General features: G+C 34.3%; 5 protein-coding genes and 1 pseudogene across 5 annotated transcripts; all 6 read left to right on the top strand.

Moving 5' to 3' along the window:
- The first annotated feature begins 28408 nt into the window (after positions 1 to 28408).
- On the top strand, positions 28409 to 29230 carry LOC140015585 (ethylene-responsive transcription factor ERF021-like). The gene has a single exon (XM_072068277.1). The coding sequence runs from the start codon at positions 28458 to 28460 to the stop codon at positions 29043 to 29045; it is 588 nt and encodes a 195-aa protein (XP_071924378.1). The 5' UTR covers positions 28409 to 28457; the 3' UTR covers positions 29046 to 29230.
- Positions 29231 to 50349: 21119 nt separating this feature from the next.
- Positions 50350 to 51318, top strand: LOC140015623 (cyclin-D4-2-like). Its single transcript, XM_072068347.1, has 3 exons — positions 50350 to 50591; positions 50692 to 50819; positions 50985 to 51318. Exons 1-3 carry the CDS (start codon positions 50432 to 50434, stop codon positions 51195 to 51197), a joined length of 501 nt encoding a protein of 166 aa, XP_071924448.1. The 5' UTR covers positions 50350 to 50431; the 3' UTR covers positions 51198 to 51318.
- A 29292-nt stretch (positions 51319 to 80610) lies between these two features.
- On the top strand, positions 80611 to 84825 carry LOC113714545 (transcription factor bHLH143). The gene is made up of 4 exons (XM_027238439.2): positions 80611 to 80847; positions 81492 to 82216; positions 82349 to 82504; positions 82609 to 84825. Exon 4 carries the CDS (start codon positions 82625 to 82627, stop codon positions 83714 to 83716), a length of 1092 nt encoding a protein of 363 aa, XP_027094240.1. The 5' UTR covers positions 80611 to 80847; positions 81492 to 82216; positions 82349 to 82504; positions 82609 to 82624; the 3' UTR covers positions 83717 to 84825.
- Positions 84826 to 99913: 15088 nt separating this feature from the next.
- Positions 99914 to 103121, top strand: LOC140016113 (uncharacterized). Its single transcript, XM_072069323.1, has 4 exons — positions 99914 to 100451; positions 100563 to 100691; positions 100813 to 101001; positions 102774 to 103121. Exons 1-4 carry the CDS (start codon positions 100200 to 100202, stop codon positions 102804 to 102806), a joined length of 603 nt encoding a protein of 200 aa, XP_071925424.1. The 5' UTR covers positions 99914 to 100199; the 3' UTR covers positions 102807 to 103121.
- A 1021-nt stretch (positions 103122 to 104142) lies between these two features.
- Positions 104143 to 122711, top strand: LOC113690800 (phragmoplastin DRP1E-like; annotated as a pseudogene).
- A 13474-nt stretch (positions 122712 to 136185) lies between these two features.
- LOC113713253 (uncharacterized) lies at positions 136186 to 139481 on the top strand. Its single transcript, XM_027236931.2, has 4 exons — positions 136186 to 136725; positions 136837 to 136965; positions 137087 to 137275; positions 139046 to 139481. Exons 1-4 carry the CDS (start codon positions 136474 to 136476, stop codon positions 139076 to 139078), a joined length of 603 nt encoding a protein of 200 aa, XP_027092732.1. The 5' UTR covers positions 136186 to 136473; the 3' UTR covers positions 139079 to 139481.
- The last annotated feature ends 4698 nt before the right edge of the window (positions 139482 to 144179 follow it).

The following is a 144179-nucleotide window of genomic DNA, read 5'->3' as shown; positions in this document are numbered from 1 at the left end:
ATTCGATTGCCAAGATCTAATTTTGTTTTTCGTTCAATATTTCTTTTATGAAACTCATGTTTTTTTTTTCTTTGCAAGGAAAATATTCTCAGTAACTTGCGTTTGCGCCTATCATGCAGATCACATATTTGCTTATGAATGCCAGTGAAAATGCCACTATTACCCTGGTACACAACTCTAACTTAATTTTGATTGGGAATTGAAAAATATTTACAATCTTAATAAAGAACTTTACATATGTATTAGTCTAAAAATGTCATTAGTTTCTTTTCTATAGCTTCTTTCACATTTTTAGATGCTATTATTTATATTCACATTCGAAGCATATTTATATGTTATGGCGGCGTATTAATAACATCTAGAACTAGTTTTTTTTTTTTTTTTTGAAGGAATCTAAAACTAGTTTCAGTAGCCTATTAGTTCATCCTCAATTTTTGTAGAGTTAAATCCTATCCTATCCTAACAATAAAAGTGTGTGAATGAGTTGGATGAACAGTGATTTTGGTCCCTCATTAACACCTTTACTGTGTGGATTTTTTCATCATTTCACACGTACTTTATGCTCATGGGTTGCTACCGTTACACGCAATTGTGGCTGCAATTTCTTGGTGAATTTTTTTATGACTATTGATGACGTAATTGGTCGGCTTTAGGGTCTTTTGGTCCCATCCAAGTCATCCAGACACCTACTACTGTATTATCACATGGCTCAGGTTCCGATTTAAACACTTGGCGGTGCGGTGGGCGGTGCAGTGGGCGGTGCGGTGGAGTTCTGCTCTTTCCTTGCTGCTGCGTGTGATCACTGATCAGTGATGAATTGGAGCAGATCATGAAACAGTCAGGTCAATGAGCCATGTTATACTACCTAACGACGTCCCTTTTTTGAGGCCAAATGAGACTTGTAACTTTTGATAGCCCTCCGATACGACTTGATGAACGCTTGGGATTCTCGGTGACATATTTTTTATGCTAATTCAATGTCACTTCTAATATGGTGACATATTTTCTATGCTAATTCAATATCACCTTTAATATTGCGTCAAGTGTCCCGTTACTATTTACACTTTAATTTTTTAATAATTCAAATGGGTTTGATTTAACACAAGTTTTCTCTATTCTCTCTGAAACTTTGAATCAAAATTAATCGACCGGTCTAATTCATATATCAATACTTTCATCATTTATTGCCTTCAAACTCTCCGATCCACTCCGACGAGATCCATACTTCAATGTCGTCGTCAACCTAATTCCTCCACCAGCGCCGTCTACAAAGCTCTCCTTTGCTCCAACTCTGGTCTCTGTAACTTTTCCTATTGCTGATTTCCTTCCCCGGTTCTTGTTCATTCTTAGTAGTGTTTGGGGGCCCCTATTGCCGAATGGCCTCTAATTGGCCGAATCGCCGAATTCTTGTTCGTGGCCTCTATTTGGCGGGACTGCAAGCAACGGAAAACCTACAAAATGAGAGAGTCGAAAAAATCCCATAACTAAATACATTAAGGCCACATGTAAATATCCTTCATGAATCAATGTAAATAAATATATGTAAATATTATCCAAAAACAGACTCAAAAAATTGAATCTGGTCACCCTCGCGTTTCGCGCGAGACCGAAGCAAACTAGTATTCAATAGTTTTAAAACTTTTAATTTCTAAACTACGCCTGTGATTTAAAAAAAAAAAAGTTCTAAATTACATCTTTGTAAAGCATTATACGTAAGCTGATATCACATAGAGATATCAGGTAAGAATTATGGGTACTATTTTTTTTTTATGTCCAATGCCCATAAATGCTTGCTAAATCGTTGTCGACTCTTAATATGCAATTTTAATAATTCTTAAAAACTATTTTAGAATAATAGAATTATTTGAACTTAACATGTTGTACATCATACTATAAAGGATGCTTTTAAACATTTTAAAACTTGAGTACTCTTGAAAAAGAAAAAGAGAAAAAAAAAAAAAGAAAAAAAAAAGCTCTTGCTGCATTTAAGTGCTTGCTACACAATTTTTTGACTAAGCTGATTATCATGTTATGTGCACAAAGACTTTATCGTGTTTCATGCAGATTCATTATTATGTGTACTATTTGAATCAAAAATTACTTTTTACTAAGTTCAATTGCAATTTGTAGCAAAGGACATATATGAAATATTTCATAAGACTGAAAATTTTATACAATCACGTAACAAACAAAGGCCCTTCTAATTATTTTGAACCTGTCATTCGAACACATACTCAACCTACAGTATTAGAAAAGTTTGTAGTGTGAAAGTTCATTTATTGTCAAGCTAGATACAAGGAATCACATATAACACAAACACAATTATATTAGAATAAACTACAAGTAGATCATGTATGGAAATCCTGAAGTTTCAATAATTCTGTGATCTCTTATGCTTTACTAATAGCCAGCTTGTACTCCAAAGATTGAGAAGCTCATCATACAATTGAGAGCTAAAGCATAACAGGTATGACCCTATTTTTCTTGGGGAATTACTCTGATAGTCCCTTACAAGAGAATTATCTTCCAAAATGGTGAGAACAAAAGTACACAAGTTTTGGTGCTACCGATTAAACTAATTTGAAGAATAGATGATGGTTTCAAGCTGGGAGGTGTCTTGGTATGTTGATCTTTTGGAGATGCTCTATGTGCAACTTTGTGAAATGAATACAAATTTCTTTCATCTGATCAATTTCCTTTCCAACAACAACTGTAGTATGTTGTATTTTGTCGTCTTGCCCTCGTAACCCTTCTTGATTCCAATGGATATCTCTACTTCAATTTATCATTCCCTCCTGCAGTCTTCACCATTTTCCAGATTAAGACAAAAGAGTTGAATGATCAGGGATTTATGCCATTGAGCCTAAACGTTGAAAAAAAATCGAATACAATAGCGTTTGTATTCTGGTTGTCTGATAATTCTGAAACGAAAAAAAATTGGATGAGGATTAAGCTATGAAAACGAAAGTGCATGCAGCTCTCTTCAATTCTCAAACGAAAGAGTGGATGATGATTAAACTTATGAAAACGAAAGTGCCTGTAGGCATGTGTATGAAGATACACATTCAACCAGACTGTTACATGTGAATTTTGACTCTCCTAATTATCCAACATATAGAATTTCCCTAGAGCTGTAAACGAACCGAAACGAACCGAGTATCTCATGTTTGAGCTCTGTTCGTTAAGCGACTCAAACTCCGTTCGTGTTCGTTCGTTAACTTTCGAACTCTAAACCTGTGTTCGTGTTCGGCTCGTTAAGTAAAGTTCGTGTTCGTATTCGGCTCGTTTAACATAAACGAGCCGTTCGCGAACACGCTCGAAAAGTTCGAATCCAGACTATTCTAGGCCTTAAATATGCCACACAAATCATTAATCATCCTAAATGACTAAATTCCATTATTCAATAACTGCATAACCAACATTAACATAAAAACAACAAATAAAACAAAGTAATTTGTCCTTCAAATATAAAAATTCAGACATAAGACAAGTACAAATTTGTTCGCGAACGCTCGTTAAAATTCGCGAACATGTTCGTGTTCGCTCGATTATTAAACGAACACAAAAATTCGTTTGTGTTCGTTCGTTTAAGGCTTTCGAACGAGCCTTTAACGAACACGAACGAGCCGAAACGAATCGAGTTAACGAACAGCTCGGTTCGTTTAACAGCTCTAAATTTCCCTATAAGAAGAGACACATTGAAAAAGAAAATTTTAAAGTTAACGGAAATTAATTGAACAATTGAAGTTTAAAATGGACACTAACATGATTGAATTTCATTCAACTTACAAGGGCCAAAACAAAGATAAACCTGTGCCTTATGAAGACCCATTGAGGGCTTGCCCGCTGAGCTATCAACAGGTTTGGGTGGGTATGTTTGTTAAAATTCCTTTTAGTTTGGGCTGTGCATCAAGTCTTATGGATCAAATTAGGAATGTGGATTACTAATACACAATAAATTGATAATTTTACGGGTAATTATCACCTTGCCCCCCTGAATTATAGAGGTAATCCCACTTTGTCCCCTTGAACCAAAATAATATATGCTTCCTCCATCCTAATTGCATGTTAGGCTTTTTTACCAGCCTTAGATCGGGATCCTACCTTGAATCATATTGGAAGTCATAGGATCGAATCATAGGTAGGATCATGGAACTGTAAGATCCTAATAAAAATTACAAAAAAATTGACATTTTATTTATTTATAAGCTTATTGTTTATGAAAACATATGCAAACAAACGTAGAAAATACAATTGTAACTAAAAAGGTAAAGTTCTTCAACTAAAATATATAATTTCTAGCATTATATGCTATTTTAAAAAAGTTCAAGTCATTCCGTGTGAGGACCCGAAAAATTATATTATATTTTATTTTATTTCTTTGAACACATTTTCTTTACTTTACTTTATTACTTTAAATTCTTAGATATTTTTATAAGTGAGTCAAGTTTTTAAATCATTTTCTTGGTATAAGTTAGTTCGTGCTAAGTTTGAATTGTATTATGGACGTGGGATCCGCTAGTGCGATAAGTGCGATAAAATTTTGATGACTAAGTGAAGTTTTGCATAAAGGGATGTTATGTTATAAGGTGCTAAGGGATAATTAGAGGTTGGCAAGACAATTTAGTGATTGGAAGACAAAGAGATGAGAATAAACCCTAAGGCGCTATTTGTCACGAAACCGTTGGATGTTGGACTTTGACTAAGTCTTTCTTAACTTTATTAAAACCAAACATTGACCAAAAATTTCTTCATCTTGCATCTTCCTTTAGCCGATAATGGGAGAGGAGAAAAAGGAGAGAAAAGTTCATCTTCAACCTCAATTTCTAGCTTGAATCTTAAGTTTCAACCGATAATCTTGCAAACTACTATATAAAAGTTGATTACTAGGGAAGATTAAGGGCTTGAATGGAGAGACTTTGGAGGAAAAAACACTAAACTTCCATCTTTCTTGAAGGTACAAGGTAACCTTGGCAAAAAACTTCCCTCTACTTCAAATATTTGTCAACTAGTGGGTTAGGGTTTCAAATTTTGGTAGTTTTATGGGAAATTTCATGGTTTAAAGTAGTGATGTGAAAATTTTCAGTTTTTATGGTGAATTTTCTGCCCACATATGATGCTTAAGGATTAGCCATGGTTTGCTAGCTTTGCCATGTGGAATATCTAGTTTTTATATGCTAGTTTGACTTGCCTATAGAAATTTCTAGCTTGTGATCATGAATTTTAACTTAGGGTTTCCAATTTTCAGCTTTATTGTGGTTGATATTTGAGCTATATATGTGCTATATTTGGATGGTATTGTGGCCTAGAATAAGTGTATAGATAGCTTATGACTTGTGGTTGTGATTAGGGTTAAACTGAGATGAAATTTGGTGTTGAATTTGGATGGAAAAGTAAAGCAAACAAGGGGAGGTACTGCTGAAAATTTTCTGCAAGAACCCTTGAGCAGTCTTGGGACATCTGTTATATCTTGATGTAGAAAAGTTGGAATTGAGTTTTATTTGTTGTGTTCAAAACTAGATTCAGAGTACTATCAACTGTGAAAATTTCAGAAATTTTCTCCATGCCTATGAATATCTGTGATTTTTCAAATATGACTAATTTTCCACACATGTTCTGTCTTTTACTGGATGAAGCAGCAACTTGAGACTTGAATTTGACTGACTTATGGACAAAATCTTATAAATATGTCTTATGAGGAATTGTAACGCTTTGAATCTATTTTCCAACAGTATAAAGTTTGTCAATTTTTGACTTAAGTAGCTTGAGATGTGATTTTTCAAATAGTGTTGCACAAAACTGGAAAATTCCGTCATCTTAGAACCGTTCTTCCTTTCATTGCCCACTTTAGGTTTGGAGTTGGTAAATCATTTTGGGTATGGTTTATGAGTGGAATTGAGGTTTAAGTGAAAGGAAATAAAGCCTTAGAAACCTTAATTTCTTCATGTATTTTGGTTTTGTAGTGCAAGTCTTTTAATATAGTATATGACCGCAGGACTCGAGAGAGTCAAGAGAACGAACCAGGGTTGCAATTGATTGGTGAGTGTTCCAACTACAAGAAAACATTTACATGGAATGTCTCCTTGTTTGAATGACATGCTTGCTTGGTTAAAGTAATTGCTCTTGAATTGATAACCTTTGGGACGAGGTTCTACGTTATCATACTCGATCCTTTGTAGTTAACTTCATGATATTGATATGAAATGAATTGCTTTACTTGCATTTAACTTGTTGGTCACTCGGGTGGTTATCCCCCTGGCTTATGTGTTACATGTTCATTGTTGTTAGAAAATGCTAGGTACTTGATTTATTGTCTCATAGGCAAGTGTGTACTTTATCACACTTGATCTAACTCGACTAAACTTTTGATATCTTGTTCAAACATGTACAGCCGTTTTGTTATAGTTGAAATATGGCCAGAATCTGGCCATTTTTTGGCCGGATTGTCGGCCGGATTTGAGGCAATGAGCATCAAAAAAATTTTGAGCTTTCCTTGTCAATCCGGCCTTGAATCCGGCTGGATTTGCTAAGAAAATTTCTGATTTCTGCATCTTTCTTCTAGTCTTCTTATTTGATTAGGGTTCTTCACCACTCGATTTTCAATTGTTTGGATTTGAAATACTTGAAATGCTTGAAACATGCTATTTGTGACTTGAACCTGTTTAGGCAAGTGTGCTCTTATATACATTCAATTGACCTGACTTGACTAAACACTTGATATCTCCTTCATGCGTGAACAAGTAACTTGATTTGTATATGACCTATACATTGACTTGAAATATATGAAATACTTGAGAATGTGAAGTGTTGGACATTACTTGTGACTTGATTATGGCGAGGCAAGTGTTTTCTTATTCGCCCTTGACCTCCATGAACTTGAATTAATGGATCCTGTATGCGGACTTGCATGTTTATGTGTATGTTTGGCGATCGGCTACATTTCTCTTGTAGCAGTTGAACTGTAGACCAGCTACATTTCTCTTGTAGCGGTTGAATAATAGACCGGCTACTACCCTCTTATAGTAGTTGAATTGTAGACCAGCTACATCTCTCTTGTAGTAGTTGAACTGGGCCTTGGACCCTATCCGAGACATTGGGTAAGTGGAAACTAGGGTTACTCATGCGTATACGTGAATATAGGCTGGCAACGACTGAACTGAGTTCTCGTTGGACCTCTTGCTTTAGACCAGCTTCAGAGCGGTCGGGTTAGTTGGGAAAATCTTGGGTAAAGGACAAGTTCCTAACCTGTTGCTTATAACTGAGAGTCATCTCTGAAACACTGATATTTCTGAATACAGAGCGTTAAGTGACAACTAACGTCTGCAATCGCTTCTGTGATGAGCATTGGATAACAGCCAACGTCTCCAATCTTGACTACTTGAATACTTGGGGCTATAAGCCAAATCTTGAATTACTGTATATCTGGAACTATATGTCCAACCTAAAGTTAGTTGGTCGAATCGAGCCAGCAAGGGTTTGGTCGAGGAGATCGACAAACCTTGGATATTTCGTTGACGTTCGGGCCCGGTAGGGGATTGATCGGTGAACAGAAATTGGTGTAAAGTGGAGATTTACGGACGTTATACTTTCGTGGTTGATGAAGAGTCAACGGACCTTGATCAAGCTACTGTGGAACTTGCTCTTGAGAGCAACCTATATTCTTTGCCATGAATGTGTTCCTTACTGTACCCTTTTGCATGTTTTATCTGGCTACTTGCTTAACTATATACTGAGTCATGATTTATTTGAGTTTGACTTGATTCTTGATGTCTGGTATGCTATCTTGTCTCATATTTTACCTGCTTGGTTACTTTGAACCTTACTAGCTTTTAGCTCATTCCATGCCATTTGTTTTCCTTACAAGGATGAGAACATAAGAGGCTAAATTGAGAAAGGCTTCAATTTCTTCTAAGATTGTTAGTTGCTCGAGCGAGTACGTCATAGATGTCTAGCCAACTTGTTTGGTTTGATTTTTTGTAAGTCTGATTCTTTGGTTGTATTTATAGATCATGTGGACATTGGAGGTCTATGAGTGTATATGTTAAAGGTTGTAGCTAATATCGCTTTTATATTTGAGGAATTTATTTGTAACTTTTCATGATACGTGACTGAGTCTTAGCGAGAGTTAGGCAGACGGTTGGCCAAATCCTTGGATACACCCTAAAGGAAGGTGGGACCGTCACATTCCGGAATTTATTACATTATTTGGCTAAAAATTAAAACTAAATATCATTGGTCTAAATTTGTGAAACATGAGATTCTGAATTACAAATTATTAAGACATCTCTTAGTTCATTTGATATGTATTTAAATCTACAAAAATCTTGTAATTTAACTATAGTTTTATAAACTCTAGGATCATACTAGAATCGGAATCAAATTTGTAAACTTAGATCGTAAAATCATAGGATCGTAATAGCAGGATTTAGAGTTTTAACAATTATACTTAGAGACATGTGAAAGTTTTTCTTCCAAGTTTCCTGTTAGAGTTAATCAAGCTTTGCGCCCAACAGCCAAAAAATATATATACACTTTGCTTTAATAATCTATTTAAGTATATTAAACCAGTTATAAAATTATAATGTACTTATAATACTTAAAACTAGTATAATAAATTCCCAAAACATTATTGATGAATAATATATATATGTAGTTTTTTAAAAGAAACTTCCTATGAATTCATTATATTGTCAACATTTTTTTACATTTGATTTCTTTAGTCTTTCTTTCTAGACAAATTAGCAACTTCCATAGTCAATTTTTGCTCACAATCTATTATACATAACCTCATATATTATAATATATTTTGAAACCCATAAAATTAAACTTAAAATCTTTAATCTAAAGAATAAAAAAGAAATGAATTATGTAAGAAATTGATAAATTTGGTATCAACAAAATATTTTGGCAAAAGTTTATCAACAAAAATTTTGGAAGCGCTTTGTCAAAGTTTAAGCATCAAATGATAATAATCATATTTAAATTTAAACATAAAATGACAAGTATGGGTTTTGATTGAATTAAAAAACATGAATATATTTTTAATACTTAGAATATTTGCTATGGAGTAATAACATGAATTTTGTTAAAACAAAACGCATTAATTATAAAAAGTTTGCCTTCATATTACAACCATATTCAACTTATTGTTTATTGAAAGTAAGTAATTCTTGTAAAAAAAATGTACACATCTAAGATGAATCAAAATTATTTTAAAGCACTTTAGAATTTAGATAATTGATATCTATTATATTTTTACTTTCTTTCTTTCTTTTATAGATCTGTTATGATGTTAAATACTCATGGTATCTAAATTTATAAAGCATGGTCAATCCCCATACTAAGAGAAACAAATTGAGATTAACTCTAAAGGCATAGATTAAATAACTCTGCGGTACTTTGGCCTATTCATTGCCAGAATATATAAACAATGTGTTTTTGTACAATATACTTAGACTCAATGTTTGACTAATCACGAGGAAGGCAAAGTGTGTATTCTTTTGGTTTAGATTAACAAACTGGAATTACGCTTGTAGGGGGCAAAGCGTTACCCTAATTTCATTTGACTCAAAATTATGTTTTAGTGGTGGACAAATACGAAAAAAAAAAGGAGAATATGTGGACCATTATTGCTGTAAGAAATCTGGACTCTTGATAGTTGAAAGCAGATTACCATGTCTGCAAAATGAGCCAGATTTTTAGAGCAAATAATATCAAAATTGATATTTTTACTCTTCATTAAAGGGCAACCCTACTACATAACTGTTGAAGCAAAGGACGAATGTACTAAATTCAGATTAACTTAAAACCTATAGAAACTTTTTTTAGGATTTTTTTCGTTGCGTAACATATGTAACTGTATTCATCAGATATTAACACGTCGAAATAAAGTACCTTGATCCTTGAAAAGAGCGGATGTAGCGGTAGAAAACAAATTTCCCCACTTTAAGATGGGAAAGTAAAGTCTTGTGAATCATTCTTCTCGGATTTGGCTCCTCCAAGTGGATTCTCTTTTCATTTCAAGCAGTACACATTTCAATTACATGTATTTTTATTTATTAATAAGAGTTAGAATTAATCAAATTTAAAATAATTATGCCTCTTTTTAATAAATTAAGACACATATCATGTATTCAAATGTGCATTGTGAGAACATATATTATATATTCAAATGTGCATTGTGTGAAATAGAGAGAGAATCCACCGGAGAGATGCCAAATCCATTCTTCTCTCCTTCTTTGGTTCTACCCATTTGAAAAATAAAAGAAAAGTATCTTATGGTTTAGATTAAAGGTCAACAACTTTATCCATTCTTCAGTTGAATTATTAAAGAAATTCCAAATAAAACAATTAAATAAATCAAATGCCCCACATCAATTTTCTCACTTTCACATCTCATAATCAAGCACGTGACCCCCAGTTAGGAACTTACAAGTCAGGTAATCATGCATAAATATTTTGTAAAGGGAAAGTCATTAACTTTGAACGGGAAGATGAGAGTGAAACCCCCACCGGCATTCGTGACCACATGCCCAATTATCATTTGTTTAATGCAAGTCTAAATTTGGGTCCAGCTGAATGACGTAGCATGCTTTGTTTCTTGTACTTACAAAACAGTAATTAACCTACAAAATAGTATTGGAATGATTCTGGTCAACCTCGTATCTTTTACTACTCTTTTGCCTAGTCTTCTTGTTTGCTTTGCAGCTGGATCCTACTTCCACTTCTCTTTCTTACAATAAAGTATGTTGGTCCACATGAATTTTGTACTTTTTCTTGGATTTAGGGTCACCTTCTCTTGATCTTCACATTTTATCCTAATGGATTTGGTGTCGGAAGCGCAGTTTGCCTTTCTTTTCCACTTTTGGCCACGCATTTGAGAGGTGAATCTAAAATCAATTTCTAGGTCGGTTTTGAGACACGTGAGAAACATACAACTTGGCACGACGAAGAGAAACAATTCGAGAGAGCCTGCTAAAGAGTCAAGAAGTCAACTCTGATACAAATATTTAAGTCATTAGATCTTAAACTCTTACCTGCTAGAGAGTCAGGAATTCAACTCTGATACAAATATTTAAGTCATTAAAGAGTCAGGAACTCAACTCTGATACAAATATTTAAGTCATTAGATCTTAAACTCTTACTTATATATTAATCACTTTTTCTCTATCTCTCGGACTAATGTAGAATATAATCTTTTACTCATGAATCTAATAAATCTCCCCCTTCATCAGTAATCCCTCACATTAAACCCAAATTTACAAACTCTTTTTTCAAACTCACTTTAATACTCAATGCAAGCCCACATTATCATTTAAGATCACCACTTTTCTTAAACATTGATCCAGTTTTCTTCAACATCTAAACTGTATTCTGAACCCCTGCCAATCCTTGGTTTCTTAGTCTAACACCAACCGAACCGCCTGCCAAATCCAAAGCTTACCTAATCCAATATTAACCAAATTTCTTAGCACTTTGACACTTTGGTTCACCATCAAAAAGAGAATTTTCACAAGTCCAATTCTTAAAAGAATCACTTGCTCATGAGTAACTCAGTCTTGCAACCTAAAACTCTGATGCCAATTTGATAGGGAGAAATACCTTGAGAGAGCCCACTAAATAGCCCAATATATAAGTTAGAAACCCAACTCTTATCCAAAAGGTTAAGCCATTAGGTTTCGTGCTTTTACTTACATATTAACCGCTCTTTATCTCTCGAACTAACGTAGGATATAATCCTTTACTTATGAACATAACGATTGCAATTGTTACTGTCAAGCCCCTTTTTATAACTATACTTTGAGTCCATCATTTTGAGGCATTTTGGTCATCAGAATAACCTTAATTAATTACTACAGCAATTTTGTACAAAAGTGATCATCTTCAAAATCATTTTTGGATATCTCATCAAGGACTATATTAATTTGATTGAATTCATTGTTTAGTATTACAATTAATGCATGAGATCATGTCACGATTGGAAGGTTAAGAGGAAGGAGCCAATATCAACTGTAAAATTCAAGTGTCCAACTTTGGCTCTTTTAAAGGTGAAAAATGAGTTAGTGCAGTTGGGCTTTATACAATTTGGTTCGATTGTTATATTTTTTACATTATTTGGTATACAATTGCATCATATTATTGTACTTGTGAAAAAAGTGATGCACATGAATAAAATAATTAACTTATATTTAATACAATACTATATAGATAATACTATATATATATATATATGTATATATATAACAACTGCACTAAATTACATAAATCGCAACTGCACTTGGCCCCGTCCAAGTAAGATAGTCCACTACAGTCTATAACTAGTGATTTAGCACTCAATGCGTCACTTTTGTCGCATACAAAGGCTTCTGTCCCTTAACTTAATTTATACCGTAACAAGAAAATATCATTTTACAAGATAGTATCAAGAATTTGGAGGGCTCTATAGGTCAAGTGCGTGCCGATGGGCAATGGCTTAATTTCTGCTTAGTCACTCCCAAATCGTAAAGGTTATTAATATTAGTTTCTGATTAGATGGCTGCTTTTGGGGATTTTTTAAAAATAAATGTGTGGTTTTTTTTTTTTTTATGGAGAAAGGCGTCATGGATAGAAATTCTATAGCCCAATACAAAATCACCTTGGCTATTTTTTAGGAAAATGCTAGTCTCTTTTGAGTACAATACTTGTGTGCGTGATGGGGATCCGCCGACCTGGGACTTCGGGTACAAATGATCAGCAGTCTTGCAACACGAATCTAGGAAGAGGCGGAACTTAATCTCTCAAAATACCTCCAATGCTTAAATCAATAGGAACTCAAAGTAAAATGAAAGCAAATAGCCAAAAAAGTAATGAACAATGTATGTGTTCTTGAGAGTTGTGAGCATAGTTATTAAACCCGGCCCGGGGAGGAACCCGGTGAAAGAAGTGGGTCAACGGGTTACTGGTTCAACCAGTGGGTGAGTGGTCCAACCGGTGGGTCACTAAATATACTTAAATATTATATTTTATAATTTTTGATATGGTTGAAATTATAATAAACTATACCATAATAAATACTCAGTTAGTCCAATTTATTCTAAAATCATTAATTCTTATAAGAATTAACGAATTCTAAATTTAATTAGTAATCAATCAAATATCTAAGTGTAATTATCTAATTTATTTACGAATTTTAAGTACAAAAAGTTATTAAGAATAATGTTTGTCTTTAAAATGAATTGTCTAATATGCTTCTTTTTAAATCCATTCATAACTTATAGAATTTGGGGAATAATAAAATTTTATTATAAGATTCCAAACAAATTTGTTTTGCTAAAATAAAATAAGAACAAAGGTATAATATATAATATCGAAGGGCTCAATAAGCACCAAAGGAGTTGCTGGTCCAGTGGTGAGGGCGCGGTGTTCTTCTGCATAAGGTCCGAAGTTCGATTCTTCCTAACAGCATTTTCTAAAAATTTTGACACAACATAAAAATTTTGACACAACAACCGGTTCCTTATAAAATCGTCCGGTTCAACCGAGTCCACCGGTTGAACCGCCGGTTCGTTGACAAGTCAACGGGTTCCTTGCACAAACGATCTAATTATCAACCCAGCCCGGTTTCATGGCCGGTTCACCGGGTTGACCGGTTGAACCGCCGGGCCGGACCGGGTTTAATAACTATGGTTGTGAGGGATATTTATGTTAATGGCTAAGAGAGAGAAATGGGAAACAAAACCTAATATCACAGTTCAAGGCAAATTAGGTGGCGTTTGGTTCGCACATCGGAATCGGATTTGGATTCGGAATCGGATATCTTGGGTTTGGAATGAGGTCATTCATTTCAATATATTTGTTTGGTTCAACTACCTGGAATGTGTATCATTACTATAGTTGATGTTTGGTTCGTCGATTCTTTCGAAATGGAATATAATAAATATATTATAAATCACATCGTAAATGATAGTTATTGACTCTTTGTAAATGAGATATAATAAAATTTCACTAATTAAATATATTAGTATAAATGTATTAGTAAATTTAGTCTAACTAATTAATAATTTCTATTAGTAAACATGTATAATTATTAATATAATTGATAATATTAATTATATTACATAAATTAATGTACATTATATAATACATATAACTAATAATATTATTATTATAAGTTTGTAACTAATTAGATTAAATATTATATATATAATTAAATATAAATATACAAATGTTATAATATATACAAATATTAATTATACAAATATTTTATATAAATATAATATATATTACATATTAAATATAGTTATTATTATATATTATTATATTTAAAATAATAATTATAATTATAATTATATAACTTATTAATACTACATACATGTATATATTATAATTATATGCACATATAATATACATTTATAAATATACATATATATTATAAATATAATATTATATAATATAAATAAACTTATAATATATATTATATAAGTATAATTATATTTAACTAACTAATTATAATATAAATTATATAACATAATAATATCATTATTATTAGTTTGTAACTAATTAAATTAAATATTATATATATAATTAATTATAATTATACAAATGTTATAATATAAATATATAATTATAAATATATAATATATAAATATTAATTGTACTAATATTTTATATAAATATAATGCATATTAATATTAGATATAGTAATTATTATATATTATTATATTTAAAATAATAAATATAATTATCATTATATATTTTATTAATATTATATACATGTTTATATTATAATTATATGCACATATAATATGCATTTATAAATATACATAAATATTATAGATATATTATAATATATATTATATAAATATAATTATATTTAACTAAATAATTATAATATATATTTATATAATATACTAATATTATAATTATAATATATTATATATATGTATATGTTATAATATATAATAAATAGAATATATATAAATATTAATTATATCATTGTATAATTATAATATGTAATTGGATTTGTTTCTTGGAATCAAACTTGGGAATCGGACAAAACCCACCAAAATACTTGGGAATGGAGAAACACCAAATTTTTAGAAATCATTCCAAGATTTCAATTCCCATTCCAGTGAACCAAACACCATTTATGGGGTTCATTCCATTCCCCGAATCCGATACCCTCTTACCAAACGCCCCCTTAGTGGTGTTAGAGTTGGTATAAATTGCCAGTGATTGGGAGCCGGTGCCTATCAGAGGGTCACATCATGAAATCTCCCCTGAGGTGATGCCATTAATGACAGTTTGAATGCTTCGTAGCGTCGAAGAAATTAGTAGGTTGAGAAGGAGGGAAACACAAGGCGAATCGGCAAGGGGGGACCTACTCACCCACCGAGCTCGTAAGAGGGAGCTCAGCGAGGGTATGCATGGTAGATGGTACCCGGCATTCTAATTCACTCAAATTTTGCCATATCATTTAGTAATTTAAACTCTTAAAATAATAGATAGATAACTCTTATTCTATATCCAAAGATGAATTTAATTTCATTAATACATTACCTTAGAGAGATGAGATTGTAGAACTCTCCTTTTTTAATGGCAATTCACATTTCAAAGTCAAAAAAATAATTTTGTTTTGTTTACCATTATTGTTTAAAAACCTTTTTAGCAATAGAAAAAGAATGAAAAAATAAAAATAATAACAAGTATGCATGGCAAGTATCTTACAACACGAACAACAATAAAGGTAAGATTTGTAGAATTTATTACTCTCTTCGTTCCACTTTGATAAGTTTGATTTTTTTCACAAAATTTAAGAAAAATTAATTAACTTTACTGGAAAAATAAATTTAGCTTACTATTTTTCAAAAATACCCTTACATTAAATGGAGTATGACTAATTAACTTTATATTAAGCGAGTTAGATTATACTCAATAATAACTTACATTAAATAATAACATTTTAGAGAAGTTACAAGTTAATTACATTTTTCTAAAAAGTGGAGTATAATTTAGAATGAATGAAAGAAAATAGCTGTTCTCAGCTGACGGAAGACTGACTTCATGTTTGGAGTGAGCCTGAGCCATAGGTGTGAAGCACCAGTTGGTTGTTCAAAGGTTGCTAACTTAATTAGCAAGATCCAGCTGTAGTTTCTCATTACTCATAATTAGCCCTTCAGATGCTTCTATTAATGTCCCCTCCTAAATTAATTTGGAGGGTCTTGGCTTTGTGACACAAATATAGTTTCCTCTCATCATTATTAATTTCCTTTCCAACATGAATTGTAGTTTGTTGTAATTTGTCGTCTTATCATTCTTAATTTCAATTATCAATAAGTATTTTAACCCGAGATATCAGCATGGTTTCTTTTTATATTTGTATTTCTTAGTAATGAATTCATACAACATGAAAATTCTAAAAAATAAAATAATATTCTTATTCATGATTATTTATTTTAGCAAATTAATGTACCTGAGTATTCAGGTATTATATTGATCTTAAGATCAATTATTAAATTTTTATTTGATGAAAATATTAAAATTATGTATTGGTATTCAACTAAATACCAAAGACACAAAAGCATATCTTCTACATGAATGAATATTAAGTTTCTGGGAAATTTAATGAAGTAACAAATTAAAATAAAACCAAACAAAGCTAATACATATGAATAAATGCAATTAAGTGAATCTATAATTAAAAATCAAGTTTGTTAGAAGTGAGAGAAAACCATAACAAAAAATAATTTAAATTTATTAAAAAGGATTACGTTGTTTGAAGAGAAAGAAATTATAAGAATTGATTAGACAAGAATCGATACGAATATAGGTAAAACTCAAGTATCCAAATAACCCATCAATTCTCTACAATTAGACATGTTACTTAGGAGTGAGAAAATGAGTAATTAAATTAAGAGTATACACACACACACACACACATCCTTCACCAATTTCTTGATATAAATAAATGAATTTAATTAGGGAGTTTAGCCATTGATCAAGTCTAAACAGTGAGAATGATCAAATTAAGACAAACTTCTTTTTTATTTTGTAACTTTATTAAATCTAATGATTTTTCATATTAGATATATCTGTGACATTTTCTATATATTTTCTGCCATTAGTGCAACTTTTTTTATCGAGCAAATTGTTCAGCACAATTTTCAACTAGTTGGTTAATAACATTGATTTTTGTTTTATCAAAAAAAATTTAGGCCAACAACTTTTCTCTTCTAGTTTTCACTTTAACTTTCAAACGAAAAAGTGAATGAAGATTAGGCTATAAAAGCAAAAGCACACGCAGGCATGTGTACGAAAATATATATTGAAACCATATTGGTATTGGATATGAAATTTGTCTCCCCCATTTATCTAAGAGCTTTATATACATATACTTGGGGAAAAAGCCCGCATAACGCGCGGGAGTTTAATGCTTGTAATTAGAGATGGTTAATAATAATTATTTGGTATTTTGTAGTATAAGAATTGAAGTATGACAATTTTATTATGTAATATTAAACAGAAAAATCATTAGTCAAAATATATAATATGCAATGAAACATAATTATAAGATACGATCAACCACTTTGCATCTAACCTAGTAGAATAAAAAACCTACTTATATCCGCTCATGCACTTTAGGAATATTAAAATCTGTTGTTTAGTTTGAATTTAATCTTGATATGAGGGCAATCCACCGTATTATCTTGTCATACAAGTGAGATTTGGACAATTACATACTTAAAGAAATCATTGCTGGGGGAATTTCGGTTCTTGCAAGCCAAATTCTTGATTTTATATTGATTTCAAGGATATATCATCACGAAACCTCTACATTGACCAATCAATCAATTATGATTTATTGTATGATTTAGGGCATATAGCAAAGAATCTCCTTCTCAATAAGGGTTACAATCACGAAACATCAGTTTTTGAGCTAATTGCAAAGATATACAACACCTAACACGCTAATTTAGAGGAATAATTACCACAAAAAAGTACTAAAGCATCTTAATCCACTCAATTCAAGAAAACAATTAAAAGTAATGAAATACATACTTTAGATTTGCAGCCAAATAGTTTTAAGTAGATAGTTAAACATATTGCCAAATCAAATGAAGTGAAAATTTGCCTAGATGGAATCATCAATAAAATAGTAAACGATTTGAAAATTACCATAACTAATAGTTAAAATAACAAAAGAAGTAGCTACAATCTATAAATGGAAAATTTTATGATGATAAACTTACTTTAAACCACAAATAACAATTAACAAATGTGATCTACTCCCTATTAAGCTTGTCTAAAATGGATAATTGAATTAAAACACTAAAAACTTATTACACATACAACTTGCAAGATTACAGATTTTTTCAACCAAAAAGTAGATTGGCTAAAGAAAACATATCTATTGAGAAACAAATAGGTTGCATGATTGTGATGGAACAAAACTATAAGTAAATGAAATGAATTTGAATAGATGGGGGTTGCCATGGTAATCGTCAAGAAACCAAACTTCTCTACTAATTGGCATTAATTATGTCTTAACATCTATATATAATAAGTTTGCAAATAACTGATGAGAAAGGCTTTAGAAAATTAAAAGACTTGGATATTAATACAATTAAATGATTAGAAGGGATTTTATGTAATTTCACTAAAATACAAGCTAAATTCAATTGTACCCAATATTGGACCGGATATCGAACACTGTCACATGTCAAACTTACCCTAGCTTTGAATGTCTGAAAGGACATCTAAATAATTACAACAAAACCAAATTAACTACAATGACTCATATTCAATGCTCTAATTGCACTTCAAACACTCTCGCATTCCCAAAATAGCCCCACCCTTGCAGTTGAAATCCAAAGATCATCTTTACCCTAAACTCATTCTTATATAGTATAAGGATTTTACTATTAGGTATTTAGTGAATTGTAAGAAGAGACACACCGGAAAAACTTCTTTCTCCTTCTCTCTAATCATTTTCTCCTATTTCTCTGTAGAAGTCCTCTAGTCAAAATCTCCCCCAACTCTTCATATGGGAGACACCAGACAAATATGATATTTCTTCATAGGAGATCCTTTATCTAGTTTTTGATTTTGTTTAAATAAATTCTCGTATAACTTTCTAATGAGATATTTTTCTGTCCTTAAGAGTTTTTTCTATTCTAAATTGTTCTAGTCAAAGTTTTATTCTCTCTTTAATTTTTTCTTGTGAAAGTTTTTTCATAATTGTCATTTTTCTATGAAATTTGAGATTTTGTAGATATATAGTTTCTCAAATCTGCAATTTCTTAGAGCTTTTTCTACTACTAGATCCAAGGTTTGAATATTGTGCATGGTAGTTGGGAATGACAAAGATGTGGAGAGCGGTAGGAGGGTAAAAAATGAAAATGAAAAAATTTGCAAGTTCTTTATTTATCATTGTTAGATCTAAATTTTCTTTGAACTTTAACCAGTACTTTATTTGGCATGCACAGATCTAGGGCTGCAAACGAGCCGAGCCGAGTCGAGCTTTGAGCTAATCGAGCCGAGTCTCGACTAAATTTTACCAAGCTCGAGCTCGAGCTCGAGCTCGACGAGCTGGCAATTTTCGAGCTCGAGCTCGACTCGAATCAAGTCGAGCCGAGCTCGAGTTCGAGCTCGAGCTCGAAAAAAATAAAAAAAAATTATTTTATTTTTAAAAAAATAAAAATAATAATAATTTTTTCTGAATAAATAATAAAATATTAAGGATATATACGTAATTTCACTATGAAAATAAAAAATTAAAATATATTTATATATAATATACGTAATTTTATTATTAAATAAAAATAAAAAATATATATAAATATATATACTCAAGCTAACGAGCTTAATATTCTGAGCTCGAGTTCGAGCTCGAGTTTGACTCGAGCTGGCTCGAGCTCGACTCGAGCTCGATTAATCTCGAGCTCGACTCGAGCTTGACTCGAGCCGCTCGCGAGCGGCTCGATTCGTTTGCAGCCCTACACAGATCCACTGGCTTACAAGGATTTATCTAGATCGAAGATATGTTAAAACATTAATATCATCTATTTATTTATATTGATTTTTCAAAATACTGTCTCTGTTAAATTTCAGATCTGTATGTATTTCTGTATGTTCAATTTGACATTTTTTTTTTTGTCATTAGTGCTATTTATAGAACGAAATTATCCTCTCTATGAAAAACAAAAAAGAAAAAGAAAAAAGAAGAGAGACATTGAAAGTTATGGAAACTAATTGAACAATTGAAATTTAAAATGGTCATGAACATGATTGGATTTCCGACCAGTTATAAGGGCCGAGATAAAGCTAATCCTATGCCTTAAGAAGATCCATCCGGGGAGCGGTGAGGTACGGCACCGTCGGGTTGGTATGTTGCTAAAATTCCTCGTAGTTTGGGCTGTGCATCAAGTCTTCTCAAATCGGAAATGTCCTAGGTAAATGATTGGCTGATGATGGAGGTAATTACTCATCCATCCTATTTTGATAATCCTGTTTTCTTTTTTCATTTGTCCTAAATTGTAGTCAACTTTTCAATTGAAAAATATATGTGTCTTTTAATTTCTCTAAAATACCCTTATTCAATGTAAGTTATAATTACTATAAATTACCTTATTTAATATAGATTGTTAATATTGAATACTCCCTCCCTTTTTTTATAACTGACGTTTAAGAAATTTGCTCTTAAGTACTTTTATCTGTCGTTTTATTATCCCCATGCAGCATTAATTATTTTTTCACAATTTTACCCTTTTTATCTCTCTTTTCATAATTGGTGGGAGTTAGTTTGCATTACTTTTGGCCTAGTAAAACAGCACCATTTAATACTATAGTGAGAGAAAATATGGGTGAATTGAACAATTAATGAGGGTATAAAAGGAAAGTAGTGTATAAATTTAAACAATGAAAAACTTTTCTTAATTAGGGTGCAAAACCTTAAACGTCAGTTATAAAAAAAGGGAGGGAGTATAACCTATCTCATTTAATGCATTTAGATTTTTCAAAATATATTGATATATGAAAAGTCAACTTTATTTAATGTAAGGGTATTTTAGAAAAATAGCAATCTAAATTTATTTTTCCAACAAAATTAACTACTTTTGCTTAAACTATGTGAAAAAAAAAACTAGGACTACAAAAATGAGATAGAGAGAGTATTACTTTTTGCATCAAAATTGTGTCCTATAGTCTTGGACAAATACAGGAAAGGAATAATATGTGAGAAAATTTTATCATGGTCTAGACCAACTTTTTGCAAACTAATTATTCGAAAGTTTAAATAAAATTGTGGAATCCACTAAATTCATATTAAATAGGATTGAGGGGCTCCTACAGTCACTAGGATGCAGTTAATGATGGGGGATGGATTTGATTTGAAATTGAATAGATGAGATTGATTGTTGGACGTACATGATTTTCAAGGAGAATTAGTATAATTTGTTCTGTTTTTACATGTTGTATTAATATCTTCATTTATTCTATTACTCTTTACATTTACTATTTGAGTGTCTATATTACACAACACAGTTAGAATTGATGGTTGCAAAAGCCTCTGGTCCTATTAAATACAATTTAACTAAGATTACGAGCTCGACGATATTTGATTGATCAAAAATCAACTACTATAGTTGATCTGGACTGTAATAAAATTTCTCAAGATGTGTTTACCACTGTAAGCTATTTGCTATAGGAAACATGAAATCATCATATCAAATTTGTTTATTTAACTCTTCATATTCTCTGACACAAAGGATGAAAGCGGTAAGATGAGACTAATTTAAAAATTCAAAAAACTATTTTAGGAATTTTCCTTAACATTTGTAGTTGTTCTCATCAAATATCAACATCTCAAAGGTAAGTAACTTGTTCATTAAAGGGTCTCCTTAACAAGTGCACAAATGGGCACTCGTTAACGTATACTCCACGTATCAGATTTTTGAAAAAATAAGATTAATTAGAAGAAGTATATAAATGTAAGTGAGATTAATAATTATTAATGTGTGTATATAGATAATAGATTAAGTGAAATTAAAATGTGTTAATAAGTATTCGTTGGACACTCATCCGTAAAAAAAAAAAAAAAAAAAATCCTTCATTAAATTAAAAAGAGCGGATGTAGCCAATAAAATGATTTGTATCGCCACTTTAAAATGGAAGTCTCTTGTGTCATTCTTCTGTCCTTCATTGGTTCTACAACATTAAAGAATAAAGGAAAAGTGGCTTATCGTTGAATTGTACTTGAACAACTTCAATCCATTTTCCCAGGTGAATTAGAGTTATAAAAAAAAAAAAAAGTGTGATAGAGAGAGAAATTTCTTTAAAAAAATACCAAATGAAAAAAATTAATTAATTAAATGTTCAAAACTCATCAATTTTCTAACACGAGCTTGTTAAGTGCTTAACAACTCATAATCAAACAAGCGACTCCATCAAGGAACTTGCAAGTCTTGTAATCAATTTTTTTTGGGTTTAGGGAATGTCATTAACTGTGAACGTGTCATAAAAGAAGACGATGAAAGCGAAACGCCCACCGGCATTTGTGACCACACGGCCCATTATCATTTGCTTGTTGAAAGTCTAGATTTGAGTCAAACTTATAATAAACACATGCTTTGTTTCTATTTTGGTCAATCTCGTCTCTTTGACTTTTTATTAGGCCTGTTTGCCACCTTGCCAGGCAGCGCTGTTCTATTCAGGGTTATTTGCAGTTGCCGCCCCTGAGAATTGGGGATAAGTCACATTTCACCACCCTGAACATTAAGTATTCATTTTACCTGCCACAAAGACTGGTCAATCTTAGAATTCTTAACTTTGTCAAGGAAAAAAGTGAGTGCAATGGCATTATTACTTTTTTATTGTTGAAATTATTTATAATTTATCATTAGTATTTTTTTACCGAAATTTTCTATAGTTTCATGCTATTGCCCTTTAATTGCTCAAAGTATCTGTAGTTTACTATTATTGACCTTATATTGCTAAAATTATACACCTTTTGTATATCATTTAATATACAAAAATATTAAATTGATAAAAATAAAAAATTCTTATTTAATTAGTGTTCCATAAAATCTTTTCTTATTCTTGTTGGATTGATTTTCATATATATATATATATATATATATTCAATATGTTAGACTTCATATCAAACAATAATATAAATACCATAGCAATAACAATAAAAAAAATTATAATATCTTTGAATGCATAAGCCAATGTTAAGCTTGTTATTTGTTAAAAGAGTAATTTTTTATGTTTTTAATTCATGTAAATTGTTAGAAGTATATTGTTGTCATTTTTATTTTCAAATTAGTCAAATATTAAACCAAAATTGTTAAAAAAAAAGGGTTAATATGCCTTATTTTTAATTTAGAGGAGGAAAATGGACATTGAAACAAACTTGACATTTTTCAACAATAAAAGGCCAATAATATAAATCATAGATAATTTCGACAATAAAAAGGCAACGGTGGCATTACGCTCGCTCCCTTTTTTTTTTCAATTTGGTCAGAGTTAATATTTCTAACGTTGACTAGTTTTCATGAGGGACAAAATATAATTTCTAAGTTTTAAGTGGTAAAGTGAAAATACCACTAAAGTTCAAGGGAAAAAGTGTGATTAACTCTTCTAGGTTCCTCTTCTCTTTCTTCGTCCAAGTATATATATTTTTTTCCTGTCAAACGGTGATACTATCATTCTTCGTCCAAGTATGTTGGTCGACATAATTTTTGTACTTCTTTCTTGGGTTTAGGGTCACATTCTCTTCACCTTAGTATTTTATTCCAATATGAAATTTTGTGTCCACTTTTCCCTGCATTTGACAGGCAAATCTGAAATCACTTTTGAAGGTCGGTTTTCAGATACTACTTGAGAAACTTTGATCCGGCATAAAATTTCAATTTTTATTTTCAAACCCTTTTAATAACTATTTCCATCACTGTGAAGCATTTTTGACATCGATCAAGAAATATTTCTTCATTACTACTGCTATTCTAGACAAAAAATGAACATCTTCAAGATCATATCATGATTTTGTAAGGTTAAAGACGAAGGATCCAATATCAACCGTAAAATAAATTGAAGTGTCCAAACTTGGGCTCTTTTAAGATAATGCACTTAAAGTCTCTAGTGATTTAGCATGTCGCTCTTGTCGGCATACAAAAGGCTTTTGTCCCTTAATTTATACCTTAGCAAGAAAATACTTATGTGTTTACATGGTCCTGGAATAAGGGGAAGAAACATAGGAGACATCATCAGGAATTCTGAGAATTTCGTAGGTCAAATGCTACTTCTGGCCGTGTTAAGTGCGTACCAATGGGGCAATGGCTTTGTTCAACAAATATTGACATAGTGCCTCTTCTTTTTTGAATAAAAAAAAAGTAGCTAATTACATATTTTCCAATTTTATGAAAAAAAAAAAACACACGCACAATAGTTATTTTATGGTTTATTTCTCTCATAAAGTGTAAAAGATGTAATATTTGTTAAGTAAGTTAGACTCTGATTGAATGGTTTTTTATTGGGATATTTTAGAGTAGTGTATAACTTTTTTTTTTTTGGATAAAAACATATATAAGATAAAAAGGTGGCTAAAAACAAGTATTTATAATTTTCTAAAAATAAGCTTATGAAAAATTGGGGCATCTATAAACAAAGCTTAGCTATTGTAAATATTCGGTGAAATCTAAACCAAGCTGCCTTTAAAAATTAACGAACTCCATTTTCTATTTGTTTTTCTACGGCAATCCACATTTTCAAAATCAAGAAAATAATTTCGTCTTTTTACAATTATTGATTAAAAAACTTCGGCAGCTGAAAGAGAAAGGACAAGTACGTGTGGCACACGAACAACAAAAGGTCGGATGCATAGAATTAAAAAAAAATTTTTCAACAAGAACAGTCTAGAATTAATTAATTAATTTTCAGGTGAAGGAAGCCTGACATCATGTTTGGAGTGAGTCCTGGGAGTGTGAAACTTCAGTTGGGTGTTTAGTTAGTGGATAACGTTGTTAATGTAAAATTAGCAGGATCCAGCTGTTATCACTCGTTACTCATAAGTCATAATTAGCCATTCATATACGTGTATTAATATTAATATCTCCTTCTACAATATAATATTTTACTTTCTTAATGGTGAGGCTTTTATTCTTTTTTTTTTTCCCCTCTTTTCCTAAGGGTTTTTTTGTGACCATACTTTCATTCTCTAGAGCCTACAAATGTCCGAAATGAATTACATACCACTTACTAACTTGAAGGAAATAAATTTTTACTCCTTCCATCTCACTTTGATAGTCCTGTATTCCTTTTTCATCTGTCATAATTTGTTATCCACTTTCCAATTGAAGAATGTAGTTGTATTTTAATTTTTCTAAAATACCCTTATTCAATGTAAGTAGTTGTTACTATAAACCTACATCATTTAATGAGAGTTGATTCTTTTTTTACCATCAATTCAAGTTCCCATAAAGTTGTACCATATTTAATATGAGGGTATTTTAGAAAAATAGCAATCTAAATTTACTTTTCCAACAAAATTAACTACTTTTTCTTAAACTGTGTAAAAAAAAGAAACAGGACTATCAAAGTGGGACGGAGGGAGTATATGGAACTGTATTTACCAATGAATCTAAATAACTCTATAATGACTAAATATTATGTCTAGGACAAATGAGTAATAACGTTGACTAATTAATGAGAACAAAAAATTCTAAAACAAATAAATAACTCCTAAGAAGTTCATAAAAACTACCGTAGCCCCAATCGATTTTTGTGTTCAACTCAGCTACTCCTCGATCTTGCCTGATAGGATTAGGTAGAATAGATCATTTGAATATTTTTGTACTTCTATAAATTTAGAAATTGTGGATGCTCCTTGGAGCCAAATCTTTTGCAGTTTATATACTCGTTAGTTAGTGGCAATAAACTCAAGTATCTTTCATAAATTTAAACTTAGTATTGGATCAAGAAACGAACGTGGAAATGAAGAAAGTGAATGGTCAATTAGGTGACTAAAATGAAGAATGAAATAGGACCGGCCCTTTAACAATTAGAATGAAGGTATAGCATTTCAAATTACGTTATTGACTTTAATATCTGCTAAAATACAAACATTTTAAATTTAATTAAAAGAAAAAAAAACCAATCGTGCACTTGATCTTAGACTCTAAGGAGAGGTCAATTCGGATGAATAGAGTACCTATTCAAAGTTCGATTCCCTTGAATCTGATTCATGACTCGCGATAGATTTGGATAGATTCTGTGTTTGATCAATTCTTTAGGCTGTGACTGAGCTGAAGGATTTGACGAAGGATTTGAAATCCTTTTGAATTCTTCTAGTTCTTTATAGATTATTTAGAAGACATTTGAATTTGTAAATTACTACTAGTTCTAGTACATAAAATGCATTTAAATAATTGATCGATTATAATTTCAAATATTTCTTATACAATTCAACAACTAAAGTGATGATTTTGATGGATTTCAAATTCTTTGTAAAATTTTTGAATCCAAATGGTCGGACAAATACATGTACATATGCCTGTCATATAAATAGGTTACAAGAATTTACTCTTCTTTTTTTCTTTAACATGCATGGAATCATTCCTTCACCTTGATATTCTACATAATTAATTAAAACTGTAAATTTAATAGACAAATAGTGGATTTTAACCGATCCAGCAGATTTAATGTAATACAGTGGGAATAGTTATTAAATTCTTAAAGCTTACTTCACAAGGTAAATCCAATATGATTGTGCACATGGAATAAATCATGACATTGCAAATCTACTTCACTATGATGAGTTAAGACTAAAAACATTAACCAGAACAATTTAAATGAACAAGAACTGTTGACAATGAAAGAGTAATTAATTACAAGATTGAATCTAGAGGTGGGCCTGATATCCCTTTCACCTTAGTCAGACAACCGCGTCTTGAAACAGGATACACGCCACCATGCTCCTCCTCCGCAACGTCTCATTCTCAGTACTCCCCACAATTTTCTGTTGGATAAATTAATTATAACTCCCTTGTGATTTTACACAATGTTGGATGACTCTCTTAAGATTTCAAAATAGTCACATAATGTTCTTATGATTTTATGTAAAGTGAAAAGTAAAAGGAATGCGCAATCAGTTATGTCGTTTATATCAAATGCACTTTAAAAATGCATGTCATAAAGTTTTAATCTCCGTATAATCCCTTTATAGTTTGTATAAATATTCACGTTATCCCCTGTGATTTTTGCATTGATCTACGTAATCTCACTATGCTTTTATGTAAGGTAGTTAAGCAGTCGATTGATTTAGCATTTTAAGTAAAGATATTATTGGTATTATAATTAACAACGTTACATATACTATTTTTCATCAAGTTTTCACTTTACATAAAATCATAGGGGATGAAATGGATATTTTAAAATATTAGAGAGATTATGTGGCAATAGACGAAACCGCATGGAGATTACATGTAATTTACCCTTTTCTATTTTGTAAATGCACAAGCGGATTGCGAATCAATAGTAGTATAAGAATAAGATTTTCAAATACACATCCCATGTTTATACAGGACCAATTCCATCTTCTTGTTTAGAAAAACAAGAAATCGTGCGCAAAGAGAACGTGTGTCAGACATTAGCATTTTAGTTTAACAAGAATAACCTCTGTCCGAAAGTTTTTTGTTCCTAGTAAAATTTCGAATCCATTGGACGAAATGACATGCTCAAATTTAATGTAATAATAGAGGAAAACACACTTTTCACAATTAAAATATTGTAGGAGGGGATAAGAAACACAAATGTCATCTTATAATGATTCTTTTTTGTTTTTTCAGATGACTGAAAGAGGAAAAGAGGAGGTACAAAAAACTGACTAATGTTCAAGGTTGATTTAAAGATTTGAATTCTATCCATTTTGGGTTCCAACTAAGTAGTGAGTCGGTGAAGATCATCTTCTCTTTGGCCCTTTTACTTTTCTAGTCCAGAAGTTGGTATATGTCGGCCTATTATGGGCTCCCACCCTTTCTTCTATAACTATGCATCTAATCCATGCAGAGTAGAAATGAAATAGAAAGCAAGAAAAAACGAAAACCAACGAAGCTTCGACGGATTTCGATTTCATTGCAGAAATATCTTAACGCGTATGAAGGCAACAAACAACAAAAGGAGCAATTAAAAAGGGAAAAAAATAGAAAAATGATCCCTGCTCATCACAAATGTTAAAAATCTGTTGTCACACTCACAATGAAAAAGAAAAAAGAAATTCATTGAACGAAATTGCTAGGAAGCTCGGTCGCCAGTTTCCCACTTCGATTAATGTTTATGTTATTGACTTAACACATAATCCAGTGATTTCATTATCTCGACAACTATAAATGCATGACTAATTTGCCTGGATTCTTCAGAATCTTTGTGACTATATTCTATCACTACTTTGTCAATATACATTCTTCTCCAGTCTTGACTGTAGAATGGAAAACAACAACAACAACATCAACAACAATGGTGGCACGGGAAGCCCTTCAGTTTACAGAGGAGTGAGGAAGCGAAGATGGGGAAAATGGGTATCTGAAATACGTGAGCCAGGTAAGAAAACTCGGATATGGTTAGGTAGCTTCGATACTGAAGAAATGGCAGCCGTAGCCCATGATGCTGCTGCTTATTTCTTTCGAGGGTCTGCTGCTCGACTGAACTTTCCTGTATTGGTTGGCAATCTTCCTCCTCCGGCTAGCTCGAGCGCTGAAGATATAAGAATGGCAGCCCAAGAAGCATCTTTGCTGGTGAAGAATTGGAGTGGAGATCAGCATAATGGTGGTCATCAGGCTGCATCAGGAAGCTCTAGCAACATGGCTAACCACATTGATACTCAGCCGCTTACGGTAGGGCTCTCCCCCGTCCAAATTCAGGCCATCAATGACTTGCCATTGGAGTCACCAGATTACAAAAGGTGGATGGAGATGGCATCTGGTACAGAAGTTTTAGACGAACCAATGATTTTTCCTGATGACTATGACATGGCTGACTATGAAGAGATACCTGATGATTCGCTATGGGGTTAGACACGTACACTTTTAGATCAGATATTAAAGATTGTAGTGCTGATTTTACTTGTGTGGCCGACTTCCTTTTGAATAGAAAAATAGAAGCTAAAGGAGATCTCCTAAATAAACTAATCAATGTAACTGATATTGTATTATTGATTTTTGCTAGAATTCACTCGTATATTTGATTGAGTGAGGATATGCTGGACAGAAGAATTTTATGTCTAGTTCGAATTTTTAGTCCACTTTGTTAGCAATAGCCACTTTTGGCTGATGGCTCCTAAAAGAGTACTGTTATGTACTTGAGTTTGACTTTTGATCTAATGTTGTCTATTGCTTGTGTATCTGTTGTTGTGGGGAGATAAAGTAATTTTTTTATGCCAAAGTGAGGCTTGTAAAAGCTGTATCTTCAGTCTTCACTTCCTCAGTAGTAAAATGTTATGCTGGGAATTTTAATTTAGTAGACATGTGGTACAATTATTTTTGCATAATTACCAGTGTCATAAATCTTCTTGTTCTTCTTAATTTTTTTTTAAGAAAACTTTGTCGACCTTTTGGCTAAGATCTAGTGTAGTGTAAAGAGTCTTTCTATTAGAAAGTAAATGCGAGTTTTGTGTGTATCTGCGAGTTATTTTTTGATATATTGTATGAAAGAAATGTTTTTTGAGTTTCTTTTATATATATTATTATAACATTGTATTTGAAAAACATATTTTTAAAAAATATGTCAATCCATACGGAGCCCTGGTTTCAACAACTTCTAGGCCCTTGACCAGAAAAGATTTTATTTAAAATTTCACTAGCAGTAAAATATAAAAAACGAACTATAGCCGTGAAGACAGGCTAGTGATCAAATGGAGAAAATATATCCTAAGGGAAAAAAGTTCTTGCCTCCACACGATTTCACGCGATACCAAGATACATTATGTGCAGCTAATGATGTGGCTATGGAACTGTCATTTTATATATGCATCGATCAAATGAAAGTGGTGAAAGCATTCGAGTCTTGGAGTTAAGATCAACCTAAATTGAGATTATAACATGCACTTCAAATTACTATTATTATTGTTGTTTAAAGGGATTCAACAGGGTTTCTGTACCTGCCCTTAATGACATGACATGAACTCGTAATCTACTAGTCACACATGAAATGCTTTATCACTTGATCTGCACGTAATTTGTTGTTAAGATTATTTGTTTGCACATCATGAATACAAAAAATTTCCTTATAGTTCTAATAATTTGTCTAAATACCTTAGAGTTTTTCCAAGTTGCTAGCTAATGACTCTATCTCTCTCCCTTTTAACCAAATAGAAATATGAGTAGTACCAAAAATATTAAAAACGAAAAAACAAATTTCAATAAAGGAAGGCTTTATTATTCAGGAATTGCATCCTCCCACATATCCCAATCCTATAAACCAGGTGCCTGCTTTCCCAGGCATCTTCACAATTCTTAACATCAACAGCGGCTACCTTCCATCTGAATTTGAGATTGTGAAAAGCGTACAATAATTTTCACTGCCTGCAAGGACGTAGATGCTCCAAGCATTTAGATTTCTTTGGCTGTTCTTGGGCATTCTACTTCTTTTAAAGCACATAAAACCAGCTCCTTTATTTTCTTCTAATAGGAGCGTATTATTATTCCAACAAGAACAAGGAGATACATTGGCTAGCTAATTCCCTAAGAGTCCTATGGAAAATTTTCAGTGCTGAAGATATAAGATTGGCAGCCCATGAAGCAGTTTTGCTGCTACACAAACCAGTGTAGATCAGGCTGCATCAGGAAGGTGAGCATTGGATTCACCGGACTACAGAAGGTGGATGAAGATTGCATCTGGTTCAAGAGTTTTAGAAGAACCAATCATTTTTCTGGGTGGCTTTGACCGACTATGAAAGATACCTGATTATTCCCTCGGGTTCGCAGTAATGATTTATAAAATATCATGCACTAAAGACTTGGTACTAGTGTTAATTTTATTATGATGCAGGACAATGCCAGCGGATAGCCGGCACCAAGAATTTTAAAAATTTCATTTGACCCTCATAAATTTTGAAACTTTTTTTGTGTTATAAATTTAACCTTTAGAAATTATTGTATACTAGTTACTTGCCCTCCTTCCCCCCCCCCCTCTCCCGAAACCCTTCCCAAGCTTGAGAATTTGTATTTTGTGAAAATAATTTTTACACCTTCCTTTCGTCCCACAAAGTTTTCAAAACCCTAACTTGCAAATAGAAGTCTAAATGAGTCTATTTAAGTCAAATACTCTAGCATTCAATTTTGTTTATCTACATAAAGAGTTTAAAATTGTATTTAAATTTGGTTCGTTTATTCCTCGAGCCATGAGCAATTGAGATTTTAGATATTGTATTTTACTGGATACAAAATACTATTCATGTTTGATTTGATTAGTTGGAGGACTAAAATTTAAATTAATGAACTTTTACTATCCGAACTCAATTCGAATATTGAGCTCCTTGATTCATCTTTCAATTGATTTGTGAATATAAAATTGTACTACAAAAACTGTTTTAATATTGAGTGGCAACCAAATTGGAAATCCTAACAATGACGATTGACCATGTTCAAAATTAAATTTAAAAAAAAAAAGCAAGAAGAACAAGAAGAAGCTATAGGAGATGTGATATTGAATTAATTAGTACAACTGACACTGAATTCTTCATTGGAAGGATCTCACTCATATGTTTGATTGAGTGAGGAAATGCTAAACTGAAGCACTTTTTCTATGAACGAATTCTTAGTCCATCATTTTTCTAGAAATAGTCAGTGTTGCATGCCTGAATGGCTGCTAAAGATTATTATGCAAGTGAGTTTGACCATGGTACTTTTGATTCGAGTTTGACCATGGTACTTTTGATACAAGTTTGTCCATTGTTTCTGTTTCTGTTGTTTGGGGGAAGGCAAAGTGGTGCTTGTAAAAACTTTGTATTTGCAATTTCCAGTTGAAATTGTAATGCTGGACTGCTGCTTTGTTTGAAGTTTAAACCCTGATTCAAAATTATGAAAATTGTAGAGCAATTTTCACTACCTGCTGGGAATGGGACGTACATGCATGCTCTTGACAGGTTACTCCCTCGGCAACCTTCGATCGAGGACTTATCTTTGGATCATCATGTTAGCAGAATCGGACTCCTTAAATTCGTCTAGAATAATTGTTGCAAAAGCCACAAGGCTAAATAGATTTCTTAGGCTCTTCTTGGGCATACATCTTCTCCAAAGCACGTAAAAGCAACTCTCAATTTTTTTTTTTTTTTATAAGACTCTCAATTTCTTTTTAATTAAAGCTTATTACAATTGCAACAATAACAAGGAGATATTGACCATATTGTAATCCCCTAAAAGGTCCAATGGTAGATATTTTCGATTAATCTTTTCAACCTTGTCCATGTATAAAGTTTTTGGCAGTAACATATCCGGATACATACCTGACATGTATCTTGAAGCACTACTTTACTTCTTTTACAAAACTGACATCATTTTTAATAAGCTATTAAACAATTTTCAACTTGCATTAGTTTGAAACCCAAATTTTGGTAAAATTGATATTTACGAGAACAATGTCCAATGTCAAAAACAAATTGGAATTAGTTAAAAGTTTCACATTTGCATTTCAAGTTCCTAATGTTTAAAATTTTGATCAATATGGTCTCTTATGTCTCAAATAGTTATATTTAAGATTTTTTGAATGACGCAAAATGTGAATTGAATTAAATGCATGGCAAATATATTCTTAAATTCATATAGAAATTTCTAAAAGCACTTCACATCCGCACGGCACCGTCCTTTAACCTAAAGAGCATCTTTTTATTAAATTAATTACAAATCGAGTAACAATATACTAAGAATAATAAAAAGAAAAATTAGCGGGAATAGTGGAATCTTAATGTTAGTATATCATTTCATTCAAAACACTGGGTTTGTTTGGATAGAATATTATTTGAAATATTATTTGAAATAATTATTGTAGCACTTTTTGTGATATGATATATGTAAGATAAAAAGGTGATTGGAAATATAAAAAAGTGGGTTGAGAAATGCGTTTACGATACAAGCTGTGAGAACCCTGAAAATATATATAAACCAGTGCATATTTCATTTGCATTTCTTTTATTCCTTAATAATTTCTAGCATTACTTTTACTTGTTTACAAATAAGTACGTAAAAACAATTTTATGTGAGAAATAATATAATTTTTCTAATTTATGAAATTTCTTGGTTTTGCTTGACTAAATTAATACCTTTGGAGTTAGAATAATTTTATCGCCCTAGCATAAAATGTTAAAGTTTTTAGTTTCCATTACGATAGTTGAAGTCCTGCAAGATTGGTATATAATTAGGCGTTCAAATCACACTTGGGGATAATTTTTGGAATTAAATTAGAATTGAGAATTTAAGTAGAGGTTAGGAAGAAAGTGAAAAGACTAAAATGCCCCATACAACCACAACATTTCCATGCAAAACCAAACAATCCCTCGGACAGCATCATAAGCACCGCACCATCCGGCCAATATAATTTTCTACCATCTAAACACTCAACCTCCTTCTCAAAACCGAGGCACCCATCTTTCTTCCTCTTCATTTCTGTATCACAGACCACCACCGCACTCCACCTTCATCGTGAGTATTGACAGAGAGAGTGAGGAAACAGCTTCATCCGAGAGCAAAGAAAAAAAAAACCTTGAGAACTGCAATCCGCGAGCTGCAACATCTTCCATTTCTGCCCGCGAGCTAGGAGGAAGAGAGGGAGAGATACCGTGGGAACTCCATCCATTTCTGCATCATCAACCAGCTGCAATCCAGCTTCAATCTCCACTAGTCGCGGCCACTGAAATCCAAACCAATCTCCAGTCACGAGCGAGCCGAGAGCTGAGATGGAGAACAGAAATTTTTTCAGGTTTCTTGTGCGTGAGCTGAGTTGTTCTGAGGTAATTTTCTGGACTATTTGGGTTGATCAGAGGTAGATTGAGCCATCTAGGGGCATGCATGTGTTGTTTGTGCAGTCAGATGATGAAATCAAAGTTTAGAAAAATCTGTTTTGGAAGTAAATGTTTCTGCCGAGAAGCTGAGTTGAAGATGCAGCTTTATTTTTCCTTCCCTGTGACAATCTTAGCTTAATTATGTGTTTAACCAACCAAAAACAAGAGGTTTAAGCTAGATATAACCTTGCATGTTGAGTTTAGACAGCCGGATGAGTAGTTTAGGAAAGAAAAATCTGTTATGCGTAAGAATTTGAGACTGCCGAGAGCTTGACTTGAATAATGCAGCTTCATTTGGTATAATTTTGCTGTTTTGAGCCTCTAACTGTGATTAACTAGTTAATTACAATATAACTAAGCTCTGCATGTAGTTAATTAATGGGTTTAAATTAGAAAAATAAAATGAAATAGAAATATGCTACATATATGATCATCCGAGGCTTGTTGGAAGATTTCTGGAAATTTTGGATGACTTTTGTCGTTAATCGAATTTAATTACTGAGCTAGATATATTAATTAACTAGTTAAGTGATGGCATGTTGAATTGGAGCCTTAACACTTTGATTTAGCCGAGGAAAAAACTGGATTAAGAACATCTAATTGCTGGAAAACTTTGTGAACTGCCGCAAGGTTTGAACTGGCAAATTTTGAGGTTTATGACTGTTGTTTGAACTCAATTCTGAACTGGAAATGTTAATTGGTTAGATAAGTTGATGCATGGCAAATTTGAGAACCTAAAACCATGTTTTAGCCAAGGAAAAGTTGGATTTATAAACCTCGAAGTGCTGAAAAAGTCTTGATAGCCGAGAGGTTTGAGCAGGAATTTTCAGTTGTTTTTGGAAATTTTAATGGGTTCTGGAATTTTATTTTATTTCTTCCTTGGAATGTAATGGTTTAGAAATGCGTGGGAGATGTGTATTTTAAGCTGTGTAAGTTGCTTAGCGATGAAATATTCAATATATTGGAAGACTGAACCAAGAATGTTGGAATATAAATGCTGGAATTTTTCTTTACGATAGCCGAAGGTTGAGTTGGAATTTTAGCTTGGTTTTGAAAATTTCTTTGAAACATAATGGTTGGAAATACCTGGAATATGTTGTTTTAAAGTTTTATAAGATACACGGATGTGAAACACTTGGATTGCTGGATGCTCAGGGCTAATGATTGATGAAGCCCTTGGCCATTTGAATGATTTTATACAAGTGTCAAAGTGTGATGAAATTAATTGCTAGAATTACTTGAAGACTTTATATTTATTTTGCTTCAACTGTGAGGTGATATGAACTTGCCAAAACCAAAAGCTAATGATTGACGAAGCCTTGGTCATTTATTCCATTTTGATCAGAAGTGAATCTATTGAAAACCCAGGGCTAATGATTGACGAAACCCTAGGGATTTTCTATTAAAATGTGATTTTGATTTGCTGGCAAATTTAAACCATAATGGGATTTCGAAATGGGATCGAAATTGTGAAAATCGTTTCGACCCTGTGAACTAGAGCAATTTTGATCAAGTTAATTAAAAAAAAATTTTTTCCGCTAGTATCAAACGATAAAATTCAGTAATTAGTATTTTACCTTAAATTTTGCCAACCGACAATTTTTCTTTAGCTTAAACTAGCCTTGATAGTTATAGAAAATAATTTTTCTAGCTTTTAAAACCCTAAGTCTTGTTTCATTTCCTTTTCTTTCTTTAAGACCTGTTCCTTGCTAGTTTTCTAGAGGAAATTTTCAAAATACGAGATTTTAGCGATTTTAACTAAACGTTCAGAAAACTTGTTCAGCAAGAAACATTATTTCACGTAAAAAAAAATTAGTTTTAGTAACACTTTTGCAAGAAAAGTAATATTAAAGAAATTTTACTAAGTATTTTACTAGTTTTAATACTACATCGTTTGTTGAATTATTCCAAGAAAATAAACTAGTTATACTACGAATAATTTTTCCTATGTAATCCTAAAACTAGTATAGCCCACTTATAGTTAAAATTTGGTATTTTAGGGTTTAGCGAGGACGCAGATTTTAATTCCCAACTTGATCAGTAACTTCACTCTTGGTGAGTGTCCCTGCTTGTTCTATTCCTACCTGATTTAAGTGCTTTCTTGACTTGATATGTGATATTAGCAAAAAAATGGTTTTTGATCCATCAAAGTGAGCAGTGTGTACTTTATCGCACTAGCCGTTCGAGTGGTGACTTGCGTGAAATAATTTTTCTCGTGAATCATCGAATCTAAATGTAGTTGCGTCGTTGGGTGAATCTCTCGACTCCTGAATCCAACTGCAATAACGTCGTTGGGTGAATCTCTCGACTAATTTCCTGAGGGTATACTCAAGTATACTGCTCCAAATTTTCTAAGGGTATATCTCGAGTATACTGCTTCCTTAGTTGGTGTTTGGGCCCTGGACAGGGGTACGTACGGTGACGGGTTAGGAGTAAAAATGAGAGGATCTACATGGACTATAAGTAGTGAGAGTTGACGGAGGGTCAACTACGATGAATGGTGATCAAGCGAGGAAAATGGCTCCTGAGAGCCCCTGTATCCTACCTTGTGTTGTTATCCGCTTTCCTACTTGTTTACCTTAGTCAATATTGATTCTTGCTATTTGTTTATTTAGATGCATGTTTTGGGGCACCACTGAGTTTTACCTCTCCCCACGTTTATTTGTTTTCCTTAACAGGTTCTGGAAGTTGAAAGTTTTGAAACTTGCTCATGTTTTTCTTTTGGAATGTATATGAATACTATGACTACATTTGTGGGCTGTAATGCGTTAATTTGGATAATGTACTTTTTATTTTGGATTGTCACTTGAAGCTGGAAAATGTGTAAACCTTAATTTGGATGCTTGGCTTGATTGTTGTATTTTGTTGTATGAATTTTTACTTAGTCAGGACGGTACGATTCTATTGCGCAGTTCGTAACGCGTGAGAATTTTAGAAGCCGTCGATTGGCTACGTTAAATTATTTCTATCTCTGAAGTTAATGTGGTTGTAGTGACGGCCTTCTTCGGGAGAATTATTTTGTAATAGATTAGGTTATTCTTCGAAAGGATTTGGGTTAAATGCTTGCGTGAGTCCTGGTGAGAATTGGGCAGACGGTCCGCCAACCCTTTGGTTCGCCTTAGGGGGAAGTGGGGTCGCCACAGGTGGTATCAGAGTCTAGGTTAGAAAAGTTACTCGAGAGACATATTAGATGTGTTAGAAACCCTAACCCTTTTTAGAAGTAAGAATTGAGACCATTAGAAATACCTTAAGTAATATCCGATCCAGTTAGCTATTTAAGTTCTAACCTTTAAGTTTTGATTATTCTGCAGGTATGGAGAATAGTAATGGTCATACTAACGGTAGTGGAGCGTCCAATGGACACGTAGAGCCGCTGAGATCTATTTCATATAGGCCTCGAGGTGGAGGAGATCGAGTTCGATACTCACCTGCTGATAGGCACCCTAGATGCCAGTGTAGAGTCACGTATGCGTATCCCAACGACTTGGTGTTATCCCTAGATGATGAGCGCCGCCACTTGTGGGACACTAACCACACCTTGACCCAGGATGTGGAGGAGTTGAGTATCATGATGGATACCCAGTTCGACCGCATAGCCGATTTGGAGATTAGGCTAGCTGCTGAGCATAATATGCTGGGGGCTACTCGTTTGGAGATAGAGCGACAGAGGTCTAGGGTGACCCGACTAGCTGAGGGGATCCGTGATAGGAGTGCCGGCATCAGGGCTGATGCCGATATGCTAATGGACGAAGCCACTAGTTACCTTCAGGGTAACGAGCAGGCAGGCGCAGAGAAAGATCCGGAGGAGGAACCGGAGGAGGATCCGGCTGAGGACGTTGCACCTGATAGCCCTGCTGAGGGTTAGGCTAGGATCGACTTAATTATATTAGATATGCAGGGTTAGGATAGTGGGACATTTGTTGAGTCATCAAATTTTGTTTAGGTGGATGACTTGCTTTCGAGGCACCATATCCCTAATTTTTGTTTAAGGGATTATCTGTATGTATTTTTGCTAGCTTATGTGTCTTACTTTTGGGAATGTCCCAACCCGTTATTTGTATGACTTTTCCGTAGAAATATATTTTAAATGTTTTATTTTCCTTTTCCTCCATTTCATAATGATTTTAATCACAAAAAGAATAATACTAATCATAAATAAATAACATCTTCGCCCAATTGTCTTATCCTTCCGTAATGGGCGTAATTAGGCAATGGATCGCCAAGTGATAGGAAGGAGCCGTGGGAGACCCACTAGACAACACCCGGAAGCGGGTGGTGATAGAGAACCCGAGGTCAACCAAGACCAAGGGTAAGAGGGTGTGGCCGGAGATCGAGTGGCCACCGCAATTAACCGTATCACTGACGTCTTAGAGCGTTTGACTGAACACCAAGCCTTTGGACCAGTGCACCGCCAAGGAGGCCCAGCCGATTCCGAGGATCGGGCACTGGAGAGGTTTCTGAAGTTTGGACCTCCTAAATTCTACGGAGGACCCGAACCGGAGGTAGCTAAGGAATGGTGGGAGAGAATCTCCGACATCTTCGCAGTTTTAAACTATACAGAAGAGCGACAAGTGACTTTTGCCGCATTCCAGTTTGAGGGAGCCGCTCGCTCCTGGTGGAACCTGGTGAGGGGTAACTGGGACAGGAATCATACTCCAAGAACTTAGGCGAACTTCACAAGGGAGTTCAATGCCAAATTTCTTCCACCTTTCATTCAAGAGAAAAAAGAGGATGACTTCATAAAATATAAGCAAGGGGCGCTGAGTGTCGCCGAATATGAAGTCCAGTTCACAAAATTATCCCGTTTTGCTCAGAAATTGATAGCTACAGAGCTTAGGCATGTCAGAAGGTTTGTGCAAGGACTGAATGTGGAAATACAGGAAGGTTTAGCTGCCGTGAAGATAGACACTTTTGCAGATGCCGTAGAGAGAGTCCAGAGAGTTGAAATAGCTAGAGCCCAAGTGAAATCTTTTCAGGTCAAGAAAAGATTTGCTCCTAGTAGTAGTCGAGAGCCGACGTATGGAAATGCTCCACCGGCCAAAGTGGGCCGAGGAACCAGCGGAATGACTAGTCCTGGAGCACCACGAGGCGCACCAGCAAGAGGAACCGGGACAAGGAATGCAGGGAAAAAAATAATGGAGCTAGAGGAGGATCGAATGGAAGGGGACAACTTAGGAATATCTCGCAAGGAGGTCGAGCAATAATTTCTCAGGTGACTTGTGCCTATTGTAAGAAACCTGGCCATACTATAGACGGTCGCTGGAAGAAGCAAGGAAAGTGCTTGAGGTGCGGAAGTAATGAGCACCAGATTTCTGGATGTCCAAAAGTGCAGGAAGGGACTAATCCGAACGTTAGACCAAACACTTCTGGAGGGAGCCGGCCAACTGTTCCTGTCAGAGTGTATGCTATAGATGACCAACCTGTACTTGATTCCTCGGAAGTCGTGGAAGGTACTCTCCCCATTTTTCATCGATTAGCTAAAGTGTTAATTGACCCCGGTGCAACTCATTCATTTGTGAATCCAACATTTATGTCCGGAATTGACGTGAAACCCGTTAGATTACCCTTTGACCTTGAAGTTAGGACACCAATGGGTAATAAGAAGATAATCACTAACTTAGCCTATAAGAATTGTGAATTCTGGATTGGAGAGCGTAAAATGCTGGTGGATCTAATAAGTCTGGACATAAAAGGGTACGATGTTATCATAGGAATGGATTTCCTAGGCCAGTATCATGCTAAGCTTGATTGCCGAGCGAAAGTGGTAGAATTCTGTATACCTGGAGAAACAACCCTGAGGTTAGATGTTAAAGGTAGGTTAGCATCCTCTGCTATGATTTCAGGAATACGGGCGAGGAAAATTTTGTCTAAAGGAGCGCAAGGTTTCTTAGCCTTCTTGATTAATGCTCCCAGCGATCAAGTGAAGTTAGAAGAGGTACCAGTGGTGCGAGAATTTCCGGATGTTTTCCCGAAGAACTAAAGATTTTACCGCTAGAGAGAGAAGTGGAGTTCAAAATTGATTTGGTGCCAGGAACGGCTCCGATTTCTAAGACTCCGTAACGAATAGCTCCTGTCGAGCTAAAGAAGTTGAAAATTCTACTGCAGGATTTGTTGGAAAAAGGTTTTGTGAAAGAGAGTGTCTCACCCTGGGGAGCACCCGTTCTATTTGTCAAGAAGAAGGACGGGAATTTGAAACTTTGTATTGATTACCGAGGGTTAAATGAGGTTACAATTAAGAATAAATACCCTCTACCGTTGATAGATAGTTTGTTCGACCAACTACAAGGGTCAGTAGTTTTCTCTAAACTGGATTTGAGGCAAGGGTATTATCAGTTGAAGATTAAGAAGGAGGATATACCCAAAACTGCTTTTAGCACAAGATATGGATACTTTGAGTTCGCAGTCATGCCTTTTGGATTAACTAATGCACTAGCGGCATTCATGGATCTTATGCAGAGAGTCTTTAAGAAGTACCTGGATCAGTTTGTAGTAGTGTTCATCGATGATATCTTGATATACTCTAAGACACGAGAGGAACATGTTAAGCACTTGGAGATAGTTTTGCAGATTCTAAGAGAGCATAAGTTATATGCCAAGTTCAGTAAGTGCGAATTTTGATTGGAGGAAATATCTTTTCTAGGGCATAAAGTTTCTAAGGAGGGAATTGCCGTGGATCCGGCAAAAGTTGAGGCCGTTATGAATTGGAAACAGCCAGAAACCCCAACTGAAGTTAGAAGTTTCTTGGGATTAGCAGGTTATTATAGGCGATTTATTAAGGATTTTTCGAAAATTGCTGGACCCATGACCGAGCTAACCAAGAAAGGGAATAGGTTCATTTGGACTCCGAAGTGCGAGTTAAGTTTTCAGGAATGAAAGAAGCGTTTAACATCCGCTCCTGTTTTGGTGTTACCTGACGGAGGAGAAGGTTATGCCGTGTACTCCGATGCTTCTGGAGAAGGTCTAGGATGTGTTTTAATGCAAAATGGTAAAGTGGTTGCCTACGCTTCCAGGAGACTGAAGCCTCACGAACAAAACTACCCAACTCATGACCTAGAGTTAGCAGCAGTGATTTTCACCTTAAAGAAATGGAGACATTACTTGTATGGCGTGACTTTTGAGGTTTATACGGACCATAAGAGCCTCAAGTACTTGTTCTCCCAAAAGAAACTGAATTTGAGACAAAGGCGATGGGTAGAATTTTTGGAAGATTATGACTGTTCGATTAACTACCACCCAGGAAAAGCTAACGTGGTAGCTGACGCTCTAAGTAGGAAGGCCCAAGTAGTAGGGTTAATGGTTAAAGAATGGGACATGTTAGAAGAAGTAAGTGGGTGAAACCCTCGCTTGGAGAAACTAAAGATATTATTTGGAAATTTGTCTTTGAAATCACCAGTACTAGAGCATATTAAGGAGGCCCAGAAAACGGACCCTATGATTCAGAAGAATTTGGAGAAAGTGCAAAAAGGGGAAAACCTAGATTTTAAGTTAGGGTCTGAAGGCGTGTTGAGGTTTCGAGATCGAATTGTAGTTCCGGCAGACGAAAAACTTAGGAAGGAAATTTTAGAAAAATCACATCGATCGAGGTATACTATCTACCCAAGAGTAAACAAGATGTATCATGATGTAAAAGGGTTATACTGGTGGGACGGATTGAAAAAGGACGTGGCAGAGTTTGTACAGAAATGTCTAATCTGCTAACAAGTAAAAGCTGAGCATCAGAAACCCTCTAGTTTATTGCAACCGTTAGAAATCCCTGAATGGAAATGGGAACATATAACAATGGATTTTGTAACGGGATTGTCTAGAAGTCAAAAAGGGTTTGATGCAATTTGGGTAATAGTTGACCGACTCACTAAATCTGCACATTTCCTACCCGTAAGCATGAGTTTTTCTTTGAAAAACTGGTCAAGTTGTACACAAAAGAGATCCTAAGATTACATGGTATCCCTGTAAGTATCGTATCTGATCGAGATCCAAGGTTTGTTTCTCGTTTCTGGCAGAAATTTCAAAAATCGTTGGGGACCAAGTTGAAATTTAGTACTGCGTACCATTCCCAAACCGACGGGCAGTCGGAAAGGACAATTCAAACTTTGGAGGATCTGCTGAGATCGTGTATATTGGATTTTGGAGGTAAATGGATTCAATATATGGCCTTAGTAGAATTCGCATATAATAACAGTTATCAGGCTTCGATTCAAATGGCACCTTATGAAACTTTGTATGGGAGAAGGTGTAGTTCTCCGATTCATTGGGATGAAATAGGAGAGAAAAAGATTGTAGATCCAACAGCGATACCTTGGATAGAAGAAACCCAGGAGAAAGTGAAACTAATTAGAGAAAAGCTTCAAACCGCTCAGAGTAGACAAAAGAGCTACGCCGACACAAGGAGGAAAGATTTGGAATTCGAAGTAGGAGACAAGATCTTCTTAAGAATTAAACCCTTGGCGGAGTAGTGTCTAAGAAAGGTAAGAAGCTAAAGCCAAGGTATATCGGACCTTTTGAAATTTTGAAGCGAGTTGGAAATATAGCATATCAGCTAAAGTTACCTGCAAGCATGGCTAAGGTTCACGATGTATTTTACGTTTCCATGCTTAAGAAATATTATTCCGACCCAAGTCATGTGTTGCCACTGGAGGGAATTGAGGTGGATGAGACATTAACGTATGAAGAAGGACCAGTCAAGATTTTGGAAAGAAAAGTAAAGGAGTTGAGAAATAAGAAAATTCCTCTGGTGAAGATTCTATGGAGAAATCATGGACTTGAGGAAGCAACTTGGGAATTAGAAGAAGAAATGCAGAAAAAGTACCCTAATATATTTCCTTAGAAAGTGTGAATTTTGAGAACAAAATTCTTTGTAAGGAGGGGAGGATGTGAGAACCCTGAAAATATATATAAGCCAGTGCATATTTCATTTGCATTTCTTTTATTCCTTAATAATTTCTAACATTACTTTTACTTGTTTACAAATAAGTACGTAAAAACAATTTTATGTGAGAAATAATATAATTTTTCTAAGTTATGAAATTTCTTGGTTTTGCTTGACTAAATTAATACCTTTGGAGTTAGAATAATTTTATCGCCTTAGCATAAAATGTTAAAGTTTTTAGTTTTCATTACGATAGTTGAAGTCCTGCAAGATTGGTATATAATTAGGCGTTCAAATCACACTTGGGGATGATTTTTGGAATTAAGTTAGAATTGAGAATTTAAGTAGAGGTTAGGAAGAAAGTGAAAATACTAAAATGCCCCATACAACCACAACATTTCCATGCAAAACCAAACAATCCCTCGGACAGCATCATAAGCACCGCACCATCCGGCCAATATAATTTTCTACCATCTAAACACTCAACCTCCTTCTCAAAACCGAGGCACCCATCTTTCTTCCTCTTCATTTCTGTATCACAGACCACCACCGCACTCCACCTTCATCGTGAGTATTGACAGAGAGAGTGAGGAAACAGCTTCATCCGAGAGCAAAGAAAAAAAAAACCTTGAGAACTGCAATCCGCGAGCTGCAACATCTTCCATTTCTGCCCGCGAGCTAGGAGGAAGAGAGGGAGAGATACCGTGGGAACTCCATCCATTTCTGCATCATCAACCAGCTGCAATCCAGCTTCAATCTCCACTAGTCGCGGCCACTGAAATCCAAACCAATCTCCAGTCACGAGCGAGCCGAGAGCTGAGATGGAGAACAGAAATTTTTTCAGGTTTCTTGTGCGTGAGCTGAGTTGTTCTGAGGTAATTTTCTGGACTATTTGGGTTGATCAGAGGTAGATTGAGCCATCTAGGGGCATGCATGTGTTGTTTGTGCAGTCAGATGATGAAATCAAAGTTTAGAAAAATCTGTTTTGGAAGTAAATGTTTCTGCCGAGAAGCTGAGTTGAAGATGCAGCTTTATTTTTCCTTCCCTGTGACAATCTTAGCTTAATTATGTGTTTAACCAACCAAAAACAAGAGGTTTAAGCTAGATATAACCTTGCATGTTGAGTTTAGACAGCCGGATGAGTAGTTTAGGAAAGAAAAATCTGTTATGCGTAAGAATTTGAGACTGCCGAGAGCTTGACTTGAATAATGCAGCTTCATTTGGTATAATTTTGCTGTTTTGAGCCTCTAACTGTGATTAACTAGTTAATTACAATATAACTAAGCTCTGCATGTAGTTAATTAATGGGTTTAAATTAGAAAAATAAAATGAAATAGAAATATGCTACATATATGATCATCCGAGGCTTGTTGGAAGATTTCTGGAAATTTTGGATGACTTTTGTCGTTAATCGAATTTAATTACTGAGCTAGATATATTAATTAACTAGTTAAGTGATGGCATGTTGAATTGGAGCCTTAACACTTTGATTTAGCCGAGGAAAAAACTGGATTAAGAACATCTAATTGCTGGAAAACTTTGTGAACTGCCGCAAGGTTTGAACTGGCAAATTTTGAGGTTTATGACTGTTGTTTGAACTCAATTCTGAACTGGAAATGTTAATTGGTTAGATAAGTTGATGCATGGCAAATTTGAGAACCTAAAACCATGTTTTAGCCAAGGAAAAGTTGGATTTATAAACCTCGAAGTGCTGGAAAAGTCTTGATAGCCGAGAGGTTTGAGCAGGAATTTTCAGTTGTTTTTGGAAATTTTAATGGGTTCTGGAATTTTATTTTATTTCTTCCTTGGAATGTAATGGTTTAGAAATGCGTGGGAGATGTGTATTTTAAGCTGTGTAAGTTGCTTAGCGATGAAATATTCAATATATTGGAAGACTGAACCAAGAATGTTGGAATATAAATGCTGGAATTTTTCTTTACGATAGCCGAAGGTTGAGTTGGAATTTTAGCTTGGTTTTGAAAATTTCTTTGAAACATAATGGTTGGAAATACCTGGAATATGTTGTTTTAAAGTTTTATAAGATACACGGATGTGAAACACTTGGATTGCTGGATGCTCAGGGCTAATGATTGATGAAGCCCTTGGCCATTTGAATGATTTTATACAAGTGTCAAAGTGTGATGAAATTAATTGCTAGAATTACTTGAAGACTTTATATTTATTTTGCTTCAACTGTGAGGTGATATGAACTTGCCAAAACCAAAAGCTAATGATTGACGAAGCCTTGGTCATTTATTCCATTTTGATCAGAAGTGAATCTATTGAAAACCCAGGGCTAATGATTGACGAAACCCTAGGGATTTTCTATTAAAATGTGATTTTGATTTGCTGGCAAATTTAAACCATAATGGGATTTCGAAATGGGATCGAAATTGTGAAAATCGTTTCGACCCTGTGAACTAGAGCAATTTTGATCAAGTTAATTAAAAAAAAATTTTTTCCGCTAGTATCAAACGATAAAATTCAGTAATTAGTATTTTACCTTAAATTTTGCCAACCGACAATTTTTCTTTAGCTTAAACTAGCCTTGATAGTTATAGAAAATAATTTTTCTAGCTTTTAAAACCCTAAGTCTTGTTTCATTTCCTTTTCTTTCTTTAAGACCTGTTCCTTGCTAGTTTTCTAGAGGAAATTTTCAAAATACGAGATTTTAGCGATTTTAACTAAACGTTCAGAAAACTTGTTCAGCAAGAAACATTATTTCACGTAAAAAAAAATTAGTTTTAGTAACACTTTTGCAAGAAAAGTAATATTAAAGAAATTTTACTAAGTATTTTACTAGTTTTAATACTACATCGTTTGTTGAATTATTCCAAGAAAATAAACTAGTTATACTACGAATAATTTTTCCTATGTAATCCTAAAACTAGTATAGCCCACTTATAGTTAAAATTTGGTATTTTAGGGTTTAGCGAGGACGCAGATTTTAATTCCCAACTTGATCAGTAACTTCACTCTTGGTGAGTGTCCCTGCTTGTTCTATTCCTACCTGATTTAAGTGCTTTCTTGACTTGATATGTGATATTAGCAAAAAAATGGTTTTTGATCCATCAAAGTGAGCAGTGTGTACTTTATCGCACTAGCCGTTCGAGTGGTGACTTGCGTGAAATAATTTTTCTCGTGAATCATCGAATCTAAATGTAGTTGCGTCGTTGGGTGAATCTCTCGACTCCTGAATCCAACTGCAATAACGTCGTTGGGTGAATCTCTCGACTAATTTCCTGAGGGTATACTCAAGTATACTGCTCCAAATTTTCTAAGGGTATATCTCGAGTATACTGCTTCCTTAGTTGGTGTTTGGGCCCTGGACAGGGGTACGTACGGTGACGGGTTAGGAGTAAAAATGAGAGGATCTACATGGACTATAAGTAGTGAGAGTTGACGGAGGGTCAACTACGATGAATGGTGATCAAGCGAGGAAAATGGCTCCTGAGAGCCCCTGTATCCTACCTTGTGTTGTTATCCGCTTTCCTACTTGTTTACCTTAGTCAATATTGATTCTTGCTATTTGTTTATTTAGATGCATGTTTTGGGGCACCACTGAGTTTTACCTCTCCCCACGTTTATTTGTTTTCCTTAACAGGTTCTGGAAGTTGAAAGTTTTGAAACTTGCTCATGTTTTTCTTTTGGAATGTATATGAATACTATGACTACATTTGTGGGCTGTAATGCGTTAATTTGGATAATGTACTTTTTATTTTGGATTGTCACTTGAAGCTGGAAAATGTGTAAACCTTAATTTGGATGCTTGGCTTGATTGTTGTATTTTGTTGTATGAATTTTTACTTAGTCAGGACGGTACGATTCTATTGCGCAGTTCGTAACGCGTGAGAATTTTAGAAGCCGTCGATTGGCTACGTTAAATTATTTCTATCTCTGAAGTTAATGTGGTTGTAGTGACGGCCTTCTTCGGGAGAATTATTTTGTAATAGATTAGGTTATTCTTCGAAAGGATTTGGGTTAAATGCTTGCGTGAGTCCTGGTGAGAATTGGGCAGACGGTCCGCCAACCCTTTGGTTCGCCTTAGGGGGAAGTGGGGTCGCCACAGGTGGTATCAGAGTCTAGGTTAGAAAAGTTACTCGAGAGACATATTAGATGTGTTAGAAACCCTAACCCTTTTTAGAAGTAAGAATTGAGACCATTAGAAATACCTTAAGTAATATCCGATCCAGTTAGCTATTTAAGTTCTAACCTTTAAGTTTTGATTATTCTGCAGGTATGGAGAATAGTAATGGTCATACTAACGGTAGTGGAGCGTCCAATGGACACGTAGAGCCGCTGAGATCTATTTCATATAGGCCTCGAGGTGGAGGAGATCGAGTTCGATACTCACCTGCTGATAGGCACCCTAGATGCCAGTGTAGAGTCACGTATGCGTATCCCAACGACTTGGTGTTATCCCTAGATGATGAGCGCCGCCACTTGTGGGACGTCAACAAATTCTTTCTTCTTTTCATAATTACAATCTCATAAAAATTATTGAATCAAACAAATTAATCCCCTAATACTTCCATTCGAAAGCACTCGTAAATAAAGTATAGTTACTCAGCTTTTTTTGGAACTTTTTAATGTAGTAGTTATGTTTACTTAATAACTACTAAACCATTCCTACAATGCATTGCTTCTCCTAAAAGTATTAATATTTTGTAAATAAATTGATTCTACTTTTGTAAAAACATTTTATGCATTTTCACTAATATAATCAGGAGAATTTTGCAGCTTTATAACATATATGAAAAGAAAGGCAAATGGTATGAGCATTACAGTGACCAAATGTAATGTATATCACATCATGTGTTTAGATACGATTTGTTAAGTAATCAGTCATTTACTCCTGGTCAATATATGATGCATATTGATTGGTTATGAATACGAATATAATTTAGCAATTATGCATTAACATAAATCGTAGTTTGAATGCAATCAATTCGGCACCTATTTCCTTTTTTTTAAAATACCTATTATTTAGGTTATATTTTCACATGTAAAATAACAACAATAGCATGCCAACCCCCCAACCAACACAACTTCAATTTTTTGTTAACTAAGCTAATTCTACATTCATAAAAATTTGTTTATATTCTGAAATGTTAAACCTAAAAATTGGTAAAAAGAAAAATACCAATATTTTATTTTTGGAAAGATACAATATAACTTCCAAAATAATTCACAGATATTTTTCCCAAAAAAATCTCAACCTGTTAATTACATTCCAACTGATTTTATTATAAAAATATCTATCCTTATATTAACATCAATGATTACACATGAGATACAATATGGGAAAACAAGAGATTAAAATATGGTAAAATACCTCTCATACATATATCATGTATATTGCAGACTTTTGCCAAAAAGTATTTTTTGTTATTAAAATAATAGGGTATTGTAGTGTGCTACTTATTTTAGGATCATTTTGTACATGAACTAAATTTAATTTCTATGTAGTTATAGATTACATATGCATGACATTTTTGTTTAGTGGTTGACTCTTATATTCGTGAACACTAGAAAGATCAGAAAAAAATCCCCGACTATACTAATTTTGTTATACTAGCTCTGCTCCACTTTTCCTTCTTCTAAATTATTATCCCCCACACATGTGAGTTTTACATTTATTATTTGTTAAAATTTCGGTACCTTCTTTACGCACATTTTTTTGTCGAAGGCATTTGCAGCATTTTTCTATTGCGGGTTAATCACATTTATCCTCTTAAAGAATACCCCATTTCTCAGTTTATCCTCTAACCTTTAATTTTGCTCACTTAACCCCCTTTAGGACAAAATTGCCCTTGCATTATTTTGACTTTTCATTTACCTTGTTTTCTTTTCTTTTATTTCTTTTTCTCTTTCTTCTTTATTTAATTCTTCCTCTTTCCCACAAAAATTTTCACCTTAATGATTGAAATTAAAAAACAGGAATTGCAGAGATCTATCTTCTCCTTAAATAATTAAAAAAATATTCAAATCACTTTCCTAAAATACAATTTTTTTAGCCTTTCAATTCTTTTAATTTTGGGTTTTCCTCTTTCCTTTCTAGTTTCTCATTTTATTCCCAAGAAAATATCTTAAGATGAAATTGTGACCTGATTAATAATCATCAATTGAAATTTGTGACACGTGGCATCATACAAAAAATCAAAATTAGTTTTTGATGTCTTTTAAACCTTCACCCAGAAATATGCATTTACAAACTCAAAACAAAAATTTTCGTTGAAATGGAATTTCTATTGGGAAGGATGAAAGAGAGAAGAAAGAGAAAAAGAAATAAAAGAAAGGAAAACAACTTCATCTTATGATATTTTCTTGAGAATAAAATGAGAAACTGGAAAGGAAAGAGGAAAACCCAAAATTAAAAGAATTAAAAGGTTAAAAAAATTGTATTTTAGAAAAGTGATTTGAATAATTTTTTTAATCATTTAAGGAGAAGATAGATCTCTGCAATTCCTCTTTTTAAATTTCAATCATTAAGGTGAAGATTTTTGTGGGAAAAAGGAAGAATTAAATAAAGAAGAAAAAGAAATAAAAGAAAGGAAAACAAGGTAAATGAAAAGTCAAAATCATGCAAGGGCAATTTTGTCCTAAAGAGGGTTAAGTGAGCAAAATTAAAGGTTAGGGGATAAACTGAGAAATTAGGTATTCTTTAAGGGAATAAAATGTGATTAACCCTTCCATTGCTAATGGGTACATTTGCAAATGCATAAATGCCGATGGTTCTGACCTGCAATTACCCTCCCCTGGCCCAACCTATAACATTGTACGGAAGTCCGTATGCTTTTTTACTTGCATCGGTAGACGGTGCATGCATGTTTCCTCTCCACGCGCTCTGCCATAGCTTAACGTCTCCGTTTGAACTCCATTCAACTCCAACACGTGTCGATCTCTGCAGGCCTTCCTATCATAGGCACGGTCAAAGCGTTCCTACCATAAAGGTTTCCTCGGTTGACAGGCTCTCTCACAGTCACAGTCATAGGCCAGTTTGCAGTCCAATCCGCTTCTTCCGCTTTCCTTCCCCACTCCCAATACATATGATATCTCCCCGCTTTCGGTGGTAAAATTAAAACAAAAAAGCTACTAGTGGTGGTAGGGTAGGAGTATAATCATTTGAGCTCCAGTCGGCTTCAACAGAATTTGATTTCTTTCTGGATTCATAATCTTCCATATCTTCTTCACCACTCGAGTTGTATTTCTTGAATTTAATTTTTTTATTTTTTTTAAAATTTAAGTTGGGTAATGGGTGTCCAACACAAATATCCAAACCGTCCACAATATATCTAGATTTTTATTACTCAATCCAAAATTGATCTAACACCCAAATTACCCAACTCAACCTCTCAAATTAGTGGGTGAGTTGAATGGATTTTGAGTATAATTGCCAGGTCTAGCAATAACACCATGTGAGGCGGTCTTGCTTGCTCATCTTAGCCAGGATCAATTCCCGAAAATTTGTTCAAGGTGATGATCGCATTTGCTGGCAGGTTGGTGATTCCAAATCATTTAAGGCGAAACATGTTCAAAGAATGGAGTTGCTTGTGCTGGGGGAGCTGAAATGGAGAATGCAAGCAGTCACTCCGTTCTCATTCCTGGACTATTTCCTTGAGAAGATAGGTGGTGGTGATCAAAGTAGCTCAAGTTCTTCAATTACTAGAGCGACGCAGCTCATATTAGGCACATTTAAAGGTCCTATAACTAAGTGCGCTTAAACAAAATTGATCATCGTTGATTAATTTGGTTGAAAAGAAAGATGGCTAATAGTTGGGTGGGTGGAAATTGAATGCAGGGATTGATTTCTTGGAATACAGGCCATCTGAAATTGCTGCAGCAGTGGCAATTTCTGTTGCAGGAGCAGCTCAAGCAGTGGATGTTGAGACAGCAATATCTGCTCTTCTAATTCAGCATGTACAAAAGGTAAATACTGTGGTCCAAGGAGGAGGAGTAGGGGAGACATATAAATGATGCATCATCTACTTTTAGTGTTTCATCTTATCATTTTAGCCTAATAACCATTCATATTTCCTCCTAATCTAAACATTATTATCTTTTTTGGCTTTTTTATGTATGGCAATATTGCAGGACAGAGTGATCAAGTGTGTGGAATTGTTAAAAGAGGTGTCATCATTAGGAGATTTCCCAAGTGCCTCGGCTCCATCTGTGCCCCAAAGTCCCATTGGTGTGCTGGATGCTGCATGCTTCAGTTGTAAAACTGATGATGCAGCAGTTGGGTCATGTGCAAACTCTTCTCATACTAGTCCAGTAGCCAAGAAGAGGAGGCTTGAGGACCTATAACTATAAGCAAAAAAAATATTGAGGTCTTTGAAAAAATGGGATTATTGGTGTGGTGGTTTTTCTTTGTTTTTGGGGAAGGTACTTGTCCTCAAAACAGAACAGCCACTAATAAAGAAGAAAACAGATGGGAAAGAACAATTGGGAGGAAGGAAGGGGGGGGGGGGGGGAGGGAGGGAACGGTCAGAAATATTAAAGTAGTGTTGTAGAAGAGATTTAAATTATAAGTTTGCTTCTTTGGTGGTGGGAGATGTAAGTTGATTTGCAAGAGGTTCCTGCAGGATTGGAGAAGTGCAGAGTTGCTCATGAATTGCGAGACTTCTTCACAGCTAGAGAAGGCAAAAAGGTTTTGCAAGATAGGAGAAAAGTGTTTATAGAATATATATGTTTTTTTTTTTGTTTTAAAAAAGGTCATCCAGTTAAGATTGGATTTTTCTATTTGTTTCTCTGGTTTGTTTTCTATAGGACCAAACAAAAAGGGGAAGAAAAAAAAACGAATATGAGAGAGATTTGGGGAAAAGAAAATTGGGCTTGCCAAATATTTATTGCTATCTTCGAATCATTGTTCATTAAATGCCTTGTAAATTAATACTAGTGTTTATTTGGTGCCTTGAAGTATGGAAGTGGTAGACAGTTTACTTCTTTTTTTTTTTTAAAAAACGATAACGGTTGTATAACCTAATCTATCCTATATTGAGGGAGGGGACGGACTTAAAGAGATACATGAATAACTCGAAGGGGATTGAACCACCGTCGAACCATCCCGCCAAACTTTAATGCTTTGGGCTGCTGGTTGTAGACAGTTTACCTTCTGAGTGAAAGAAATTGTAACATTATTTATGGATGGCCCTTTTTAAGATGGATGGATATGTTAAGTGCATATTACATAGTACTTACTAGTTTGCTATGCAGAAAAATCCTAAATTTTAGTTTTGATCTTTTTAATAATAATCTTGGCTTAGGTGGCACATGTAAACACCGGTTGTTTTGACTGTGTGTCTGGTTGGACTGGTGGGCCATGCTGCTGCTGCTCTCTCTCACTAGTTACTAGTTACTAGTTACTTATAGCATGCGGGACCTTTGGTTTTGGAAACTCGATGCCCAAATTTCTTGACTGATATTGACAGCCCATCATAAAGATAATGATAATGAGCCAATAAACTTGTTTAGCACTTAATCACATCCCTTTGTCTTTTCAACCATAAAACTTCTGAACCCCCTGATTTTCCCTTTCGGTTTTGTCATGCTTTTGTTTGTCTTGGTGCGCTTCTAGGTGGGGAAAGAAGTATAAAAATTCTAGTGTACACATTATTACGATTGATTGGATGTACGATGACACGTATGCAAATTTTGGATTTTAAATTTAAATTTGAATTATGTGTCATGTATCAAATGGTAAAAGTGTATAGAAGATTAATTCAAAAAGAAATCCAAATATTAGGCTAGGCAAAGTGTTTATAGAATCCATAGGCTTAGCTTCTAGTATTTCCAAGAAATTAATAAATACCAGTGTACAATTTTATTTTATTTTTACACAGAGTAGGTTTAAATCATGTTGTATAATAGTATAAATTTAAATTTAAGATTCAAATCATACAAGTGTGACGTAAATTCATAATTGTTAGTATAAAAAAAAAAATCACTACGTTGTTGTTAGTGTATAAAAAGTTAATTCGAAAAGCTATGGAGAAATGAAATGTATGGATAACTTATCTCCCTTCATGACGCAGCCTTTGTGCAGATTCGAATCCTCAGTTAAACGTGATACTCCATTGGGATGGGAATTTCCGAAAGAGACCACCAGAGTCGTGGCATCCACATGTATCATTTGTCTTGATTCATTTTCTAAGTCTAGATTCTGTCTTTTATTTCTTCCCTAGCTAAAATTTGTGATTAGTTCGTTTGTATATCTATTGAGATAGAAGGCCATACAAAAGGTTCAATTTCAGAAAGAGAAAAAAAAACTTTATTTGGATTGCCATTTTTCTTTAAATAATTTTTACGTTTGTCGTGAATACATTTTTCAATCATTTTTTTTACCTCACATATATCAAAATCGCTATAGTATATTTTTCTACAGAAAAATTACTCCAGAACACAACAATCCAAACGGGTTTTATTTCTCGAGCATCCAAGTTTGGAAAAATCTTTAGCCTCCTTAGCAATGATGCAAAACGCTTACATGCTAACATACTAACTAAAACCAAAAATGCAAATGATGTGAAATAAATTTTCACATTTAACAAACACAGTAAACTGTAAATTCAGAAAGCACATTTATGCGTTGGATTGGAATGAATGAGAACAAATTTCACAAGCAGATTTTTTTAAAAAAAAAAATTTTTAATGTCAACTACTCATTTGGATCAAAATGTGATCTAGTTCTCTTGTTTAACATGATATTTATAAGTTTTAAATTAATCAGCATCTAAGTATGGTGTGTCTCAAGATTATTTATGCATCACAAATATGAAACTAATATTCAAGTGGCCAAGCGCTACTGATCCATGTACAAATCAATATGTATACTCCTACTGCTCCTGCTCCTACTACTGGAAGAAGAGATGCAAGACAAGGACTTTGGGACCTTGGGACCTTGGAGATATAAAACAATAATGATGCTCATAAATTCAATAATCAGATTGTGTCAGTTTGTGCAAGTACAACCTACAGTACCTGTTTAGTTTTCAGTTTATTATATCTGCCTTTTCTTGGATCTTTCAATTCATTTGAGCGCAAAATGAGCTTTGAGTTCATCAGAAAGAAAAGGCCTTGCCAACTAATTACTGGTTCTGAGTTGAATAAGATGAAATGACAGCAATAAAATTATCATCGTAGTTGATGTGTTCAATCAGTAGTGATCGATTAGACCTCAACCTAAAGTGTGTTGGGTTACATGGAGGACAAGAAATTGATTTATCGACCTTTGCTTTTCCATCAGATGATATGTGCAACTCTTCTGTGTTTATTTTGCACACCAGAAAACGTACTAGGAGTTAAATGCTCCCCAAAATGTTGCAGAAAGGCAAATACCCATGCATTGATATTGAAATGCTTTCATAAATGCAAGAGTATTTTAAAACTTGTACGATGTGGAACATACTAAGCAAACATAAAAGGTCTCTTGCATCAAAGCTCTGAATGATGGCGAATGTTCAAAGGTTACATTTATTTGGTCACGAAATTTGAGTGCTCTGAGAATTGAGAGACCAGCTGTTGTGTTTTTCAGTGTCCTTTATAGTATTTTCGTTTGAATACACGGGACCCTAGGTCTTAAGTAAAATAAGGAGGAGCAAGGTAGATGATAAATAAACAAAGCTAGTGGCTGGTCATAAGTCATAGCTGAGATGGCTTCGCCGGTTTCCATATTTTTTTTTTGGTTGAAGGCTTGAAGTTTGGGGTTAGAATTGACAGTAGAAACATCGATACATCACAAAGCATTTAATGTTGAATATCGTGCACCATGTCCCATTAAGGACAGAGGCAGAAAGTTATACTAGTAGTATTGCCAAGCTTACAATTTCCAATAGACTTACCAAAGAATCTTCTTTTTTTTTTTTTTTTGGTTTCATTGTGTGAGTGTATGTGTATGAATGAACTTTATGATCTTTGGAAAGCAAAATTCAACATTATCAAATAAAATTAAATCGTACCCTTTGTTTCATAAAGAATATAGAAAAACATCGAACTATTGGTTAATCACGGATAGCACATATTAGCATCTTTAAAAAAATATGATTGTAAACGAGTCAAATTGCTCGTGAGTCGGTTCAATCAAATCTTGACTTGAATTCGGTCAACATCGAACTCAAATCGAGATTGAGACAATCAAGTCGAGGCCGAGTATAGAAAAACTTAACTCGTTAACTCGCAAGCGGCTTAATTATATACACACACACACATACACACAAACACACACTCACACTTTTTGTTATTTTAACAGTGTAATTACAGATATATCACCGATATTTTGTTATTTGTTAAGCAAAAATTACTAATTTATTTATTTTTAAAAAAACCAAATAATTATTTTTTATTTTTTTAAGTTCAAAGAGACTCGAACTCGACTCGACTCAAATTTGAGATCAATATTGAACTCAAACTTTACATTGAGAACTCGTCGAACTCAAACTCAAATTTGATAAAATTGAGTCAAGACTCAACTTGATAAGCCAAATCTCAATTCAACTCAGATTCATTTGCAGTCCCATAAGAAAATTTTACTATAATCAATCAAACCATTTTATTGAGTAGGCATATTAGCTCACATTATACGTTTTCCTTTTTTTAAGAAAAATGTTTTATATATTGAATTTGGGAAATTTTATATTACTATTTAGTATTTTAGAAGCACACTTAAGCAAAAAGGAACAAAGCTCCTTGGGGTTTTGCTTAGTTTCTTTATATCTAGTCATGATTTTTTATTCAAGAATGTTATGAAACAATTAAAAGTATGGATGTCCCTTTGTATTCCCAAGAGGATTAGTTCATGATTTATGATTATATTATGTATAGAAGTTACAATTCATAAATCTATTCATGTAGTGGAGAAACCGTTTCATAGGTTTTTTCATATTATTGTAATAGTGGATGTTTAATAGGATTTATGTACCTTTAATCTTGTAGTGCCTATATATGGAGGTACATTGAAACCCTTTGAGAGGACTTTTGTATCTTGTTAAAATATAAGCATATCATTCTCCTTTTCTCTACTCCTTCTTCAATTCCTATTGTAGTATTTCATTTTATTAGTTTTATAACACGTTATCAGCACGAGTCTCTACTTTTGAGAAAAAGGTGAAAACGGAGCCTCTACCTTGAGTAAAAGTGAAACACGAGATTCTGCCCGTATTTTTTCGGCAACTTCTGTCTACTTATTGAGGTAAATTTTTGACACATAAATTTATTTCAATTTCTTATGATTAACATTTGAATGATCAAAAAAATACAAGTGCCTATTGCTGAACAATCATTAAACACAAATATATACTGTTTGACATCTTTGAGGTAATATTTCTCCCTTTAATTCTACTTATTTATCTTTAGAATTATTTGTTATAAATACTTATATTCTGATGCAATGAATTTTGGAGATGCTATTATAGAAAATCAATTATATTTGAGGATCTACTTGTCCTTTGAAATATTTAAAGAAAAAGATTCGATCACTTGAAGATGGTCATTCTTTAACGAAAATATTTGGCCACCAGAAAATAGTCATTATTTCAAAATCTGATATGATAAATTTACTTATGGCTGCAAGTACACAATTTTACTATGTTTAGAATTATTTCTTAATTGAAAATGATATTCTCCACAATTGATTTCTCGAATATGCTCCTGTAGTAGCAATATTAAGAGAAATTTGAGAAGTATTCTGTATTTATTGCATGCTAGTTCTAGTCCATTCTCAGAAGTGAATGCGATTAAATTTCAATTTATTAGTTATGGTTGTTACCATGATTATGATTTTGGTAAATATATATTTTACCATGACAAGAGAAAAAGTTACCACTTGAAGTGGGATAATAATGATAAGGACACGAAAATAAAGGTCCTAAAGATAAATGTCCCGAAGTACATTTTACGAATCAAAATTATAATAGCATTTTCACATGGCCAATTTCTTTAAACACCCTGAAGGTGTATGATGATTGATTTAATTAGTTTTTCTTCCCGAAGAAGAAATAGATGTTAAACATTTGGGATCAAAGGATTATAGTGATGATATTTGTCCTATAAGAATTATGGTGATAATGATATGTGTCTCATTAATAAGTGTTACTATATACACTATTTTTCAACAAAAGAGACAAACACAATTAGTGTTAGTGTTTAAGTGATTGAAAGCTTCAGAAGAGCCACTACTATATTTCTCCCTGTAGGTAAAAAGTTTATCATGAATAAAGTACTACTTTTTACCATGTCTCGAAAAATTTATTGAATTTGAATATCCGTTGAAATAGATATCAAATTGAGACATTAAATGAGACAATAATAAAGATCATATTTAGAAATCAAGTGAGATAAAGGTTAATTATATTATAATAACCATTCGAGAGAGAAATGGTTATCGATATAGTTGTCTTTATTCTCATTTTGATTTATAATCATCAATTGCAACAAACCAGAAGTTTACTGATCCCAATGGATATATGATTTGACAAAAGTGAGAATATTTGAGAGCCGACAAGTATTTATACATACCCCCTTTATATTATATATGGCTCCAAAAGAAATTTAGAATTTATGTCGGGTATGAATCACTTTTTACGATTAAATATCGTACAATATTTGATGAGTGATCTATTAAATGATTTATTTATTCTGATGAGTTACGATTTCCGACATTAGGGGGAGGAAGAAATCAACCGAAAGGAAATCACCTGAAAAATTGGATTTCCTCGATCCTCATACAAAATAACGTGAACTGGAAGTTCAAGAAATTATTCATTTGCAGAAAATTGCAAACCAGTTGTCAGATATATTATCGACTCTAGAAGAGTTATTAAATTAACTGTTCCTGCAGGAAATACCTTGATTAAAATTGATGTCCCTGAAGGACATGCACAAGTGTTACAAATAAATTTAAGGCCAGCCTACCTAAATAAGGTATAAATTGATTTCATATATCTCCGGAGATTAAATGTCATGATAAAATTCAATCTCTTGAAAATGTTGCTCCTGAAGAGCCAACTTATGAAGATAATGAAATCATAAAAAAAAATTAATTGGAGGCTAAAAAAATATAGCACTTGATATTATAGAAATTGATGAGAATCATGAATCTATATCGGTTGATGAATGTCGGTATAGAAATGATTGTTCAAAGTGGAAAGATGCGATCCAATCTGAATTGGACTCACTGGCTACAAGAAAAGTTTTTTTGAACCTGTAGTCCAAACACCTGAAGGTGTAAAGCCAGTAGAATATAAATGGGTATTTGTGAGAAAAAGAAATGAGAAAAATAAAATTATGAGATATAAAGCAAGACTTGTAGCCCAAGAATTTTCACAAAGGCCTGGATTTGATTATAATGAAACGTATTCACCTGTAGTGGATGCTATTATATTTAGATATCTTGTGAAATTTTGCAGTACATGAGAAATTAGATATGCGTCTAATGGACGTCGTTACTGCATATTTATATGGGAATCTTGAAAATAATATTTATATGAGAATCCCCGAAAGATTCAACATGCCTGAAGCATGCAAATCAAATTCTAAAAATATTTATTCTATTAAATTACAAAGGTCTCTGTATGGGCTCAAACAATTTGGACGTATGTGGTATAACCGTCTCAATGAATGTCTGACAAAAGAAAGTTATACCAATGATCCAATATGTCCATGTGTTTTTATTAAGAAAAATTGATCAAATTTTGTGATAATTGCTGTATATGCTGATGATCTAAATTTGATTGGAACTCCTGAAGAGATTCAAAATAATGTTGAATATTTGAGAAAAGAATTTGAGATCAAAGATTTTGAAAAGACAAAATTCTACCTTGGTTTACAAATTGAGCATTTGAAATGTAAAATTTTTGTCTACCAAACTGCATATACCCGGAAGGTATTAAAGCGGTTTTATATGGATAAGACACATATATTAAGTATTCCAATGGTCGTCAGATCATTAGATTCTAATAAAGATTCTTTTAGATCGTGAGAGGAAGATGAAGAGATACTTGGTCCTGAAGTACCATATCTCAGTGCAATTGGCAAAGAATATTGGAATGCGACGATTAAAAGATCTCAAATGATGTTTGCATCAGGGGGAGAAATTAATACACAAGAATAGTGTACTCTTTTTCCTTCACTAGGGTTTTTGATCCCACTGGATTTTTCCCTGTAAGGTTTTAACGAGACATATTCTTTGTGTAATGGACATCCAAGGGGGAGTGTTATGAAACAATTAAAAGTATGGATGTCCCTTTGTATTCCCAAGAGGATTAATTCATGATTTATGATTACATTATGTATAGAAGTTACAATTCATAAATCTATTCATGTAGTGGAGAAACCGTTTCATAAGTTTTTTCATATTATTGTAGTAGTGGATGTTTAATAGGATTTATGTACCTTTAATCTTGTAGTGCCTATATATAGAGGTATATTGAAACCCTTTGAGAGGACTTTTGTATCTTGTTGAAATATAAGGATATCATTCTCCTTTTCTCTACTCCTTCTTCAATTCCTATTGTAGTATTTCATTTTATTAGTTTTATAACAAAGAAAACATTATCTTATTATTTCTGTTCCCGCACAAAAATAACTCTAAGCCAATTTAAGATAGCATGTAGTTAGACATGTTAATAGGCTGAATCTTACCAAACTTAACCCAGACCCATTATATTTTTATGGATTAATGGGCTGAATCTTACTAGACTTAACTCAGCCCCATTATATTTTTGTGGATTTGGATTAAAATTTTTAAATTTTGATCCTACCTAGATCCAAACCCTCCAAAAGAATCATGGATTTAGTGGAATCTAGATTCATACAATGATATTTCATGAAGCCTACCCAAACTCATGATTAAGCGATAATATTTCAAGCAATGTAATTAAATGTTAATATTTCATACCTTTTAGTTCATAATTCGTGCATACAACATTCTTGAATGTTAACTTAAGTGTGTTTGGATAGAAAATTATTTAAATAATTTTTTGTGATGTATATTAAATAAAAAGATGATTGAAATAATAAAAAAAATGTTATTGAAAAATATGTCTATAATACAATCAAATAATTTTTTTGTAAATAAGAAACTATCCAAACATGCTCCTGTTATTTGAAATGGGTAATTAGATTATGTTTATGTTATTTTTAAAATTCATAATTTTATTATATTTAAAATTTTCAATTTAATTATACATTATAACAATATCCATAAATACCAATTAGATACCCAAACCTATGAAGCTCTGGGTTTGGATCAGAATTTTCTTTTTAAAACTTATGAGGACTTGAGTCTAAATTTGGATTTGAGTAAATTTAGTGGCTTTCAATTTAAGATGAATCTAGTGGATTTAATATGGACCTTTTTTTTTTTTTTTTTTTTTTGTAAGTGAGAGGTCTCGAATCAAAAACCCCTCACTTACACTTCTTACCCCCTATACCATCCAATTCATGCCCTTCCCTCTTCCTACTCCCTCTCACTACCCTCTCCCCCTGAATCTAACATAGATCTTACCTATTAACATGCCTACATGTCACTGCCAAATTAGGAGTCTATGTGTTTAACAAAACAAATAAATGTAAGTTTGCTTCCTTTGTTCTCTATTGACTAAAACCTTTGAGCCAATGGCAAAAAAGATCATTCAATTATTTGAGATTATAATATTTTTTTCTCTAGTGACCTTTTTAGCTTAAAAAAAATTTAATCGTCGAGTGACTTTTTTTTTTTTTTTTTGCCATTTATTCTAAACCTTTTCATAATTGGACGAATGGGTTATGGTCTAGTCGAGAGAAAATTTGGATAGTCCATTGGGAGAGTCTCGGCCTAGGTGTCTAGTGTCCAATACCAAATCCTAATGACAAATATGGGCAGGATTTCACAGTGGGCTGCTGCAGCCCAACCTAAGGAATGATATCGAATTGATTGAACCTGGCTTAGTATATGTGGGCTCATGCTAGGCGGATGATTTCAAAGAGAGCCACATTATTTTTGCATTTTTAGAAAAATTCCAGAAAATATTACTCCAGCAATCGTTAGATTAGTACGTTTGCCAAATTAAAGGAATTATTGGAAAATTTGAGTAGAAAATTTTTTTAAAAATAGTTTTTGAAAAATTTTACTCCAAACCAAGCTAATACTTTTGAACCACAAACAAACATAATAGACAAAATAACCACAAAAAAGAAAAAAAAACAATAACGTAATGTCTTCCTCTGTCCTCCTCATCAAGAGAGGTTGAATGGAACTTCCTTTGCATGATTAACAAACTAGTACACAAAAAATATAGATTATAGAGATAAATAATTTATTTAGAAAAGAATAATGCAACTTCCTTTCGCTCAGTATTCACCGTGTCAAGTTACTCCCTATTGTGTAACTCATGCAGAGACAAATGCAAATAATTACCGTTAATTGTTTACCTTTTTCCCCTCCTAAGAAAGAAGGGAGCAATTAAGAACATGCTTCTGTACTGTTTTTGGGTTGAATTTCCTTTAACCCTACTCTGTACTGTCCTTGATCATGGAACTATGGAAGCAATCAAGGAGTTGTCCTTTAATCCTTTTTAGGCGAGTTGGCCATGAGATATAAAATTTGACTGGAGATCAAAGGTTTAAACCTCTATACTAATTTCTAGAGGTGTCAAAATGGGTGACTTGGGCGGGTTTGGGTTGGGTAAAATGGGTAATGGGTGTAAGTGAGTCAACTCATTTATACCCATTTAATTAGATGGATATAAATGGATAAGTCAAAAAATGAATTGGGTAACCCAATTACCCATTTATAACTCATTTATTTTAACTTTTTGCAAACTCATTTAAATTCATTTTTGCAAACTAAGTTTTCAATTTATACCACTCTTTGTACCCATCATTAGTTTTAAATATTTAATTATAATGTTCAATAAACTTAATTACCAATTTTTTTCATTTATACTCTATGTCACAAAATTATCTATTATTTAATAATTGAATAATACGAATATAAAAATTTGAATTAAGTACTACAAAAATTAATATAAAAACTTAATCCAAAAATTTTGAACCCCTAACATTTTTTTCATATATAAATTTAAAATTTCATTTTATAAAGATAAGAAAATAGGCTAAAATTTATCATAAATTAGTAATGCTAAAAAATGAGCAAGTTAACAAATTAAGAAAAAATAAAATAATAAGATAAAACCAACAAATAATAATAATAATAATAATAATAATAATAATAATAATAATAATAATGTTAACATCATGACAAAATGAAAAATTTGAAAAAAAAAGGTAGGGGAAAAGAAGAGACTTGGGGGGAAGAGAATTTTAAATGGGTTAATTGGGTTTGATGGGTTACCCAATAATACCTATTTATTAAATGGGTATTATTGGGTAACCCATTTATACTCATATGCAAAAATTTAAGATACCCATACCCATCTATTCATGGAAGGGTATGGATAAATCTAGTTAAGTGGGTTGATTTACCACTTCTACTAATTTCATAATTCAAAGGGTGCACAGTAGTAACAGTGAGTCCTTTTGATCTAGAGGCGAGATTCTCTTTCTCCAACCCTACTAAAGAAAAAAATTCAAGGAATTGTCCTTGATCTTGGAAATATAATGATAATTTATCGGGCCATCTTGAGACACATAATGATAATTTGGAAGTTTCATACTATATCTTTTGAAAAAATGCGAACTATCTGACAATTCTTTTATTGCGATTTTTTGAGGGATTAAGGTCCCATTTGAATTGTATTTTCTAGTAAATTTTGGAGGTCTCTGGGGAAAGAAAAGTTGATGAAAAGGAAATATATGAGTTATACATGAACAACCATGAATGAATTTTTACCCTTACTCTTTTTTTTTCGGAGATGATAACTGTTATATAACCTAATCTATTCTACACTAAGGAGGAGGGGCGGATCTAAGGAGGCTTAGAGATAACTCGGAGGGAATTGAACAACCACCGGATCAAACGAGTACACAACACACCCGCCTGAATTTTTTTGAAACAAACCACTTAAACGTGATATTTTGGTCCTCCCACCCCACCAAGCTTGGTGGTGGCCACCAGTCCACCACAGGCTGGTGCTTGAATTTTTACCCTTACTCAGAAAGCAAAAATCCACCATTGTATTTGTACCCATGACCTTAACATGCAAAAGAGGGAAGGAAGGGGATGGCAGACATGATGAGACGTCGTGGCTTCGGGGGAGCCCCGTGGTAATATCAATCTTGTGATCGTTGCACTCAAAAGGCTTGACGTCCTTTGCAAGAATCGATGCCCGTGGTTACTCTTAAAGCTGATGGATGTACTGCACAGCACAAGCCCAACTGCCAAAGCCTATCAGCGTATCACTACGCTATATTCATACTGTCATGGCTGCCTGCAGGTTGATGGAGTACTAGAAGCAGTACACTGCTTTGCTTCTGCTGACAGGTTGTTAACACAAGTTGATTATATTTTTTCGGACAAAAAACCTCAGCGGCCATTAAACTATTGGCGAGATCATGTTTTGGCCATCGAATTATTTTTTATCAATAATTGGTCACTAAACAATTTAATCCGTAAATTCGTGATCATTTCGTCATTAATTGCTCTTAAGTTCTGAAATTAGCATTACACGTGGCAATGTTCAGGGGCAATTTTGTCTAGCAATTTACTAATCCTATTAGGTAGTGGCTGCTGGCCTGGTAAGTAAAGCAAGAGAGGATTGTGGTTTTTTGAAGAAGATGCAGAGTGAGAGGAAGAGCAGGAGGTGCGGTCCAAAAGACAAAACCAGCGCGGAGGCCCACCGTCAGCCTCGGATGGGAGGACCAAATCCTCCGATACTCGAAAGTAGTTTATTAAACCAGGACTCATCACAACCCCTCCTGCTTCTTGTTTGGTAGTAGTAGAGAGATGGGGCTGCCGCCTGTAGCCGTTGCTGACGTGAGGGAGGAGTACCGAACTTTGTCCTGGTGGTGGTGGTGGTGGTTCAGCTGAGACAGCCGGTTGCCTGCAGCTCAGCGATGAAGCACCCGCTTTAGACCCGTTGGAGTATCGCGGTAATGATCTCGTTGTGCTTCTTCTTCTGTTACATATTCTTCTCCTCAGGTAATTGGAGGACATTTTCTGGTGACCGTAGATATCTGTATAAGGCCAAAAGCAGGAAGCCGGTGCAACCGCAACCCCACTTCCGATGGGCGCCGTGGATCCTAGACACCGTGGACAGTAGTAGAGACTAGAGACTTGAGATCGCGTATCCACCCGGGCTAGGCCTCCTAATTAATCAAGTACTACTACTAATTGGTACTGGAGTACAATTTTAAATGTGGATTTAGGACAAACAAGATAGGCTCCAAACTAGTAGCAGGGACCAATTATTTTGTTTTGATTGTAAGTCCGGACAAAATTGCAGTAAATTGCTCGACAAAATTGCTGGACTTTTAGGGTCAGTAAATTGCTGGACAAAATTGTCCCGAACATTGCCACGTGTAATGCTAATTTCAGAACTTAAGAACAATTAATGACGAAATGGTCACGGATTTACGGATTAAATTGTTTAGTGGTCAATTATTGACAAAAAATAGTTTGATGGCCAAAACATGATCTCACCGTCAATAGTTTAATGGCCGCTGAGGTTTTTTGCCCTATTTTTTTTAAAAGATCGTGTATTCAAATTTTATGATTAATGTGAGAAATGTATTGATGAATATACCCTGATCTGTAATGGCAATATAAGTCGAATACACTCAAATTTTTTCCTTTAAAAAAAAAGTACGGTTCTTTTCTAATTTCAAGTCTTTCTACACCTATGAGTCAGGGTTGACTGCCCATGCGTAGTTGCTTCTCATGAATTACAGTGACTTGTAGCTGTCATCCCAATCCTCTTTTAGCACTCCACCCTTCCATAATCCATTAATATAGAAAAACGGTACAAAGTTACTAATTAGGATCTACAATAAATTTCTTCTTAGCGATCAGTTGAGGAGGACTAATATTCATCCATGCATTTGCATTAATTACATTGCTGGCTGAGGTTTAACTTATAACGAATAAAAGACCAAAGTTGTGCATATAGGAACTATTTTATCACACACACTCTCATGTATCGGACTCTTAGATTGGATAAGATCATCTAACTTCTCATTTAAGAGTTCATTGAGAGTTGGTGTGATTGGACATTGATACCGGTGTTAGTTGTCACTGGGCTCCCCCTCTCGGAGAGTTAATTTTTTTTTTTCGGAGACGATAATAATTGTGTAATCTATTCTATTTTAAATTACAGGAAAGGGAGAATCTAAAGATGCTTTTGTGTTAGGGGATAGTAAGTACACAGAACTTACTAGACAGAACGCAAATTCAGTAACCCAAGTGATTAAAAATGTAGAAGATGACTCTGTATTAGAAATACATTCATGTTGTGTTCAAAAAGAAGGGGGAAGAATGAACTATTTTCTGCAGAAATGCATGCAGTGGGAGCAAATATGAACAACGTGAAGTATCAAGTCAATGAATTCAATTAGATTAGGTTACCAAGTAGTAGTAAATAGTAGAGTGTGTGCGTGATCCCGAAAGGAAGAAAAGAAAAGAAAAAGGGTGAAAACTACAGTTAAAAACACGCCAGAAGAAGGAAGAAAGCACGCCACTGGCGCCGGCGGCTCACTCGTCTGCAGTAGCCGGGATCCCACTTATGACTTATGACTTCTTCTTCATCAGTTATATTATTAAAATCCTCTGATCACATCCGCACAAAATCTTTACCCTCTGGTTTCATTCCTTTTCTTCCTTCGCTCTCCGCGTGCATTGCCTACGGACACTCGCTCACACCCCAATTAAACTATCATTTGACCATTACATTTCACACACTCACAAAGTCACCCACACTCACACTCACACCCCTATGTGCAGTTTTCTGTATTCACGCACACACGTAGTCTCATCTCATGTATACAGTGTACAACAAAATGCATGCTTAGCGGTTCCATGCAATATTTTCGAATGATTTTTTTTTTTTTGGAGAAATGAATTTAAGGGTTTGCGTGCTCTAAATATTATTGGCGTTGCTAGAGCAATCGTTATAGATTGGCAAAAAAGAGTTTTTACGGGAGCAATGCTTTTTGCTGTGAAGATGAATATTCTCATGGTTACGTTACATGAACAAATAAATTTATACTTGTTGCATCCACATTGCTACTATATATATATATGTATAAATGTATATGTACAGTGTAAGAAAGGTTCACTTATGATAAACTTGTGAATAAATCTCGATACTAGATTTTTTTTACTGACATCATCAATACATTTTTCAACTTATCTTTTTATATTTTTAGTTATATTTTTTATTTATTTAAATATATCACATTATAAAAAAAAAGTGTTATAATACATATTATTACAAGAAATTTAAAAATAATTGTCAGAACAGACTCTCGCAATCCATCTATCTTTTTTAGTTTGAAGGCAGGTTCCAAACCTTATAAGGGACAGTAGAAAAGGGAGAAGGGTCGAGAGTAGGGCTGCAAACGAGACTAGTCGAGTCGAGTTTTGAGCTAATCGAGCCGAGCCGCGACTAAATTTTAACAAACTCGAACTCGAGCTCGACGAGCCGGCAATTTTCAAGCTCGAGCTCGACTCGAATCAAGTCGAGCCAAGCTCGAGCTCGAAAAAAATAAAAAATAATTATTTTATTTGTAAAAAAAAAATAAAATAATTTTTTTTCTTAATAAATAATAAAATATTAAGAATATATACGTAATTTTACTATGAAAATAAAAAAATAAAAAAAATATATAATATACATAATTTTATTATTAAATAAAAATAATATATATATTTATATATATATACTTAAGCTCGCGAGCTTAATATTTTGAGCTCAAGTTCGAACTCGATTAATATCGAGCTCGACTCGAGCCGCTCGCAAGCGGTTCGATTCGTTTGCAGCCCTAGTCGAAAGTAAAACTAGAGATCTCACCGTCACTTGGCTAATTAATATTCTTATAAGCTAAATTGAATCTTGAGAACACTGGCAATTCATGTGAGACCTTCTCCAGCATTTTTTTTGCCAATGCTTCCTCTCCTTTTTTATTGTTTCAAATAAATTGTCTATGAGGCTAATATAAATATTCTTCATAGGCTAAAAGATGAATCCACATGGGTACTACATGTAATTTTGGGTATGGTATGGTAGCCTTTTCTAGAAGAGCATTGAATTTTTACAGTCATGGGTAAAAGCGCCAAAGCGTGCGCTAATGCATGCGAGGGGGCTATGGAAAAATGGGAAAATATTATAGGGACTGACTGCATCTGCATCTGCATCTGCATGGAGAGACAGATGCATTGGGTTCGAATTCGTAATGTATTTGTAGAATTATATATATATATATAGAGATCCCGACGGTGATTCGCATTGCACGAACTGTGAAAACAAGATCCTCTTTTCGCGCTTATGATTGTTTGCATCTTCTTTTTTACTGTTTCCTTACTGTGCTACTCATCTGTCACCGAGGCGTGCCTCTCTTTTTGCCACCTGGATCACCCTTTTTCTTTTTTATTTTATTTTATTATTTTTTTTGCGCCGTTATTTTTGTCTATTAGCACAATGTAGAGAAAAAAAAAATTGAAAAATTTTTACTTGCTAAAATAAAAGTGATTTTGTTTGGACAACAAGAATTTGAAATAAAAATTTCAGATTTTGTTTTGCTTGCATCATACACACAATTCCCAATCACCTTTTTATCTCACATACATCACATCACAAAAAGTGCTACAGTAACTGAATCAAATAAATCATCCAAATAAATTCTTATCCAAACAAACTCAGTGTTTACTTATAATCCATTAGAAGTTGTTGGTCAAAGGTCCAATGAACTTTACAGTCGCAAAAATTCGCAAAGGTATGCCCTTGTGCACAAGTGTACCACTTTTCTCTTTAAATTTCTTTTTGAAAATTTTAATTTATTATTATTATTATTATTATTAGAGTACAACTACCGTAGGTAAAACATTTTTCTTTTTTAATTTTTAATTTGAGATGCAGTTCGCACTGTTTGTTATATACTGGTTCCATTTTTCGGAGAACAATTTGGTTCCTCAGATTTTTTGTAGAGACGTAAATAAGTTTAATAGAATCGAACACCCTAATATTTAAATTTATTTAATTAATTTATAAGTTTAAAATTTTATTCAAATTTAACCTATTTTTTTACTGAATCGAGATTGAACAAATTTTATCGAACACAAAATACTATTCAAATTTGGCTTAACTAGTAGGTGAATCAAGCTCGAATGAGTTCTTACCAAGCAGAATATTCGATTCGAGTATCAGATAACTCAATTCATCTTTCAGCCCTAATTTTTATGCACATTGATTTGATTGAATAATTTTAGGATAGTTCTTGTGGGCCTCATAATTGCTATAAAAACTTCAACGCAAAATTTATTATCTACGAAACCCTAACGAAATCATGCAGTATCAATTCAACAAAAAAAAATAATAATAATAATAGAACGTGCAAGATATCTTTCGTCCTTTCTCTTCTTCCTGCCTCGTGAATTTCACTTTGGTTTGTTTCCTTTCTCCACCTCTTCAAAGGGAAATAATTGACTTAATTACTTTGCCAAATACTTAATAATTAACTTAATTGATTGAAAATGGATAGTGATGATTGAGGGTAGAATATACACGTGAGAGAGAGTGATATAATTGCGAATTGCTGCTCCTCAGCCCTCGTGTCGTAGAAAGAGAAACGGCAAACGGCGTGGTATTAAAAAGGTGCATGACACGCGTGAGACCTTTTTTTTTTTTTTCCTAACTAAAGTCTGAAGTTGCTTACTGTACTTGAGATTTGCTGGTCGGAATTCCAAGATTTTCTTGGCAATTGTTTAGTGCTTTTTTTTTTGGGTCAAAAGTCTTGATTAGTTCAGTGGCATATTATTATTATTTTTATAGGAAGGGACGCTTATAAAAATTGATGGGTTTGACAATTTCCACGCTGTCCTTTTCGTGTTACGAAGGTCATGCGGCCCTCTCAGTCCCAGACGACGTGGACTCTTCCTGTAGTTTAGTCCTTGGAACCCTTTGGACTTGACCGATTTACTTTTTCTTTTATTTTCACATGCCGACAGGCGAGGCAACAAAGCCCATATCATATGGACTCTGGTCCGAAGAGTACTTAATTGCTCCGTAAGTTCTGGCCTAAATACCAAGCAGAACAATTAAGTTGGTTGGAACAATTAATTTAGGTAACTATTTTTCTAAAATACCCTCACATTAATTAGAGTACGACTTTATGGAAACTTGAATCGATGGTAAAAAAAGAATCAACTCTCGTCAAATAGGGTAGGTTTATAGTAACAACAACTTACATTGAATAAGAGTATTTTAAGAAAATTAAAACACAACTCCATTCTTCAATTGGAAAGTGGACTATAATTTGGGGCAGACGAAAAAGGGAAACAGAACTATTAAAGTGGGACGGAGGGAGTATATTTTTACAGTAGCAGCTCTGAATGTGCATTTCATATGTATGATTTAAATTTTAAATTTGAATTCATATTATACGATACGATTTAAACTTTTAGTAGTGAAAAAAAATTAAACACTAACAATATATTAAAACAATTATCCTTTTTTTTGAAGAAAATGTTGAGGGTGATTAGGGTTACATTTTTCCTCGATGACGACGGTAACAATCTACACTATTTCTGCATTACATGGGAGAGTAAGCCCAACTCGACTTATATAGCGTGGGAGGTGCGTGAATCTCCAAATCAGACAAACGCACTACTTTACTCTTGGGATTAAAGTTGCTCAAGTCAATATGATCAATTTGCTGAATGGCAAAAAAAAAAAAAAAAGGGCTGTATAGAAGTACATCATTCATGGCTATGAGATTAACTCGTATGAACATTTACACTTTGAAGCACGAATAGGGATTATATAATGTGCAGTGGGCGTACGGACAAAAATACGCGCTCGGTGGTGGACGCCTCGAGAATAACAGCAGCACAGCACAGTTTTGTTCAGTCTTTCTCATTGTTTGACTTTGTTGCTGCGAAGGACTACTCACAAGCATGCGCATCGGGTACACAAATCAAAAACGTTTCAAATAAAGTCAAATATTGTGGGTTAAATTAAATGGAATAACTCGAGGCCTAGCTACATTTGTTTCTAGAATACCGAACAATGTAAATCCAAAAAAGAAAAGAAAGCAAAGAAATCCCAACCAAAGATGAATGTAAAAGGAGGTGGGAAAATTATAGAGTACAACCGTACAAGTAATGGGCTATGATTTTTTTTTTTTTTTTTTTATAGCTCGGCGGCAGCAATTGTAGCAGGAATTCTTTTAGTAGGTGTAATAGTCTTGTCATACTCTACCATTGTCAAATGCATTTTAATCAATCAAACTTTTCCAGCAAAGACAGAAAAAGAATATTTTATTCTAAAGCTTGTTGGTCTTCCAAAATAAGGGAGATAAGTGGCTGCTCCGCAATTCAGCCCAAATCCAGAGAGAAAAAGCATTGGGAGTTTGACTAGTTTATTGTAATCCTCCCAAGTCAAACCAACCATCTCAAGGCAGTAGTACTACTGTGTGTTTGAAGACTTCTTTTTTTAGAATAATTAGATAGAAAAAAGCCAATTTTTAATACGTAGTTATGCTTGAAAAAAATTAGACACGATTACAATAGAAATTATTGCTTTTAAGGAGGGCTTGTTACGTTGAAAAACAAATAAATAAATAATAGTAACATATGGATAACACCGGTTCCAAAAATTTCCTCCCCTCCCAGAATTTTTATAAGATTGTCCCTAAAGTCTTATGCATTGAGATGGCATATGGTAAGAAAATTCGAAATGAATCCCATGTAATATTGTTTGGATTAATATTGTTGAAATAGAGATTTTGGAATCATTTCCTAAATTCTAGAATTCCTCAAAACCTAAGTAGGGTGGAGGATTTTGGACAAAATTCAAATTTAATTTTTATTAAAACTTACAAAAACACACACTCTATCCTTCTTATCCACCATCTTCTCCGTCATTGTTGTCGCCGTCACTCCTTCCTTCCTCCCCAATACCACCCTCCTCCTCTCTTCATTCTCTTTTCTCTCTCTGTCTCCTTTCTCCCTCTTCCTCATTTTCTCGCTTCCCTTCATCCTTTTCCGTTCCGAAAGAATCAACATGTCAAACATCAGTAATGATATATTTTTCAGGTATCAAATCAAATAGATGTATTGAAATGATTGATTTCATTTCAAATTTAGGATGAATGATTTTGAATTCAAATCCGATTCCAAGACGCGTACCAACAAACGCCATCCAAAATTTTTGGCTCCTAACCCTCAGTTTCTGGTTCCGTCATCATTTGTCCCCAAGTCTCTTGCATATTAACTCAGCCGCTGATTTTGATGACTATTCCTCATTTGAACAAATTCACAGAATTTGATCAGTAACAATGATTTCAAAACCACTTTTCATGCCAAATTGAATCTCTCGGGGCATCATTGGTCTTGACAGTTCTTTTACCAAATCTTTAATGGGGTGACGCTTGCTATAATTGTTAACAGTAATATTTAATTACTTAAAACCATAATGGTGAATTGCTCCAAAGTACTTGATTGGATTAATGCATCTTTAACATGACTTACCAGCTGAAGTACGGATCGCACTAGAACTACCACTCATGATTCTTGCGTGGGAAAGGGGCTTAATGTTTTCTTTGTGCAAAATTAAAGTAACCCTAATGCAATAGCTATTGGATCATTATTTGACCTTTAAGGTAGTTCATGGAAACTCAAGAATGAAGCACATTCAACAAGTAATGAAATATTTTGCACTGCTTTCATGAAGAACAATTGAAAAATGGCCAAACCCAATGATGTCCCATCCAGAACTTTTGAAAACTTAGGAAGAAAAGAGAACAGCAGCAGCAAAAAAAAAAGGTGTCATTGTATGAGAGCTATTCTCTATAGAAACTGATCGAGACGAAATGCCGTAAAATCCGCCTAACTCATAATGCAAGATTAATTAGCTGGCGCACCTCATTCGATGGCATGCATGTTCACCCTCCCGTCAAAGACCAATGACATTTTAGGCACTAACATGTGAAATATTCTATAGTCCCTTTAGGGAATCATTTACTCCGATCGATATCTTTCCTTTTTTATTTTTTATTTTTTTACTGATTATAGTGATTTAAATTTTAAATGATTAAAACTAATTCAATTTAAGGATTCAAAACCTTTATTTCGCCACCCAATATTGAACCCAACTGCTTGAAGTTATGATGATACTCAAAACAGACCAAAAAATCTCCCACAAATGTGCATCTAAAAATGGTGAAGCACACCGCTGGATGACAACAAAAGAGAAAGAGATCTTCTCTTCTACGGGTTGAAATGTCGCAGTGTAAATTTGTATTCGTTGCTGGTATACGCATATGATTGTGATTTTTTTTTTTTTTTTGGGAGGGCCGGAGGGGTTATGTTTCCAAGCGCATGCATACAGCTCTCATGGCATCCTACCCAATGCCAAGCTTCAGTATTCTTTGGAGTCGCGAATGTCATATGCTTCAACTCCCCGATCGAACATGCAGAGAAGAGGAATAACCCATGAGAAATCGCACTCTTTTCTACATTGATAAGCAGTATGTTGCTTCCGATGAAGAGAATATTTGCTGATCCAGCTAAAAGCTCATGTCGTTAACAAGACTCGAAGATAAAACATTAAAACTAAGACCTCGATCATTTCGCCTCCACAAGACGCGCACACTCATTCAACACATAAAGGAGGGAAGAAGAGAGACACTTTTAGATGGTTGTAGACTAGTTTGTATATGTCTACCATTTATTAATTCAAGTGAAAAATGGTTACAAAATCACACAAATGAAGCGATTAAGATAAAAAAAAATGGAAAAAAAAAAGGATAGAGGGAGAGAGAGAACACAAGCGATGAGCTTGCTTGGTCTTGTAACTATATCTTGACATTGTAGAATGAAATTTCGAAGCTTCTGTTTTATTTTCACAGCAAGAAAAAGATTACAAATTATCGTGCTAGCACAAAAGTCATAACCCTCATCTTAATCTATGCGAGTTATATTCCATTAATGAGGTAGAAAACCAATACATTGACTAGGAGTGGGAGTGTAGTGGCATCACGCATTCCAGTTCCCACCAAGTTTGTTGAATCCAACTATCTTGGGTTGACAACTGAGAAAGAAAATAACTACGTACTGCTACTCTTTTTCCTTGATGATTTCTAGAAGCTTTGCTCGCAAAACTTCAAATGGAGCTTGCTTCTTTTTCTTCTAACTCTATTGCATGCGACACTTTTGTCCGTCGTTGTGGAAAGAGAAGGATGCAAGGTTATATCTTCACGTATCACATCTAGTCTAAGAAACCATGATAAGCAGATGGATCCTGAATTTGATTGCTTGATGTTCAAGGGACGGAAACGTGCAACAACCTGTTCCAAAATGATGATATTTTCTTAGGAATTGGGGGAAAAAAAAGAGAGGGAAAAAGAAAGAAAGACAAGAAGAAGATGCATAGCCAAGGATGATCGGCTACCTCTAATTAATTACCCTCTGAAACATAACAAAAAAAAGAAAAATTATAACGTGCATGACGCTAGTCTACTACTGATGGATTTCAACATCTAATTATGTTTATTAATATTGTATAATAATTAATAAGCAGAAACTTAGGCCTCAAATATTCATACGAAAATGCAAAGAAAAGGGATTTATATCCCTTTCATGCACATCAGCACAGGGGGCCTCAAAACTCTCAACCGGGATACTTAAATCCCGCCGTGGCGTCATAACCATGTCCACCACACGTGTTTGATGATGGAATTTCAAACCTAACACAACCCTGTTCTCCATATCTTAAAGGGCATCAGCTGCCAGCCCTAGCTTAGCTTAGCTTAGCTTAGCAAGAGGAGGATGATCAGAAAAAGAAAATCAATTAATTTAGCTGCGCAGCGCATTAATTTTCCCAATGCGTCGTCCTTCCTCAAGCAAAGGAAGAAGTGGGCTCATGAGGGTTGACACTTTCTGGTGGAACTTTTTTCTTTAATTGTGTGAATAGGGATAACAATTAAACAATTGGGAAAAAAGTGTAAGGGGTGGGAAAAAAGTCTAAGAAAGTGGGTGGTATGCAACAAATATAATACTGGGGAGGTGAGAGCATGGATTCCTGCTTTTGCGCTGCTTTTGTGTTGGTTGAGGGTATAATTTTTTTAAAGGAGGGCACAAGGAGGAGGAGTAGTAGTAATCCTTTTTAGTGCGGCCTGATGGAGTGGAGAGGGTATTGTTTAGCTTTCGAAGCGTGGAGTTTTTTGTTGGAGAATCCACAACCAAATGGCTCCATGGTCTCATGTCCCACCCTCCCCACCAAACTTACACACTTTTCTTTGATTGCCCCTTCCATATGCCAATATGGCACTAACAAGCAACACAAAACCCCCATTCCTTTATATATATATATATATATATATAATCACTAATACATAATGAAATCTACACTAATGACAGAAATTATATCAGATAAATTTGAAAAACAACTAATACTACATATATGAAAAATTAACAAAAATTGCAACCCCTTTCCTTTTCTTCAAACGAAAAAGAAAAATAAAAACCTCTCAAAAGCTCCCTTTAGGATACGCATGCAAGAAGAATAGACACAGCCCCTGATCGATTCCTTTCCTCTGAGCAATTTTTTGTTTTTTTTTTTTGGTTCTTTATGAATGTTTCCTTTGTCTAACATTAATCAAAAGGATTACATTGAAGATTTTACATTTTATGCATTGTTAGTGTGTAAAATATCACGAAGATAAACATTGGGTCATGCCTGAAAAATACATTTTTCTTTTTCTTTTTTGTTGGTTAATCTGTTTCTGGTAGTTGAACCAAAACTTCGGACGAATTATATCTACAACTCATGTTTTGTGTCGATTGGAAAGAATAGAATGTGGGCTATATAGATTCTGGTTTTTGTCGACAAAGGGATTTTCTCTTTTCCCAGTGCTCCCCAAAAATGAGAATCTGATACTTTCATCTTACATTCACCGCAAAATTTGAGAAAGCAACTCAAGGTCAGCAAAATATCGGCCACACACATATGGCAATATTAATAATATTACTAAAGCTCTCAAGTCTCAATCCAGAGCACATAACTTGCAGGAGTTGATTAATCATGAAGACACCCTAGGTCCCAAACTATGATTTGCCACAACTTGGATCGTATTCTGAGCATGAAATGCCAATTTGATTTTGATCATGACATAAAGATTGAACGTTGATGCCCGCATGTGTGCTACATTTGTTTTATCATATCTTCCAACACATAATATTGTGTCATGTTTATGCTTTTAAAAGTGCAGATGAATATCAACCTCAATTGTGAATGTAGATATATACATACATATTTGCAGGACATCGTGTTTCGTAAATATGGACCAATTCCAGCTTGCTATCCACATTTCCCTTTTTCGAAAAATGGTAAGTTCTTTGTCTAGACGTTATCATTTATAGTATTTGTTCTTCCTCCCTCTCCAATCATGTGTTTTTTTCTGTGCCTTTCAGATAAATATGTCCGAAGACTGCCATTTGAAGGTGGTCCAATTTATGACCATTTCCATTTTTCACTTCTTTTCCTGACGCGTATTCGGTATTAAAAACAAAACGCACATTCACAAAAAAGGAACATATATATATATATATATATATATATGATTAAGCAGACCAGCTAAGTTGGTAATTAAAGAAGAAGATGGTTGCTAAGACGTGCCTGGAGGAGGAATCCTTCGCTTTACATCTCATCTAAATATGCAGATGGTCTGTGTGTTAAGTGCCACCAAAAGGGTAGACCCAATGGGATGCGGAAGAAATTAGAAAGGGTGTGAACTTGATTGGGGCGTGTTTATTGTTCCCTCCACTCCAAACAATAGGGCATGAATCTATGCATTTTTATTAACCTCAGTTTGTATGAGACTTGATAAACAATTGGTTTGCCTGCCTGCCTGCCGCAGGATCCCTCTTTTCTGTGCACAAGATTTGTTTCAGGTGATTAAATCATGGTCATCTTCTTATTTTATTAGTGGCCACTGGCCAACCCCCTTGGCCTCATCAAACATCAATATGGACAGCTGAGCTTCTTTTTTCTTTCTTTCTCAAACAGAACGTAACATCACTAGTTCTCCACGTTTGTAAGAAGAAAACTTGCACCGATTCAGATCTCTATGGATATGAAAAGCTTTTGTTGTATTTAATTAATGTCCTATCTTAAAAAAAATAATTAGAGACGCTAGCTAGAAGGTTCTTGATTTAATCCCTCAAACCCTTTTAATTTTCTCCTGTTTTACTTGTGTAATTAACTTGAAGTTTCCTTAAAAAAAAAATTTTTCAAAAAAAAAAATGGTTACCACCATTCACGGTGATATATATATATATATATATATATATCTATATAGAAGAATTAGTAGTACTACTAGTTAGTCTCAATAACCCTCGACCTCTTAACGTGGTAATTAAGAGCACTCACTATGAGTTCCTTGCAACAACCACAGAGTTTGCTTTCTTGAGCAAAATTCGTTCGTTAGTGGATGTCTTGTCCCATCTGCTTAGCTTTTGCTTAATTAGTCTGAATTATTTCTCAACTAATATGTCTTCGTTTTCAATTGTATCACTCGACAGGGTCCCTTAATTCTTTATTAATTATACAAACAATAGAGTATTATCCCACAGCCTCTAAATCCAAACTAATTGTGCTTAAATAAAGCTGCAAGACACTGCTCCACATGCATGGGTGTACGTCTATGTGACATATAGTGGCGTTTGCGTTCAACCTAATATGATTAGAGCACTAGTCAAATTTCGATATTTGACTATCATTGTCACAAAACACCTACCACAATATGATAATTTTGTCCCCGGGAAAAAACAAGATTTTGATCGCCGGAATCTATTCCCTTCATACACGATCGTCAATCGATTCCGAGCATCCAAAGCAAATAAATACGTCAAACTAATTTGATTCCAGAATTCAGCTGAGCAAATTTGATTTCTTTAGTCTCAATTTTTGATGTCTTGTTACGTTTAGGCCACCACCATTTGTATTATGTATGAGCTGGATGATGTTGATGCAACCCCGTCCTGACTACAAATGGCGTATTAATTAATTGTAATCTTAATCAGCCTATAATTAACGTATGTACGCCAAAGACAGGTGGCTCGTGGAAAATTAACCCAAAGCAAAGGAAAAAGGATGAAGAGTCGAATTCGGTCCGCGCATGACATATAATAGCCTAAATGCTACCATATAATTGCGCATTCCCTATCATAATCTCTTTCAAAAGTTGAAAAAGTGAGAAGAAGAAAAAAATGTATATATGTAAAAGGGAAAAAGGTAAGAAGCAGTAGTGATGAAATACTACTCGAAGTAATATTATTATCATAAGTAATACGAATAAAGTCGAGTAAATGGTGTCTGTCTCTCTCTCCCTGGTTTCAGGGCAACCATTGATGGCTTTTCTTGATGGATCAAACACGGTCGTAAATCACATCAATGAAAAGTATTATTGTATTCCCTTTAACTTTTTTATGTGTAGAGTAGAGTCATCTTAGGTCCGTCTGGTGTGGCTCTCCAAATCTAGAAGGGTGTGTAATGCACTCGTCTGATCCGATAGTGATTCAGTTTCCGTCGGTTTCTCTATAAGTTCAATTGGATCCTCCTCTAGAACAGAATTGAATATTAATAAAAGTCAAAGTAGATGTAAGATAGACAAATATAGAGTGTCGAAAAAAAAAGAAAAAGAAAAAGAGTAGAGCCTTCAAAGGCAGTGGGCTGTACTATCCTTGCTGAGTTGTGTGGGATAAGGGATGGACTATCCTTGGCTTCCTCTCTAAACTTGCATAATGTTGAATTAGAAGTTGATGCTAAAACTGCTCTACAGTTGCTTGAATCTGCAGATACCTCGATTCATGAGTATGCTTCAATTATCTCTGATTGCAGGTTCCTGATCTCTGCTCTACCGAAAGTGACACTCAGACATGCTTACCGAGAAGCAAATCAGTGTGCTAACAAATTGGCGAAATTGAGTGCTCAGCAAGACGTGAATTTTGTATGCTATGATAGTATCCCTCATGCTTTGAAAAATCTAGTAGATGCAGATCTTAAGGGAATTTGCTTCTCTCGTTTTGTACCTATAACTTAAGTTTTTTTTTTAAATATAGAGTCCCTTTTATTACCAAAAAAAAAAAAGGCAGTGGCCTTTTTTTTTTTTTCTTTTTCTAAAAAAACCCTAGTGTAAAGTAGGGCTACCGAGTGAATATGGTTGGATAACTTGAGAGCTCGAAGTGCCGGGTGGGTGTGGTGGTGGATGTAAGTTTTAGATATCATCTACCATAGCTGGTATCTGGGGCCACAGTTGTGTTTATATGATTCTGAGTTTGAACGGTCAAGCTTCAAATCATTGGTCTTCATGTTAAACATCGGATGCCATCCCTTTATAACTTTGATTTCATTCGTCTTCTCTTCTTCTATTCTATGCCTACAAATCCATATGCTGATGTTCATAGAGATTAATCGATTGCTATAAAAAAGATTAGTGCCTAAAAAGAAGATCAGCAGCATTCATTATACAACTTCTAATCTAATGGTGTAGAATGTAGTTACTAAATTTGCATGTGGTTTAGCTGGTTTTATTTCATGATACACATTTAAGATGTATTAAAGCTTGCACACCTAGTACTAGATATATATGCCTACACATATGTTCATGTCTAGTTTTTCAAGAAGGTATAAACTCGTTATAATTACAATCATAATTCTTGAACTTATTCAGTTAATATGTGATGCAAATCAAAAGGGAAATCTAAAACAATCAAGAAGGAATCTGATCAAGTTGCATCCAAAGAATTAGCCATAAATGTTTAGTTGGTAGAGAATGGGCATACCATACCATACATAATCATGAAGTCACCAAATAACGCAATTAAAATTCGTTGTATTCGAGATGCCTAATCACCTCAATCAGCTAGATGGTCAAGTGGAAGGTGGTTTCTTGGAATTTGGTCATAAATATTTGGTGAAATCTAATACATATTTATTGGGGGAAAAAATAAAATTAATGATAGCTATGGCAGGAAGTTAGTAGAAAAGAGAATTGAGAAGACGCAAGGGAACCAGCTGAGCATTAGATGACCAGCTCCTCATTGAGCTTATATTTTGGTAGTACTACCATACGTGGTAGCTGAAGAGTTAGTAGCAGTATCCACTACTGTCACTAGCAGTGGATCCATTTTGTAGAAGAAGAAGAATACGATGACCTCCTATTGATTCATGTCCTTTTCCTTTTTCTTTTGTTTTTTTGGGTGGCCAAATATTTATTCTGTTCTGAGAGCCTATTATTAGTCCAAGAAGCAAATCTAACTCAATCACGGTTGCAGTGCCACATCAATTTTCCTTTTTCGTTTGGTCAGCAAGTAGTGTAGTACAGTGACAAAAACCTAATACTAGCAGCTAGTACTTAACTGCTCAAATACACTAGTATTCTTTTAAAGCTTATCAAATCATGAAATTTCTAAAACACTGTAATCAATTAAAAGCATCTAATCAAAAAGTAGCCAAAATGCTAATCTTTTATTTATATATATATATATATATATATATATAAATAAAACAGAAGCCAGTTTTATCAATAAATCAGTTGAAAGTCGTTCAGCATGATTTGTTTGACAAAAAAAGCTGCTGCTGCTGCGCTCGTGACAGAAAATACACAAAACACGTCACGGATATATTTGACACGAAAAATCAATAGATTTAATGGAGTTATAAAATAAAAAATATTACACTATAACAATTGAAACCACGTATAATAGTCGTTGATTAGTTTTCTCTGACAGTCAAAAAGAGGAGAAGCAATCACCCTCTGTTTTTTGCCATACAAAGAAAGCGTGAGATCAAGAAGATTACATGCATTGTGGGGAGTATTACTTTAAAGTATTTTTTCATCTCTCTGTTTTGTCTCTTTTGTAGCCAAATCTTAAGGGTGATTTGGACATTTCAAGTAAAAGAATTAAGAAGTGAGGAAGATTCCATAAAATCCTCGTCTATGAGAAAGATACAAATAATAACAAATAAGTATAGTCATCACTCAACCCAAACTGAAAACCAAAAAAAAAAAAAAAAAAAAGTACAAAGAACACCTAAACCAAACCAAACCTAAACCTGAGGGCCTAGTCAACAAACCCAACCCAGACTCGATTGGTCATCTGCAATTGTGGAGAATCATCATAATGCAACCACCCATGGGCCATGGGTCCACCCACAGAGGCCCCCCACCCTTCCTCTCCACGGACCATCATGAGTAGCAGGCAATTGCAATTTTTTTACACCAATTTTCCACACCCAACCCAAAACCCATAATAAGATATGGCCATGAATGATTTCTTCTGCCAAGTATATATTTATTTTTATTTCCAAAATTGTCATAATAACGTTAATAATATCCAATATTATTATGGCTGTTGTAAACAATAATAATATACACCACCCAAGCGTGCGGTTCACACGTATGAAAGAAGCCAAATTCACACGCACCAAAAGAAGAAAGAAAGACATCACAAACACAAACACCTGCCCCCCCCCCCCCCCACCACGCTCTCCCACTCCTCTCTCCCCCACCCCACCGCGAGCGCCGATGTCAATTATTTTGTCTATATAGTCTCACCCTTCGTGCACTCCTCACATTTGACTGTGTAATATCTCTCTCTCTCTCATTTACTCACTTTCTCTCTCACACACAGCACGCACTGCTCTTCTCTGTGCTCTGCTCTGCTCCGCTCTGCTGTTGCCTTTTGGCCTTTGGGGGAACTTACAGCTTGCTAGTTGCGTCTGGTGGATTTCAATCTTTTTCTCTGCTTCTCCTTTCTGGTGGCTTCAAGGATAAGCGATTTGGATCTTGGGCTTCTGGTTTTCTCACAGTAAGTTCAAAGGCTGCGCCTTTTCTTCTGTTTCGATGTGATTCTTGGGTTTTTTTTTTAGCGTTTTAGTGATTTTCCTGGTACTAATGTTTTATGGGCTGTTTCTAATTTAGCTGCTTGCTGTAGGTTTTTGTAATTCTGGACTAAATTTATGACCTTTACTTGCTATGGATATTTTAAAACAAAAGGTGAAAATGCTATACAGTAGAAAATTTCAACGGCAAGATCCCTCTTTTTAGTTTGTTTGAGCTGAGGGCAGCACTTGGATGGGCATTTTTAAGACAAATTCTTTAATTAACAGAAATCCAAATGGCGGAAATCTGTTATGATTTGGCCTTGTAACATTTTTCTGGTCTGAGATCGTTTACCCTTTTCTTTTTTTCTGGAGCTTGGACACAACTAGATTACATATTGATGGAAAAAAATGGGTTTTCAGACTTTCCAGCATCAGTTGTCATAGGTTCTTCCCCGGTAGCCTTTCTTTGGCCGGAACAACGTAAAGGTCGCGTTTTTATGATTACATTCATCTTGAAATTTTTCTAAGATTTTCTTAGCTGGGAAAGATTGCTTTTTTAAGGTTTATAATAGCAGTGATTTTATCCATCTTTGTTGATCTGTATCTGATTAATCTTAATATTCAACAGGATTATTGAGTTGTAGAATATAAGGAACAGCCGTGGCGATCGAATTTAGTGAAGAACAGTATGCGGTGGTATAGTCTTTCCATTGATGTGTTTCGCAAAGTTATCTCCTTGAACTTGTACTGTCGTGTGATTCTGTAATACATCCCACAGTTTTTCAACCAGTCCCTTTTTTGCTGCCTCAGTATATTCAAGAACCTGCTTCTTAGATAACTTCCATGGGATCTACTCGTTTTATTGTCATTCCCTGCTACGTCCGCAGGATTAGCTGAATCTGCCTCTAGACACTCGAATTTCTCTCCCTTTTTTCAGCATTCAATCAGTGTTGTATTTTCATCATTTCCATCGTTCAGTCAAACTGTCTTAATTTGTTTGCTAGCTTTTCTCCATCATCTTCGGAAATCTTTGTCGCCAGTAATACAGTAGTACTAGTTCACTTCGAGTTGAAGTGTTGCCATCAGTTGGATACTCCTATCTTTTTCTGTTGGAAGATTTGGTGTAGTGCATTGAAGGCCAAAGGGAAGTGCCAATAGTTTAGTTTTTTGATCATTCTCTGCTGGAAGATTGTGGTGTTGATTGGGTGAAAGGGTAGGGAAGAAGTAGTTATGGTGTGCCAAGCAGCGAGTCAAACAAGATTCCGGGCATTGAAACACGAAAATGGAGTTGCTGGGTGTGCCACCATAATTGTTAGAGTTATAGCATGCTTTCAACCTCTTCAAGATTGCCAGGTCAGGATACGTGTCCTTGCTTTGCATATTGAGATTCCTATTAATTTTTGTCTATTTGTAGCGTTAGCTTTTCAAGATGCCTCCTCCATGCGTATGAGTGTAAAACTAATCTGTCTGTGGAATTTGCTGCAGGCTGAATATTTCCGTCACTTGCTCAAGCCTGTCACGTAGATATATTTACTGTATTAGAGCGTTCAAATTAAGCAGGATCTCTTTTTTAGTTTTTCCAACATTCCTCAAAGCTACAGAAGTAATCAGCTATTCCTATTACTGAAGTTCTTGAAAGTGGTATGTCGTGGGGAAATTTTTTTTTTTTTTAGATATATGTATTGAAATCTATTATTTTCTAGAATTTGGATATCCTGAGCGTTTATTGTTCTGTTGTTCTTTAGGTGATTGTGTGGTTGAATGGAAAAGGACTTTGGATCCTGGTTCCATCACCCAGATTCTGGACGGGAAGCACCCTGCCTTAATTACTTGGGTGCTCCAGGTGACGTGGGGAAACAGAATTCTGCTGCCTGTATGAACCCCTACTTGAATGAGCTCTATATCGACGGGACTTTTCCCTCGTTCACGTTTTCTGGGCTGCCGCAGTCCAGGGCAAGCCAACCAAATGGACCATGTAATTGGTTTGATTGTCTGCCACGTTTCTGGCAGTCTGCTCCTGGACTGAACTCTCTGCAAAAGGAGAAGCTTCCTTCTGAGCTGACTGAAAAATGTGGTAGAACTGGAATTCCAACTGCTAGCACTGGCTGTGCGCAGAAGAAATTTCTTGTTTTTGATCAGTGTGATGGTCAAACCACCTTAATTTACAATTCCGGAGTTGGGGCTCCCATGCAGCACCCGACATCTTGGAATCCAAAGGTTCCCGCTGCCTACGACCCTCTGATGGAAGATTTGGGTATGAAAAAGGACATGTTTTCCAACTTTGCCCCTTTTACAAGTTATGAACATCATGAAGACAACCATGGAGATGATGTAGAAACCGAAATGCATGAAGATACTGAAGAATTGAATGCTTTGCTGTACTCTGATGACGAGAATGAGTATTCGGATAATGATGACGATGAGGTAACGAGCACTGGTCATTCTCCCAGCACTATGACGGAACATGGTATACAGGAGTGGTTTGAGGAAAGAGGTGAAGAAGTAGCCAGTTCTGCCAGTCCAACAAAGAGGCGTAAACTGTTATCTGGAGATTATGAAGTACCATCTCCGGTGAATGCTTTAAGCTCTGGGAAACCTCGTAAGGTCTCTGAGATCGAGGATGATGCAGAATCTAGTTGTGGCAATTTTGATAATCAAGTATGGGAAGAATCAGATTCTTTATCTGGCAAGAAAAGATGGAGGAAAGAGAAGATACGTGAGACGGTTAGCATTCTGCAGAGCATAATCCCTGGTGGGAAGGGAAAGGACGCAGTTGTTGTCATTGACGAGGCAATCCATTACTTGAAATCCTTGAAAGTCAAAGCCAAGTCCCTGGGACTTGATGCACTATAAAATTTGTTCTTGGCGACCAGATCAGTAGCATGGATTGTCAAGTGGGCATTAGTTACACTGGCATATCCTCATTTAGCTCGTTTTGTGAAGTAGTATATTATTATTAGTTTTTATTAAAAGGTTTGTCGACGAATTTCAAGAATAAGAGCATGATATGATGCTGGAGTCCAGGGTTTTATGAAGTGGGGTTGCTTCAGGGGCAAAGATAAAGTTGTTTGATATCGTTGCGAGTGAAGATTGAAGTCACAAAGCAGCTGGAGCCTGCTTGAACCACTCTTTCAAGCCTTGTACTTCAATGATTGAGTAGGAACCAGTAAGTTTGGTTTTTGAAATCTGTGTGTTTGTGTCTCTGTCGTGCCAATGGAGATAGTAACAGCGGGGAGCTGAATTTGTGTATCATGCTTCAATGAAAAGGTGGAAAATCATGAATTGGTATCTTGACGCATACGAGAAAAAGGTTAAACATGCCTCAATTGCCAAAAATCCTCATCCATCTTGCCGCCTTGGATGGGAGGAGTAGACTTAATAACCCCTTGGTAGGCCCCAAAGAAAGTGAGATTGCACGCCTGGTGGGTGAATTGGGTCCCAACCCTCACTTTCTTGGCCCTTTTTTTTTTTTCCTTCTTGTGACCTTGTCACCATTATATTCTGTGGGTTTTTCCCTATCTGCAAAATCTTGATGGGATAGAGATTTGCTGTGCGGATGCTTGCCTGGCCCTCCCTCCCAAGCCAATGCCACAGCTTCTTTGGCTGGCTGCTTCATCAAGTGCCGTATGAAAGCCTCTGTTGAACCATCATCATTGGAGGACCACCACCGCCACCTCCTCCTGCTGCTGCTTCCTCAACACATTCACCATCTTTCAATTAACGCCTCTTCTGTTCTTCACGTGTCAGCACCAAAAGTGCTAGCCTTTCTTGCTACTTCAGTGGGTTTTCTGTATGGTGTAATTTTTCTTTTTTCTTTTTTTTTTTTACTTTAATGGTTCCTGTAATATAGTAGTGTGTTTTGACTTGTGGAGATGGATAGATAACGCAACTTTTGTTCTGTTTCTGTAGTTGGATGATGGCTGCTGTTCTTTCTGCTTAATTTTAACTCTTGTTTGGTGTTACTGTTGTCTCGACGCCTATGTTCTTACGTCGCATGCACGCATTTGTTTTTTCACCCTTAAAAAAGAAAGTGATATGGACGTATAAATCCGACGCATTTGTGGATTGCTTTTGTTTTATTTAATAACTACTACTCCTTTTTGAATTTTTTGTTGTTGGAATTGTGCAAATGTGACGGCATATGTAACCAAGGGAAGGGACCACATGTTCGCATTATTTAGGAGGAGAAGAATTGTTCATCTGCATGCGGATTTCTGCATCTGCCTTTTTTTCTCCTGGTTTGTTGTTGTAATAGTTTGGCGATTGTTTTCTTGAGAAAAGCCAAATCTGGTTGTACAACTTAGTATATAATAATATAAAATAATAAGTTAGTGCCCCTTTTCTTCCTTCGTTGCTTGGGTTTACATGATATGGGTTTTTTTAATATCTTCTCATATTCAGACACTTCGACAAATCGAGGACTTGTTAAAAGTGATTGATTGGGCTTAGGCTTCAAGAAAATTGACCACGTCTTCTCTGAGGATTGAGAATGAAAACAACTGTCCCGATTTCACCGGCGTTGCTGCTTTTTTGTTTTTTTTTTCGGTTAATGACACTTTGCCCCGTCTCTGAACTTTTTCCTCGAGTCAAGGAACAACACACACACATAGTTAGATTAATCACTCAACGGGAACTCTCGGATTCTTGAAACACTTTACCCCTAAACTCTAAATGTATACACTTTATCCTTGTGGTCAACTTTTTGACGGGGTTATGATGAAATTATATTTTTTATGACCAAAATGTGCCTCACTAATTATTAAACACACATAATAATTGTAACATAATAAATGCCGAATTTTTTAATAGTTGCTAAATGCATTTAAACACAATTACACTATACATTTCGATTTTTTAGCACTAAAATGAATTCGATAATTCACAAAAAAAAAAAAGTCTAAGCAAATCAATGTGTTCATCTCAATGCCGATAGCAATACTTATTTTAAATAATATAAAATTAATTAGTGCATTTGGAATGAAAATTATTTGCTTATATTTTTTTATTGTAGCACTTTAATGTGTTTTATATGAGATAAAAACATGATTAGAAAAAAATATATTTAGAGAATTTTTAGTTTTTTTTTAAACATAGAATGCAGACAAAATACAAAGCAAGGTAGGAATGTAGTATAAAATTACCAAATAGCATTTTATTGACCTATAAAAATCTTGTGAAAGTTGCAAAGTAAATGAAAATTATTAAAACTAATCCGTTTATACAATTTAAAGGAAGAAAGATAAGTAATGGACAACTTGTGCAAATGCTTTAGGAATTTTTAAATTCTTTTGTCTCCACAATACAAATTTTCAATTCTTTGATATTATACCATCTTTTATTTTTTTAAATTTTTTAAACATCATACGGCTCTGTGTTTTTCTAATAAAATGTTTCATATTCTGATTTAGAGTATAGCATTATTCTAGAACTATTATGTAAGGGCATTAATGACATTTTGTTAAAATTTTGGACAGAAAATTCATCATTAATGTTTGACCTATTCAATGAAGGGGGCAAAGTGTATATATTTAAAGTTCAAGGGGCAAAGTGTTATAAATGGTCAAGTTTAAGGGGGCAAAGTATTATAAAGGGTCAAGTTTAAGGGGGCAAATTGTAGTTAATCCCTTTTTTTTTTGTTAACCTCCATCTAATACCTTTGACAGAATGTGCTGAAAATTTTCTGTCCAAAGAAATTGATTTTGATGCAAAAGGGTGTGTTCCGGAAGTCATTCTGCGCCTAATCTTCAGCATTACTTTTGCTCTTGACAATTTTGTAGTAGTTGGCTACGTTGTCTCAACCCATAGTGGGAAGAAAAGACCTGTGTCCCCCTTCGAGCAAAGTTGACAAAGATGGCAGCGCAAATAAGTCTTTCTCAAGCCAATTAATAGGGAAAATTTTGGAATTCTAATGAGCTTAAATATGCAAATGGAGCACCATGACAGGTACGTAGGTTGTCCTAGGGCTAGATGCAGCAATAAGATGAATGATGTGAAAATAATAGGGCTATCAAAATGGCAAAGGAGTAACACTCTCTAGCACTTCAGCAGTCAGTATTATTGGCTAAGACAATTATTAAGGGTTTGTCTTGTGAGTGGAAATAAAAAATGACCTCGTGATTTATAAATTCTTTTGCAAAAACTAAAATTAAATTGACTAATTACAAGAAAATAGGGGCAATAAAGGTAAATGTGTGTGTATATATTTAAATATTGAATTAACTATAAATTATTTATTAATCACTCTCTCTTGAGCGCTCATAAGAAAAAATATTAATATTGTACGCACTTTTACCCTTGCATGTATGTCACTTAATCCCAATTTGAGTTTAAATATCATTTTTTGCATATGTAACATGTATCTAAAAATAACAAATATATATACTATCAATGCATACAAGATGAACACTTAAAAAAAAACCCCACTATTAATGTATATGTCTATTGGTTTCAAAATTTTCGTTCACTACCATAACACCTGGGTTGGGGGCCTTGGGCACATTTTCTCAGAAGAATAAAATCAGATTAAGAAAAAAAGACCCTTCATTCACGTCACATTTTCTCAAATTGATGGTCCATTTTATTCCTTTTGGTCTCATGCCATGTCTCTGGTGGTCCACAGACTATTTATGGGCCTCCTCTGAACTTTGATGGCAGGCTGGACTGGAGAAAGCGGTAAACCAACTGTGGGCAGCAGACGTCGCCCTGACCAAAAGCAATGAACATAAAAATGATTCCTAAAGTTACTAAAATATTTTATCAAAAAAAAAAGTTACTAAAATTTCTATCATTTTTTAGTCACCATTTGGAGTAATAGGCAAGCACTTGGTCTAAATGCAAGCAGAAAAATTCTACAAAAACTTAAGAGTGCCTTGTTTGGCGGAGACCAAATCCGTAACTAGTGTGTCCTACAAGTAAAGAAAATTTTTCATTGCACAAATAATAGTACATTTTGGAAAGAAATAGTCATCAAATATGACAAAACTAATAATAGTACATTCTAATTGTAGCACACACTTGTATACTTTATTTTATCAATACTTTTATGATTTTACCATTCCCAAAAAAACCTTACAGATATGAGTTAAAAATCGCTCAAGAGAAGACATAAGTTATTTCAGGCAAAGGAATATCCTCCAACGGCTAGTTATAGCAACGTGTTAATGTATTTTTGTATTAATTGCACAATAAAAGCCACACTTCAATTAAATATGTCTATAACACCATTTCAATAATTATACCAACACATAAGTTTATATGAGTTGTGCTCGATGCAAAAACGCTTGCAAAATAATTCCATAATTCAGAAATACCCAGATGTCTACATAAATCAAAACTTTAAATGTACCAAAATGAGGGCATTTCAGTAAATATACCTAAACACATGCTGCTCTCAGTTGTACCAAAAACTTAAAAAAAAAACCTATACAATATTCCGCATTCCCAAAAAACCCCTATCCATGCGGTTGAAATTCAAACCTTTTTTGACCACAACTCATTCTTATATAGTATAAGGATACATATTGTTGATTGGATTTCTTCTGATTTGATGATGCATTCCTTTCCAATTCCGCATCATTAACACCGTCAACCAAGTTATCGACCCCTCTCACCCATATTATCAAGAATTTCAAGGTCTTCCTTTTTGAGAAGAGGGGATTATGGAAATCATCAAAACTACCATCCCCCGTTACCTTAACACCTTCAGGAATGTAAAAGTCCATCAATAGGCTCCCAAGCATCCTGCAATAACCTTGAAAGCCATATTATAGAACAAAAAAATTTTTAGCAACAAAAAACCTCTGTCCTTGGTAGGATCCATTGGCACCATCCCTAGAGCAACCAAGAGAGAACCTTGTGATGTGTAATATTATATTTTTTTGCTTTCTGGTACAACCATTATTTTTTTATCTCCTTGCCAAGCAATCTATTCCCTTACTCTACACAATACCCCCAAGTCTGAAACACTGTTGCGTATTTCAAAATAGCCACAACAGGCCTGTCATTCACCATCCAATATACCTCATTCGTTGAAATCTTCCTATAGCCAGACACTGTATTTTGAGAATTTAGATCCAGCGGCTCCCTATTTCGGTCTTTATAGTAACCATAATTCAAATATGCACTTTGGGGATATATTCCATGCCTTTCAACATATTCAAACATATTTTCTAAATTGTTGGCGTAGCTTTCTTCATGTTTTCCCTTCATCTTTGTGGTCAATTCCTTCCTCTTATTCGGCATCTCTAGCACCTTGTCTACAAGATATTGCCTCGACAATAGAACTAATATATTGCTCTCATGTTTCTTTTCGTATCTACCTTGTATATAAAAAGAAAGGCAAGTTACTGTAGCTAACCATCTTTTTGACACAAGTATTGTATATATTTTTGACAAGTGGACCTTTGATTATTTTACCTAAATTTTTCCTTCCCTTTTTTTATTCAATTGGACTAAAGGACTAAAATATTTTTTTTCTTGAGAAAATCAACTCCATCTCTTCTTTTTCTTCTTGCAGTAACTACTGTCATCCCTCACCTTTTTTATTTTTTATTTTTTTATTTTTTAAAACTAATCTAACTAAGATTGTTGCCATGTTCTTTTTTTTTTGTCAAGATGACAACTATTTAGCAAAAAATTTCTTTATTATTTTTTATTCCATTTTACATTTTCTTTTCTTCATTTTTTCTTCATCTCTAATCCCTTATGTTTGCTCTATTTTTTTATCATAATGTTATAGCCAACTGGCATTTGTTTGTTAAATTTATAAGATGATGTTTTATTTGGTAGTTCTTCATTGATAAAAGGTGAAATATTAAAATATGTAAAAAAAATTATAATTCATTTTATACCAATGATTATTTTCTATGAATAATAGAACAAAAATTCATTTTTTTATTTTCTTCTCCTATGATTTGATTTCTTACTTCACATTTTGTTTCCTTTTCTTTGTTTTTTGGTTACATTTTGTAATTATCTACAATTTTGTGTATTTGTTTAGGAGAAAGATATATCATGTGATGTTTCCGCCAAGATAAATCTAGTTAGGCATTCTTGTACCTTTGTTTTTCTCCATTTATTTCTTTTTGCAATTACTTTATGGCCTATTAAATTTAATTGAAGGATCCAATACGATTTTGTATATATTTAAACTAAAGTTAATTTTTGTATGTTTTTTAATTACTCAAGTGTTGTAGTATGAATTGGGTTGGTATACAAGGATTGCAGTCGGTGGTGGAAGTCACAATTGAGGCTTTCGGCCTAGAGTGTGACTTGATAAAAAATTGTTAGAAATTTTAATTTTGATTAGGAAGATGTTTTTGCAATAAAAAAATATTTCAATTCTAATTTGTATATGTAGACCAGGAAACATGACAATTCATATTTTTATCTAACATTGCTATTTATATTCAGGAGCTGCAGGATAATGTTGTCACCTTTAGGCAGAATTTAAATAGATGAACTGGATTCTTCTATCAAAAGAAAGAAAAATATGAAAGTTTATAGTAAGCTATATTGATGTTGAAGATTGTGCCATGTTTTAGTAACTTCCTAAACTTTTTTTCATTATTAAAATACTAAAAGTATTACGACTGCTTTTGATTTAGTTTTAACTAAAACTATACTACTATTAATACACCAATGTACTTATAGTGTATTAAGTTTCTCTCCTTTTTGGGTATCATCATAATAGTGGTTCAAAAATCTTTATTCAAATCACAATAAATAGAGAGGTTGACTTCATGGATGGAATTTCTCTTCACAACAAATTTTGAGAGATATTTTATTTATACTCCATATTGTGTTAATTGTGTTCCTACAATTAGGGGTGGGCACGGGTCGGGTACCCGCCCCTAACATGATTTGGCTGACCCGACCCTAATATATCGGATCAGCTATTTTGCGACCCTAACCCGCTCCTAATATTTTCGGGTACCCGAATAGCGGGTACCCGAAAAAAAGGGGAGGGTCATAGGGTACCCGCCCCTAAAAAAAACTATTTTTCAATAAAAAAAATTTATTTTCTACTTAATATCAACATGTTTTTCAATAAAAAAACATGTTTTTCCAATTAATATTGGTAGAGATATTATAATTAAAGTCCATACATCAACATTTTCACACATTTCATCCAATAATCAAATCGATCTCATAAATTTAGTACATATTAGAATATCTAATGGACAAAACGAAGTTTCATAATAATTTTAAGTACATCACCATTTTCACACATTTCATACTTCTACAACACAACAAACACAAGGATAATAAGTATTTGGTAACTTCCCCAAGGATATTATGGTACAAGACCGCATCTCAAATAAGTCAATTGTGAAATCAAGTTCGGAAAAGAATTGAATAGAACTAATTATTTTTGAAAAAAAAATATAACCAAAATAATGTTAAAAATCTTCCCCAACTTCTTTACATCTTTGGAATAGACCTTATGGTATTAAGGTGATGAAAAAGAAAAATAAATTTCTTACACTAAATAAAAGAGACAAATTTAAGAGATATAATTGCAAATGAATGACACAAATATTTTAATTATCTAGCTAACAGAAAATTGAGACTCCAAACAAAAATCTTTGATTGAATTGATGCAAGATTTGCATGAAAGATCGATGGAGGTAGAATAAAAATAAAAAAGATGAAATGGATGAACAATTTTTATAACAGAGTTTCACAAATTTTTTTTTTCATTTTTTTCATGTTTCACCGAGAATATTCACTTTCTAAAAAAAAATGAGAAGAGTAGATCATATAGGATTAGAATATGAGGCTACGAGCCACTTCACTTGCACTTAGGATTAAAAATTACAAAATTATAAAATGATCCCTACTTTTTTAATATTTATAAAATATACCCTGCGGGTCGGGTACCCGCGGGTTTTTATTTTTCTGATCCGTATCCGTATCCGATTTTTCGGGTACCCGACCCTCATCTGCCCCGCTAAGAAAAATCGGATCGGGTATCCTATTTTTCGGATCGGATCGGATCGGATTCATCGGATTTTCGGATCGGCGGGTTTTTTTGCCCACCCCTACCTACAATAAACAAAAACTATACGATAAAAATAATAACGAAAGTATAATTAACAAAAATGAGAGTTCAAATAATATTTGTCAAAATTAATTGCTTTGATGCTCAATTTTTCTCCTATATTTCTATTTATTCATCATGTGTCAAAATAATTTGATGCTATGCATTCGACGGACAGCGGGTATTTTGGTAATTTTACACAGCGCGTAATTTTGATTGCACACGGCGTAGCTTTGTTTACACAACGTGTAACTTTAGTACAAAAATTTATAGGCCCCACACACGTTATAAAAATCGATGTACAACTTGTAATTTGGACCGCACATTTTTTTTTGCCAAAATCTGACCGTTGACTGTTCAGGGACGGTCATCAAAATAACCGTCCCTGCACCTTGTCTGCACTCGACTAAATTTCTAGGGGGCCCAAACTGTGCTTTGCACAGTTCAAGTACCTCTAGTAGTAATATGCTGTAATTGTGTCGGAGATCGAGAATGCCGAACAAATGACAATTGTCAATATGACTTTGATTAGTGACAAAGTTTCCTCATTCCCTCGTTCAGATTTAGATATCAGATTACTATCAGTCAATAACTTAGTATCAGAGTTTCCTCGTTCTCTTATTCTGGGTTAAATTTAACAAAATCGTGATTTGATTTAACAAAAACATTGTTTTGAAAGTACTAATCAAACTCGATATAAGCCCTTCCTTTTTTTAACATAAGTTTTTAGTGTTTTGAATTTTATCTTTTCGTTTCGCTTGGAAAGTATTGAACAAAAACATTGTCTTTTTTTGGAAATATGAAATAATCCTTTATGTAAACTAATTATAGCTTTCTTGTTCGTAGACAAAGTGGATTTGAAATTGTCTTTCATTCCAAGGCATACCTTGTATCCACGTGCTTCATATTCACCCAGAGTTCGCTCCCAAAATTATAGCCATCCCTATCACCTCACGTCTTTTTTCAGTTTGGAAGAGAGAGGAGCGAAACAATCTAACCTATTGATATTGGAAAACCGAACGGATTCTTCCAATGTATTATTTTTGGATCTAATGAAATTCATAGGTAGAGGAAGATTTTTTGTATTTGTGGTTAATTATCTATTTTTTCCTATCTATGGTTTTGAATATGCAAATGAAGCCCCATGACAGGTGTGTATGTCGTCCTAGGGCCAGATGCAACAACAAGATGAATGATTTGATTAAATTAGGGCTATCAAAATGTGTGTTGTGATTGTAAATTATTTGAAATAATTTTGTGACAAAAGTACTGTAGCACTTTTTTGATATGATGTATGTGAAATAAAAAGATGATTGAAAAATATGTGGATGATGCAAGTAAGCCAGTGTGTGTAAATAAAGTATAATTTTTTACAATCCAAATAGCACTTCAACAGTCATTGGGTCTGTTTGGATTGTAAGTTATTTGGGATTATTTGAGATATTTTTACTGTAGCACTTTTTGTGATGTGATGTATGTGAGATAAAAAAATATTGGAAAGATAAAAAGGTATATTGGAAATTGTAAAGATGATGTAAGCAAATAAAATTGAAAAAATATGAAGCAATCCAAACAAACCCATTATTATTGGCTAAGACAAGTAAGGGTTTGTCTTGTGAGCGAAAACATAAACCGACCTCATGATTTTTAAATTCTTTTGCAATAACTAAAATTGAATTGACTAATTACAAGAAAATAGGGACAACAAAGGTAAAAATATATATATATTGAATTAACTATAATTTATTTATTAATCACTATTTCTTGAATGCCTATAAGAAAAAAGATTAATTTTGTATACATTAACAATATGTACACTTTTACCTTGCATGTATGCTACTTAATTCCAATTTGAATTTGAATATCATTTTTTGCATATGTGACATGTATCTAAAAGTAACAAGTGTATATATTGTCAATATATATAAGATAAACTCTTAAAACATTATTTTATGTCTATTGGTTTAAAAATTTTCATTCATTATCGTAACACCAAGGTTGGGGGGCCATAGGGATAGGGGTGACAATCAGGTCGAGTTGCGTGTTTGTGGGTCGGATTGAGACTCATGTATTCTAGAGAACATGTCAACCCGAACACGACTTGAAAATTTAAATGGGTCAACTATCGTGACAGAACACGACTCGTTAATTTCGCGGGTTATCCGAACCTGACTTGAATAACTTGTTTGCTCAATTTTATTTTTATTTTTTTTAACCTTCTCACTTTGGTAGTATGGTGAATTTTTTTATAATGGAGTTTCCATAAGATTATAGAAAATTGCAGCCCAATATCGTAGTAATTTTTTGGTTTTTCATTTTGTTCGAAAAGTCCTAAACAGAAAACAAAATAATGACACTTTCACAAATAAGATACCTTATTTAAGCATAATATTCGCGATTCTATCTCGTAATAATAATTTATAACTTCTTTTTATTTACTTTGTGCCTCTAATTTATTAATTAAATTATAAAATTAATATTAAATGGGTTAGATGGATCAAACAGGTCAACCCATGTTGGCCTAAATTGGATATGTTTACTTAGCAAGTCATTCGAGTCTGATTTGAATTTGATCCAAACCCATGAAGAGTAAAGCCATTGCTAATTTCGTGTTAAATTTGAGTCATATTTTTTAGTCGCGTCGAGAATTGCCACATTTACCTGGGGTGGAGATGGCCACCTTTACCACAGGTGCAAAAGAGCCAAATCGAGTCAAATTTTGGTCTAATCAAGTGAAGTGTCAAGTTAATTTTGCGAAGTTCGAATTCAAGCTCGAGCTTAAAAAATAAAAAAAAATAATTATTTTATTTTAAAAAATAAAAAAATAATTATTTTATTTTCAAAATGAATAAAATATTTCTAGTTTAGTATGATTTTTTTTTTTGTAAGTGGAAAGACTCGAACTCGAGATCTCTTGCCTACACTTCCTCTCCCGTACCACTCAACCTAACCCTTCCCCTAGTTTAGTATGATTTAACCATTGTTATTTCAGTTAAAGGTAAACAAGCGGTAGTTGTTTATCTTCATTTTTGTGGGAATTTTTCAATGTTTTCCTTTGTTTTATTTATTTTAATTTTTTGGTGTAGGAACTATGCGAGGGTGATGGCAAATGCCTTTGAAGGAGGTTGAATTTCATGATTGATTTTGGGAATTGAGTGGATGCCACTGCGTGTGGAGATTTGAATCTTTTGCTGAAATCACAGGGGAATATTATCTACTTCCATTTAAATGAGAGGGATATTCTACAATATGGTATAGTAGTTTAGACCATTTGTGTGGTAAAGTTGTGATAGACCAATAAATCAAGGACAACTAAGAAAACACAGAAATCAATGCAGGTTAATGGACTCACATGAGCCGGTTAGGCAACTCAAACCTTACAGGTTATTGGGGAACATGGGCCAAAAAAAATATAAAGTAAGAAGTGGAAGTTGTACCATGACTAAAAAGATTTTCATCACTGTGAAATGTTAATAAAACGTCTAATATGTTATTAGACTTATGTATAACTCGTAGACTCTAATCAAAGGCACATAATGGAGCATCCCAATTTAAGCGAACAAAGTCAATTTCATTGAAAAATTAATATGGAGTTATCCCAAAAATAAGTTTTGGGTAGGTAATCATACTCAATAGTTAAAAACGATCACCTACTGATTAACGACTTTATATAAAATAGGATAATCACGATTGTCACAACAACAATAGCGTATTCAACAATTTTGTTTTACCCTTTAAAGTTTCACAATGCCCCTTACGTGACAGGAATTGCAATAAATTGGAATAATTGAATCTAATTCAAAAATTAACAATTACCAACGAAAGTATCGTTATTAATCAGAGAGAGAACTTTGTGGAGTTTAGCATTAAATTGAACCAATTTAATGTAATTTAAAACATATCAATGGTTATTAGTGGCGAACAATCACCCCTATCGCCTAAATTACTCGCTTAACTAAATCTACCTATTAATTAATGACTTTATATAAAATAGGATAATCACGATTGTCATAGCAATAGGAGCATATTCGACAATTTTGTTTTACCCTTTAAAGTTTCACGATGCCCCCTACGTGACAGGAATTGCAATAAATTGGAATAATTGAATCTAATTCAAAAATTAACGATTACCAACAAAATATCATTATTAATCAGAGAGAGAATTTTGTGGAGTTTAGCATTAAATTGGACCAATTTATTAATTTAAAACATATCAATGGTTATTAGTGGCGAACAATCACCCCTATCACTTAAATTACTCGCTTAACTAAATCTACCTACTAATTAACGACTTTATATAAAACAGGATAATCATGATTGTCATAGCAATAGGAGCGTATTCGACAGTTTTGTTTTGCCCTTTAAAATTTCACGATGCCCCATATGTGACAGGAATTGCAATAAATTGGAATAATTGAATCTAATTCAAAAAGTAACTATTACTAATGAAATATCGTTAGTAATCAACGAGAAAACTTGAATTAGTTTTGCATTAAATTGGACCAATTGAATGCAATTTTTTACACATATAAACGATTTTCAGTGGCAAATGATCACCCTTAGCAACAATTACTTGCTTAACTCAATCTATCTACCTCTAAAATACTTTATATGAAACAAAATAATCACGATTGTCATAGCTTTATTTAATTGAGGTAAATTATCAAACAACCATTTGGAAGCACCAATTTTTTCACAAGTAATGATTATCAAACTTAAAGTCACTTCTTTGTTTATTTGGCATGAAAATATTCTAATTCCTAATTAAATGATTATGGGGGTGGGCAAAAGACAAATCCAGATTCAGTGGGATTGTGAATGACCATACATGAGAGAAAAGCCCTTTCTCCTTGCTCAAAGCGTAAAAATTTCAATACTCCAAGACAAAAGCAACAGTTCTTATTTTCAGTCACCATGCTTAGAGAACAAGCACAGTGTACAGGTATGGGACAGAAAATCTGTTGCGCCTCTCATTTGGAAAACAAAAATCTACCTCATCGGGAAACTAGAGTCTCATTTTGCATTATTGCCCAAAACCTCACCCAACCTTTTCGACAAATTAACATATGGATCAAAGGAGTGAAATGGGGCACAATAAAAACAGGAGAAGAGACATGAAAAAGCACAACAAATGCACCGGGGAAAGAGTAACGTCAAATGAAGAGGTAAGAAAGCAAGAGAAGCCAAAGGTTACCCTTCCAAATTCCTGGACTTCATATGCGCCCTAGGTTTTGGCTACGGTGGAAAGTGAACATTTCTGCCCACCGTGGGCAGAGCCAATATGAGAAGGCCAATAGTGCTTGGTGGGGCTAGGTAGAGGGAGTCAGCCTAAAGATATGCTGTGAATGAGTATGGCCATTTGCTTGTAGGACCAAACAATAAGAATGCAATTCACTTGGGTGGAAAAAAAAACTTTTGATATTATAGGGAAGCCCTTTTGCAAATTTGGACATCATAAAATGGCTCTGTAATTGGACATATTTTTAGAAACTCTCTAGCTATACTGGCCCCAACAAAAATGAAAATAAAAAGTGAGTGATACCAAAGAAACATGAAAGAAAAAGAGGACTAGGTATAAAGAAAACATTGGACTTTTCAAATATAGCGTTGCTATTTCGTACTTGAAATTTAAAAAAAATAATGACTCATAAGTATTGTAGAAGGATAAGTTAATTAAGTGGAGTGTAAAGATAAATGGAAGAATTAGGAATGTTGATGTGATTACATTATATGACAATTTACAAAAGTAGTAAATGTTAGTATTGTGAAAAAAATGTAGCTAAAAATTGGATGAAAATTAGATTTTTGCATATGCACATGCTGGAGTTGGACGCACATTGTTACATAAGTAATAATATTTTATTGTAATAAAAATTAAAACATGTTATGTTAGTAAATAAAATTTTTATCCAAATAAAGAAAAAAGAAAATAGTCAAAGAAAATTTGTGCCATAATACAAATGATGATTGTGACAAGTGTCAACTAATGAAATATTATAGGAGTTAAAATAAAAGATTTAAACATTAACATAAGAATTAGTTAGGCAACAATTGAAAAGTTTGCTTGAATTTTCAAAATAAGGAGAAAGAACAAGAAGGACAAAAAAGTAAAAGAAACTTAGTGGATTTACTTAAAGATTAATATTCTATATTCTATATACTGACAATGTACATACTGTCAGTTTTGAATAAATGACAACTATACAAAATTTATATTTGAAATCAAACTTCTACACGTATATCATAAATCCAACAGTGACAATGTATACATTGTCAGTGCGTGTAAGTTTATTCTTTACTTGACTATCTTAAACAATTTAGTTTCAATATGGATTTAGATTTAAATGAGTTATTCGAATCCGTCAAATCAAGACTCGCTAAATAAATAATTCTAAGTAACAACGTATAAGTATAACAAATAATCCAAAATTGAATTAAACTTTAAAAAAACACACGTGACATGCATTCAGACTAGTACAACTACTTTCAATAAAAAAATATTAAACCTTTTTATACTATCTATACAATCTATAAAGTTAAAGATTATGAGCATTATCATTTAGTGTTTACACGAGTTTAGTATTTTTTAAACTTTTATTTATACCCTTATTATTAAGAGTGTCTAATTTTTCCCCAGATTAAAAGCTATGTTTTCAAGGATAGTTGTGTCAATTAATTAATTGCACACCCTCCCGTTTTAAAACATGAACTAAAATTATGTCAGTAATTGGCCAATTCAAATTAATTACCAAATAACTAATTGCCACATCATAAACATTCTTTACAAAAATTAATTTTCATGAATAATATTTTTACAAAAGACCATAATTTTGATTAATTTCACACACCTAGAATATATCTTATGCACTAATATAATATTAAGTACCAATCGTTCATTGATTTTTCTTTTTCTTTACTTACAATTGGTCATTGATTCATTTTGCATACTCTCAAAACATTAAGTTAAAAACAAAACTCAGTTTGAGAATGGCATCGCATATTTCATGAATCTTCACAAAAAATTTATATACCATCAATCAAGTTTAGCATAAGTCAATTTATTTTCGTGTACTTAGAAGGCATTAGGTAATCTGGTTCCTTAAGGAATGAGTTTCAAAACTATTCATAGTGATACTTATCATTTGATTAAGGCTAATTGGAATGAGTTAATGAATATCGTATGCTCATTGTTTGATTGACTATTATTTTAATGGGGAATCAATATTTATTCACCAATGTAATTGATGTTTTTAATCAAAAATAAAAATTTAACAAATACTAGAAGAAATTAAGAGAGTAAAGAAAATTTAGAAAAAAAGAATAGGAAAAAGAAAAAAAATGTAAACCTATATCTATATTTTTAGTTATAAAACACTCTATGGGATTCAACAAAAAAAATCCATTGCTATTAACTAATAAATAATTCTTAGTGAATGCAGGTGTATTGTTAATATAATAGAATATTCGAAAAAGTTTACGTGACAATAAATTATTGAATATTTAAAAAGCATTAAATCAGAATGCATTGGATATATTTTAAACTCTTTAGATAAATAGATAGAAGACACACACACACTTCATGATAACGTAGAACAAATGAGATCTAACATTAAATTAAACTTTGCTAATGAATTTTGTACATACTAAACAAAATGTTTTCGAGTTTCCAAAGGATAAAGACGCCACTTTAAAATAATTAGGAATGCAGCTCACGGATGCTAGAACCGAAGACAGGAAATTGGCATCTTTTTTTTTTTTTTTTTTTCAAAGAAGGAAAGTGGCATCTTTATTCCTCCGTGAAGACGGGCTTTATTTTAGGGAAGTTCTAAAATTAAACTGTGGGCCTCTTGTTCATTATCCGTTCTAGCCTGCCTTCAGTTACAATTTTCATTTTTGTCTATTATCCGGCCCACCTAGCTGTGCTGTCCTATTCCTATTACTTCTAGCCACTGTGCAGAGATGACTCAGCTTTGCGCCATAAAAGCAACCCAAGATGGGTGTAGCGCCAAATTGTAGTATTTCAGATTATACGTCAGGGGCTAAAAGAATACAAAATATTAGGAACCAAGGAAGTTCGTTTATATATACATCGCGGATTCGCAGCCCCTCGAAATCGCTCTTAAAGCAAATCGAAAGAATTAGGGTTTGTTTGCTCTTCAGTTGGCTTCGGGAAAGTTTCTTTCCAGCGACGAAGAACTTGGAGTTTATCAACCAGCGGTGGAGGATCGAGGAATCGACGGAGAAGAAGTAGCGGACAAAGACGCCGACCAAGGAAAGTCATCCTCTTCCAGCGAAATGTCATCCCTAAACCGGGATGGACTTCAGTTTGATGACCTCGACGCCAATTACGAGTCCGGAGAGGATTACGAGTACGTGCGCAGCGCCGAGTCCGACGAGGCCGATTCTGACGGGTCCGAATCCGAGCCCGAGGGGTCGGGGTCAGGGTCCGAGTCCGACTGGTCCGAACACCACGCTTTCCTGTTCGATCCTTTTTTGGATGAATGGTCTATAAAAAATGAGGAAGAATTGGAGAAATATTATGATGTGGTATACAATTTCGTACCTTTTTTCTTTATGACATATCCATACAATCTGTTGAATCCAGAGCTTATAAATGCCTATATACATACACACAATTGCACATTTACAATTGCACAGGTATTTAATTTGGAGAAGACAAGAGGCCGTTTTTTTAACTGTCTTGAAGACTTGAAGACTGGTGGCGTTTTCTACAGATCTGTTAAGAACAGGGTGAATACTGCTATTATTCACTATAACAAGAAAAATGTATGTACGCTTTTTGCCTTTTTTTGTCTGTTTATTCGTTTTGGTTTTGTTAATCTTCTTCTTCTTCCTCCGCTATTTTTTTAACTATGATTTCTTGAAAAAAAAATTATTAAATTGGCAGCAAACTGGCTTTAGAGCAGGCAAGATTTTGAATTGCGTTCTCAATGCAGCTGGGGGTGCCAAGCTCTATTTGACCTTTGTGGCCAAGGATTTCAATACTGGTGATGTGCGGGAATTCCAAGCGTGTGTGTATGAATCTGCTGCTGGGGGTGATAGGAGAGTCAACCTTTGCAGGCTTAAAATTCCTAAGGTACCATCGTAGCTTTATATTGATCTTTTTCGGCTTCTGTGGTGTGGATGTGTTGTTTGTCCATTTTGTTACTTTCTTGCCTTGGTTGCCACTAATGGCTGTGCATTGCCTGCTGGATGGAAAACAGTAAGTAGTTGGCCTAGGTGTTAATTATGTTTCTTATAGTAAAAAGAAAACTTTTTGGTTTTCACCAGATATATTGGCAAAAAATGAGTTGTACCGTCGTAGAGATTGTGACATAAATCTGCAACTTGCCCTGGATTTTGGAGTTGTCAATATTGACAATGCTTCTGGCATTTGGTTGCAGCAAGTAAGTTTGGAGTCCTAAGCATGTACTGGGTGGAGTGTGGAGTCCTAAGCAGAATCTTTTAGTTGTTGAATTCAGATTTGGTTTCATTACTGAAGATGCATGGTTGGCCTATAAACACAGGATTTGTCTCATATGGACTGATGAAAATATTATGTATAGTTTTGATTAAACAGTAGTGTCATAATCTGTTAAAAAAGAAAGAAAAAAAAAAGAAAAAAGCTTTAGATTAAACAGTAGCGTCATAATTGGATATAATAACAAAAGCTCGAAAGATTCACTGACTTTTAGGGCTGCAAAGATCCCGTAGCAAAGGCTGGGTCCAATTTTTGGATAAGCTCATGCTCAGCTTACCAAATAGGGTTTGAATTTTAAAAGAGCTGAGCTGAGATTTTCTCATGATTGGAAACCGTGGTACACAAGTCTTTTTACCGTAATAGGGTTCGTAGTTACACCACTCCACTAATTTCACTCTTTCCACCTTTCACCTTAACTTAATCCGCTGTTTTCTTGTTCTCTCTCGTCTCCATTCTCGATACTCTTATACCTACCGGTCCATCACTCACTAACCCTTCATTGCCACCTACCAATACCACTGAGACTTCTACCTGCTAGTTGCAACCAATTCCTATTATTAACGCTATGCTCCTAATTTCTTCCTTCAACCAGCCTGGAGCCGCTGCCGGCGCCACCACCACCCATTGCAGACTGACACGATTTTGGTAGTTTTTTCTTCTCTGCATGGTGCTAATTTCACTTTTTACTTTTTTGGCCCTTTTTGGGTTTCTGCTGTGTCTGTTAACTGCACTTGGGTTTCCCTCGTAAAAAGTGGGGGAAAAATAAAGAAGATGTGCAACAGATACGAGCCGTTGTTGTTTATCAAGTTTAATACCTGGCCTCTGTAAGGGAGTTGTGACTGCTAAATTAAATTGTCAGGGCAATAACTAATCGAATACTCGGGTATAACGTGGGCACGTTGCCTAAGGATTGGAGTTAGGACCATCTCAATTGGTCATTAGTTTTTAAGTTGTAAACAAATTAGATTGACATGTTTTAAGCAGCCTGATCACATGGTAAATGAATCATATTCTGATTCTGGTTCTCATTCTGATATGATGTAATTTAACAGATGGTTGGCTCATGATAGTTGATTTACTGATTGTTTGGATGTGAAAACCATTTTGTTATGGTGTGGTTATTCAACTAGAAAGCCATTGAGAATAGTTGTTCCATGTGATTATTACAGATATCAAGTATCGGCGGCCATTTAGGCTCATTCCATGTCTGCTGCAAAAATGAGATGATCATTCTTTTTTTCCCCCCTAGATGAGATGTTTCTAGTTTAGTATGATTTAACCATTGTTATTTCAGTTAAAAGTAAACTAGTGGTGGTTGTTTATCTTCATTTTTGTGGGGATTTTTCAATGTTTTCCAGTGCTTTAATTGTTCCAATTTTTGGGTGTAGGAGCCATGCGAGGGTGATGGCAAATGCGTTTGAAGGAGGTTGAATTTCATGATCGACTTGGGAATTGAGTGGATGCTATTGTGTGTGGAGATTTGAATCTTTGCTGAAATCACTTGGGAATATTGTCCACTTAGATGCTGAAATTATTTTGTTGCTGGTTGCTGATTTTGTTTTTGTTGGTGTGGTCGTTGACTCGTAATACTTTGTTGATGATTTGGTCCTTTTGTTTCATGCCTGCGTCTGAGTTTATTGTTATGGTCGTTTACCATGTGGTTGCTGAGTTTTATTTGTATTACCATGTGATGGAACTTTAGACGTGTTAGTAAAGTCGTATTTGTTTTTGTGATATCTTTTATATATGTTTTGGAATATTAGTCGAGAATATTTTAGTTCAAAACAGTATGATGATTGATAGCTTTGCAATGCAAAGGCACATTAAAAGGCATAAATCAATATATCATGATACATCATGCTCCATAGATTCAAAGAAACTTAAACAGCAAAGCACATTAAAAGGCATAAATCAATGATACATGCTCCATAGAGTCAAAGAAACTTAAACAGCAAAGGATAGCAATATGTGCTTAAAACGAAACCTAAACAGCAAAGGATAGCAATAATGAACAATTGGGCTCTGTCTTCTTTAAAAAATGTAAATCAACATAACTAAGGATTTTGCTAATTTTTTACTACATGTTGACATCGGCTCTCTCTTGATATACCATAGTGGAGATTATCCAAATGTGAATGCTGAAGATCCTACAATTCTTTGGAACTGATATTTGTTGCGCTGAGTAAAATGCTATCAAAATCCTACAACGTAGCTCTCGGGAGAGGGGGAAGAGGAGAAACATAGCACACGTGGTACTTGAAGTTAATCATAAGTTGTAGTGTCAAAGCTCAAAGTGCCCTTAGAGATGTTCATGCGATATCCATTAAAGCAAAGCATTATAGCAGCAGGGTAATTAAGGTAAAGTCCAAGTGCATGTGCAAAATCAGAGAAACTAATTAATATAATTTGCAAAATGAATGAAGAGTGAAATGTGTTAAAGTCTTCGTCTCCCCAGTAAGGATTTGTCCAGTGAATAATTCAAGAACAAATTATGGAACTTAGACGTGCTTATCAATGCCAGAAATTAATCAGTGCATGACCAGTTTCAATTTCCTAAAACCAAAATTGAAACAGAAATTAAATTATATCAAGCAAATGCTGATTCACTGCAGACTGTACTTATTGACAATGCAGTAACATGACAATGCAGTTCCAGTCTTGTGACACGTTGATTTATTGGTGGATGAATTCCGGGTTCATAAGTAATTGCTGCATAAAATTTCCGGGTTCCTTCTGATGTTTCTAGGCCTATCAATGTATTGTTTCCAATGGAATTCATCCACCAATAAATCAACGTGTCACACGACTGGAACAAAAATAATCGAGTAATTAAAAGATATAAAGAAGAGATACGCAATGATCAATCAGGCTCAGATCTGTACAAAGAGGAGGCGAAATGGAGAGTGGCACCACCATAGCTGCAAATTCTCAGTTACATATGCGGATGAGTTGCATCTTATCCCACAATCCCTTCGCTCCAACAACTGCCGCACAAAAAGGCCCACTCTCTACTTTCTCGCTCTAAAACTAAACAAAAATTTCCTGAGAGGTCAAAATATAATAATTTTAAAATAGCTTCCGTTACTTGTCTCATTTTCCTTCTCTACCTCTCCTCTACTTCACCCCTACCTCTTCTCCAGCTCCTCCTACTGCTTCTCTTCTTCACCGGCGTCGGAAAATTTTTGAACGCCGGAACTCCTCAGGCGCCCGCTAGCTTGGGTACTTGTAGCGAGATGGAAAGTGTGATCGGACTTGTGAATACACTCCAGAAAGCTTGTACTCTTCTCGGTGATTATGGCGATGATGGCTCTTTGCCAACTCTTTGGGACTCTCTCCCCACCATCGTCGTCCTCGGCGGCCAGGTTTTCTTCTTTCTCTCTGTATATATACTTTTTACAGCATCACATACTGCTGTGTCTTGCTGTGTGTGCACCCGAGGAGGAGTCGAGGCTTCAGAAGTTGCCGGTGGAAGATTTTGAAGTGTTTTCTGTTTTTAATGTTTTTTAAGGTTTTTTTAGAGTGAGTAGCAGTAAAATTGTGATTATATAAATTCGTACAGCGAACATGCATAACATTTGTGCGTTTCTATGCACTTCAATTTTAATGTATATTGATTTCTTTGGCAGAGTTTGTTAGAAATGCAAGTAGATGACTAGTTAATATTTTTTGGAAAAGAATATGAATTTTCTTTTTGCCGTTTGGTTTGTTCATGACGTGTAGAGTTCGGGGAAGTCATCGGTGTTGGAGAGCTTCGTTGGGCGTGATTTTGTGCCTAGAGGATCAGGTTTTTTTTCTCTATTTTTTCTTGTTTGTTCTCTTTATCTTTACTTTCTCGTTGCCTTTTGTCATTGTGTGTATAATTTTGTGATTTAATTGATGCTAATTAAGAGAAGTTAGTTGCATTGTGATGATCGAATGTTACAAGTTTGATGTTGGAGTAGAAATGCTTTCGTGGTGAATACTAAATGCGAGAGGCCATCGCGTGTTGTTAATGGATTTCACATCATTAACTACCAGCGTCATTCTTGCTGAGGGAGTTTGAGGAAATTAAGAATGAAGTTTTAATGCATCACAGCTCTTAAACAGAGCAAATGTCCATCATTTATTCCCCTTGCTTCAATTTTCCTGATTTTAGTGTTCTTCGGAGCGACTAATTATGCTTATGGGTTTTAAATTTATAATGCTTGTAGGGATTGTAACGAGAAGGCCTCTGATACTGCAACTCTACAAGATAGATCCTGGAAAAGAGGATTATGCACAGTTTCTTCATACTGGAGATAAAAAATTCATAGACTTTTGTAAGTTATTTTCTTCTGCTGTTTTAAATGGTAATGCTGTGAATATTGTAAATGCATTGGATAGTTTTGAGAGTGAAATGAAAATCACTAGTTGAATGCAACGAAGCTGCTTAACTTGCAGGTGTAAGGCTGCATGAATTGCCTCTTTTTATTCATTAAACTGCAGAATAGGATGATCTGTTTATTTTCTGATTAGCTGTCAGCTTTTGCCTTGGTGACGTGGCAACATAGCCATATCTGCATCATTTGAAAGTAACAGTGCCTTACCACTGGTAGACATTTTATCATCTTAGATTTTTTTCCTAGTGGTTTTTCCATTTCTTTAAGTGGAGTGAAAAACCTTCATAAAAGACATTTTTGCACACCCGTACACTATTACCATGTTCATTTTGATTCATTATGCTTTTCTTGTGAAGCCATCGTTGGGAAAGAGATTCAGGAAGAAACTGACAGGGTGACTGGGAAAGCTAAGCATATCTCTGCGCTGCCCATTAATCTCAGTATCTACTCCCCTAATGGTGCGTTTTAATTTGAGAAATCTTTCATGATTTCTTAACTTTTGGCGATTATGGTTTAAGATATTGATTTCTTACTTTGGTGATCCTTAATTTTGCAGTTCTGGTTTTCTTCATATTATTATTCTCATTCCTTCACTAACAATATCTTTTCCTTTCGCTTAATTTCTTTACTTGCAGTTGTAAATTTAACTTTGGTAGATTTACCTGGTTTAACCAAAGCTGCTGTGGGTATGCCATTCTTTTTTTGCTAATTTTCTGTTATTCTTTGTTGCACAATCATTATGTCTTACTTACAAGTTTGCGTTTGCAGAGGGACAACCTGAAAGCATAGTCCAAGAAATTGAAAATTTGGTTCGCTCATATGTAGAGAAGGTAGAACGATGCTGTCATATTTTGTGGAAAATACTCTCATTGAATAGCTAAATCTCAGAGAACTCTTCTGATCCTATTGATTGATGCTTATACTAAAACTGAAGCACTTTGATTTGGGTGTGCCACTCATTATCATTTTTTATCTAGTTTGATTCGGTAAATGACTCTCCTTATAAGATTTGGAAGCATATGAAGGTAACTTCTGAGTTTGGAGACATGATAAGCAGCTTCTTGTAAGCATGAAGTGTCATTTTATATAACGACGGAAGATTCTTCCTCACTGGAATTTTCTTAACCTTTAGCACACCCTTGAACTGGAATTGAAGTACAGAATTTGTCGATTTTGGACAAAATTGCAGTTTGTATTTGCATTTGATTGCTGATCATATTGTTTCTGGTTGTAGCCAAATACAATCATCTTGGCCATAACTCCTGCCAATCAAGATCTTGCAACATCTGATGCTATCAAGATTGCACGAGAAGTTGATCCAGCAGGTAATTTCTGTGGTAGAGTTTTAACAAACTTGCTTCGTCACTCTCTCGTCTTAACCTATTGGCTGTATTCTTGGAAATAATTTTTGGTTCTTTTCACTATTGATGCATCCTATACACCGGAGAACGGACCTTTGGCGTGTTGACAAAGCTTGATTTGATGGATAAAGGAACAAATGCTCTGGATGTAAGTGTCTTTACTTTCTCCAAGAAGTTTGTCTTAGACTGGTTGAAAGTGACTGCTTATATCAATCTATTGTTTGGCAAGATAGCTTCTACCAATATATTAGGTATTGTGCCTAACATTGTTCCATAAACTTGGTTTTAGCCAGTTTTCTGGTTGGTTCTTACTCAACTTTCTTTTTGTTGTCATCTTTCTCAATATCTGGAGTTTAACATCAGCATTTTTAGAGTCAAGCTCTATGTTTTTTTTGAGGTCATTTCTAATTAGATATGCTCAAGATTGACAAGGGATTTTAGAAGCAACCGTTTAAATTCTTTGGATCTTCATGATTGTTATGTTAACATGATGAATCTCCAAACTAGATGGAGTTGTTGCAGGTTATTTAGTTTTTCAGGGAATTGCTCTTGAATTAGCTGAAGTTAGAGCAGGCATGAGTTGGATGATTATATGTAGTTTCCTTTCGAAGACAAAAACTGACACTTGAGTCCTTTATACTTTTGGAAGTTATAATTATCAAGGGCATTATAGATATATTTCATTAGGATGCAGTTCCATTCAAGCCTGTGAAGAATGTCGATTGGTTACTTGTTTTCATTACCCACACCTAAGTGTCACCACTGCAGATGCCAGTTGGTTATTAAAGCTATACCATATTGTTTATCTCTGCAAATTTCGCCTGTAGTTGTCATGAAGTCATGAAGGCGTGAGGGGCAAAGAAGGGAAGGCGTGAACTTGACCAGGAGGAGCATTAAGAGGCGCGGTCAGGAACTAACATTCTAAAGGGAGAAGGAAGGCGTGATGAAGCTGTGAAGAAGGCGTGAGTTCAACATGAAGAACGAGGAAAGGCGCGGCCAAGGAACCACGCTTTTGCTGGGTTCATGCGATCTCTGCTGAAGCTTGGAAACAGACTAACGGGAAGATTCCTTCCACCACGTGTGACTCGGTCATTCGCTGTTGGGATAGTTAGTTAGATCGTTAGTAGTATAAAAACTAATAGGATCATGCATTATTGGATACTTTTGAATTAGTTCATTGCTATTGTAATCAGAGGGAATTTCCTCTTTCTTTTTTCTCTTTAAGCTTCCTTCATTCTGTTTCACCTTCTTTTCTTTTTCCCACCATTACCATTTCTGTATCTTTTGAATTGAGAGGTTACTTAATACAATCAAGGAATTCGATTAAACCACATTGAGTCTGCAATTACATTGAGTTCATTTCTGGCAGTTATACTATTCCATTTCCTACGACTATTTCTGGTTCTGTACCACAACAGTGGTATCAGAGCTTGATTGCGAGCCATAGGGATGACAAAGAATCAGGACGAAACTCTGAGAAGAGATGTAGTTGAATTGGGGAGTGTGGTCAGGACCTTTACCAATAAGAGTGAGGGAATGGAACAAGCTATCAGAACAATGGAGTTCAGGCAGGATTCCACTGAAAAATTACTAAAAGGATTGGATCAGAAGTATGAAGGAATGATGAACATGATGGCTCAATTGATGGCTATGATCAGTGACCGAGGAAAGGAACTTGAGGGTAGTAACAGCTCCAGGGGAGGAGACCATCCTGAAGAGACCAAACTGGAATCACAAAAGGATAGTTATGGCAGGAGGGAGACCAGATTCAATAACAGGTTGCCTAAAATGGACCTGCCAATTTTTGATGGTGTTAACCCAAGGGAGTGGATCAGGAAGGCTAACAAATATTTCAAGATACATGGAATTGAAGAAGATATGAAGGCTGAGGTGGCTGAACTCTACTTCAGGGACATAGCAGATATCTGGTTCCATGGTGTTTTCCATGGAAGGGAGACCATTCCCTGGCCTGAACTATCGACCACACTATGTGTCAGATTTGGTGAGGGGGATCCAGAAGAAGCTATTGAAGAATTCAATAAACTGGTGCAAACTGGATCCGTGGCTGACTACCTTGAAAAATTTGAAATGCTGAAGGCCCTGGTAATGCCATCTTTACCCCACTTATCTGATTCTTACTATAAAGCATGTTTTATGAGTGGATTGAAAGAAGAAGTAGTTAACATGGTGAAGATGTCCAAACCTGACACCTTGGCAGTTGCTATAGAAATGGCAAAACTCCAGGAAAAAAACCTTAAGGCTATCCAGAAAATGCAGAAACCATTCACTACCAATTTCAACAATAAAAACCACAATAATACAATACCCCACCCCACATGGGGCCAAAACAACCCCAAACACTTGCACAAATTCCATAACCAGGCTACCACATAATTCAAGAAAATAACCCCTACAACTAACCAGAACCAGTTCAAAAAAATAATCCCTACAGCATTCAATCTAAGGAGGGAAAAAGGACTGTGCTATAGATGTGCTGAGCCTTACACCTTGGGACATGTGTACAAACAGTCTCATGTGCATTTTCTATTGGCTGAGGAAGCTGGGGGTGCAGGGGGAGCACGGAGCAAGAGGAGGAAACCTATTGTGACTGCATTAATGAGGAACTGACTGATGAACACATAGAGGTGTCTGTACATGCCTTAGCTGGGGGAGGGGGTCACAGGACTCTTAAACTAGGGGGAGTGGTTAAGGGAAGACAGATCACTGCCTGGCAGTACTCACTGTTTCATAGATGAACAACTGGTGAAGGAACTGAATCTTGGAGTTCAAGGGCCTACACTGGTAGTGAATATAGCTAATGGAGAAAGAGTAAGCTCAAGGGGTCTAAGTGAACCATTACAGTAGGAAATGCAGGGCCATGAGTTCCACCATTCTTTAAACACCCTGAAGTTAGGTGGCTGTGATATGATCCTAGGGGTAGATTGGTTGGCCAAACATAGCCCATAGAATTTAACTTCAAGGAACTCAGCATGAAAATTTGCAAGGGGAAGCAGGAAGTAGTGCTGATAGGGAAAGACCCCAGTCCTGGGCTGAAAATGCTAAAGGGTAGCAGGTTAGAGAAGTGGTTAAGGAAACAGTCATATGGGATAGTAGCTCAGCTGGTGGCAGTAAACGAAGGGAAAAATGTAGAACAGGTGCCTGCTGAGATTAGGCAGGTGTTGGATCAGTATGGAGAGGTATTTGCAGAACCTAAAGGGATGCCCCCAACCAGGGGCCAGGATCACCAAATTGTGTTGAAAGAGGGTGCCAAGCCTTTCCGGGTGAGGCCATACAGGTGTCCATATGTACAGAAGACAGAAATTGAGAAGCTGGTAAAGGAGATGCTGGAAATGGGGATCATTCAGCCTAGCAATAGCTCTTTTGCCTTACCAGTGCTGTTAGTTAAAAAGAAGGATAGGACTTGGAGATTCTGTGTGGACTATAGGCAATTGAATGAGCTGACAGTAAAGAACAAATTTCTCATGCCAATGATTGAAGAACTGATAGATGAGCTACATGGGGCTAGATACTTCACCAAACTGGATCTGAGAGCAGGATACTTCCAGATCAGGGTCAAGGTGGAGGATATCCCAAAGACAGCCTTCAGAACCCACCAAGGACTTTACGAGTTCAAAGTCATGCCATTTGGTTTGACCAATGCTCCTGCCACTTTTCAAAGCTTGATAAACCAGGTTTTTCAGGAACAAATGAGGAGACACGTCCTGGTATTCTTTGATGACATCTTGGTCTACAGTCCAACCATGGAAATGCATGTCAGACATGTCTCTGAGGTACTAGATATCCTAAGGCAAAACCAGTTATATGCTAAAATGAGCAAGTGTTCTTTTGCACAGTTACAGGTGGAGTATTTGGGGCATATCATCTCAGCAGAGGGAGTTCAGGCTGACCCTATGAAGGTGGAAAGTATGGAGAAATGGCCTAGACCAAAGAATATCAAGCAGCTGAGGGGGTTCCTGGGGTTGACAGGTTACTACAGAAGGTTTGTCAAAGGGTATGGAGCTATAGCCAAACCTTTGACAAACCTACTAAAGAAAGATAGCTTCAGATGGGGAGAAGATGCAGAGGAGGCCTTCCATAAGCTGAAGAGGGCCATGTGCAGCACCCCTGTACTGGCTACGCCTGACTTCACCCAACCTTTCACCATTGAAACAGATGCCTGTCACAATGGCATGGGAGCTGTCCTGATGCAGAACAGGAGACCCATTGCCTACCTCAGTCAAGCCTTGGGACAGAAAAACATGGGGTTATCTATATACGAGAAGGAGTTGCTGGCACTGGTGACTGCTGTTACCAAGTGGAGACATTACCTAGAAGGCCACCATTTCATCATACACACAGATCATCAAAGCCTGAAATACCTACTAGAATAGAGGATTACCACTCCTCTGCAACAGAAATAGCTCACCAAACTATTGGGACTGAGTTATGAAATCCACTATAAGAAAGGAAAGGATAATGTGGCTGCTGATGCTCTTTCCAGACAGGGCAATGAGGAAACAGGAGAGTGTACTGCTATATCTAGTGCAGTTCCCATTTGGATCACAGAGGTCATGGAAAGCTATGTGGAGGATAAGTGGCCTCAAGAGACCATTTCACAAGTGCTGCTGACTCCAACACTGGTACCAGACTACTCCTATCAGGATGGTATTCTCAGATTCAGACAAAGGGTGGTAATAGGAGGACAAGGGGATATAAGAGGGAAATTGATCACTGCTCTTCATGATTCTCAAATGGGAGGCCATTCTGGGATCCGGGCCAGCTATCTACGGGCCAAACAACTGTTCCATTGGCCAGGGATGTACAAGGAGATCAAGAAGTTTGTATTGGAATGTGACACATGCAGGAAGTGTAAAGATGAGCATGTGGCATACCCAGGCTTGCTACAACCCCTCCCTATTCCTCAACATTCATGGAGCCATGTCTCCATGGACTTCATTGAGGGACTTCCAAAATCAGAAGGAAGAGACACCATAATGGTGGTGGTGGACAGATTCACCAAGTATGCCCACTTCATCAGTATAGCTCACCCTTTTGATGCCCCAAAGATAGCAAGGATCTTCATTGATCAAGTCAGCAGGCTGCATGGGATTCCCCAGAGTATGCTATCTGATAGGGACAGGATATTTGTCAGCCACTTCTGGGGGGAGCTCTTCACTAAATTGGGTGCTAAACTGGATTACAGCACAGCTTATCACCCTCAGACAGACGGGCAGACTGAGAGAGTGAATCAAGTGTTAGAAATATACCTCAGATGTCTCACTCACCTAGAGCCAAAAAAATGGAACCAGTGGTTGTCTTTGGTAGAATGGTGGTATAACACTACCCATCACACAGCAATTCAGATGACACCATTCGAGGCATTCTATGGTATTCCACCCCCCCAACTGGCTTTGGGACCTTACTTGCAAACTAAAGTAACTGCAGTTGGTGACTATATCAAGGAAAGACAGCAGCTCGACAATATGTTAAAACAGAACTTGCAACTGGCTCAGGGAAGAATGAAGAAATATGCTGATGAAAAGAGAAGTGAAAGGGTGTTCAATGAAGAAGATTGGGTGTATTTGAGGTTACAACCATATAGGCAAAGCTCAGTAGTTCTAAGGGGAAACACCAAGCTCTCAGCTAGGTACTTTGGACCTTACAGAATTGAGAAGAAAATTGGAAGTGTTGCTTACAGGTTACAACTACCTGCCACATCAAAGGTTCATCCTGTTTTCCATGTTTCCCTGCTCAAGAGGAAGGTGGGCGACAAGGTCACTCCTACCCTCCAGCTACCTGAAATCGATGAGAAGGGGCATTGGAAGGTCGAACCAGTGGCAGTACTTGATAGAAGAATGGTGAAAAGGGGGAATGCTGCTGCAGTACAGTGGCTAATCCACTGGTGGGGTACGGACCCTGCAGAGGCTACTTGGGAGGAGGTTGAGGAGATTCAGAAGCAATTTCCCAGGTTTCAATCTTGAGGACAAGATTGATATCCAGGGGGGGAGTATTGTCATGAAGTCATGAAGGCGTGAGGAGCAAAGAAGGGAAGGCGTGAACTTGACCAGGAGGAGCATTAAGAGGCGCGGTCAGGAACTAACATTCTAAAGGGAGAAGGAAGGCGTGATGAAGCTGTGAAGAAGGCGTGAGTTCAACATGAAGAACGAGGAAAGGCGCGGCCAAGGAACCACGCTTTTGCTGGGTTCATGCGATCTCTGCTGAAGCTTGGAAACAGACTAACGGGAAGATTCCTTCCACCACGTGTGACTCGGTCATTCGCTGTTGGGATAGTTAGTTAGATCGTTAGTAGTATAAAAACTGATAGGATCATGCATTATTGGATACTTTTGAATTAGTTCATTGCTATTGTAATCAGAGGGAATTTCCTCTTTCTTTTTTCTCTTTAAGCTTCCTTCATTCTGTTTCACCTTCTCTTCTTTTTCCCGCCATTACCATTTTTGTATCTTTTGAATTGAGAGGTTACTTAATACAATCAAGGAATTCGATTAAACCACATTGAGTCTGCAATTACATTGAGTTCATTTCTGCCAGTTATACCATTCCATTTCCTACGACTATTTCTGGTTCTGTACCACAACAGTAGTTCTCAGGGAATGTAGTAGTATGGCCACTCTATTTTTTTGTTTTTCTTTTTTCCTATATCCTACAGTAAGATTTCTGAGTATGCAAACATTATTAACTTACAGTTTTTTTAAAAAAAAATTCCAGTTTTTATTCTGTTCTATTTGAGCGACTAGCAATGTCTTTATTTAGATGCCATTTCAGGATTTAGAATTCCTCCCCACCCTGCCTCTAGATTACTCACTCAAGGTTCACCTTTCTTCCATCAAGGTACTTGAAGGAAGATCATACCGATTGCAACATCCCTGGGTTGGGGTCTGTTGAAGATATGTGATCTAATATTAGGAAAGATATGATTATAGTATCATGTATTAATTAGGTATCATATGATTATAGTATCATGTATTAATTAGGTAGTAAATTGATTTAGATTAGCATGATTTTAGGATCTAAATTAGGTTACACTTGTGTATATATATATATATGTATATTGTGTAGTCTAAATAAGATGAAGGAAAATATTTTCTCTTCCTTTTTCTTAGTTTTCATGGTATCAGAGCCTACCATCAAGGTTAGGGTCTCTGTCCGCTGCCAGAAAATTCAGTAGTCATCATTCGGTTCCTCTGGTTCTGTATAGGACACATTTGTGTTCTATTCTTCACTCTTGTTTTAAAGAGTTCAGATCTATCCTTTTTTGTTTTTATTCTGTTAATTCTGAACCCATGGCAAAAATGAAATCTGTCGTTACGTCTGATGTGGTTCCTGTGATGTCTAAGATCACGGATCACAAACTCAACAATTCTAACTATCTTGATTGGAGCAAAACGGTTCGTCTTTATCTGGGAAGCATTGATAAAGACAATCATCTGACTGATGATCCACCAAAAGATGGTTCAAGACAGACATGGCTAAGGGAAGATGCTAGATTGTTCCTGCAAATACGGAATTCTATTGACAGTGAGGTAATTAGCTTAATTAATCACTGTGAATTTGTTAAGGAGTTAATGGGCTAATTGATTAGAATATAGGTGTAAAAAAGAAAAGTCAGACACTTGCGGATCTGACAGAGTCCATGTATAAAACTATGGGTGCCGGGCTGTCTCAGCCCGGCACCTGACAGAATTTTTTTTTTTAAACATGTCAAGTGCCGGGCTGTCTTAGCCCGGCACCTGACACATTATTTTTTTGAAAAAAGATGTCAAGTGCCGGGCTGTGTCAGCCCGGTACCTGACATTCACTCAATTCAACATTCATTCAATTGAGTGAATTGCAATTCACATCGAATTGAGTGAATTGCAATTCACTTTATTTGTTAAACTAGTTGATAAATACAATTCACTTTAATTGGTTTAGTGAATTAATTAGTTTAATTAATTGAGTAAATTAATTTTAAGAGATTCGATTAAATGCATTTAATTAAGGTGATGATTTAGGTTTAATTTGTTATTTATTAAATATTCATTTATTTGTTATAAATGATTTAATTATTTAATTATAATGCATTATTTGTTGTTATTTAATTACACTTTATTTATTGTTATTTGTTATACTATTTGTTATTATTCGTTGTTATTTAATTACCCTTTATTTGTTGTTATTATTCGTTGTTATTATTTGCATGATTTAATGATTTATTTGTTGTTATTTAATTACCCTTTATTTAATTACACAGCCCGGCACTTGACATCTTTTTTCAAAAAAACAATGTGTCAGGTGCCGGGCTGAGACTCAGCCCGGCACCTGACATGTTTAAAAAAAAAAAAATTCTGTCAGGTGTCGGGCTGTCGGCACCCATAGTTTTATACTTGGACTTTGTCAAATCCGCAAGTGTCTGACTTTTTTTTTTACACCTATATTCTAATCAATTAGCCGAGTTAATGGAGTATTTAGAATTTTTGTATTCTGGTAAAGGGAATATTTCTCGCATATATGAGGTGTGTCAAGCCTTTTATCGTGCAGAGAAACAAGATAAGTCCATCATGACTTATTTTATGGATTTTAAGAAAACTTATGAGGAGTTTAATTTGTTGTTACCGTTTAGTTTTGATGTGAAAGTTCAACAAACTCAACGGGAACAGATGGCAATTATGAGTTTTTTGGCTAGTCTTTCACCTGAATTTGAAGCTGCTAAATCTCAAATTCTTTCCAGTCCTGAGATCTCATCCTTGCAAGATGTGTTTAGTAGGGTGCTTCGCACAGAGAATACCCAGTCTGTTCAGTCCAGCAGTGCTCTTGTTGGTCTTGGAAAACAGCAATACAAAGGTGGTGGTAAAGGAATTGACACTCGAGGACAGAATGCAGAAGTGGTTGTGTGTTACTATTGTCAAAAGCCGGGCCATATGAAGCGTGATTGTAAGAAATTGCAGTACAGGAACCAGAGAACTCAATCCGCACATATTGCTTCTACCAATGATGCTATTAACCATGAAAGGTCTGTTACGATCTCTGCAGATGAATTTGATAAATTTTCTCAGTATCAAGAATCATTAAAGTCTTCATCTACTCCCGTAACTGCCATCGCTGAGTCAGGTAAACCAAACACATGCCTTCTGTCCTCGTCCTCCAAATGGGTAATTGATTCTGGTGCCACAGATCATATGACAGGTAATTCTAGTATATTTTCTACCATTCAGCCACACACATCTGCACCTATAGTTACCTTAGCTGATGGGTCAAAATCTCGTGTTCTTGGATCAGACTCAGTTAACCCCACTCCATTAATCTTATTGTCATCTGTCTTAAGTTTGCCTGAGTTGTCTTTTAATCTAATTTCTGTGAGTAAACTTACCCGTGCCCTCAATTGTTCTGCCCAATTCTTTCCTGACTATTGCTTGTTTCAGGATCTTACGACGAAGCAGATTATTGGTAAATGGCATGAATCTGGAGGTCTTTACATTCTTGACACACAGATACCAAAGTCCATAGCTTGTTCTGGAATTGTAACACCATGTGAAGCACATTGTAGGCTGGGTCATCCTTCTCTCCCGTTGTTAAAGATACTTTGTCCACAATTTCAGAATTTGTCTCTATTAGATTGTGAGTCTTGTCAATTTGCCAAACATCATCGTGTTAATCTGAGTGCTAGAGTCAATAAACGAGCGGATGCTCCTTTTGCATTAGTTCATTCAGATGTTTGGGGACCTAGTCCAGTCATTTCTAAAACTGGATTCAAGTATTTTGTTACTTTTGTTGATGACCATTCTCGTATGACTTGGTTATATTTAATGAAAAATCGGTCAGAGTTGTTTTCTCATTTTTGTGCTTTTTGTGCTGAGGTTAAGACTCAATTTAAGCGTTCTGTACAAATATTGCGAAGTGACAATGCCAAAGAATATTTATTCGCACCTTTTCAATCTTATATGGTGCAAAATGGCATTATTCATCAAATCTCTTGTGTGGATACACCATCCCAAAACGGGGTCGCAGAACGAAAGAATAGACATTTGCTTGAAACTGCAAGAGCCTTATCATTTTAAATGCATGTTCCTAAACATTTTTGGGCTGATGCAGTGTCCACAACTTGCTTTCTAATTAATCGTTTGCCTTCATCTGTTCTGAATGGTAGGACTCCTTATAATACTCTTTTTCCAAATAAACCTTTGTTTCCCATCGAACCTAAAATCTTTGGATGTACATGTTTTGTCCGCGACTCTCGTTCCCAAGTCACTAAATTAGACCCCAAATCATTGAAATGTATTTTTCTTGGTTATTCCCTTGTCCAAAAAGGATATAGATGTTATTATCCTAGTCTTGGCAGGTACATTGTGTCAGTTGATGTTACTTTTCTTGAAAATACACCTTTTACCCCTTCCTCATCTCATTCATGTCAGGAGGAGGATGATGATTTGTTAATCTATACTGTCACATTTTCAAGATCTTTTCCTGTTAAACCTTCAATTACTCAGGTATATTCTCGTCGACAAAAGTCTCCTGATGCATGCCCTGAACCAGTTCCTTCGTTACTAGATCCTGTCTCAAGTGATGATCTTGCTATTGCTCTTCGCAAAGGTAAGCGTCAATGCACTTATCCTGTGTTTTCGTGTGTATCTTATAATCATTTACCCACCTCTTCTTGTTCCTTTATTACATCTATTGATTCTATCTCCCTTCCTAAAACTGTTCATGAAGCCCTATCCCATCCCGGATAGCGCAATGCTATAATAGAGGAGATGAATGCTCTAGATGGTAATGATACTTGGAACTTAGTAAATTTACCTGCAGGGAAGAAGGCCATTGGGAGTAAGTGGATTTTTGCAGTTAAATTCAATCCTGATGGGTCTGTTGCTCTGTTAAAAGCTCGTCTTGTTGCCAATGACTATGCCCAAATCTATGGAGAGGATTATTCTGACACTTTTTCCCCTGTTGTTAAGTTAACATCTGTCAGGTTATTCATTTCTATGGCAGCCACTCATAATTAGCCTTTGCATCAACTAGATATCAAGAATGCCTTTCTTCATGGAGACCTCCAAGAGGAAGTTTATATGGAGCAACCACCAGGGTTTGTTGCTCAGGGGAAGTCTGGGAAGGTTTGTCATCTTCGGAAGTCCTTGTATGGACTGAAACAAAGTCCTCGTGCTTGATTTGGAAAATATAGTCTAGCAGTTGAGGGGTATGGGATGCAGAAAAGCAAATCTGATCACTCTGTTTTCTACAAACAGTCTGAAACTGGTATTATTTTGTTGGTAGTATATGTGGATGATATTGTTGTCACTGGAAATGATGCTGCAGGTATTTCATCTCTTAAAACTTTTCTCCATAGTCAATTTCAGATAAAGGATTTGGGACTGTTAAAGTATTTTTTGGGTATTGAGGTAGCAAAGAGTAGGAAGGGGATATTCCTGTCTCAAAGAAAATATGTTCTTGACTTACTATCTGAAACGGAAAAATTGGGGGCTAAACCAGCTAGTACCCCAATAATCCCTAACTTGCAGCTCACAAAAGAAGGTGAATTATTAGAATATCCTGGGAGGTATAGAAGATTGGTTGGAAAGTGAATTATCTTACAGTGACTCGTCCAGATATCGCGTATTCAGTTAGTGTTGTTAGTCAATATATGTCTAATCCTACTGTTAATCATTGGGCAGCTGTGGAACAAATTTTGTGTTATTTAAAAGGAGCTCCTGGATGTGGTATTCTGTATAAAAATCATGGTCATACTAGGATTGAGTGTTTTTCAGATGCTGATTGGGCAGGATCCAAGGCAGATCGAAGATCCACAACTGGATTTTGTGTCTTTGTTGGAGGAAACCTGATCTCATGGAAGAGTAAGAAGCAGAATGTTGTCTCGCGATCGAGTGCAGAGTCAGAATATAGAACTATGGCACAATCGACATGTGAAATCATATGGATAAATCAATTTCTAACTGAAGTAGGTCTCAAAACCTCAATGCCTGCAAAGTTGTGGTGTGATAACCAAGCGGCTCTTCATATTGCATCCAATCCCGTATTTCATGAGCGAACAAAACACATCGAAATAGATTGTCATTTTGTTCGTGAGAAAATACAGCAGGGCTTGATTTCAACAGGATTTGTAAGGACTGAAGAACAATTGGGAGATCTCTTTACAAAGGCTCTACATGGGTTTCGAGTTGATTACCTTTGTAACAAGTTGGGCATGAGCAACATCTATGCTCCAACTTGAGGGGGAGTGTTGAAGATATGTGATCTAATATTAGGAAAGATATGATTATAGTATCATGTATTAATTAGATATCATATGATTATAGTATCATGTATTAATTAGGTAGTAAATTAATTTAGATTAGCATGATTTTAGAATCTAAATTAGATTACACTTGTGTATATATATATGTATATTGTGTAGTCCAAATAAGATGAAAGAAAATATTTGCTCTCCCTTTTTCTTAGTTTTCAGGGTCATTAACCGTTAACAAGCTGACATAAACAGAAATCTTGACATGATTGCCACCAGGCATAGGGAGCGGGAATTCTTTGCAACTAGCCCTGAATATGGGCACTTGGCCAGCAGAATGGGTTCAGAGTATCTCGCAAAACTTCTTTCCAAGGTACATGTTTGCACTTATGTCTTGCTTACAAATGCCGCAATATTTTTCCATTGTTTAGAATAATTTAGAGTTCACTAATAGTTATTTTGAAAATATCTGTGGTGTCAGCACCTAGAATCAGTGATAAAGGCCCGCATACCTAGTCTTGTGTCTTTGATCAACAAAACTGCCGATGAACTTAAATCATATCTTACCCATTTTGGCAGACCTGTTTCAATAGATGAAGGGGTGAGGACATATACCTACTTTGGTAAATTTGTCTAAACATTTTGCCAATTTCTGTGTTGAGTAATTTGTTCAATATTGTAGGCCCAGTTATACACAATCTTGGAGCTCTGTCGGGCATTTGATCGAGTATTCAAGGAACACCTTGAAGGAGGGTACGTATTTCTTCCAGCCTCACCTAGTGCAACTGTTTACTACTCACTCCCCCACCCACCCCCATGGCCTACAAAACAGAAAACAAAAAAAAGGGTTTTTTTTGGGGGGGGGGGGGGTTGAGAAGTACACAAATGTATAAAGAAAATTTATCTTCACTTAAAAAGTAGTCTAATGCATCAAATACAGAATTAAATCAACTTGAATATTTGATTTTCTTAGAAACCATTTGGTTCCATAATTAATTGGCAATAACACTATCACTTGCCAAGAAAAGAATGTGCAAGCATGCAGTTTGTAGTTGCAGCCACTTACGACTGAAGACCATGTAACACCAGCCATTTGGTTGAGTCATTGCACGTCCTGCTGGCTGGATGTTTCTTAAGTTTGGGCAATAAACATCTTAGATTATACAATTGATGGCGACATGATGTTTGAAATAGCAACTCAGCGGTTATAGGAAAATTTGTTTATGCCTGCTAGACTGTGAAGTTTTCAGAAATGCTAATGCAGTCAAATTTAAAGTGATCATACCAGTCCTTTCGCTATCACTAATATTTGCTGCACCAGAGTTTTCAATTGCAACTTAAGGTCCTTTTCGTGCAAAGAAACCATGTCATGCAGTCGAATAAGATGGAGGTATAAATTGTTTTAGGAAAATTGCAATCTAAAATTGATTTTAGGACCTTATCCTTAAAAACTGTGAAGTAGATGGAGTAAATTGAATGATTTTCAACATCTGTTGACTACATTGAATTTTTTGAAACCCTTATGAGGATTACAAGAATTTGTGATCTCACTATACTAACTTCCACTAAAAGTTTGACCATGAGATTTTTAAATCTCCACAAATAGGCGTACCGCTTTTACTTTTGCATTTTTCACGGTAATAAGCATCTGTACTCCCATATTGGTTATGTTAAGCATCTATAACTTCTCTTGATATGCGGCCAGGGGGAGATCGGATTTATGTAGTTTTTGACCACCAACTCCCTATTGCTTTGAGGAAGCTCCCTTTTGATTGGCATCTCTCGCTACAAAATGTAAAGAAAGTGTCTGTCAAGCAGATGGATACCAACCTCATCTTATAGCACCAGGACAAGGTTACAGACGCCTGATTGAGAGTTCTCTCAGTTATTTCAGAGGTCCGGCTGAAGCTTCAGTTGATGCAGTAAGTGCTTCAGTCTACATGTATCACTTGGATAATGGATTCTCATTAACTGCTTAAGCATGCCTATTTTGGTTGGATTAATGACCATTTCCGGTAAGGAAGAATTAGCAGTCCATTGGCAGTAAATGGGCATATGATAAGAAGACTAACACATTAGCATTATACTTGGGTTGAGGTCAAAGTTTGAAGACTGGATCAATGGATTTATTTCAAGTGTACAACTGGAATAAATGAAAATACTGCTGGCAAAACAAATTTTCTTATATGCAAAGAGATGGTGTCTGTATCTATAGTTTTGCAAAAGTAATTGCTTGTTTTTCTTAGATACACTTCATCTTGAAGGAGCTTGTCCGCAAGTCAATTCGAGAAACACAGGTAGAAAGTCACAAGTCTATCCCGGTGACATTTGTGAACATTTATTCGTCAAAAGAGAGTTGATGATGGAACTCTAAAATGCAGGCGCTTAGACGTTTTCCAACTCTCCAGGCAGAAATAGTAGCTGCAGCAAATGAGGCATTTGGAAAGGTTTCGTGATGACAGCAAGAAGACTGTGTTGCGAATGGTAGACATGGAGGCCTCATACCTCACTGTGGATTTCTTTAGAAAACTCCCGCAAGAAGCCGAAAAGGTGGAAATCCAAATGTCCCTGCTGCTGACCGTTACAGTGAGGGGCACTTTAGGCGAATAGGTTCAAACGATTCCTCCTATGTAGGCATGGTGTCTGAGACTCTCAAGAACACGATTCCCAAAGCTGTAGTATATTGTCAAGTTCAAGAGGCGAAGCGAACTTTACTAGATCACTTCTATACACAAGTTGGCAAAAAGGAGGTATATATCCTTCTCTGACATCTTAGTTACAGGAGGTCAATTGATTGTTTTCTTCTGCTTTTCTCTTTTTCTTTGGTTTATCTTTTTTTTTGGGGTGGGGGAAGGGGAGGGGGAGATATCAGGACGATTTCCACTGGACTCTAATTTGTTTTTGCTGAAGCAACAGTAATCGGAACTAAATCTAGTCTGAAACCACTTGGAGGAAATGGTTGGTCTTTGAATCACTGCTGTCAAAACACTTTTGACAGTTTAAACTACGCAGTGGACCAAAACGAGTTTTCTCAAAAGCTTTTCATGAGTTGGAATTCCATATTTTCACTCATTGGGCGTAATCTCAGTCAAATTTTGTTACTACATGTTAAAAAAATTTGCATCAAAGCCAATTTTACACACAAAGTTGCTAATGATAGGTCATAGAATGAGGATTTTGTACAAAGCTTTGAGTTTAATTGTTTTTATCTTGTCGTCAGCTTGCTCAGTTATTGGATGAAGATCCAGTGTTAATGGAAAGGAGGCAGCAGTGCTCTAGGAAGTTGGAGTTGTACAAGGCTGCTAGAAATGAAATAGATTCAGTGTTGTGGACAAGATAAGAGATTGTAGATTACATCTTATCTGATGAAAAGATTCAATGATTTTAGGTAACTGAATTTCATGTTCGGTTGCAAAACTTTGTTGATCATTCCAATTTAAATGCAAAAACTTTAATGTTCATCTATCTCACTCTTTTTTTTTGAAGAAAAAAAAAACTGAGACACCTACAGACCTACTCCTATTTTTTTTTTTTTTTTCAAAACTGTTTAATGTTCTTTGCTGGCAGCACCTTCGTCCTACTGAGTACTGACTACTTTGGTACTCAAGTTGAGAACTGGTTTCAGTTTTGTGCCAAAAGTTCTGAACATCTGTATTCTCTGGTTTCAAGTTTTCACCAGTTGATTTGTGCAGCAGCCACTAGCAACTCAGCTCCTTCTCACATACAACTTGTAGTTGGAGCAGGGCTGGATTGAGTGGGGACCATCTGGTCCAGCCGTCCAGGGTGGTTTGAATGATTTTGAAATCCAATTGCGGCGGGGTCTTTTTTGAGAGATGAGATAATTAAAAAAATTCCTTTTAGTGGGGTTTTTTTTTTTCTTTTGAGATAAATTTATTTTGCCCCAATTAACTTCTAGGCATTAGCATTTCGCCTGTCTTTCTTTTTTTTTTTTTTTCAACAAACGATTTCGCCTTTCTTTCTTAATGGTGAAAAACAAACCAACACTCGAGCTGAGCTCGGTTAGAAAAAAATTTGTTTGAGCTTGATTTATCAATGAATCATGCCAAACATGAACAGTTTTTGGGTGTTAAAGTTTCAAACTTGATTTAAACCTGACTTGATTTACTTGAGATTTAATTTTATATGTAAAAAATTCAAATTATGTGAACTCGACTTGGTAAAAGTTTATTTCATTTTGACTGGGTAAAAGTTTTTGATTTGGACTTGACAAATATAACAATGCAAGGTTAAACATAATTTTAAATTTGTGAAAATAATAAACAAGTTTTAACACTAGAATCCTCGATTTGATTAGACTCATTGATACTTCTATTCTTTTCTAGGTTGCACATAGACTCGTTTCTTTGAACCAGTTGGATTGCTATTTTTCAGAGTTTTTGTAGAAAGAATATATTGTAGCAATTTGATATATGTGAGGTAAAAAGATAATTGGAAAATATGTTCATGGAAAATGTACAAATTTTTCTGTGAAAATCACAATCCAAACAAGGTTTAGTACCACCACTAAATGAGGTATTTTGTCAAACAAAGTGTGTGTTTGGATATAAGATTATTTATAATTTTTTTTGGGAATAATTGCTCTACCATTTTTTTTGTAATGTGATGTATGTGTGATAATGATTAACTAGATAAGAAGATGATTACAAAAATATGTTTGTGATTCAAATAAATAATTTTTTTTTTTTGCAAATAATAGCCAATCCAAAGTACCTTTAAGGTACTAAAATCTTTTCATTAGAACCTAACTAGTGAATGACTTGTTTAACAAATTTGTATTTTATAATGTTGTAATTGATATATTGGATGCTTATTTGCAGCATCAAATTAAACTAAAAAGTGAGTAGAGACTATTGCTCAAATACTTTCATTAGAATTCCCCTTCAGGAAAACATTTCATTGGGCATCATGTGGACAAAGGCAAGGGAGATGCGTGCAATTTTAATTCACAAAAAAGAAGTCTAAGCAAATCAATGTGTTCATCTCAATGCCGATGGCAATACTTATTTTAAATAATATAAAATTAGTCAGTGCATTTTGGAATGAAAATTATTTGCTTATATTTTTTTATTGTAGCACTTTTTAATGTGTTTTATATGAGATAAAAACATTATTAGAAAAAAAATATATTTAGAGAATTTTTAGTTTTTTTGAAACATATAATGCAAACAAAATACAAAGCAAGGTAGGAATGTAGTATAAAATTACGAAATAGCATTTTATTGACCTATAAAAATCTTGTGAAAGTTGCAAAGTAGATGAAAATTATTAAAACTAATCCGTTTATACAATTTAAAGGAAGAAAGATAAGCAATGGACAACTTGTGCAAATGCTTTAGGAATTTTTAAATTCTTTTTTCTCCACAATACAATTTTTCAATTCTTTGATATTATACCATCTTTTATTTTTTAAAAATTTTTAAACATCATATGGCTTTGTGTTTTTCTAATAAAATGTTTCATATTCTGATTTAGAGTATAGCATTATTCTAGAACTATTATGTAAGGGCATTAATGACATTTTGTTAAAATTTTGGACAGAAAATTCATCATTAATGTTTGACCTATTCAATGAAGGCGACAAAGTGTATATATTTAAAGTTCAAGGGGCAAAGTGTTATAAATGGTCAAGTTTAAGGGGGCAAAGTATTATAAAGGGTCAAGTTTAAGGGGGCAAATTGTAGTTAATCCTTTTTTTTTGTTAACCTCCATCTAATACCTTTGACAGAATGTGCTGAAAATTTTCTGTCCAAAGAAATTGATTTTGATGCAAAAGGGTGTGTTCCGTAAGTCATTCTGCGCCTAATCTTCAGCATTACTTTTGCTCTTAAAAAAAAAAACCCATTATTAATGTATATGTCTATTGGTTTCAAATTTTCGTTCATTACCATAAACCTGGGATGGGGGCCTTGGGGCTGATCAGAATAATAAAATCAGATTAAGAAAAAAAAAAAAAAGAGAACCTCCACATGGGTTGGGTTGAAGTAGGTTTCAAGTTTCACGGCACATTTTTTCTCAAACTGATGGTCCATTTTATTGCTTTTGGTCTCATGACATGTCTAGAGTGGTCCATAGTGTATTTATGTCCTTGGGCTCCTCCGAACTTTGATGGCAGGCTGGACTGGAGACAGTGGTAAAACCACTATGGGCAGCAGACTTCGGCCTAATCAAAAGCAATGAACATAAAAATGATTCCTAAAGTTAACTAAAATATTTTATCAAGAAAAAAAGTTACTAAAATTTTTATCATTTTTTAGTCACCATTTGGAGTAATAGGCAAGCACTTGGTCTAAATGCAAGCAGAAAAATTCTACAAAAACTTAAGAGTGCCTTGATTTTAAAGAACCAATCTCACCCTCATTGTTGTCGCCACTCGCCAGCTGCCGTTGGTGGTGTTTGACGGAGACCAAATCCGTAACTACTGTGTCCTACAAGTAAAGAAATCAATTTCAATTTATTTTAAACCAAAAACTAGTAACAACATACACATTGTTGATTGGATTTTCTTCTGATTTGATGATGCATCCCTTTCCAATTCCGCATCATTAACACCGTCAACCAAGTTATCGACCCCCTCTTACCCATATTATCAAGAATTTCAAGCTCTTCCTTTTTGAGAAGAGAGGATTATGAAAATCCGTCACTCCAACCGCATTATCAAAACTACCATCCCCACCATCCCCCATTACCTTAACACCTTCAGGAATGTAAAAGTCCGTCAATAGGCTCCCAAGCATCCTGCAATAACCTTGAAAGCCATATTACAGAACAAAAAAATTTTTAGCAGCAAAAAACCTCTGTCCTTGGTAGGATCCATTGGCACCATCCCTAAAGCAACCAAGAGAGAACCTTGTGATATGTAATATTATATTTTTTTGCTTTCTGGTACAACCATTATTTTTTTATCTCCTTGCCAAGCAGTCTATTCCCGTACTCTACACAATACCCCCAAGTCTGAAACACTGTTGCGTATTTCAAAATAGCCACAACAGGCCTGTCAGTCACCATCCAATATGCCTCATTCCTTGAAATCTTCCTATAGCCAGAAACTGTATTTTTTAGAATTTAGATCCAGCGGCTCCCTATTTCGGTCTTTATAGTAACCATAATTCAAATATGCACTTTGGGGATATATTCCATGCCTTTCAACATATTCAAACATATTTTCTAAATTGTTGGCGTAGCTTTCTTCATGTCTTCCCTTCATCTTTGTGGGCAATTCCTTCCTCTTATTCGGCATCTCTGGCACCTTGTCTACAAGATATTGCCTCGACAATAGAACTAATATCTTGCTCTCATGTTTCTTTTCATATAGTAATATGCTGTAATTGTGTCGGAGATCGAGAATGCCGAACAAATGACAAGTGTCAATATGACTTTGATTAGTGACAAAGTTTCCTCATTCCCTCGTTCAGATTTAGATATCAGATTACTATCAGTCAATAACTCAGTGTCAGAGTTTCCTCGTTCTCTTATTCTGGGTTAAATTTAACAAAATCGTGATTTGATTTAACAAAAACATTGTTTTGAAAGTACTAATCAAACTCGATATAAGCCCTTCCTCTTTTTAACATAAGTTTTTAGTGTTTTGAATTTTCTCTTTTCGTTTCGCTTGGAAAGTATTGAACAAAAACATTGTCTTTTTTTGGAAACATGAAATAATCCTTTATGTAAACTAATTATAGCTTTCTTGTCCGTAGACAAAGTGGATTTGAAATTGTCTTTCATTTCAAGGCATAACTTGTATCCACGTGCTTCATATTCACCCGGAGTTCGCTCCCAAAATTATAGCCATCCCCGTCGCCTCACGTCTTTTTTCATTTTGGAAGAGAGAGGAGTGAAACAGTCTAACCTATTGATATTGGAAAACCCAACGGATTCTTCCAATGTATTATTTTTGGATCTAATGAAATTCATAGGTAGAGGAAGATTTTTTGTATATGTGGTTAATTATCTATTTTTTCCTATCTATGGTTTTGAGTATGCAAATGAAGCCCCATGACATGTGTGTACGTCGTCCTAGGGCCAGATGCAACAATAAGATGAATGATTTGATAAAACTAGGGCTATCAAAATGTGTGTTTGGATTGTAAATTATTTGAAATAATTTTGTGACAAAAGTATTGTAGCACTTTTTTGATATGATGTATGTGAAATAAAAAGATGATTGGAAAATGTGTTGATGATGCAAGTAAGCCAGTGTGTGTAAATAAAATATAATTTTTTACAATCCAAATAGCACTTCAACAGTCATTATTATTGGCTAAGACAATTATTAAGGGTTTGTCTTGTGAATAAAAACCGACCTCATGATTTTTAAATTCTTTTGCAATAACTAAAATTGAATTGACTAATTACAAGAAAATAGGGACAACAAAGGTAAATATATATATTGAATTAACTATAATTTATTTATTAATCACTATTTCTTGAATGCCTATAAGAAAAAAGATTAATTTTGTATACATTAACAGTATGTACACTTTTACCTTGCATGTATGCTACTTAATCCCAATTTGAATTTGAATATCATTTTTTGCATATGTGGCATGTATCTAAAAGTAACAAGTGTATATATTATCAATATATATAAGATAAACTCTTAAAACATTTTTTTATGTCTATTTGTTTAAAAATTTTCATTCATTATCGTAAACACCTAGGTTGGGGGGGCCATAGGACTAGGGGTGACAATCAGGTCGGGTTACGTGTTTGTGGGTCGGATTGAGACTCATGTATTCTAGAGAACATGTCAACCCGGACACGACTTGAAAATTTAAATGGGTCAACTATCGTGACAGAACACGACTCGTTAATTTCGCGGGTTATCTGAACCTGACTTGAATAGCTTGTTTGCTCAATTTTATTTTTATTTTTTTAACCTTCTCACTTTGATAGTATGGTGAATTTTTTTATAATGGAGTTTCCATAAGATTATAGAAAATTGCAGCCCAATATCGTAGTAATTTTTTGGTTTTTCATTTTGTACGAAAAGTCCTAAACAGAAAACAAAATAATGACACTTTCACAAATAAGATACCTTATTTAAGCATAATATTCATGATTCTATCTCGTAATAATAATTTATAACTTCTTTTTATTTACTTTGTGCCTCTAATTTATTAATTAAATTATAAAATTAATATTAAATGGGTTAGACGGATCAAACAGGTCAACCCATGTTGACCTAAATTGGATATGTTTACTTAGTAGGTCATTCGAGTTTGATTTGAATTTGATCCAAACCCATGAAGAGTAAAGCCATTGCTAATTTCGTGTTAAATTTGAGTCATATTTTTTAGTCATGTCGAGAATTGCCACATTTACCCGGGGTGGAGATGGCCACCTTTACTATGGGTGCAAAAGAGCCAAATCGAGTCGAATTTTGGTCTAATCAAGCAAAGTGTCAAGTTAATTTTGCGAAGTTCGAATTCAAGCTCGAGCTTAAAAAATAAAAAAAATAATTATTTTATTTTTAAAAAATAAAAAATTATTATTATTTTATTTTCAAAATGAATAAAATATTTCTAGTTTAGTATGATTTTTTTTTTTTAATGTAAGTGAAAGAACTCAAATTAGATACCTCTTGCCTACACTTCCTACCCCGTACCACTCAACCTAACCCTTCCCCTAGTTTAGTATGATTTAACCATTGTTATTTCAGTTAAAGGTAAACAAGCGGTAGTTGTTTATCTTCATTTTTGTGGGGATTTTTCAATGTTTTCCTGTGCTTTATTTGTTTTAATTTTTTGGTGTAGGAACTATGCGAGGGTGATGGCAAATGCCTTTGAAGGAGGTTGAATTTCATGATTGATTTTGGGAATTGAGTGGATGCCACTGCGTGTGGAGATTTGAATCTTTTGCTGAAATCACAGGGGAATATTGTCTACTTCCATTTAAATGAGAGGGATATTCTACATATGGTATAGTGGTTTAGACCATTTGTGTGGTAAAGTTGTGATAGACCAATAAATCAAGGACAACTAAGAAAACACAGAAATCAATGCAGGTTAATGGACTCACATGAGCCGTTAGGCAACTCAAACCTTACAGGTTAATGGGGAACATGGGCCAAAAAAAATATAAAGTAAGAAGTGGAAGTTGTACCTTGACTAAAAAGATTTTCATCACTGTGAAATGTTAATAAAGCTTCTAATATGTTATTAGATTTATGTATAACCCGTAGACTCTAATCAAAGGCACATAATGGAGCATCCCAATTTAAGCGAACAAAGTCAATTTCATTGAAAAAATTAATATGGAGTTATCCCAAAAATAAGTTTTGGGTAGGTAATCATATTCAATAGTTAAAAACGATCACCTACTGATTAACAACTTTATATAAAATAGGATAATCACGATTGTCACAACAATAATAGCGTATTCAACAATTTTGTTTTACCCTTTAAAGTTTCACGATGCCCCTTACGTGACAGGAATTGCAATAAATTGGAATAATTGAATCTAATTCAAAAATTAACAATTACCAACGAAAGTATCGTTATTAATCAGAAAGAGAACTTTGTGGAGTTTAGCGTTAAATTGAACCAATTTAATGTAATTTAAAACATATCAATGGTTATTAGTGGCGAACAATCACCCCTATCACCTAAATTACTCGCTTAACTAAATCTACCTGCTAATTAACTATTTTATATAAAATAGGATAATCACGATTGTCATAGCAATAGGAGAGTATTAGACAATTTTGTTTTACCCTTTAAAATTTCACGATGCCCCCTACGTGACAGGAATTGCAATAAATTGGAATAATTGAATATAATTCAAAACTTAACGATTACCAACGAAATATCGTTATTAATCAGAGAGAGAACTTTGTGGAGTTTAGCATTAAATTGGACCAATTTATAAATTTAAAACATATCAATGGTAATTAGTGGCGAACAATCACCCCTATCACTTAAATTACTCGCTTAACTAAATCTATCTACTAATTAGCGACTTTATATGAAACAGGATAATCATGATTGTCATAGCAATAGGAGCGTATTCGACAGTTTTGTTTTGCCCTTTAAAATTTCACGATGCCCCATATGTGACAGGAATTGCAATAAATTGGAATAATTGAATCTAATTCAAAAAATAACTATTACTAATGAAATATCGTTAGTAATCAACGAGAAAACTTGAATTAGTTTTGCATTAAATTGGACCAATTGAATGCAATTTTTTACACATATAAACGATTTTCAGTGGCAAATGATCACCCTTAGCAACAATTACTTGCTTAACTCAATCTATCTACCTCTAAAATACTTTATATGAAACAAAATAATCACGATTGTCATAGCTTTATTTAATTGAGGTAAATTATCAAACAACCATTTGGAAGCACCAATTTTTTCACAAGTAATGATTATCAAACTTAAAGTCACTTCTTTGTTTATTTGGCATGAAAATATTCTAATTCCTAATTAAATGATTATGGGGGTGGGCAAAAGACAAATCCAGATTCAGTGGGATTGTGAATGACCATACATGAGAGAAAAGCCCTTTCTCCTTGCTCAAAGCGTAAAAATTTCAATACTCCAAGACAAAAGCAACAGTTCTTATTTTCAGTCACCATGCTTAGAGAACAAGCACAGTGTCCTGGTGTAGCCTACATTTGAATCCCAAAACTCCATTCGCAACGGATCTTCTGTCTCACACACCCTATGTTATTCTCAATCTTATTTTTTATTATATTGCTATTTCTCCTACATAAACATCATGTTTTAGTTTTTTTTTTCATAAAGATTCAATAACCATTAATTGAGTAATATACAAAATTTAATAAACTCAAAATATCAAAATGCATAAAAAATGAGATTTTTTATGAATTTTCTGCTGTATTTTTTAATTTTCTATTATATATTACTTTTTTGAAGCCCTTGTATTTATTTTTTATTTAATTAATAGTTATTGGATCTTTAGGTAACAAAAAAGAACTAAAACATAATGTTTATGTAGGAGAAATAATAATATAATAAAAAATGGAACAGAGAGTGGTACAGGTATGGGACAGAAAATCTGTTGCGCCTCTCATTTGGCAAACAAAAATCTACCTCATCGGGAAACTAGAGTCTCATTTTGCATTATTGCCCAAAACCTCACCCAACCTTTTCGACAAATTAACATATGGATCAAAGGAGTGAAATGGGGCACAATAAAAACAGGAGAAGAGACATGAAAAAGCACAACAAATGCACCGGGGAAAGAGTAACGTCAAATGAAGAGGTAAGAAAGCAAGAGAAGCCAAAGGTTACCCTTCCAAATTCCTGGACTTCATATGTGCCCCAGGTTTTGGCTACGGTGGAAAGTGAACATTTCTGCCCACCGTGGGCAGAACCAATATGAGAAGGCCAATAGTGCTTGGTGGGGCTAGGTAGAGGGAGTCAGCCTAAAGATATGCGATGAATGAGTACGGCCATTTGCTTGTAGGACCAAACAATAAGAATGCAATTCACTTGGGTGGAAAAAAAAACTTTTGATATTATAGGGAAGCCCTTTTGCAAATTTGGACATCATAAAATGGCTCTGTAATTGGACATATTTTTAGAAACTCTCTAGATATACTGGCCCCAACAAAAATGAAAATAAAAAGTGAGTGATACCAAAGAAACATGAAAGAAAAAGGGGACTAGGTATAAAGAAAACATTGGACTTTTCAAATACAGCGTTGCTATTTCGTACTTGAAATTAAAAAAAATAATGACTCATAAGTATTGTAGAAGGATAAGTTAATTAAGTGGAGTGTAAAGATAAATGGAAGAATTAGGAATGTAGATGTGATTACATTATATGACAATTAACAAAAGTAGTAAATGTTAGTATTGTGAAAAAATGTAGCTAAAAATTGGATGAAAATTAGATTTTTGCATATGCACATGCTGGAGTTGGACGCACATTGTTACATAAGTAATAATATTTTATTGTAATAAAAATTAAAACATGTTATGTTAGTAAATAAAATTTTTATCCAAATAAAGAAAAAAGAAAATAGTCAAAGAAAATTTGTGCCATAATACAAATGATGATTGTGACAAGTGTCAACTAATGAAATATTACAGGAGTTAAAAAAAAGATTTAAACATTAACATAAGAATTAGTTAGGCAACAATTGAAAAGTTTGCTTGAATTTTCAAGATAAGGAGAAAGAACAAGAAGGACAAAAAAGTAAAAGAAACTTAGCGGATTCACTTAAAGATTAATATTCTGTATTCTATATACTGATAATGTATATACTGTTAGTTTTGAATAAATGATAACTATGCAAAATTTGTATTTGAAATCAAACTTCTACACGTATATCATAAATTCAACATTGACGGTGTATACATTGTCAGTGTGTGTAAGTTTATTCTTTACTTGACTATCTTAAACAATTTAGTTTCAATATGGATTTAGATTTAAATGAGTTATTCGAATCCGTCAAATCAAGTCTCGCTAAATAAATAATTATAAGTAACAACGTATAAGTATAACAAATAATCCAAAATTGAATTTAACTTTAAAAAAAATACACTTGACATGCTTTCAGACTAGTACAACTACTTTCAAAAAAAAAAAAAAACCTTTTTATACTATCTATACAATATATAAAGTTAAAGATTATGAGCATTATCATTTAGTGTTTACACATGTTTAGTATTTTCTAAACTTTCATTTATACCCTTATTATTAAGAGCATCTAATTTTTCCCCAGATTAAAAACTATGGATCCGTTTGGATTAGCTGTTTTTGGGGTTGTTTTTCAAAAATAATACTGTAGCATTTAGTTTTTGAAATACAAGTCCGTTTGGATTAGTTGTTTTTGGGGTTGTTTTTCAAAAATTATATGAAAAACTTTTACTGTAGATGTTTTTTGGATTATTTTTAGAGGTATTTTTAAAACATATTTTTGAGTATTTTATAATTTATAATTTATATATTTTTATATTTATATACATTTATGCATTTATAATACATTTATAAATATTTATAAATAAATATATTTATATATTTATATAAAAATATATCAATATATTATAAATGTATTATATTATACATAATACATAATATAAATATATTTATAAATGTATATTATTATAAATGTATAAATTATAAATGAATATTATATAAATGTAAAAATTAAAAATTAAAAATTAAAAATTTTATATTTTATATAAATATATATTTATGCATTTATAATACATTTATAAATATTTATAAATAAATATATTTATATATTTATATAAAAATATATAAATGTATTATATTATATGTAATACATAATATAAATATATTTAGAAATGTATAAGTGTATATAATTATAAATATATAAATTATAAATGAATATTATATAAATGTATAAATTAATATATCATAAATATATATTAATATTATGTATAAATGTATTAATATAATTAATATAAATATATAAATGTATTAATATTATGTATAAATGTAAAATTAATACTATGTATATTAATATAAATGTATCAATGTATTATATTATATATAATACATAATATAAATGTAAATTATAAATATACATAAATATATATATTATGTATAAATGTATAATCTATATAATATATATTATATTATATTATATATAATTTTATAATATATATATTTTGTATAAATATATTATAAATATATAAAAATATATATTAAATAAATAAATTATATATATTATGAATAAATAAATTATATATAATATGAATAAATAAATATATAAATACATTATATATAAATATTTAATATATATAATATACATTAATATTAATTATAAATATTTGAATATTAATAAATATGGTGTTTATATAATATTTCAATTTGTAATATTTATTGTATATTTCATTATATAAATATTTATATAATATATAAATATATAATATAAAATTTTGCAATTTGTATAATATACATAATATTGTATATATATAATATAATATACATAATATACATTTATACATTATTACATATTATGTATATTATATATTATACATAACTTTATTATACATTATTATACACAATAATGTACATAATAATGAAAGTACATTAATAATGTATATATTATAATATAATGTACATAATATATTATGTATAAATATTTATACATTTATGTATATAATATTACATACTATGTATATTATAGTATATTATGTATAATATTAATGTATGTAAATATTTATATAATATATAATATATAACATATATGACATATAAATATATAATTTTCAATTTGTATATTTCAATTTACATATTCAATTTACATATTTCAATTTATATATTTCAATTTATATTATATTAATATAAATTGAAATATACATATTAAATTTGTATATTTGGAGTTGTTTTTGATATAATGTTTGGATATGGGTGTTTTTGGAATTGTTTTTGAAATACACATTTACTGTAGCATTTGGAATGTGAAAAACAGTTTTTCAAAAACAGGTGCAAAAACAAGGAATCCAAACGAACCCTATATTTTCAAGGATAGTTGTGTCAATTAATTAATTGCACACCCTCCTGTTTTAAAATATGAACTAAAATTATGTCAGTAATTGGCCAATTGAAATTAATTACCAAATAACTAATCGCCACATCATAAATATTCTTTACAAAAATTAATTTTCATGAATAATATTTTTACAAAAGACCATAATTTTGATTAATTTCACACACCTAGAATGTATCTTATGCACTAATATAATATTAAGTACCAATCGTTCATTGATTTTTCTTTTTCTTTACTTACAATTGGTCATTGATTCATTTTGCATACTCTCAAAACATTAAGTTAAAAACAAAACTCAGTTTGAGAATGGCATCGCATATTTCATGAATCTTCACAAAAAATTTATATACCATCAATCAAGTTTAGCATAAGTCAATTTATTTTCGTGTACTTAGAAGGCATTAGGTAATCTGGTTCCTTAAGGAATGAGTTTCAAAACTATTCATAGTGATACTTATCATTTGATTAAGGCTAATTGGAATGAGTTAATGAATATCGTCTGCTCATTGTTTGATTGACTATTATTTTAATGGGGAATCAATATTTATTCACCAATGTAATTGATGTTTTTAATCAAAAATAAAAATTTAACAAATACTAGAAGAAATTAAGAGAGTAAAGAAAATTTAGAAAAAAAGAATAGGAAAAAGAAAAAAAATGTAAACCTATATCTATATTTTTAGTTATAAAACACTCTATGGGATTCAACAAAAAAAATCCATTGCTATTAACTAATAAATAATTCTTAGTGAATGCAGGTGTATTGTTAATATAATAGAATATTCGAAAAAGTTTACGTGACAATAAATTATTGAATATTTAAAAAGCATTAAATCAGAATGCATTGGATATATTTTAAACTCTTTAGATAAATAGATAGAAGACACACACACACTTCATGATAACGTAGAACAAATGAGATCTAACATTAAATTAAACTTTGCTAATGAATTTTGTACATACTAAACAAAATGTTTTCGAGTTTCCAAAGGATAAAGACGCCACTTTAAAATAATTAGGAATGCAGCTCACGGATGCTAGAACCGAAGACAGGAAATTGGCATCTTTTTTTTTTTTTTTTTTTCAAAGAAGGAAAGTGGCATCTTTATTCCTCCGTGAAGACGGGCTTTATTTTAGGGAAGTTCTAAAATTAAACTGTGGGCCTCTTGTTCATTATCCGTTCTAGCCTGCCTTCAGTTACAATTTTCATTTTTGTCTATTATCCGGCCCACCTAGCTGTGCTGTCCTATTCCTATTACTTCTAGCCACTGTGCAGAGATGACTCAGCTTTGCGCCATAAAAGCAACCCAAGATGGGTGTAGCGCCAAATTGTAGTATTTCAGATTATACGTCAGGGGCTAAAAGAATACAAAATATTAGGAACCAAGGAAGTTCGTTTATATATACATCGCGGATTCGCAGCCCCTCGAAATCGCTCTTAAAGCAAATCGAAAGAATTAGGGTTTGTTTGCTCTTCAGTTGGCTTCGGGAAAGTTTCTTTCCAGCGACGAAGAACTTGGAGTTTATCAACCAGCGGTGGAGGATCGAGGAATCGACGGAGAAGAAGTAGCGGACAAAGACGCCGACCAAGGAAAGTCATCCTCTTCCAGCGAAATGTCATCCCTAAACCGGGATGGACTTCAGTTTGATGACCTCGACGCCAATTACGAGTCCGGAGAGGATTACGAGTACGTGCGCAGCGCCGAGTCCGACGAGGCCGATTCTGACGGGTCCGAATCCGAGCCCGAGGGGTCGGGGTCAGGGTCCGAGTCCGACTGGTCCGAACACCACGCTTTCCTGTTCGATCCTTTTTTGGATGAATGGTCTATAAAAAATGAGGAAGAATTGGAGAAATATTATGATGTGGTATACAATTTCGTACCTTTTTTCTTTATGACATATCCATACAATCTGTTGAATCCAGAGCTTATAAATGCCTATATACATACACACAATTGCACATTTACAATTGCACAGGTATTTAATTTGGAGAAGACAAGAGGCCGTTTTTTTAACTGTCTTGAAGACTTGAAGACTGGTGGCGTTTTCTACAGATCTGTTAAGAACAGGGTGAATACTGCTATTATTCACTATAACAAGAAAAATGTATGTACGCTTTTTGCCTTTTTTTGTCTGTTTATTCGTTTTGGTTTTGTTAATCTTCTTCTTCTTCCTCCGCTATTTTTTTAACTATGATTTCTTGAAAAAAAAATTATTAAATTGGCAGCAAACTGGCTTTAGAGCAGGCAAGATTTTGAATTGCGTTCTCAATGCAGCTGGGGGTGCCAAGCTCTATTTGACCTTTGTGGCCAAGGATTTCAATACTGGTGATGTGCGGGAATTCCAAGCGTGTGTGTATGAATCTGCTGCTGGGGGTGATAGGAGAGTCAACCTTTGCAGGCTTAAAATTCCTAAGGTACCATCGTAGCTTTATATTGATCTTTTTCGGCTTCTGTGGTGTGGATGTGTTGTTTGTCCATTTTGTTACTTTCTTGCTTTGGTTGCCACTAATGGCTGTGCCTTGCCTGCTGGATGGCAAACAGTAAATAGTTGGCCTAGGTGTTAATTATGTTTCTTATAGTAAAAAGAAAACTTTTTGGTTTTCACCAGATATATTGGCAAAAAATGAGTTGTACCGTAGTAGAGATTGTGACATATATCTGCAACTTGCCCTGGATTTTGGAGTTGTCAATATTGACAATGCTTCTGGCATTTGGTTGCAGCAAGTAAGTTTGGAGTCCTAAGCATGTACTGGGTGGAGTGTGGAGTCCTAAGCAGAATCTTTTAGTTGTTGAATTCAGATTTGGTTTCATTACTGAAGATGCATGGTTGGCCTATAAACACAGGATTTGTCTCATATGGACTGATGAAAATATTATTTATAGTTTTGATTAAACGGTAGTGTCATAATCTGTTAAAAAAAAGAAAAAAGTTTTAGATTAAACAGTAGTGTCATAATTGGATATAATAACGAAAGCTCAAAAGATTCACTGACTTTTAGGGCTGCAAAGATCCCGTAGCAAAGGCTGGGTCCAATTTTTGGATAAGCTCATGCTCAGCTTACCAAATAGGGTTTGAATTTTAAAGGAGCTGAGCTGAGATTTTCTCATGATTGGAAACCGTGGTACACAAGTCTTTTTACCGTAATAGGGTTCGTAGTTACACCACTCCACTAATTTCACTCTTTCCACCTTTCACCTTAACTTAATCCGCTGTTTTCTTGTTCTCTCTCGTCTCCATTCTCGATACTCTTATACCTACCGGCTACCGGTCCATCACTCACTAACCCTTCGTTGCCACCTACCAATACCACCTAGACTTCTACCTGCTAGTTGCAACCAATTCCTATTATTAATGCTATGCTCCTAATTTCTTCCTTCAACCAGCCTGGAGCTGCTGCCGCCGCCACCACCACCCATTGCAGACCGACACGATTTTGGTAGTTTTTTCTTCTCTGCATAGTGCTAATTTCACTTTTTACTTTTTTGGCCCTTTTTTGGTTTCTGCTGTGTCTGTTAACCGCACTTGGGTTTCCCTCGTAAAAAAGTGGGGGAAAAATAAATAAGATGTGCAACAGATACGAGCCGTTGTTGTTTATCAAGTTTAATACCTGGCCTCTGTAAGGGAGTTGTGACTGCTAAATTAAATTGTCTGGCCAATAACTAATCGAATACTTGGTATAATGTGGGCACGTTGCCTAAGGATTGGAGTTAGGACCGTCTCAATTGGTCATTAGTTTTTAAGTTGTAAACCAATTAGATTGACATGTTTTAATCGGCCTGATCACACGGTAAATGAATCATATTCTGATTCTGGTTCTCATTCTGATATGGTGTAAATTAACAGATGGTTGGCTCACGATAGCTGATTTACTGATTGTTTGGTTGAGCAGAACATGTTGTTATGGGGTGTGGTTATTCAACTAGAAAGCCCTTGAAAATAGTTGTTCCACATGATTCTTACAGATATCAAGTATCGGCGGCCATATAGGCTCATTCCATGTCTGCTGCAAAAATGAGATGATCATTCTTTGTTTTTCCCCTAGATGAGATATTTCTAGTTTAGTATGATTTAACCATTGTTATTTCAGTTAAAGGTAAAACTAGTGGTGGTTGTTTATCTTAATTTTTGTGGGGATTCTTCAATGTTTTCTAGTGCTTTATTTGTTCCAATTTTTTTGGTGTAGGAACCATGCGAGGGTGATGGCAAATGCATTTGAAGGAGGTTTTTTTTAATTTCATGATTGACTTGGGAATTGAGTGGATGATTGGAATCTTTGGAAAAGTTACCTTGCGTGGTCTGGATGGTAATTTTGAACTTTATAGTGACCTATAGATTCCACACTTGGATAGAATTGGTTGTAACCTCGTACGTCCTGAAAAGATAGGGTGGAGTGAAAAAACTACGAGTAATTGTGACTCAGTTGGGTTTGCTACTGAACTAAGGCACGCTTAGATATGTTTTTAAGTTTGCTTGACGATTATGATGGTTGTAAGGTGACAGTAACTTTTAGATATGCAGATCTTGTCATTGTACCTCCACCTGGAGTTAGTGTCCAAGGAAGTTCGTGGACAGGATCATTAGGTACACAAACTTTATGCATGGGACGCTTTACGAACACAGACCATGAGTTTTACCAGAAGATATTATCTCAGTAGAGTTTAGCTATGTCATATGGCATAAGTGGTAGTAAACTCCTTTAAAGCCCTCTCAAAATCAGTTTGCCCCTAATGTTGGGTGTCAAAATCACTTCGCCTTCTTTTGTCACTTAAAAGCAATGCTTGACCGTTACAAATTATTAAACTCCAAAGTGTCCCACTTTCTACCAGTGAGAGTTTGTGGACAAAAACCACCCTGTCCTACTTAATCCCTTGTTCATATATAAATGAGGGCTTCATCGTCTCCTTCTTATAAACTGGGAGGGGAACACTGTGCAATGCACAGTGAAAGCATGCAAATTGTCCAATCCTGTCCATTTAACATACAAATTGTTGTGATGATGGATGTTGAATTATTTGGGGCCATACAATTAGGAGGCATGTGATTAGTAAAAAAGAATTATTGAATTAAAGAGGTGAGTGAAAATTGCAATTTAGTGTCATCAAGAATACAACTCACCATAGCTGGACAAAATTAGGAAGTACATAATAGGTCCAATATACATAATATGAAGCATTGAAATAGAAATTGTTCACTGTCTTTACAAACAAAACCTCTTATTTAAAATGCAAAGGGCACATAATGTCTCCAATTATATGTATCCAAAAATGAAGCTAATAAATAATCACTGCAGGTCCGTAGGACAGACAGAGAAATAACTCCAATCTTCTTTCACTCTTCGGGCTTTGACTTATTGCTAAGCAAAACAAGCCAAACAAATCATTAAACATTCTCTCAAATAATTTACTTAATTTGAACTCAGGCCACACAATCAAATAATAGTAAGTAGAATGATATCTGATTGGGCCTAGAACAACAAAGCCTAAAGAAGTGTTAGATTTTATAAATGAGGTCCTTTAGTCTTCATATCTTGACTAATAACCGACACATATAACAACAGAAACATATTTCAAGCAAAGTGAAGAAAATTCTCTTAAGTCTTAACAAATTTAGCAAGTCAGCAAAATGTTGAACTCAAAAGTCATAGATTAGGAAAACCCCATCAATCCATTTTAGTTGTGATGCGTAAAGATAAGTTACATTAAATGGATTGCTGAGTTTTTCAAATACTCTAAAAGTATTCTAAAATGTACTTCAAAAAGTAATATGAAATAATCCTTTATCTAAACTAATTATAGCTTCCTTGTTCGTAGACAAAGTGGATTCAAAATTATCTTTCATTCCAAGGCATAACTTGTAACTATGCGCTTCATATTTGCTCCGAGTTCGCTCCCAGAAATATAGCCATCCCTACATGTTGCACCCCATTTTTTTGCGATGAAAATCGTATTTACAAAAGATGTTATTTTATTTTAAAATAAGTGAAAAAGAACCTAGAATGAAACTTTAAAGAATGTGACAGTTTGAGTTTGGGTGTATTAAGTCACCTAAAAAATATTTTAATAAAAATAAAATAAAATGAAACCCTTTTCGACAATTTTAGGTCTTTGAAAATAAGAGAAAATGAGTTAAGAAGTTACGATTGAAGAAAGGAAAGGCAAAGGTTCAATCAAGTGAAACCTAAAGCACACTTTCAACTTAATCTAAACTAGTTGCGAGATTTAATAAAAAGTTTTACTAATCTAACCCTTAAATTTATCACGTTTGGATGTTTCCTACATTGATGCAAATCTGAATTTAGAAATGTTGGAAGGGACAAAATATCCATTCAAAGATTGAATTGATGTCAATCGCATTAATTGCGAAGTGCAAAATAATCCCTTGAAAGGGGTCACGAGCATGCATAAATGAAATTCAAAGAAAAGAAAAGAAAATTAAATTCTATATCTAGATATAAGTGGCCAAAGAATAGGGATGCAATATAATGGGTTCGAGAGGCAAAAACTCGTGACATAATTTTTTGATATAGGGATTAATGGGGTATTTGAACTAAAAAGTTATAATCACCTATTTCATATGTTCAAAGAGTAATTCTTCTAATCTAGTCAAGCAAATGAATTAAATTATTTTGTAATTTCTGAAATGATGTGCAATCGTAAATGATATGATTAACACATGTAGAGGGTAGATGGTAGAGGATAATATAATAGGAAATATCATATAAATGAGAAAAAAATCCTTAAAAAAATGTGCATGAAAATGTAATGAATGTCACGCAAGAGATAAATCTAACGCATGAACGATCTAAGGGTTTAGCGTTGGACTAACCCATTTCTAAAAGTTCTTAATAGCGTTGAACTAGTGTGGTGACGTCATGCATTAATAATACATAGTAAACAAATAAGGCATAAATTAAAACAATAAACATATAAGAGCACGTAGCACGTAACACGTAAGCATAATATTTAGATGTAAAAATTCTGAGAAAAGCGGATAAAACATATAACACATAAGCCACATAAACACACAAACCTACCAATTACAACGGTGAATTTAACTACAATCTAAAATGATGAAATATAAGAAAATAAATCTATCTATTCTATCTATTACAATAGGAGACCTAATTACAATCTAAAGTAGGAAAAATATGATAAAATAAACCTATTTATCCTATCTATTATATTGGTCTATCTAATTACAATTTTTCAAAAAATATTACGTATCTATTACATTTCGAAATATTTAAATGCCTCCCAAATAATTATAAAAATTAACTAAACAAATATAAGAAAATTTGAATGAACATTTGAATCAAATAAATAACAAAGTATATAAAATATACAAACACATAGGAGCACGTAGGAGTACATAAAAGTACGTAATTGACATTAAAATAATAATAGGGGTACCTCCCTTTTGAAGTGGTGACTAAATAGAGTCAAATTGTCCTATTTATACTCAAAATGAATAAAAGAATCATGGCACCAATTTAATTGAAAATAATAATAATGATAAAAATACTAAATTCACATTAATACATCAAACATAAAGAAATTTAAGAACATCTAAAAATTACAAGTTAAATATATTAAAAAATAACATAATTAGCTATTAAAGAAAAGAAACAATTATAATAGAAAGAGTCAAAAATTCATTAGGGACTAAATTGTAAAAATTAGAAAATTTTTGGGGTCAAAAATATAATTTTTCAAAAGATTAGGGGTCAAATTTTTAATTAAAATAAAATTCAAGAACCAAAATGTAATTAAATTGAGGACCAAAGTAAAAACATTTAAAACTTCTGAGCCACAGTAAAACTACTCAAAAGATTAGGGGCTAAAGTACAAATTTCGATTTCTTATTTGGGTATAAAAAATCTGATCTGGGTTTCTTCTTTCTCTTTTATTTGTTTGGCCTGGGCTGAAATGGTTAAACCCAACGAAAATGAAAGTTATCTTGTAAGGAAAAAAAACAAAGAAAAGCCCACCTAAAAAATCCAACCAACTAATAAAACATTGGGTTTAGATTCAAAAATCAAAACCCAACCACAAAACCCAACGAAAATGACAACAAGCGAACCAGAAATTGAAAAAAAAAAAAAACCAACCAAACCTTTCTTTCTATTTTTTTTCTTTCTTTTCTTTTCCTTTTCTTCTTCTTCTTCTTATTTTTCTTCTTTCTCTTTGGTGAAGCTGAAGCTTTCTCACTGCTGGCAGAAAGAAAGGTTGGGTTGCCGGCGGCAGTCGGTCTCAAAAAATTATCAAAATACACCCTCTCGCTCCATTTTTGGCGTAGAATTCATTTTTAGACTTAGTTTTTACAAAAAATGAACCAAAAGTGATAAAAATAGCAAAAAGACAGCCCAATTTTTATTTTTTAAGCACTCAAACCTTCATAAAAAATCATAAAATTTATACTACAACACTTCTTACAACTTCTACATTACAACTACACTCCTAGTTTGACAAGAAAACAACAACAAAATGATACATTAAGTCAAAACAGCCCACAAATGGAAAAAAAAAATATTCCAATGCTTTTAATGCTCCAAAAACTCCAAAATTTTTAGATGGAAAAATGGCCAATTTAGTCCCTATACTTTTTTTTACTGTCAATTTAGTCCTTATATAATTTTTTTGGCCAATTTAAACCCTACACTTATTTATCGATTCCAATTAAGGATCTCCGCGGCGGCGCCACCTTGTAATTGCGGTTCAACGTCTAATTGACCACTTATGCGGGGGCATTTCTGGTACTTTACTGTTGGGGCTCCTCTTCAGAATTAAAAATCAAAACCAAAAAGTTACCGGTGTAATTTTTATCACCACTGAAGATAAAGCTCAGTGACTCTGGAGATGTGTGATCTGGTCGGTGGCGTTGGACGAAATCACTGCAGCGACATGCATCCAAGTAGGAATTGGGACAAAGCATCCTCAAGGTCAAGCTCACGAAATAGTGATGGAGTACTGAAGAGCCTCGGTGTCGGGTTTCATGGTGCAGACAGTGAAAGGCTGATTTATGAAGGAAATGATGAATATTACAATGGAGACAAAATGGTGCAATGCCACTGCCGTGAACAATGCAGAATCGCGACAGCATGGACGGAGGCAAACCCAGTAAGAAGATTTCATGGTTGCAGAAATTATGGGGTAATTTTGTGTGCTAAAAGCTAGGTTTTGTTCAGTTATTGCTTGAATTTTGACTATGAAATATATGTGAATGCATAAACGTGGGGCTTGTAAATTTTTTTTGTGGTATGATCCACCTGTACCCCAAAAAATGAAGAACACACTAGCAGCAATTTTGAGGGAACTGAG

This window comes from Coffea arabica, chromosome 10c (genome assembly GCF_036785885.1).
Source record: "Coffea arabica cultivar ET-39 chromosome 10c, Coffea Arabica ET-39 HiFi, whole genome shotgun sequence".
NCBI lineage: Eukaryota > Viridiplantae > Streptophyta > Magnoliopsida > Gentianales > Rubiaceae > Coffea > Coffea arabica.
Note: the sequence above shows the minus strand (reverse complement) of the source record. Positions and strands in the feature narration are given on the sequence as shown.

What these genes read in the sequence shown, in the direction of transcription:
- LOC140015585 (XM_072068277.1), top strand. Translation starts at nt 28,458, where the DNA reads ATGGAAAACAACAACAACAACATCAACAACAATGGTGGCACGGGAAGC.
- LOC140015623 (XM_072068347.1), top strand. Translation starts at nt 50,432, where the DNA reads ATGGAGTTGCTTGTGCTGGGGGAGCTGAAATGGAGAATGCAAGCAGTC. An exon ending in CATATTAGGCACATTTAAAG is followed by an intron (nt 50,592 to 50,691) that starts GTCCTATAACTA and finishes AATTGAATGCAG; the next exon opens with GGATTGATTTCTTGGAATAC. An exon ending in TAATTCAGCATGTACAAAAG is followed by an intron (nt 50,820 to 50,984) that starts GTAAATACTGTG and finishes GCAATATTGCAG; the next exon opens with GACAGAGTGATCAAGTGTGT.
- LOC113714545 (XM_027238439.2), top strand. Translation starts at nt 82,625, where the DNA reads ATGGAAAAGGACTTTGGATCCTGGTTCCATCACCCAGATTCTGGACGG.
- LOC140016113 (XM_072069323.1), top strand. Translation starts at nt 100,200, where the DNA reads ATGTCATCCCTAAACCGGGATGGACTTCAGTTTGATGACCTCGACGCC. An exon ending in TGGAGAAATATTATGATGTG is followed by an intron (nt 100,452 to 100,562) that starts GTATACAATTTC and finishes ACAATTGCACAG; the next exon opens with GTATTTAATTTGGAGAAGAC. An exon ending in GCAGGCTTAAAATTCCTAAG is followed by an intron (nt 101,002 to 102,773) that starts GTACCATCGTAG and finishes TTTTGGGTGTAG; the next exon opens with GAGCCATGCGAGGGTGATGG.
- LOC113713253 (XM_027236931.2), top strand. Translation starts at nt 136,474, where the DNA reads ATGTCATCCCTAAACCGGGATGGACTTCAGTTTGATGACCTCGACGCC. An exon ending in TGGAGAAATATTATGATGTG is followed by an intron (nt 136,726 to 136,836) that starts GTATACAATTTC and finishes ACAATTGCACAG; the next exon opens with GTATTTAATTTGGAGAAGAC. An exon ending in GCAGGCTTAAAATTCCTAAG is followed by an intron (nt 137,276 to 139,045) that starts GTACCATCGTAG and finishes TTTTTGGTGTAG; the next exon opens with GAACCATGCGAGGGTGATGG.